The sequence below is a fragment of the Amphiura filiformis genome, chromosome 2 (assembly GCF_039555335.1).
Source record: "Amphiura filiformis chromosome 2, Afil_fr2py, whole genome shotgun sequence".
Lineage (NCBI taxonomy): Eukaryota > Metazoa > Echinodermata > Ophiuroidea > Amphilepidida > Amphiuridae > Amphiura > Amphiura filiformis.
The window spans coordinates 54,686,145-54,830,323 of record NC_092629.1 but is presented as its reverse complement, the minus strand read 5'-3'; the positions used below and the strand labels follow the sequence as shown (position 1 = coordinate 54,830,323).

The window sequence follows — 144,179 nt, the reverse complement described above, 5'->3', positions numbered from 1 at the left end:
TTACAAAGCTAATTAATTTCGGAGTGCACGATTAAAAGGAATTTCGTGTTACTTGTCGGAAAAAATCGTTTGTAATATGATTCGGGTCTCTACATTCAATTCAGATTAAAAGCAATAGTAATTATGACTATCGGCTGTCACAAAGGGCCGCCTGCCTAGTTATTTATAGGTTAATAAATGCGTATCACTTGTTGGGAGTGAAAATGTACAAAATAATGCACGCTTACTGACAGGTTGATGCGTCTAATGCAAAAGACCCGAAGGGGGGAGTGCATTAGACGCATCAACATCAGCGCAAGTGCATTAATTTGTACAATTTCTCCACCAACATGCCCGGGCGAACATGGGATACGCATTTATTAATCTATTTCATACACGAGAAAAAAATCCCATGATTTTCGCTATGTTGGAAAATGCAAGCAAATATACATGCATCCACCCGCAAGAAAAATGAACGCGTCCGAAAGCACTGTGCGTATTACGCGGAGTGCAAGCCCGTGCAATTTACATACACGGCTAGTAATTTACTAACGTGTGCTCTGATTGGTTCTTACTATCTAGTAATGTATGAAAAAGGTTTAAACTATAAATCAGTATCTAAAGGGTGTCACCCCACACAAAACACACACACACAACAAAACAAAAATAGTTTAATTAAGTTTCTTACTTTCTTACTTTGCTGTTTCTTGCTTTGTTTTTATTTACAACATAAGTCATTTCTCATTTTGGGGATAAAATGTAGCCCTTAAAAGGTGTTTGGTTTATCTTTGGTTCTTCTGAAGTGCTGCTCTGCCTTCTACCTGGTTGTCCCCTTGGCGAATACAGGTTTCAGTCCTTGTCCGCATAGAATCAATTGCATTGCGTGCCATCCCTGTGCGCCGCATACTTGGGAATACTGCAGTAATACATTTCAAAGATCTTGGAGGCTAACTGGTGGACCTCACTCATAGACGTTGGTTTGGATTTTGACCCAAAGGAAGAAATCAAGTGGTGTGAGGTCTGTTGATCTTGCAGACCACTCCACACCATGACCCATCCCAACCACCCTGTTTGCTATCCGGGGACAGAGTGAAAAACAGGTACATTTCTTTAAAAGGGCATACAAAAGGTGTGACCCGATTGAAATAATTGTGTTGGTTTATAAAAGCTAACGATTAAAGGTTTCTTAATATACCAATATACAGGGTAAAGAAGAATTACGCATCGCACACTAACACACTAACACAATTAAACATGAAATGACAAATGTAAACTTGACAGACATAGGCAGATATACCAGAGTAAAAACTCCGGACATACCTGCCTTTGCGGGGACTTGAACCCCAGACCTCTCGCTTGCGAGGCGAATGCTCTAACCACTGAGCTACACAGACTGTCCTTGATAAACATGACTCAAGTCTGGTACTTCTGGATATAAGCATTCATGATAAACAGTACAAACAACACGTTTGTATTTGACCAGTTTTTCAGAAATTAGGGTTCTGTTTATTTTAGGACACCCTGTATGGACATGTATTGGCCCGTTTCACACGGGTTACTGCTCGACAATCAATCTAAAAGGCCAATAATGTATGTTGATGGTAGTGGTTATGATTGTCTTTATAAACCTCTAATAACTATGCACTTAAGTACACCGTAGCCAAGATGCACCAAAATGTTTATTATTATATAATCAAATACTAATAATTATTGCAATAATGATTTATTGACAGATGGACTAATGGGCGCTATTGGAACACCCGGAAAGGTGGGCCCACAGGGATTGAGAGGATTACAGGGCCCTCATGGGTCTCCGGTCAACATGTCCCTCTACTGCTGATATGGTTTATAATGGTCAGTGTAAATATTTATTTATTTATTTATTTATTTAATGACATCTTTAACGAGGGTAAACCCTGATCAGTGCAAGCATTGCTTTCCACAGGGGCCCTCGATACAATAAAACATAAACAAATGATTTACAAGGAAATAAATGTAAAATACACTTAGAAAGTCATTGCACCAATAATTAAGAAATAAAGGGTAATGCACGAAAATAATGTGTCCGAGGCAGTAAAAACGTAAATAACCCATTATTTAAACGTTTTTACTGCCGAGGACACATTATTGCGTGTAAAGGATAATGCTGCACCCTTTATTTCTATTCTATTACCACAAAATAGTGTGATTTAAAGAGAAAATATCAAATTTTTTGCCCAAATATTTCAAGTTGTTTACCTCAAGGTGAAGCGCATACGCGTAGCCAAAGCGTATGCACATTCCAATAACACAACCTAACATTCCATTCTCCCCTATAAGCAGGTATGCACATACAATAACACACCCCTGACATTCCATTCTCCCCTACATAAGCAGGTGTGCTGTGCGCTCTGCTGTGCGCTGTGATGATAGAAGAACATAAAGTTCGTTGCTCTTGACACTTTATCGCTAATTTATGGTCTGTCACGTGACGCGTTTCAACAAATCACGGTGCGCGATTTCGAATAATGGGTCGTGGGGGTAATAGAATACAAGATATAAAACAAATAAATATTATAAAATTACAAACTACATAATATATACAGAGTAATACTAGGCATGTCACCTCAAAAATAATCGCAGCAGAAACACGTTATTTAATGTTCCTACATTATTGAGTTTTATTAAAGCATCAAAAATCAAAAAACAGAATTGAAATCGGTCAATACATTGTGATGTAATGTCAATTTAAAGATGCTCGTAGATGGAATGAAATCCTGCCACAAATGGCTGTAATGACAAAATTGGCACATTTCGAGATTTTGAAGGTATATTTGGACGCTTGCTTGAAAAAGCAGCGCTAATTTAAATATCACATGTTAAATGCCTATCTTTCCTGACTTCGTTACAGAAAACAAAATTAAAAAATCTATCATTGAATAATTATAATAAATTAACCAAATATACTATTTTAGCAATTTCGGCCAATCTGCAGACAAATTAAATCTCAAAAAATGACAAAATGCAAAATTGATGCCAATAGAAAACCGTATATGATATAAAGGTGCCGTTTTTTTTGCACACATATGTATACAAAGTTCTTTAAAAAAAAAAAAAAAAATACACAAAAAGTAATTAATTATGCAAATTAGGTAATTACAGCTAATTATGTATTGATGATATTATTATGCAAATTAGGCATGAGTAATTTTAGTTTTTTTTTCAATATTTAATGAACGTCTGTTCATTCATCATAATTTTTTTAAGTATGATCCTATTATGAGGTTGAATAAATGAACTGCTGTTAATTATTTAAAAACAATACAAAAAAATAAAAAGTTTGACATTTTGACGGTGTCTGGAATATAATTTTACTTTTGACTGTAAACATGGTATGTGTCACCATTACTCAAAGCCAAGTCCGAAAAGTAAAAATAAAAATTCAGTTGCAATGAGACTTTAAATTAACATTTTGTCATCTGGATTAACATGGGTGGACAATCGGTAAAAGGAAGAGCCATTTTACTCTACCGCGTATACAAATATAGCATGGCCTTGGACACACACAATGGCTTAGAGGTATTGTGGTTTGGAAAATTACTCCCTAAAAATATCATTGATTAATGTTTTGCTTCAACTGGTTTTAGGGAAGTGTTTCATTCGTTGTCGACGGAATTAATTTACATGTTAAGAAAGATTAGTATTTCAGCTAAATGGGGGTAGTTCCTTTACTTCAATAGGCCTATATTTACTGATTTATGAGCGATCTTCAAAAATCCATAAAAACAGGCAGTAGCTCTTAAACAAAACAATTTTTAATTTTTGAGGACCCGATGTTAGCCTCGGAAAGGCTTCACACACCATATATTAAAAATTTAAACAATTTGGGTAAATGAAGCATATGAAGAAATTCATTTATCGACATGGATGTTTTCTAAAAATGGCCAAATTTGAAGCGCGCCCTTTTCAATTCACTGTTATGCTTGCATGTACAGTGTAGCAGAATTATTGTGCAGCCACTGTGACATACCTAGTAATACCATAAAATATTTAAAAGATTAAGGTCGTGTGTCTTGAGCTCACCACCAAAAAAAGGTGGCGACGTTACATTTTGCCAAAGTCGACTCAAAACAAATGATGATATCTCTGTCAAGCAAGAAGTTATTGTCATGCTTGTGGTCTCATTTTATTGCTAAATAAAATGCACTTTCAACCCTGTAAAAAGAAATACTTGAACTTTTTTAATACTGACACTGTGCTTCATAGAATTCAGAATGGGCAGGGTGGCGGTGGTGGGGGATGTGGTGGTGGGGGATGTGGTACACACAAACTCTATGGGATTGGTATTTTTAGTGCGTAATCTGCTTCTGTAAAGGCTGTAAATTGGATTTGGATTCTATTTAGCATCTAAAAGACTCATGGCCTTACAGCTAAACAGTTCTACTAATTGTTTTTAATCATTTATGATTGGTTTAGTCTAGAGAATACAAACTTTTCCATACAAAACTACCCGTTGTCATATTAAACACTGTAGTAAGTAATGCAGATGTCTTCAAAATCTAAAAGTTACTGTAAAATTTTAATTACTTATCCTATCATAGTCAAAGTATAGATTTTCTGAAGGAAATTTGACGAGGAATCTAAATATGGACATATTTTTTCTGTATGGGTTAGGGGAAAATGTTTAGGTTCAAAATATGTTGAATTGTAAAAAAATCTAACATACTTTGGGACACCCTATATTCCAAGATTACCAAACAGCTGTGATTTTGGTTTCTTCCAAAGTCAGTTGGCGCTCCATATCCTCTAACCAAATGAATGTTGGTTACATCCAGTTTATTACTGTAAGTTGGTAATAAGCAATGCATTGAGTGACCCATTTTTATCAAAATCTTTTTATTCCACCCTGTATAACCTGCAGGTCACCCTGTATAATGAGTTGAGATGTATATATTTGAATTGCTTATGCCTTCAGCTTTCCAAAAATGTATACATTTGCTAGTTTAGGGTTGATGATTGTCGAGATAATCTAATTAGAAACCCGGTTGGTGTAAAAATTCATAATAATTGTCATGTAACGCTAAGGGTGGCGAGTTCAGGACACACGGCCTTAAAACACATGAGACTATAAACAGGATAGACTAGTTAGTTAAATATTGAATTTAGTTTTTACTCTCTCTAGCATTAATAGACTCTATGTGATCCGTCAGTGGCGGCGGAAACCGTACAATTTAGGGGAATATTTTGTGCCGGTTTCACTGAGAACTTTGTCCGCGAAGCACGGAAAGAAAATTAAATTTCAGACTCTTTTCGTTCAAAATAATTAATTTAAATTTTAGTTTTTTATTGCGTCTTATTTTGGTCCTAAACACGAAGGAACCCAGCAAACACAAAAATGTTTTTAAAATGTTTTAAACAAGCTATATTTTGTGTTCTGGTTTAGGTAAAAACGTTTTATTAACATTAAATGTCGGGTTATACAAAGGTCATGAAAACGTTTTGAAACGCTTTGTATGAAAACACACTACATTAATATTTTAAAAATGTTTTAAAAATGTTATTGGTAACTATTTTTTGAAAACATTTTTTGCCAAATATTTTATCAACACTTAAATAACATTATGTTAAAATATTTGCAGTAGGTTATCAAATTTAATATTATGAAAACGTTTTATATCCTTTGTATACCCTTTATTTAACCCGACATTAAACGTTTTCTGACAACCTTTTATAACCTTTTGCTGGGAAGATACAGAGCCACAGGGTAATTATTGTTTCATCTGTTTCCTTTGGTTACGATGTTACTTTAGGGGAGTCGACCCCCATAGAAATATTTTGAGGATAGTAGTAACATTTGGAAACGTCATGATTTAGAGCTGAGACAAAATCCATCCTTTAAACAACATCAGATTGAAAACATATTTTATGCATCATAATAATAATTATTATGCAAAGAAAATACATTGTACACAGATCAGATAGGACAGCCAAAAACAAAACAAAACAAAACAAAACAAAACAAAAACAAAAACAAAAAAAATGGAAAGGAATTGGCGTGTGCCGATGCATAAAAGTTATGTTATTTTGTTCATAAAAAAGGAAACGTACTGTATTGTTTTCTAAACGTAAACGGCAACAATGATCTTATAAAACGTCAAAAAAGTTACGACGCCTATAGTTTGAAAATCGCATATGATTAAATTAGTGTTTGTAACATGTTTAATCGTATTTTAAACAGGTCTAGCTGGTGGAGAATATCACAGTCACCAAGGAGGCGGCTCCAACTATCTTTGTCTTCCATCAACACCCGAATACGACGACCATCAATCAGGTGAGGAAGGGGCTAGAGGATTCGTATACAGTGCTGAATATGAGACAAACACCTTCTCACCGTTTGCGTCGAAACACGACCACGAAGTTCCCTGTGCTGTATGTCAAGCAATTAATCGCGGCAGTATGCTTACCATTCCAGCAAAGAAGACGTGTCCCACTGGATGGACGGAAGAATATCACGGTTATCTTATGACAGATCGTTACACTCACCGAAGACGCGACTTTGTCTGCATGGATCGTTCTCCAGAAAGTTTGTCAGGTGGTAGTAGCGGCAATGAAAACGGGGCTCTGTTTTACCCAGTTGAAGGGCGTTGTGGTGGTGGAAATGTTGGCAATTTGCCTTGTCCACCTTATACGAGTGGTCGAGAACTATCCTGCGTCATTTGTACCAAATAAGACACGCCTTTTATAATGTATCGCGAAAGGTTTACTGAAACAGGATCGTGTTTTTGATGTTTTTCTGGTCTTGATAATTTTAGAGAGGCTCTTTTGTCTCACACAGACTGCTCAAAGTTGGACATAAAACAGTTATTTAAAAAGGTATCAACTCTGATCGATACCTTCTCTCTGTTGGGGTAAACGGCACTACAATATTTTGTCGATAAACTTTCACAAATTATAAGCGTAGTGGTATCCGTCCGGCGGGTATTAATATCCACAAGATCCTATATGCACACGTCGTGCGCGTATACGCGAGTGTTAACGCTTAAAAGGTACCTTGAAAAAGATTATGTTTAAATGTAATTATCCAGACATTTAGTTTGATGATTTTAGGAGTTATATTTCAGCTACAAGCAGAAGTCGCTTCAAACATGTCCTTGTCTCATTCAGATTAATGTGTTGACGTGGAGATAAAAATAAGTCGGAATTATTCTAGATCATGAAGTTATATTAGTCATATTATTGATCTGTGTATTTCCTGTTTGTACATTCGATCCATCAAAATATCTGGTTTTATCTAAAAAAACACATATTTGACAGGTCCGCATAAAACTTTTCATTATATGTGATATAAAAATTCGCCTAATGCCGTAAATGTGCTCCTTTAATGCCTTTGTGTAAATTCCACGTACAACCTGCAGCTGCAGAAATAAAAAAAAAAGTAAACGTTAAATTGCTGGCGGGATTTTTACAGGAGGGCACTTTTAGTTTGTGCCTATAATTCTATGTCACAGGAGCACACATGCGCTATTAGACGAATCTTCACGGCAATTTATTTTTTGTGCACTAATATGTTTAAGGGTCTTAATATCTGAAAGGGTCGACCGTCATGTTACGATAACGAGGCACATAATATGTTGCCAATAATATAATTGCCATGCAACTACGTATACATAGCCGGTCCGGTGTTTGTGAAACGGGCCACATTAACGTTGTGGTAAAATACGTTAACAATTGCATACTTTACTCGAAGTGTCAAACATTTAAAACTTCGTTTCATAAATTGGAACTACCGAGTCGTATAATAATATTTACAATTATTATGCTTTTCATAGTTCGTTCATATTTTATACTTCCGGTGGTTTTTAAGTTGGATTGTCATCATGGTACAGTACTTTGAGCATGTAACCAGTGCTAAACGTACTAAAAAATGTAGAACAAATTTTATGTATAGATTTTGACTCATTACCGTATTACTTTATGCTTATTACTTTTACTGATGTGTTTATTTTTTAATTTTAATTTTTTTATTTATAACATTCGGCCGAAGCCAGGCTAATCCCAATAGTGCTCAGAGGCTACTAAATGTAAGGGACGCCATCCGGATATGAGGGGACAGGGATATGGGAAGAGGTCCGATTTTAGATGCAGGAGGAAAACCGGAGCGCCCGGAGAAAAACCTGCGAGGACGAACATTGATCGGCAACCAAACTCACATGTGGCGCCGCGGGGAATTGAACCCGGGCCACAGTGGTGAGAAGCGAGTGAGAAGACCACCACACTAACCCGCCCTCCCGTAAGGCATTGGTTCTCGGGAGGTTAAAGCATTCAAATGAACAGGGATGATGAAAAAACCCAGAAATAATAGTTAAAAAAAGTGTATATGAGTAGACTAATGACGTACCAAACGTGTAGAACAAACCTAGGCTTCTATTGATTTTAATGTTAATATTTTATGTAGAGATGTTGACTTATTACCGCATATTAATAAAGACGGGGTTATTACTTTTTGCGATGTGTTTATATTTGAATTTGACAGCCACAGGTATATATGATATATAAATAAAACACTAATGACGGTAAAATGGTCAAATCATTGGCTATGCTTATGAATTATCAGAATATGAGACCATCCCAGTTAGTTTATGATAACAAGTGGGCCTATAGTTTACAGCTCGTGAAACATGGAAATATGTGACACAGTTCACGTGATTATTCAAAAGGAGGACAATGTCGTATTACATCTACTCAATACGGCTAAAGATAGAGACCAAGGAAAAATCTTCGCTCAAAATTAGTATCAGGTTTGGCCATTTGAATTAGAGTATGTCCTCAAAAGTAAATAATAGTAAAAAGTAAAATTAAAAGTAGTATAAGGAATGTTATCCTCAGCATTGTGTAATCATATGGTGTAATTCAATGATAAGGAAAAGGAATGTTTCATTAACCCCGGGCATTAACCCACACTTGGAAGAAACAAACTTTGGCGACATCATTCTTATTTCGGTAATCCAAGTAATGAGTTCGATTTCTCCCCCACTGAGCCAAACAACATTTCTCGCAAGTCTGAGAATTGAAGGAGAAGTCAGTTTGTTTTCAAGATGTCTGGCAGTCACAGTGGCTCGTTTTTGTTGCTTACATCATTTCTGTTCTTTTTCGTTGTGGGGATTACAGGTAGGTTGTATATCTGCAAGTTATCTTTATTACATTCGGGATATTTAAGGGGGTACTACACCCCTCAATCAATGTGTGTCTATTTTTGCATTTTTCTCAAAAACTAATAACACAGTGGTAACAAAAGTTATGTATATTATAGGGGCAAGGAGCCCAATTACTACACTCGAATTTCAGTGAACCAAGACAAGTGGTTTGTTATTTATGATAAGAAATAAGGTGCCGATAGGATGTACCTCGTTTCCTATGATATATACTGAACCGCTTGTCTTGAAACACTGAAATTTCAGTGTAGTAATTGCATTCCTTGCCCTAATAATATACATAACTTTTATTACCAGTGTGTTATTATTTTTTTAGAAAAACGCAAAAATAGTCACAAATTTACCACAAGGGTGTAGTACCCCCCTAACGTGAGCAATGAAAGTGAGTGTGGTAATTTTTTGCTCCACGGGGCCAAAAAATTAACGAACATTTCCTCATTGTGTTTTCGTCATGTACAAAATAAGTGAAATATCGAATAGTTTACACTTTGTCCACGTCATCTGTGGAAAAGAGGAAAACTTAACCTTATAATAAGTGTAAGCTTGTTGTTACATTTATAGTCCGTAGTAATTAAAAGTATAATATTACAGAAGATATCGACAATGACAATTGCTAATAATAATATTGACGTCTACAGCCTTGTGCAAGTGACAAGCAATTAGAAAATACTGTTATGACACGATGCTTACATCAACGTCAAAGGCGTAGTCTTAGCTCTCAAATGCCGTTTGTTCTGTTCAATTTGCTTGTTTTAATCTCGAGATATGTTTAGTTAACGACAAAAGGGTAAAATCACAATTGTGCCACTAAGGAATAGGGCTTTACATGTAAAACAGTGATATCATCAAGTTTATCAAGAGTTCCTTCGTGAAATCAAAAGAATGCATCAATTACACAATACAATTTTTTTTACTGTTTTTACTTTTTTATCATGATGCAGGAATAATGATTCTCTTTTTCCACTTAAAAAGATTAAATGATAAATAGATATTTCACATTCTGCTGAAAAATTAAATACATGTGCATGTCAATGATTTTATCATGGTAAATACTGTTCTCTTTAGTCACATGTTAAAAGACAAACAAATATTGTACACTTATAGGTTAATGAACGCGTATTACTTGTTGGGAGAGAAATTAGACAAAATAATGCACGTGCGCTGATGTTGATGCGTCTAATGCACGAGCCCCGAAGGGGGGACTGCATTAGATATATCAACATCAGCTATCATTGATTTACATGTACAGCTCTCTTCCCTAGTAAAAGTGGCACAATTATGATTTTACCCTTTCGTTGTTAAATAAACATATCTCGAAATTAAAATAAGCAAATTGAACAGAACAAACGGCATTTGAGAGCTAAGACGACGCCCTTGACGTTGATGTAAGCATCATGTCACAACGGTATTTTCTAATTGCCAAAGAGGGCGCTTTTCACTTGCACATTTTTTTTTTAGACAGGCTGTATGGAATGCTTACAACAATAATTGAAAAATACCCCTACCATTATATAAATTGGGTACGTATACCTTCTTTGAGTACCTATTACTAATGAACGTACGTGCATGACATCATGGGTACCCATACCTTGAGCATATTGTGTGTATTGTCTGTTATCTACGTCATGGTATGTAGGCACTTGGCACAGGTTCATAATTTTACTGTTTACGACGAATAATAACAGAGACAAATTGTGTGCACCTGATAGCCGGGCATGGAATCATGGGTCGACATACCTAGAGGCACATTGTGTGTCAATCTGTTACCTACGCCATGGTATGTAAAATGGCACAGGTTCAGAGATTTACTGTTTACGACGAATATCAATAAACAAAAGAGGTGGCGGGCTGTTGATAACTTAATGATAAGCATTGTTTTTTGCCATGCGGGGACATTTTATATTAGAACTCCATTTTTGAGTTCAGGTCAAAAAACAACAAAAATGTAGTTTTCAAACAGACAAAAAAACCAAAAAACAAACAAAAACATTTCGAGCAGATAAACTGTTCTTTATCAGGAACAGTAAAACAGTTTTAAAAGTCAAAAACTGAAGGCAAGTTCAAATAGAACTCAGTGGCAAACAAGACAACAAGCTGTGTCTTTACTCAATTAAAGCATGTTCATTGCTATTTATAATCTGTTTATTACAGGACATAATGAATCCGACGTCAGTACCATCAATGAACTAAAAGAGTCTTCAGAGCTTGCTTTCTTCAAGTATTTCTTCCAGGGTCCACCAGGAAAAGATGGCCGCGATGGTCGAGATGGAAGAGATGGGCATGGTAAGCAAGATCAAACGAAGCTCCAGACTTATAACCGACAGTATGAACTTGTACTTGAACAAAAAATAGAGGGAAATGTCCATTTGTTTGTTTGAAATTTTTTTCAAGCATATCTTAGATTATTTGTGACATGTTCATGTCGTGTTGCGTATCAATGGATAGCTACTTTATTCCCCTTTACAATGACACCCCATTTGAAACAATCACCCTGTTCACGCCTGAGTACACATCTTGTGAATGTAGTGGGGCCTCAAACTCAATAATGTAGCTATCCATTAATATGAAACACGATATGAACATGTCACAAATAATCTGAGATATAGTTGCTTGAAAAAACTTTCCAAACTTTCGTTGAGGAGTTTATACCACAATACACGCATTTCAATAGACAATCTTCACGTATGAACCACACTTATGAATGAAATTAAATTTTTACTTTTCACTGTTGCTTTATTATAATAATTTCTTTCAATCAAAAATAATCGATTATATTACTAGTTTCTTTCGTTATGTCAATATCCTTGACTGTCATGATTAAATATGCCTTAAAACGGAGATCACAATCAGGTCAAACTTTTATCAATACTTGCATTGGTATGACAACATTTAACCCTTTTTTGTAATTTTTAGATGGCGCCCCAGCACCAGCATGCTCATCAGTAGATTCAAGAAGTATACAAGGCCCACCAGGAGAGCCCGGCAGAGGTAAGCTTACTTGGTGTGAGATCTGGTGATCTTGCAGACCACTCCACTGCATGACCTAACCCAAACACTCTATTTGCTATCCGTGGACAGATTGCAAAACTGGTGCATTTCTTTAAAAGGGCACATCTTCAAAAGTTGTGAGTCGATTGCAATAATTGTTTTGTTTTATCAAAGCTATCGATAAAAGATTTCTTTACATACCAAACTATATTAGACCAGCTTTTACAAAATAGGAGAAGAAGAGGGCGGAATCATGGTTCTGTTTATTTTGGGACACCGTATATAGGTATATATTGGCCTGGTCCACACGCGTTGCTGTTCGACAGTAAATCTAAAAGGCCAATGAGGTATGTTGATGGTAGTGGTTATGGTTGTCTTTATAAACCTCTGATAACTATGCACTTAAGCACGCCGTAGCAAGGCACCAAAATGTTTATTATTATTATATAATCAAATACTAATAATTATTGCAATAATGATTTATTGACAGATGGACTAATGGGCGCTCTTGGAACACCCGGAAAGGTGGGCCCGCAGGGTTTGAGAGGATTACAGGGCCCTCAGGGGTTACCGGGGTCACCAGGGCCCCCTGGGGCTGATGCTACCAATCCCATTATTTCTGGTGCAGTTTATATTCGATGGGGCCGATCAACATGTCCCTCTACTGCTGATATGGTTTATAATGGTTAGTGTAAATATTGAGTTTAGTTTTTACTCTCTCTAGTCTAATTAGACTCTATGTGATCAGTCAATGGCGGCGGAAACCATACAATTTAGGGGGGTATTTTGTGCCGGTTTCACTGAGAAATTTGTCCGCGAAGCACGGAAAGAACATTACATTTCAGACTATTTTCATTCAAAATTATGAATGTAAATTTTAGTTTTTTATTGCGCGCGAAGAGTGTACAATGTTTACAATGTTACCTTATTTTGGTCCTAAACACAATGTTTTATGGCTCAAATGGAAGATGCACAGCCACAGGGTAATTATTGTTTCATCTGTTTCCTTTGGTACGATATTTAGGGGAGTCGACCTCTATAGGAATATTTAGAGGATAACGTGTCCTTCGTTACCCAGATTGTGCCGCCTATCTGGTTGTCCTACATCATTCATTTCATTCATTTCATTTCATTTCATTCGGCTGCGAAGCAGGCGACTACAAAGTTTCTCCATGTACTACGATCTGAAGCCAAAGTGGCAATGGCATCTGGCAGTAGAAAGTTGTCGAAATCCCCCAACAGTTTTTGCACATAAGACAAGTAGGATGTTCTTTGCCTTCCAGGTCTTCTTTTACCATGTACTGGGGTGTAGAGGGCATATCTTCTGCATGGTTCATCTTCCTGCATCCTCAGGATATGTCCCACATCATCTTAAATAATGTTGGATTGTGCAATATTTGGAAATGTCATGATTTATTTTAGAACTTATTTTTTAAACAACATCAGATTGAAAACATATTATATGCATCATAATGATAATTATTATTATTTATATGCAAAGAAAATACATACACAGTAGAGATGAATGGATATTGAGGGTGGCCAAACCTTGTGCTCTTTTTTGGTCACCCCTCCATGATAGGACAGCAAAGAAAAACCAACAACAATTTGAAAGGAATTGGCGTGTGCCGGTGCAGTAAGGTTAAGTAATTTTGTTCTTGGAAACGCACCATAGTGTTCATTACTGTTTTCTAAAATTAAACGGCAATAATGCCCTTTTAAAAAAGGTACGACGTCTATAGTTTGAAAATCGCATGTGCTTAAATTAGTGTTTGTAATATGTTTAATCAAAATTCTTTGAAACAGGTCTAGCTGGTGGAGAATATTATCTTCACCAAGGCGGCGGCTCCAACTATCTTTGTCTTCCGTCAACACCAGAATATGACGAACATCAATCAGGCGATGAAGGGAATAGAGGCTTCGTTTACAGTGCTGAATATGAGACAAACACCTTCCCTCCGTTTGCATCAAAACACGATCACGAGGTTCCCTGTGTCGTCTGTCACGCAACTAATCGAGGGAGCATACTAATGATCCCAGCATTGAAGACGTGCCCCACTGGATGGACGGAAGAGTACCACGGTTACCTAATGACGGATCATCACGGACACCGCAGACGCAACTTTGTTTGCATGGATCGTTCTCCAGAAAGTTTGTCAGGTAGTAGTAGCGGCAGTCAGAATGGTGCTCTATTTTACCCAGTTGAAGGGCGTTGTGGTGGTGGAAATGTTGGCAATTTGCCTTGTCCACCTTATACGAGTGGTCGAGAACTATCCTGCGTCATTTGTACGAAATAAGACACGCCTTTTACAATGTATCGCGAAAGATTTACTGATACAGGATCCTGGTTTTTGATGTTTTTCTGGTCTTGATTATCATTTGTCTCACACGGACTGTTCAAAGTTGGCGATAAACCGTTATTAAAATAAAAATTAACTCGTAAACGGTACTATAATATTTTGCCGATTTCCTTTCAAAAAGCGTACTGGTATCCGTCCGGTGCGTATTAATATCCACAATGTCCAATGCACACGATTGACATATCGCGCGTATATGCGAGTGTTAACGCTTAAAAGGAACCTTGCAAAAGATTATAGGATGTTAAAATTAATTATGTAGATATTTACGCAAGTCTTTAGTTTTAAAATTTAGGAATTATTTTTCAGCCGCAACCAGAAGACACTCAGACATGTCATTGTATCATCCAGATTAACGTGTTGATGTGGAGATAAAAATAAGACGGAACTATTTTAGCCATTAAAGTTATTTCAGTCATATTATTGATATATGTATTGCCTGTATGTATATTCGATCCGTCATAAATATGATTTTTTCTAAGAAAACACATATTTGAGACGTCCACATAAAACCATGAATTAATGTGATACCGTAAAAATTCGCCTAATGGGCTCCTTTGCCTTTCATGTACAATTATGGAGCTCTCTCGCCTCTGAAAATCCCAACACGAATGAAATATTCTTGCCCTTATTTGCAGGTGGTATTTTTACGGGAGGGCATTTGTCGTTTGTGCTTAAAATTCCAGTTATGTCTCTAGAGCCCACATGCGCCATTTGACGAATACGGCAATCTAGTATATGTTTTAAGGGTCTTAATCTCAAAATGGGTCTCCGTCATGTACAGGTTTCGTTGGAACGGGGCGCCTAATGTTTCTCACAAGTAAAACAACGTTTCCAACGTTTCCAACGTTTTTAGTTGGTTTAAAGTTTGTGCAACCTTTGAATGTGTATCTTTCCTCTTCAAAGAGTAACCATGACAACAATTCTTATGCTATTTAGCCAAATGAGTTACTATATAACCAGTTCGATTCGGAAAACTGTAAAATTTGTATTCCTATTGTGTTAGTCCTAGTGACCTCCCTACCCTATGACCGCGCAATTCAATATATTTTTGTTCTTGAGCATGTATTTCTCGGGAGTAATTAACCTTATTGACAGGGTTGTTAAAGAAATGCAGAAATAATGGTTTAAAAGTGAATATGAGTAGACCAATGACGTACCAAAACATGTATAACAAACCTAGTCTTCTTTTACTATTTTAATGTTAATATTTTATGTTTATATTTTGACTTATTATCGCATGATAAACAGAGAGGGTATTACTTTTTGTTATGTGTTTAGTTTTGACTTTGATAGCCGCACGTACCTATAAGACATTAATCCATTAAAGAAGGTGAAATGGTCAAGGCATTAATAATCTATTATATATCAAAATATGAGACCATGCCAGTTCGTTTATTTTCCACGAACAGTTTATAACTCGTGAAATATGGAAATATGTGACACACTTCACAAAATTATCTAAAAAGAGAACAATGTCGTATTACATCTACTCAATACAGCTGTAGAGAAGGAGATGAAGGGAAAACTCCTCAATATAACGATTAGTATCAGGTTTGGCCATTTGAACTAGAGTATGTCCTCAAATTAAATAAATGAAAAGGGATGTTATACTCCGCAGTGTGAAATTTAATGATAAGGATAAGAGAATGTTCCATTAACTCATACTTCGAAGAAACAAACTTTGGCGACATTATTCTTATTTCGGCAATCCACATAATGAGATCGATTTCTCCCCCACTGAGCCAAACTACATTTTCTCCCAAGTCTGAGAATTGAGGGAGAAATCAGTTTGTTTTCAAGATGTCTGGCTGTCACAGTGGTTCGTTTTTGTTGCTTACATCATTCCTGTTCGTATTTGTTGTCGGGATTACAGGTAGGTTTATTCATATTTTTGTTGTTGTATATCTGCAAATATTAAATAATCTTTAACTATATTCTGTCGAAATATTACCGAATTTTAAGTTTTACGTGCGCAAAAAAACCAAAAAACAAACAAACAAAAAAACTGCTACAATTTGAACAAGCATTTGCTCAAATTGTTTACAAATAAGTAAATAAGGAATAGTTTGCACTCTATAGAGTTCTTCGTTAGGTCTGGTTATTATTTAACGCGTCCATTTTAACTGCGGAAAAAGAGGAAAACTTATCCTCGTAATTAGCTGTAGTTAATTGACGAGGTTTAGTTTTCACTATATGGAATATTTAAAGCTTATCATTACATAATAAATTTCGCGATTAATTTAAAGGTATACCGTAAAAACTCGATAGTTAGCATATTATGTGCTTACTCTCAAGCGCTTTTAAAACATGCAAATATGAAGTACTCCATCCACAAAAGTGTTAAGGGTTTTTAGCAAATAATCGACACACATAGGGGACCGTTTACAAATTTCTTGTTAGGGGGGGGTTGATGTAAAAAAGGGGGGCCTGAACATTTTGACCCTCCTAAGGGGGCCCTGAAAAAATGACCACAAATTTGCCTGGGAAAATTGAGTTTATATGCTTTTCTATGGGGTTGACCCATAATTTTCATGTCAAAAAGGAAATTTTTTTTACATCAGCCCCCCTGTTTGTGAAAGGTCCCTAGTTATATACGAACAAGTAAACACGTCAATTGGTGTCTCAAATCCATTAGCTCAGTTTGGTAAAGCGCCAGACTTTGGTATAATTTCATGTTTTCAAAAGTGCTCGATAATAATAATAATAATAATAATAATATTTATTAGTAAACATATGCTAACTATCAAGTTATAACAGAAGAATGGTAACACACCCACAATATCTTTTTAGGGACAATTGTAAATCATACTATTCGGCAGTTAATGTTGTTTGTTACATATTTGATGTAGGCCTATGTGGTTTTAAAACATTAATCAAAATTAACCTCGGAGTAATAGTTTTGGAACGTTTTGCTATATATATTTACACTTGATTTCATTAAAAAAGAATGACATGTAAAATATATTTATAAATTGTAGGCGTACATGAAAAAGGAGACACCCTTACCATAATAAGTAAAGTGCATATTTCTCCTATTGCCAATGCATTGTATCATGGGAAGGCATAACTAGAGGCATATTGTGTGCCAATCTGTTATCTACGCCATGGTATGTAAGTTGGCACAGGTTCATAGTGTTACTGTTTACAACAATTATGACGGTTTTCTTTATGTTATATCGAGTAACTGTTCATGCTGTATGATCTGTATGAATTGTATACGCTAAGAGGCCTTTATATAAACATAAATGTATACACTCTTAGATAGCGAGAACCAAGCAGAGCAAACGTTAGAAAAATAACAGGAGTGTATTAAATAGTTGTATATAATCGCACGAGGGCGCACTCCACATACTACTCGCAGTGTTTTAAGAAACGTCCTCGTCGCGTAGGATTGATTCATTTTATTTGTGGGTTGACATGGTTGATGCTTTTATAATTATAAGCTTGTATTTTCCAATATTTTAGTGACAATTTGGTTTATTTAAATAGCAATATTCACGTGATTTTTTCTCGTGTATGAATTAGTTCATAACTGCAAGGCTCGTGCATTAGACGCGTCGACATCTCAAAAGGCGTGTATTAATTTTGTACAATTTCACTCCCAACAAGTACTACGCAGTTACCCTATAAATAATTGCACGATCGCACACTTTGCGTACTACTCGCAGTGCTTTTGGACACGTTCGTTTCGCCTCTTCGCATAGGATTGATTCTTTTTCGTGCGGATTGATTCATTTCTATTTGCTCGCTTTTCCACCATTTTTAGTGACAATTTTGTACATGTATATACAAATGCATACATCACTGGATTTTTTCTCGTGTATGAAATAGGTTAATAACATCATATTACTTGTTGTTCGTGAAATTTAATAAAAAATGCACTTGTACTGAGATGTTGATTCGTTGTAAAGATATTGACCTATAATTAATAGGACCTCGACTATCAGTTAACGGCAGCAATGCCTTATGCTTCGTTTGCAGTCTTATGAGAGCTGGCCCGATATCACATAAATTACAATGAAATTATGTTATCATCGTCAAAGCCGATAACCATATTAAGGGGGTACCCATTGATTTTTTATTGGTGGCATCGGTATCAATGTAGCTTACATGCTTTTGAAGATAGAAGCCAAAAGGAGGTACATCACTGATGATTTAAATTCACTTCATTTTGGAAAGCTTACTATCAACGGATTTCGTTAAAATTTTGGATATGTGTTGCTAACACATTAGGGAAATAATGTTGATATGTAAAATGGGAATAAGTGGTCCCTGATTTCTTTTACGACTTCATGAACTTGGCGCTCCACAACTATCAAACAACGAACCGGTTAAAATGCTTCTATTTTCAATGTCGAGCTATATTTTATATTTTGAACTTGCAACACTATGTCACTGAAACTTAATTAAGCCATAGGTAACAGGTTACCACAACCACACTACAGCAATGTTGAAAAAGATTGTATTTTTGTCACCTATACACCATATTAGGTAGTTTTCCGTAAGCTTCATTTTTGTGATTTTGGTAACTATTTTATATTTATTTGCCTTAATCCAACTCAACTAGGCAATCTAAATTGTACTCACCATTTACATCCCAAGGTATTTTAGTATATCCACCTCACACATTTCCATTATATATCCAGTAACAGACAAAATATCAAAATTGATGCCTCATTATGACATGTATGATATCACAGACTATCGCATGTATTCAAAATTGATGCCTGAATTTGACCTGAACCAATTGACCTATAACCTGACCTTTGATGACGTTATAGCCTTTTTTAATCTCTTTTCCTAACATCATATTATAGAAGATACATACATGGTGTAGTATTACATTGTCTATGTGGAAGAGATTATTTATGCCTATTTAATTTATTCAGTGTTATAATCAGTGAGTATATTTCTATAGATAGTATAACAAAGGATTTAATGTATTCTATTCATGTATTCTACTTGAACATGTTCAATAGAATAAATTATGGTTTGTTATGAAACACACATCTCAGTTACCAGGATACAGTAAACGAAAAAATATATAGGGCTAAAATGATTTTCTAAAATGGTTTAAAACCACTTTGTATGTAGAGATATTTTATAAGTTCAGGACATGAGATGATGAAAATATTTATATACTTTATAAATTTGCAACAAAAAAAGAAGATGGGTACTGATGAAAATCAGGGTATTAAATCGCCTTAACCACAGGCTCCTCTATTAAGTTAATTACTCAAATTTGATCAAAAAGTTATAAACTAAATTGGTGAAACTTGATCAATAATAAATTATTTCTACATTACTGTATACATGTACAATTCATGAAAACAATATTCTTAACTTTTGTCGCAGAGTACTGTTTGTAAGGTTATAGCACTACTTTTTTTGGAATTAAAAAAATATTATCAAGTTCTGCCAAATGTAGCTTAATCATAATCATTCATTTAGTCCTAACTGGAGATAAAAGAAAAAGTTCACCATTTCTTGAAAAAAGAGCCCAAAACATGCATTTTCGGCATGTTTTCTGACAATCGAGTCACATAAATCAAAGACTTGGAACAAGTCTAAGCATTCAAAACCGGGAGTATATGCCGAAATGTTGCTCTAATTTTCATTTTCTTTGTGTTACTTTGATTAAATGGTTGCTAATAAGAAAGGTACATGTCTTTTCCAAAAATGAGCATGCATCCCCTGAAATTAGTCGTAGTACAAGTCTTTAGACTTGATTGTCACATTATTTATAAACTGTTTATTACAGGACATAATGAATCCGACATAAATACCCTTAATGAACTCAAAGATTCTTCAGAGCTTGCTTTCTTCAAGTATTTCTTCCAGGGTCCGCCGGGAAAAGATGGTCGTGATGGTCGAGACGGAAGAGATGGGCATGGTAAGCAAGATCAAATGAAGCTCCAGACATGACCGACGGTATGCATTTTTACTTGAACAAAAATAATTCAATTCGTGCGTGACATCTTAGCGATTATAGAGACATTTTATTCATTAACGCAAATTATAATGGCAAGAACGTCAAAATTAAAATTATTATCAAACAAAACATGCTGAAAGACATTAATTAATATTTAGGATTAAATAAAAGCATGTCCCGATTAGACCAACATCGTTTAAAGTTTCATAGAAATGGGGCTATACATACTCAACCAACAATTGTGCATATGGTGTTCAGCATGTTAATATAGCATAGTCGCCAGCTGTTGGCATTTACTTCACATAAAGATGTCAAAACACTATTTTTTCAATGATTTTTTACCGGACCAGTGCAAATGGCAGCCATTTTGAATATTTTTAAGGTCAAGTGATAAGACATTGGCTGAAATTAATCAGTTTGTATATTTTGCTTATATCTGGATACATTTTAGGCGAAATAGTGGCATCTGATTCACATAAAGATGTCAAAACATGTTATTTTAATGATTTTTTGTACACGCGGTGATTTTGGGCGCCATTTTGGATTCAGGAAAAAAATCGAGGTGGCCCGTGAGCTTTTTTTGACCCTATCAACTCAAGCAACATATGTGCAAAGTGTGGTTCAGCACCTTTCGGGCAATTACGTGGAAGTTATGATGAAAGGTGCACAGTGTGACAACCCTTTTTATGCGGCCAATCTCACACACAGTTCATAGACAATCTTTAGTCAAATTTACACACCTCACTGTTGCTTTATTACAATGATTTCTTACAACAAAATAATCGATCATATTAATAGTTAGACTTTCCTTCGTGTGCTCTACATCCATGACTCTCTTACATGTGTCGTAAAACAGAAACAATTTGTGCAGTTTCTGTGTTGTCGCAGTGTTCATTTGGTACTTGCAGAATCTTCAATACTGGCTAAATAATCCCTCCGTCAAAGTCATTTTGAAAAGTTGGACGAGCGTACGATCACGGCGCATTAGTCGACATGACGAATGTTTATAATATTCTGAAAATTCGGACACATGACCCTATAGAATGACCCTCTAGAATGCAAAATGACAATTAGCTATAATTAGATATTGGAATAGTTAACTTTACAGATTATACTCGGCCTTGAGATCGCGAGCAGGTCAATAGATATCAACACTTGCATTGATTTGAGAACCAACATCTAACCTTTTTTGTATTTTCAGATGGGGCACCAGCACCAGCATGCTCATCAACATATTCAAGAGGTATACAAGGCCCACCAGGGGAGCCCGGTAGAGGTAAGCTTACTAAAACCTTTATCCTACGTAAACAGCAGAACCCTAGTGCAAATTGGCCTGAGACACCGTGTTTGAGCATTTTTACCATCAGATGTGGGCTTCTACTCAACCTCTGCACGATTGACATTTGTGGTTAAGATGCATTGTCGCGATTTTGTATCCGTTACAATTCAGGGGTTAAACTATAAATTAGCTCCGTAAAGATGGCAGGGCTTCAAGAATGAGGGTAGAAACTACGTGAATATTAAAAGAATACAATGCATATTCATTATATCTAAATTGATTCCGTTGCCTACCCATTAGAAGCAACTGATACTGCTATACACCAGTGTTAGGGACTGTGCCATAATTAGGAAACAAATTACTTGATCACCCCTCTCGGCCTGGCAAAAATATTTTCCTCCAATTTTACCCTCCCCAGGGCTTTTAATTTAGCACAGCACCTCTGGACAATAGATTCCCGTAACTATCGTGCAAATCATGATAAATTTGCCGTATTTGGTGGGTAAATGTCGTAGCACATTTACTTTTACAAACGCGTCAAGTTCAAAATTACTCGGACTTGTTTCAAAGCAATACATTTGTGTTCCTAGTCATAAGGATTTAGAAAAAGCATAGTTTGACAAACCTACGACATACGGTTATGACGTTATTCGCAAAGGAAAAATTGTGACGTCATTACGAGTTCTGATTTTGTTCCACGTGGAGTGAAAATGAAAATTGCTCCGATTTTGTTTAAAATGGACTGAAGTTATTTGTCTTTCTAACATAAATCAGAAAATGTACAATTTCAGCTTAGGATCTATTGTTACCTTGGTAACACTACAAAATTGATTGTTTGAAGCCGAAAAATGTTAAAATGTTTATGTATGATGTGTTTGCACAATAGTTTCACTTAGTGGGGAATTTCCACCCAGTCAAATAGTGCGTCCCTTGTGATCAAATACAAAATTAATATTGCAATAATGATTCTAATGATTTATTGACAGATGGACTAATGGGCGCTATTGGAACGCCCGGAAAGGTGGGGCCACAGGGTTTGAGAGAGGCTTACAGGGCCCTCAGGGGTCACTGGGGTCACGTGGAGCCCCTGGGGCAGATGCTACCAATCCTGTTATTTCTGGTGCTGTTTATATTCGATGGGGCCGATCAACATGTCCCTCTACTGCTGATTTGGTTTATAATGGTAAGTGCAACCATTATGCTTGATATTTACGCTGTTTATCCCGATTGTATGATCACAGTGACGGCGGAAGCCGGGGGGGGGGGGGGCGTACTTTTTTGTTTTAAATGTTACCCTATTTTGGCCTAAAAATGGTGTTTTGGTGTTATTAAAAGGGAGATGCACTGGGTAATAATTCCTGAATGTTTCTTTTGTTACGAAGAAACATTTTGGAGGAGACGTGTTCACCAATTTCTGATTATGTGTACCCCATCATATCTCACATAATAATGTCGTCGGCAGAGTGCTACACTATCGTAAGTGACATTTTTGGCCAATTTGAGATGTTGACGAATTATGGAAGGCCATATAAAAACACACATTTTAAACCAGGTTTTAAGTTTCTTAATTGCTTTTTAAAATTAATATAATAAAATATCGTAAGTGCAATGCAATTAGTAATGCCTGCAACACTATCGTATGTGCCACGCACGGTTGTCTTGCATGCTAATTTTGTTTTGTTTTTCATCTGCTGCAAGACCATCGTATGTGCCACCACAGATACCACATACGCTACTTTCTTGGACCAAAACAACAAAATCATCGAATGCTACACCAACGTAAGTGCAAAACTATCTCTAATACATCAGGCCAAAAAAAGGGTTTGTTTGACCAGACATGGGGTAGAAAGGAGTGAGTCGGTAGGTCGATTTCCTTTTTTTTGGTCTTAAATACGTGTTGCAACAAGTGGGGTAAGAGAAAATATATGACATTCTGCCTTACATTTTGTACTTGTGTCAAACTTTAATTATAGGTTAATGAACGTGTATTACTTGTTGGGAGACAAATTAGACCAAAATAATGCATGCGCGCTGATGTGGATGCGTAGCACAAACTTGTGCATTATGTTGTCTAATTTCTCGAGTAACAAGTAATACGCATTCATTATTCCCTATTTGAATAGTATACACGAGAAGCAAAAAACATGTTATCTTTGCTGTTTTTATAACAAAACTATCACTAAAAATGTTGAAAAATAGGACCAAATATAAATGCATCAACCTGCCCGAAAAGTAAATAAATCCTGTCATTCCTATGCTATGCGATAGCGTGCGAGGGCACTGTGCATAGTACGCGGATTGCACATTATTATACACAATCAATGCACTCCGCATACTTTTCTAACCGCTTGGCTGCTTTGAAATAGGAGTGTATAAAATGCATTTGTTCCTTACCATAATAAAGTTTAACCCCTTTGGTAACAAAATCGGGCTGGAGTACAAAATCCCAGACCATACATGTACTTGTACTTGTCATTGGTAGGGCTAAATGGGAAAAATGAAGGCTCTGATTACCAGCAATATGAACTTTCAAGTGTCATTTGGCATTTTTATGGGGAAAAACATCATTTTCTTTATTTTTGTATCATTGTAAAAAATGTATGATATATATATTTTTTTTTGGGTCGGTCGTGTCTGGACAAACAAACACTTTTTTTGGCCTCACTAACTGTGACGCTGACGGTTGTAGGCCGTGTCACCAAGCTTGCTAAGTTCATAGCTCCCATGACTGGTAATAGAGACGAAAAATCCGGTGTTTTATTCTTAGATTCATTAGTAAATCTTGAGAGATAATTTTAGGGCAAAAGGTGTCTTGCTATTGTAAATATTATGTGCCGAAAGTTGTTAAGTAACATAAAATGGCAGATATTGGATTGGAAATTTGAGCCGATATTCGTCGCATATCCTAATTTAGCAGTCAATGCTACACTATCGTATGTGGCACATACAGTACGATAGTGTTGCACTCTATACTCATTTCTATTTGAGTGCAACACTATCGTATATGGAATTTACGACATCTTTAAGATTAATAATCAGTAAATAATTCATGTATTTATCATCTTTAACACCATTTAAATAGTTTATATTATTAAAATTAAATTGCTTTACATTCCCGTGTCATTTTATGGCTACTCGGAAACAAACGGCTACGCAAAACACAATATGCTCCTCCTGTAAAATTGTCCAAACTGCACTTACGATAGTGTAGCACTCTGCCGTTGATGTGAGATATGATTATGTTTTGCCTAAAAGTAACATTTGAAAATGTCATGATTTAAATTACAGTTTGAAAAATAAAGTATTAAAAACATATTTCAGGAATTATATTATTTATCTGTGAATGGAATACAGTGTATAGGCTACAGTGGAGAGAGAAAAAACTTAATCCGATAAAACAGCAAAGTAAACCAATAAACAATATCAACAATTTGAAAGCAAGAAGACTATAGTGGAAGAAGAGTTCAACGACCATAATATACGTTTTGAGATATAGGACATCAAACATTTATAAACTCCATAACTCCGGAACACGTTATAGTTTGAAGTTCAGATTTGGTATGAGTCGTTATGTTTTATGAGATACTAACTTGAACTATTTTACAAGGTCATATATATTATTGATTTCTTGTAATCAATAATCGCCATTATGGATTTGAGTCCTTCTTCCACTATAATCATGGTCAAAATTCAACTAATTGCAAATTTTTTAAAACTACAAGTTTTAAAATCAAAACGGCAATGGTGATCTTATAAAAAGTCCAAAAAAAGGTACAACGTATGTGGCTTGACAATTGCATGTGATTAAATTCGTGTTTAAATGTTTAATTATAATTATTTGAAACAGGTCTAGCTGGTGGAGAATCTCACAGTCACCAAGGAGGCGGCTCCAACTATCTTTGTCTTCCATCAACACCTGAATACGACGAACATCAATCAGGTGATGAAGGGTCTAGAGGCTTCGTATACAGTGCTGAATATCAGACGAGCACCTTCCCGCCTTTTGCATCGAAACACGATCACGAAGTTCCATGTGTCGTCTGTCACGCAACTAATCGAGGGAGCATACTAATGATCCCAGCAATGAAGACGTGCCCCACTGGATGGACGGAAGAGTATTACGGTTACCTAATGACAGAATATCATGGTTTCCACAGACGCGACTTTGTTTGTATGGATCGCTCTCCAGAAACTTTGTCAGGTGGCAGTAGCGGCAATCAGGATGGGGCTCTGTTTTACCCAGTTGAAGGGCGTTGTGGTGGTGGAAATGTTGGCAATTTGCCTTCTCCACCTTATACGAGTGGTCGAGAACTATCCTGCGTCGTTTGCACGAAATAATATTTTACAATGTATCGCGAAAGATTTACTGGAAAAGGAGTGTGGTTTGTCATGTTTAATTCTGGTCTCGATTATTATAATAATAACTATGTTTGATGCCTTCTCTCTGTCAGAGTAAACGGTACTATAATATTTTGCCGATTTCCGTTCACAAATTAAGCGTACCGGTATCCGTCCGGTGCGTATTAATATCCACAAGATCCTATGCACACACTTGACGTTGCGCGTGTATACGCGACATAACACTTAAAAAGAGCCTTGCAAACGATTATGTGGAAGTTAATGTAGATATTTACGAAAGTCTTTAGTTTTATGACTTTGGATGTTATATTCCAGCGTTCATATTTCAAAATGTCCATATATCCAATCGTTATAATAAATGTATTTATTATATGCTTTTCATTGTTAGTAAATATTTTCATTTTCGATCCTCTTTACGTTTGCATGTTATAACATTACTATCATGGAAATTAAACCAAATCGAGTCTTTCATTTCGAATTTGCTGGACTCCTTGCTTACTAGTGTAGTAAGTGGTGTCAGTATGAGTTTTACTAGACGCTGGTTAGAATTACGAGGGTTCGCTCAAAATGCTGATATACATACCCGTGACTTTTAAAGGCACAGATAGGTGCGCGTGCGAAAAAGCTACGTCGATACGTCACTGGCTACCTGGAGAAAAATCAGTATAATATATAAAGAAATTTAGCATCAGTGCTAGAAACTGAAACAAGCTTGTAGATTATTAAGAGCAAATTTTTTCTACGTTGACAAACTTTTGGACACGTCATCTCTTGGATTTTGCTACAAGTCTGGGAGATAGAAGCTATTGGGCCCCAATGCAAAAAAAGATATTTTAAAAATTCAGCATTCCTTTGTTGCCATGGTAATAGGCCTACCTTGTTTTTGTTGATTTTAGGTTAAAAACACCATAATTTCTCTAATTTCACTCGTGAAAAAGTACAAACTTTGCAAAAACCGCACATAAAGGTGGTAGATATTTTGCCCAAACGGACTTCACAGTTGAGTAACCCTAGCAATTGTCTTACAATTACCCAATTTTAATAAGTCAGTGTTGCCAGATTGATACCCTGTTGCCACGTTGAAATTTCACATTTTCAGAAGTTGAAAAAACAAGAATTTTCATGGTCAACTTTAAGTTCTTACACCGCCCTCGAGGTGAATTATTTTTCTTCATTCTTGGTAAATATAACAATGACATTATGCCCTTTCAGGTGATAGAAGAAAAACTTTGGGCATATACAGAATTACGGCATCACGTGACGTGTAAATAATGCGATTTGATTCAGTAGAAAAAACATGATAAATACATCTGCCTGATCCAATCGTAGTAATGTTGGCATTTAAATGTAGAATTTTGTTTCCAAAATTACATCTGAGATACTTTTAAAACCCAACCATGTTTATCAAAACAAAATGGATGACTTTAAGGTATATACTCCTGGTCATAAAAACCCCCATCTTGCACTACTTCGCTGAAAATGTTAATGGTGTTGCATTAGACCTGTTAAAAATGAGGGAAGCACCACTAAGAAAATGAGAAATTCTCATATGGTTTTTTCTGCACCAGTTCTGCATGGGGAACAAGAATTAATTAGGTTAAAAGTCTGTAACCTGAGAATTTTAATGTGAGGGCGCTTTTTTCAAAATGGCCACCAAAATCCAATGTAAAGCAATTATACGGTTAAAATAGTCAGGTAATAGATATAATTGACCACAATTTGGATCAGTATTGATGGCAGTAATGTATAACTATGTCAAGGAATTAATGGGAAGGTGCCAAGAGGTCACAGTTGAGGGCGCTTTTCAAAATGACTGCCAAAACCCAATGAAAACCATACGCATACGCTTAAAATGATCACTTCAGAGGTATAATTTACCCGATTTTGAATTAGTATTGTTGCCAGTAAGTATAAATAAGTCACAGAATTATTGGGAGGTACCAGAAGGTCACAGCTGAGGCGCTTTTCAAAATGGTCGCCACAAGTTTATGAAAAACAAATAATTGTCACTTATGATGTATATAATTTATAATTTCCAGATTTTGGATATAATTTATAATTTCCAGATTTTGGATCAGTATTGATGGCAGTAATGTATAACTATAATAGTTTGTTTCGGGGTCACCTCAGGAACCTAAAAAAGTTGGTTTGGTTCGGTTCGGGGGATGCAAAGGTAATGGTCCTTTTTTCTTGTTTTGGATCAAATATTTTGTAAAATAATTGAATTTGGTATCCTTGCTTTAAAAAGCTAGCACTAAAATTGGATTTTATGGCTCATCATCTACCAGTCACTGAGATAGTTGTCATTCAATAATGATATTACTGTCAGCCGGTCTTGATCTCGGTCTCGGACTGCCTGGTCTCAGTCTCAGTCTCGGATAGGCCGGTCTCGATTACAACATTGTTGTACACATTGTTGTTAGTGTTAGTGTTGTAGTCGAGATCGGCATATCCGAGACCAAGACCGAGACCAGGCAGTCCGAGTCCGAGACCGAGACCAAGACCGAAACAGGCAGGTCCGAGACCGATACCGGGCTTCAAAGTAAAGTCATAAATGATAAATATATAAATGATAACCATCTTGGTGACCGGTACATGATGAGCCATATGAATAAAATTTTAGAGCTAGCTTAAGGACACCAAAATTCAATTATTTTTTGGCCCCCACATATATGTGGGGCTTATGTTATCATCCAGATGGTTGCCTGGTTGTTTGGTTGTTTGTTTGTTACTTTGTTTGGCTGTCCGGGCGGAAGCAAATTCATTAATCCAATTTACAGCTCGAACGCACTCACCGATTCACTTCAAACTTGGTACAGTGATAGGATATGATGGCATGATGTGCTGTATAGTTTTGTGTCATGTAATTTGCATATTTATGAATATTAATGAGCTGATTTGCATATTTTGCACAATTTTGCATTAATCCACTCTGCATCTTAAACGCAATAACCGATCAACTTCAAACTTGGTTTGTTGATTTGACATAGTTGCCTGATGTGCTGTATAGTTTTGTGTCATGTTATTTGCATATTTATGAATATTAACGAGCTTATTTGCATATTTTGCCTATATTTTGCCTACATTTTCATTAATCCGTTCTGCAGCTCCAACGCAATAACCGATCAACTTCAACCTTGGTATGGGGATAGGATATGGTAGCCTGATGTGCTGTATAGTTTTGTGTCATGTTTGCATATTTATGAATATTAATGAGCTTATTTGCATATTTTGCCTAAATTTTCATTAATCCACTCTGCAGCTTAAACGCAATAACCGATCAACTTCATTATTATGTTTTCAGGGTTATTAGGAGTTAAGAAAGCCTAATATTAGTAATAATGATAATATTGGATGGCTTATTTCGCATGATACCATAACATATCGGATTCGTCATACAAATATCGAACTCGCCATTGGCTCGTCCGATATTTTTACGACTCATCCGATATGGTATGGTATCATGCTCAACCATCCAATATTATATCAAACTTGGTTTGGTGATTTGATATGTTGGCCTGGATTGCTGTATAGATTTTTGTCATGTTATTTACATATTTATGAATATTGATAAGCTGATTTGCATATTTTGCACACATTTTCATAAATTCAATCTGCAGCTTAAATGCAATAACCGATCAACTTCTAACTTGGTATTGTGATAGTATATGGTGGCCTGATAAGCTGTATAGTTTTCTGTCATGTTATTTGCATATTTATGAATACCAATGAGCTTATTGCATATTGCTTATTATTTTTATTTATAAACCTTTGTTATCTACACACCTTTATGTGGGGGTCACCTTAATTACGAACCGCGTAATTCTAGTTAAAACGTTTGATCCAAAACATGAGAAATATACTAGGGGAGCTAGGACCACCTCCTTTGCAACCCCCAACCGAACCAAACTAGCTTTCTTAGGTTCCTGAGGTGACCACAAAACATACTTCATAGGATTTTGGTGGCTATTTTGAAAGCGCCCTCAACTGTGACCTTGGTGCCTTCTTATTAATACCTTGACTTTTTTTTATCATAGGCTTAGGAACCGGGGGGGGCTTGGGGGGCTCACCCTCAATAATTTTGGTGCGGAATCCTCGCACACCCCCAAGTGTGGCCCACACACAAATTTTCAACTTTCAGCCCCCCCCTAATAAAATCTTCCGAAGCTAATGTTTATACTTTACTGCCAGCAATTCTCGTCAAAATCTGGTAAATTATAGATCATAGGTGACCATTTTAACTGCATACATATGATTTTCATAAACTTTGGGCGGCCATTTTGAAAAGCGCCCTCAGCTGTGACTTTCTGGTACCTTCCTAATAATACTGTGACTTATTTATACTTACTGCCAACAATACTAATTCAAAATCTGGTAATTTATACCTCATAAGTGATCATTTTAAGCGTAGGCATATGATTTTCATTGGATTTTGGCGGCCATTTTGAAAAGCGCCCTCAACTGTGACCTCTTGGCACCTTCCAATTAATTCATTGACATAATTATACATTACTGCTATCAATACTAATCCAAATTGTTGTCAATTATACCTATTACCTGACTATTTTAACCGTATAATTGCTTTACATTGGAATTTGGTGGCCATTTTGAAAAAAGCGCCCTCACATTAAAATTCTCAGGTTACATACTCTTTACCTCATACTTGTTCCCCATGCAAAACTGGTCTAGAAAAAAACCATATGAGAATCTCTCCTTTTCTTAGTGGGGCTTCCCTCATTTTTTAACTGGTCTAATGCAACACCATTAACATTTTCAGCGAAGTAGTGCAAGATGGGGAGTTTTTATGACCAGGAGTATATACCTTAAAGTCATCCATTTTGTTTTGATAAACATGGTTGGGTTTTAAAAGTATCTCAGATGTAATTTGGGCAACAAAACTCTACATTCAAACTCCAGCATTACTACGATTGGATCAGGCAGATGTATTTAGCATGTTTTTTCTAATGAATCAGATCGCATTATTTACACGTCACGTGATGCCGTAATTCTGTATATGCCCAAAGTTTTTCTTCTATCACCTGAAAGGGCATAATGTCATTGTTATATTTACCAAGAATGAAGAAAAATAATTCACCTCGAGGGCGGGTGTAAGAACTTAAAGTTGACCATGAAAATTCTTGTTTTTTCAACTTCTGAAAATGTGAAATTTCAACGTGGCAACAGGGTATCAATCTGGCAACACTGACTTATTAAAATTGGGTAATTGTAAGACAATTGCTAGGGTTGCTCAACTGTGAAGTCCGTTTGGGCAAAATATCTACCACCTTTATGTGCGGTTTTTGCAAAGTTTGTACTTTTTCACGAGTGAAATCAGAGAAATGATGGTGTTTTTTAACCTAAAATCAACAAAAACAAGGTAGGCCTGTTACCATGGCAACAAAGGAATGCTGAATTTTTAAAATATATTTTTTTGCATTGGGGCCCAATAGCTTCTATCTCCCAGACTTGGAGCAAAATCCAAGAGATGACGTGTCCAATAGTTTGTCAACGTAGAAAAAATTTGCTCTTAAGGGGTGGTGCAATAATTATGTGTACCCCGGGGTGGTGAATTCTCAAAATGGTCTGCCAAAAATCGCTTGCCCCTCCCTTTGGCCGTGCCAAAACATCTTTGCCCCCCCCTTTCGACGTGCCAAAAAACCTTTGCCCCCCTTTTGACGTGCCAAAAAATCTTTGCCCCCCCCCTTACACATGCAAGATTTTGGTGAACCCGAATTTAAAACCTTAAATTGTCTTATCATATAATGCGAGCGCAGCAAGCAGGAAATTTTGCACATTTGAATGTGTTCCTAACGTTTTCCTAGTACGCCTTTTTAGGGCGTAATATAAAATGGTACCCAAAATATCTGTGCCAAAAATTGCTTGAAACCCCCGTTCGACCTGCCAAAAAATGCTTGCCGCCCCTCCCCGCTTTTGGCCTGCCAAAATCTGTTGCCTTCTACTTTTCATGTTTTGGCCTGCCAAAAATCTTTGCCCCCTATAATTCACCATGAATTAATGATGCTGCTAGTGTATTAATGAAAGTAAAACAATAAATTGTTATCATTATTGATATCACAATAGTGTTCATTTTATAAATCTGGAGTCAATCCTATTCGAAATACTCTGTCCCTATTATTTTAAAGGAATTTAGATGTGGTGTAAGAAAGGGGGTTGAAAAATAATATCTATTTGCAACTTACGACCATGCTTGGCATGTCAAAGTAGAACAATATTTTGTTATATTGTCATCAACAACTCTACAATCCAGGAAAAAAAATAGTCGGCACATGTGCACTAACCAAGTAAAATGCGTGTCCTATCAAAATTGTAGAAGCGAGTGAAACATACATGCAGTATATGTGAAGTACAGACTACCCCCTATATCTCACCCTTCCCCACTCCCCATCTTTCAATGTTGGAGGGACTTGCGGGCCTGTTGACAACATGGCTTGGTCATTGAATTGGGGGAGCGGGGGCAGAGATATACCTAAAGACAGGCTAAGTGTGCCAACCTTTTTTTCCTGGATTGTAGCTCAAATACCTTGTTTATATTATTGAACGGCGACGGTCCCTGAAAGTAACTTTAAAAGAGTTATGCGAGTTGTGTTTAAATAGCCCTAAAATTGCTGCCATGGTGACTCTCTGAATGAAAAAGTTGCATGCAAATTTAAAGTTTACACTGGAACTCAAGCCAATCTAATATAATACAGGCTCTATATGACAGGTTAATGATTATAAGTGATCATGAATGATGGACATGTACTCTAACAAGTAAAACATCGTTTTAATAGGTTTAAGATTAGTGCAACTTTTGAATCTGTAACTTTCTCATTCAAAGCGTAACCATGGCAACAATTCTTGAGCTATTTAGCCAAATGAATTACTATATGACCTCATCGATTTAGAACACTTTAAAATTAGTATTCCTATTGTGTTAGTCCTATAATTGACCTTTTCTCCACTGTGACCGCGCAACCCAATACATTTTTGTCTTGAGCATGTATTTTTCGGGGGGTGAAACCTTTCAAATTTTCAGGGTTGTGAATGAAAAGCAGAATTTGGTTTTAAAACATGACGAACAAATCCCACTTTTTTGGCTATTTTAATGTATAGATTTTGACTTACTATCACGTGATAAACATAGGAGCTGTTACTTGTTGTTACTTGTTGTTATTATAGCCGCACACCCCTGTATAAAACATTAAGCCACTAAAGAAGGTGAAATATGTCAGCTCGTACATGTCGTATATTTTCCACGAACAGTTTATAACTCGTGAAACATGGAAATATGTGACACACTTCACATAATTATTTTAAAACAGAACAATGTCATATTACATCAATTCGGTTGTAGAGAAAGAGACGAAAGGAAAAAATCTCACTTTATTAAAATTAGTATCCGGTTTGGCCAATTGAACATGTTGAATTAGAGTATGTCCTAAAGAGTAAATAAATGAAAAGGAATGTTATACTCCACATTGTGTAATTTAATGAAAAAGAATGTTCCATCAACTCATAGTTCGAAGAAACAAACTTTGGCGACATTATTCTTATTTCGGCAATCCACATAATGAGATCGATTTCTCCCCCACTGAGCCAAACAACATTTCTCGCAAGTCTGAGAATTGAAGGAGAAATCAGTTTGTTTTCAAGATGTCTGGTAGTCACAGTGGCTCGTTTTTGTTGCTTACATCATTTCTGTTTTTATTCGTTGTCGGGATTACAGGTAGGTTTATTCATATTTTTGTTGTTTTATATCTGCAAGTAATCTTTAACTATATTCTGTCGAAATATTACCGTGTTTTAAGTTTTACGTCCATTTTAACTGCGGAAAAAGAGGAAAACTTATCCTCGTAATTAAAACGTAGTTAATTTACGAGGTTTAGTTTTCACTGTATGGAATATTTAAAGCTTATCATTACATAATAAATTCCGCATTAATTTAAAGGTATACCGTAAAAAACTCGCTAGTTAGCATATGTGCTTACTCTCAAGCGCTTTTAAACAATGCAAACATGAAGTGCTCCATCCACAAAAGTGTTAAGGGTTTTGAGCAAATAATCGACACACATAGGGGACCGTTTACAAACACTTGTTGGGGGGGCTGATGTAAAAAGAGGGGGCCTGAACATTTTGACCCTCCTAAGGGGTGGCCCTGAAAAAATTGACCACAAATTTGCCTGGGAAAATTGAGTTTATATGCTTTTCTATGGGGTTGACCCATAATTTTCATGTCAAAAAGGAATACCTAACAAGTATTTGTGAACGGTCCCTAGTTATATACGAACAAGTTAATATGTCAATTGGTGTCTCAAACCCATTAGCTCAGTTTGATAAAGCGCCAGACTTTGGTATAATTTCATGTTTTCAAAAGTGCTCGATAATAATAATAATAATAATAATATTTATTAGTAAACATATGCTAACTATCGAGTTATAACAGAAGAATGGTAACACACCCACAAGATCTTTTCAGGGACAATTGTAAATCAAACTATTCGGCAGTTAATGTTGTTTGTTACATATTTGATGTAGGCCTATGTGGTTTTAAAACATTAATCAAAATTAACCTCGGAGTAATAGTTTTGGAACGTTTTGCTATATATATTTACACTTGATTTCATTAAAAAAGAATGACATGTAAAAGATAGTTATAAATTGTAGGCGTACATGAAAAAGGAGACACCCTTACCATAATAAGTAGAGTTCATATTTCTCCTAATTCCAATGCATTGCATCATGGGAAGGCATAACTAGAGGCACATTGTGTGCCTATCTGTTATCTACGCCATGGTATGTAAGTTGGCACAGGTTCATAGTGTTACTGTTTACAACAATTATGACGGTTATCTTTATGTTATATCGAGTAACTGTTCATGCTGTATGATCTGTATGAATTGTATACGCTAAGAGGCCTTTATATAAACATAAATGTATACACTCTTAGATAGCGAGAACCAAGCAGAATTGTATATAATCGCGCGAGGGCGTACTCCACATACTACTCGCAGTGTTTTAAGAAACGTCCTCGTCGCGTAGGATTGATTCATTTTATTTGTGGGTTGACATGGTTGATGCTTTTATAATTATAAGCTTGTATTTTCCAATATTTTAGTGACAATTTGGTTTATTTAAATAGCAATATTCACGTGATTTTTTCTCGTGTATGAATTAGTTCATAACTGCAAGGCTCGTGCATTAGACGCGTCGACATCTCAAAAGGCGTGTATTAATTTTGTACAATTTCACTCCCAACAAGTACTACGCAGTTACCCTATAAATAATTGCACGATCGCACACTTTGCGTACTACTCGCAGTGCTTTTGGACACGTTCGTTTCGCCTCTTCGCATAGGATTGATTCTTTTTCGTGCGGATTGATTCATTTCTATTTGCTCGCTTTTCCACCATTTTTAGTGACAATTTTGTACATGTATATACAAATGCACACATCACTGGATTTTTTCTCGTGTATGAAATAGGTTAATAACATCATATTACTTGTTGCTCGTGAAATTTAATAAAAAATGCACTTGTACTGAGATGTTGATTCGTTGTAAAGCTATTGACCTATAATTAATAGGACCTCGACTATCAGTTAACGGCAGCAATGCCTTATGCTTCGTTTGCAGTCTTATGAGAGCTGGCCCGATATCACATAAATTACAATGAAATTATGTTATCATCGTCAAAGTCGATAACCATGTTAACCACAGGCTCCTCTAGTAAGTTAATTACTCAAATTTGATCAAAAAGTTATAAACTAAATTGGTGAAACTTGATCAATAATAAATTATTTCTACATTACTGTATACATGTACAATTCCTGAAAACAATATTCTTAACTTTTGTCGCAGAGTACTGTTTGTAAGGTTATAGCACTAATTTTTTTGGAATTAAAAAAATATTATCAAGTTCTGCCAAATGTAGCTTAATCATAATCATTCATTTAGTCCTAACTGGAGATAAAAGAAAAAGTTCACCATTTCTTGAAAAAAGAGCCCAAAACATGCATTTTCGGCATGTTTTCTGACAATCGAGTCACATAAATCAAAGACTTGGAACAAGTCTAAGCATTCAAAACCGGGAGTATATGCCGAAATGTTGCTCTAATTTTCATTTTCTTTGTGTTACTTTGATTAAATGGTTGCTAATAAGAAAGGTACATGTCTTTTCCAAAAATGAGCATGCATCCCCTGAAATTAGTCGTAGTACAAGTCTTTAGGCTTGATTGTCACATTATTTATAAAATGTTTATTACAGCACATAATGAATCCGACATCAATACCCTTAATGAACTCAAAGATTCTTCAGAGCTTGCTTTCTTCAAGTATTTCTTCCAGGGTCCGCCAGGAAAAGATGGTCGTGATGGTCGAGACGGAAGAGATGGACATGGTAAGCAAGATCAAACGAAGCTCCAGACATAACCGACAATATGCATTTTACTTGAACAAAAATAATTCACTTCGTGCGTGACATCTTAGCGATTATAAAGACATTTTATTCATTAACACAAATTTTAATGGCAATAACGTCAAAATTAAAATTATTATCAAACAAAACATGCTGAAAGACATTAATTAATATTTAAGATTAAATAAAAGCATGTCCCGATTAGACCAACATTGTTTAAACATGATGCAGTCATGTCTACAGTAGAATTCATCTCGACCTTTGCAGGACTTAAACCCCATTAAAAGCTATTAAACCAAGATAACACTCATTGAAACAGCTCAACTGATTAAATCGGATCTTCTCTGGTTGTGCACATGTGTCTGTTTTATATGTCCGGTATCGCTATGAGGTGCTATAATACAGCTTCAGTTGGGTAACTGATTATAAAGGACACGCAAGAAAACAATGGTATGTGGACCTTTGTTCACGAAATGAGACAATGGCCTGCTTTTTGTTAACCAGCATTCTTGAAAATGAGCAACATAATGATTGTTGACTTAACACGGTTTGGAAATAATTTCTTCATATTTTTGGTGTTATTTGTCGTTTACATATCCTTCCTAAAACACAAAAGTGCGACTATTTCCAAACACCTAAATTAGCTAAAAATTTAGGACATGTTACAAAACTATATTTTCTAGAATTTCATAGAATAGTTTAAATGTAGCTTGTACCGTTTTTTTGTGGCATCCTTCAGAACGGAGCGGTCCGTTACCAATATAGCTCAATATTTTCGGTCAAATCTCCATTCAATTAACACGGGGAGTTGGCTAGCTATGAGCTAGCTATGCTTTGCCCTCACTCATATTCTACGAAAGTGCGACTATTTCTGAACATCTAACCTAGCTGTAATTTTAGGTCATGTTAGAGAAATATATTTGCTAGAAGTTTGGAGAATAGTTTAAATATTGGCCGGTTATTTTTCACACAGTGATGTTAACTAGGCAAATGTAATATACTTCTAACATGCACTATTTGTAAAGGTCGCGCGTCAATGGTGAGAGCACTGTGTATTGTGTATAGGAAAACGGACAGTAACTGCAGTATGAGTGTCATAGAAATGAGGCTATACATACTCAACCAACAATTGTGCACATGGTGTTCAGCATGTTAATATAGCATAGTCGCCCTCTGTTGGCATTTACTTTACATAAAGTCAATGATTTTAACCGGAACAGTGCAAATGGCAGCCATTTTGAATATTTCAAGGTCAAGTGATAAGACATTGGGCTGAAATTAATCAGTTTGCATATTTGGCTTATATCTGGATACATTTTAGGCAAATGGTGGAATCTGATTCACATAAAGATGTCAAAACATGTTATTTTAATGATTTTTTTGTACACGCGGCGATTTTGGGCGCCATCTTGTATTCAGGAAAAAAATCGAGGTGGCCCATGGGCTTTTTTTTTGACCCTATCAACTCAAGCAACATATGTGCCAAGTGTGGCTCAGCACCTTTCGGGCAATTACGTGGAAATTATGATGAAAGATGCACACGGCAACCCTTTTATGCGGCCAATCTCACACACAGTTCAATAGACAATCTTTAGTCAAATTTACACACCTCACTGTTGCTTTATTACAATGATTTCTTACAACAAAATAATCGATCATATTAATAGTTAGACTTTCCTTCGTGTGCTCTACATAATTGACTGTCTTACATGTGTCGTAAAACAGAAACAATTTGTGCAGTTTCTGCGTTGTCGCAGTGTTCATTTTGTACTTGCAGAATCTTCAATACTGCCTAAATAATCCCTCACTCCGTCAAAGTCATTGAAAAGTTGGACGAGCGTACGATCACGGCGCATGAGTCGACATGACGAATGTTTATAATATTCTGAAAATTCGGACACATGACCCTATAGAATGGCCCTCTAGAATGCAAAATGACAATTAGCTATAATTAGATATTGGAATAGTTAACTTTACAGATTATACTGAACTTTCAAATTAAATGAGAACTCTCGGCCTTGAGATCGCGAGCAGGTCAATAGATATCAATACTTGCATTGATTTGAGAACCATCTAACCTTTTTGTATTTTCAGATGGGGCACCAGCACCAGCATGCTCATCAACAGATTCAAGAGGTATACAAGGCCCACCAGGGGAGCCCGGTAGAGGTAAGCTTACTAAAACCTTTATCCTACGTAAACATGTAAACAGCAGAACCCTAGTGCAAATTGGCCTAAGATACGTGTTTAAAGCATTTTTACCATCAGATGTGGACTATTACTCAACCTCTGCACGATTGAAATTTGGGGTTAAGATGCATTGTCGCGATTTTGTATCCGTTACAATACAGGGTTAAACTATAAATTAGCCCCGTAAAGATGGCAAGGCTTCAAAAATGAGGGTATAGAAACTACGTGGTAAATATTAAAAGAATACAATGCATATTCATTATATTTAAAATTGATTCCGTTGCCTACCCATTAGAAGCAACTGATACTGCTATACACCAGTGTTAGGAACTGTGTAATAATTATGAAACAAATTAGTTGACCACCCCTCTCGGCCTGGCAAAAAATATTTTCCCTCCAATTTTACCCTCCCCAGGGCTCTTAATTTTATACAGCACCTCTGGCCAATAGATTCCCGTAACTATCGTGCAAATCATGTTAAATTTGCCGTATTTTAGGCATTATATATAGGCTGTGTATGTATTTCAACAGTGGTGGGTAAATGTCGTAGCACCTTTACTTTTACATAGGGGCCAAGTTCCGAATTACTCGGACTTGGTTCAAAGCAATACATTTGTGTTCTGCTAGTCATAAGGATTTAGAAAAGCATAGTTTGACAAACCTACGACATACGGTTATGACGTTATTTGTAAAGGTAAAATTGGGACGTCATCACGAGTTCTGATTTTGCTGCATGTGGAGTGAAAATGAAAATTGCTCCGATTTTGTTTTAAATGGATTGAAATTATTTGTCTTTCCAACATACATCAGAAAAGTTACAATATCAGCTTAGGATCTATTTTTACCTTGGTAACACTACAAAATTGATTGTTTGAAGCCGAAAAATGTTAAAATGTTTATGTATGATGTGTTTGCACTATATTTTGTGGAATTACCACCCCCAGTCAAATAGTGCGTCCCTTGTGATCAAATACAAAATTAATATTGCAATAATGATTCTAATGATTTATTGACAGATGGACTAATGGGCGCTATTGGCACGCCCGGAAAGGTGGGGCCACAGGGTTTGAGAGGCTTACAGGGCCCTCAGGGGTCACCGGGGTCACGGGGGCCCCCTGGTGTAGATGCTACCAATCCTGTTATTTCTGGTGCTGTTTATATTCGATGGGGCCGATCAACATGTCCCTCTACTGCTGATTTGGTTTATAATGGTAAGTGCAACCATTGTGCTTGGTATTTACGCTGTCTATCCGATTGTATAATCACAGTGACGGTGGAAGCCGGTGGGGAGATGTGCCAGTTTTATTGAGACCTTTAGAACCCAAAATCATGAGCGTGAATTTTAGTGTTTGATGGGGCAGTGCGCTCTAAGGGCGTACTTTTTTGTTTTAAATGTTACCCTATTTTGGCCAAAAATGGTTTTTGGTGCTTAAAAGGAGATGCACGGGGTAATTATTCCTGAATGTGTCTTCTGTTACGAAGAAACATTTTGGAGGAGACGTGTTCCAATTTCCCCGCCTGATATGTGTACACCATTATATCTCACATAATATGTCGTCGGCAGAGTGCTACACTATCGTAAGTGACATTTTGGGCCAATATGAGATGTTGAAGAATTATGGAAGGCCATATAAAAACACACAGGTTTTAAGTTTCATAATTGCTTTTTAAAATTAATATAATAGTGCAATGCAATTTTATTAATGCCTGCAACACTATCGTATGTGCAACTCACAACTCATCGTATGTGCCACATACGCTACTTTCTTGGACCAAAACAACAAAACCACGGAATGCTACACCATCTTAAGTGCAATACTGTCTCTAATAAACATCTCAAAAAAAGTAACTAAACCCCCCTTAAATAATGACTATTTTTTCAAAAAGGAGCTATTGTATTACAAATCTTTAAAATGCGTTGGAAGCAGAATTTATTTCTGCGCATTTTGACACCTCATTTGATACAATAGCTCAGAAAACAATAAAACACTGGTCAATTTAATGTAGTGAGGTCTAGATTTGAAAGTTGCACTTACATACAAACTTTTACAATACAAAAACACTCTGATATCATTACACAGATTTCCTTCCATTACACTGAATACAAAATCAATACAATTTACTGCAACTTTCAAATCTTGGGTTACATTGATTTAAATGTACGCAGTGACGTCAATATTTAGTCAAATGTGCAAAAATAAATTCTGCTTCCAACGCATTTTACAGATTTGTAATACAATCACCCGTTTTTGAATAATGGTCATTATTTAAGGGGGTTAGTTACTTTTTGAGATGTTTACATCAGGCCAAAAAAAAGTGTTTGGTTGCCCAGACATGGGGTATAAAGGAGTGGGTCGGTAGGTCGATTTTTTTTTGTCTTAGATACGTGTTGCAGCAAGTGGGGTAAGAGAAAATATATGACATTCAGCCTTACATTTTTACTTGTGTCAAACTTTAATTATAGGTTAATGAACGTGTATTACTTGTTGGGAGACAAATTAGACCAAAATAATGCATGCCCGCTGATGTTGGTGCGTAGCACAAACTTGTGCATTATTTTGTCTAATTTCTCGAGCAACAAGTAACGCATTCATTAACCTATTTGAATAGTATAAACGAGAAGCAAAAAAACATGTTATCTTTGCTGATTTTATAACAAAACTATCACTAAAAATGTTGTAAAATAGGACCAAATATATATGCATCAACCTGCCCGAAAAGTAAATAAATTTTATGCTATGCGATAGCGTGCGAAAGCACTGTGCAAAGTACGCGGATTGCACATTATTATACACAATCAATGCACTCCCCTTTCTTTTCTAACCGCTTTTCTGATTGGCTGCTTTGATATAGGAGTGTATAAAATGTATTTGATCCTTACCATAATAAAGTTTAACCCACAGAGGACTACAGAGCGCGTACCACCAGTCAAAGTTTCCGCCTCATCCGATAATGAGGGCCGATTGTTCCATGAAATGCGATAGGCGAGACTGCTACGCAATTACCGCGTAATTTCATGGTCTATCACGTAATCGCGAAAGCACGCAACACTCTGTCGCGTATACGCGAAGGCACGCAGCGCTGGCGTGATTGTTATACACGGCACGATCGAACATTCAGCCCTCATGAATATGCGAAAACTTACACCATACAATACACGGGGACATTGACTGGTGGTACATTCTCTGTTTATCTCTTTCCTCTATGGTTTAACTTCTTTGGTAACAAAATCGGGCTGGAGTACAAAATCCCAGACCATATAATTATGTACTTGTCATGCTTGGTTCTCTAAATTGATGTTGATTGATTGTAAAATATTATTGGCATGGTTGGGGAGTGATAAATGGGGAAATGAAGGCTGTGATTACCAGGAATATTAACTTTCAAGTGTCATTTGGCATTTTTATGGGGAAAAACATCACTTTCTTTATTTTTGTATATATCATTGTAAAAATAAGAAGTGTATGATGTTTTTTGATTTTTTTGGGCCGGTCGTGTCTGGGCAAACAAACACCTTTTCTTTGGCCTCACTAATGCTGGTTTCATACTACCCTGCCGCTTGCCGCTGAGCGGCGTGGCGCACGCGCATTGCAGACAAACGGACACAATAAAGGCTTGACATTGGTTGAAACGCATGCCGCAAGCGGCAGGAAAGTATGCTGGAGGCTTAACTGTTACGCTGACGGTTATAGGCCGTGTCACCAAGCTGACTAAGTTCATAGCTCCCATGACTGGTAATAGAGACGAAAAATCCGGTGTTTTTATTCTAGATTCAGTAGTAAGTCTTGAGAGATAACATTAGGGCAAAAGGTGTCTTGCTATTGTAAATATTATGTGCCGAAATAAATTAACAGTTGTTAAGTAACATAACATGATAGATATTGGATTGGAAATTTGAGCCGATATTACGCATATCCAAATTTAGCAGTCACTGCTACACTATCATATGTGGCACATACTCTCCAGACGAAATGTCTTTCCGCATCCCCTATAACCGCAGTAATGATACTACAAATGGAAAACGTATCAAACCTAACTGTCACTAAAATATAAAGCCTTAAATTAATAATAGTCATAATTGCGGGAACCTGGAACCCTCATTTATTACAAAAATCAAGAAAGAAAAAATATCCTTATTTTGAGGTAAATTACACAGTAAAATTCATTTGAAAAAAGTGGCTGCGCTGTTTAATGAGGCTCATTATGACGTCAATACCCTCTTGCTATCAAAAAGTTATCATGATCGACTTCCAGTTATCCCGACTGCACTGCTGGTCATCATCAACAATTTTGATACAAACGCTATTTGGCTTCGGTTGTTATTTATCTTGGTGTTGTTTTTTTCGGCCCACCTTTGTTTTCAATGGACATTTTATTGTGAAATTTCATTGTACAAGGAATACATTAAAAACAATTTCACATAGCCCCCGCATGAAAAGTATTTAATTATCTTTGTAATCACTCAAAAAGCATTTTGTTTTTCTATTTGATTATATTATTTATCTGTGAATGAAATACAGTGTATAGGGTACAGTGGAGAGAGAATAAACAATATCAACAATTTGAAAGCAAGAAGAGCTCAACGACCATAATATACGTTTTGAGATATAGGCCATCAAACATTTATACATTAAATAACTCCAGAATACGTTATAGTTTGAAGGTCATATTTGGTATGAGTTGTTATGTTTATTAGATAATAACTTTTACCATTTTACAAGGTCATATAAATGATTGATTTCTTGTAATCAATAATCGCCATTATGGATTTGAGTTCTTCTTCAGGTTATAATCCTGGTCAAAATTCAAATAATTGCAATTATTTTAAAACTACAAGTTTTAAAATCAAACCGGCAATGGTGATCTTATAAAAATTCCGAACAAAGGTACAACGTCTGTGGCTTGACAATCGCATGTGATTAAATTCGTGTTTACATGTTTAATCATAATTATTTTAAACAGGTCTAGCTGGTGGAGAATATCACGGTCACCAAGGAGGCGGCTCCAATTATCTCTGTCTTCCATCAACACCAGAATATGACGAACATCAATCAGGTGATGAAGGGGCTAGGGGCTTCGTATACAGTGCTGAATATCAGACGAACACCTTCTCTCCGTTTGCATCGAAACACGATCACGAAGTTCCTTGTGTCGTCTGCCACGCAAGTAATCGAGGGAGCATACTAATGATCCCAGCAATGAAGACATGCCCCACTGGATGGACGGAAGAGTATCACGGTTATCTTATGACGGACTATCATAATCATCGCAGACGTGACTTTGTTTGCATGGATCGTTCTCCAGAAACTTTGTCGGGTAGTAGTAGCGGCGATCAGAATGGTGCTCTATTTTATCCAGTTGAAGGGCGGTGTGGTGGTGGAAATTATGGTAATTTACCTTGTCCACCTTATACGAGTGGTCGAGAACTATCCTGCGTCGTTTGCACGAAATAAGATCTTCCGGTCTTCATTATTTGAGAGAGACTTTTTTGCCACATGGACTGTTCAAAGTTGGAGTAAACGGTACTATAATATTTTGCCGATTTCCTTTTACAAATTAAGCGTACTGGTATACGCCCGGCGTGTATTAATATCCACCAGGTCATATTCACACGATAGATGTCGCGAGCGTTATCGCTTAAAAGGAACCTTGCAAAAGATTATAGAGATGTTAAATTCAATTGTCCATACATTTACGTAAGTCTTTAGTTTGATGAATTTAGGAGTTATATTTCAGCTACCAGCAGAAGTCACTTAAAACATATCCCTATCTTATCCAGATTAATGTGTTGACGTGGAGATACAAATAAAATTATATCCATCAAAATATATCGTTTTATCTAAGAAAACACATATTTTACAGATTCGCATAAAACCATTCATTATAATGTGATACCATAAAGATTCGCCTAATGACGTACATGGGCTCCTTTGCGCTAGGGTCAATTCTACGTACAATCTGCAGAAATAAAATAATTGAATTCCTTGTCCTTTATTGCTGGTGGGATTTTTACGGGAGTGTACTTTTAGTGTATGCCTAAAATTCCAGTTATGTCACGGCATGTGACAAATCTCCACGGCAATTTGTTTTAAGGGTCGTAATCTCAAAACGGGCCTACCGTCATGTACGGGTTCTATGAATGAAAAGGTTGCACTGGAACGCAAGCCAGTCTAAAATATTACACGCTCTACAGTGTGCAAAAGAATTTAGGTAGCAGTTGTGTTCACTCATGTCCTAAATAAAGACCAATGTGTCAAAATTAAAACAAGCAGCCGATGCCTGTACTCTTTAGCTCTAATTTAAGACCTGGTTTGTTGTAATTGGTTGAGAATTAAATAAACGGTGGGTGCGGGGGGGGGGGGGGGCTCACATCAAAAAATTTTGGTGGGTATGTTCCCCCGGAATTTTTAGGTGGTGGGTCTTTTGGAGCGTACCGGAAAAAGGGGTTCTTTTGGAGCTGCGAACAAGTAAAATGGGGACTTTTGGAGATGCAAACAGTCAGCACTTTTGCGTTCTAATCAATGAAAGCACGACGCTAGTTTTTCGTGCTAATCAATGGACAGTGGACTTCGGGTATATATATATATATATAAATGCGCATATATAAATGCGCACGTGACATCTACAAGTCGCCATACCGTGTTCAACGATATAAGGTACCCGGATGTGCACAAATTCCACACGCAAAAGTATAGGCGAAAATGACAGGTTACAAGGAAAATTGTTTTTGCAAAATAGTGGCACTGATTGCAAAGGACAAAATAATTTTACCCGAAACATAAACTCTTTATTTGGATTTTCCATCACGGAAAAAAAAATTAATGACGGAAAAGCTAGATATAAATGATTTAAAAACTTATATTTCATTATTTTCGTGCTAAATGGGCGTGGCAATTGGCCATATTGATGACGAAATGTGATTCTTACTGGCATTAAGATCAGAACTGAGTAGCTGCCGATGATGTTATTTGATAATTTTTGCACGTGATGATAGAGAACTTAGGGGGCTGTCATTTTTTCAGAAGGAATGGGTCTTTTTGGCTTGGGTGGTTTTGGGGAAAGGGGGGGGGGCAAATAATATTTATGCAATTATAAGTAAGGCGAGAAAAAAGAAACCCTGTTCTACGGGCGGACGGACCGTTCAAGTAGGGTCAGTCGGTTGGTTGGTATTTTTGAATTTTTTTAAATAACCCAAAAATCACACAAATCTGTAAATAAATTTCAATTTGAGAAAATACAAAAAAATAAAAAATTGTCCTGAAATTTCCGAAATTTGGGGTCGGCATTCATTTGCATAGGAAAAATTTGTTTCCCAATTTGTTCAAAATTGTTCGTTTTTCGTCGCCTAAGTACATAAATAAATAAATAAATTAATTAATTAATTAATAGATAAATAACTTAATTAATAAATAAATACATGAATAAACAAATAGATAAATAAATAAATAAATAAATAAATAAATAAATAAATAAATAAATAAATAAATAAATAAATAAATAAATAAATAAATAAAAATAAATAAATAAACATTCGTTATGTTTGTACATGGGGGGTGCTGTGCAATAATCATGATCCTTCGATATCCATGATTTATCCTTGCAAATTTATAGCATCGAACATCCAGCCAATGTTCCTTGCCAGTGCTAGCCACGAAACAAGGTCACAATTGTAGCCACTCCTTCAATGGTCGCCATTTCAGTGATTGACAGTGATGTAATCATGTAAATATGGCGCTGGTCATCTGGTCACGTGCGCATTTATAAAAGCGCAACCGAAGTCTACTGATGGAAGCAGCACGGCGCTGGTTCTCTTGTTCGCGAACGATTTGTGTACAGATCAATAGGACATGCAATGTGGCAAACTGCAACTTTTAAATTTGAATCTTCCTTGGGTTTTTTGATCGTCATGTCTTTATTTCTTGAACAATGTCAACGAACGAGGTCTTAAATTCGAGCTAAAAGATGCAGCTTTTGGCTGTTGGTTCCAATTATGTTTAGGATATACTGAGGGTGAACGTAACTGGTACCTTAATTATTTGGCTTACTGTATGTGCATGATATGACTGGTCAAGGATCATCAGTGATCATTAATGATCAGGGAAGTGCCATTGGAATGATCAACATGCACCCCAACAACAATGGATTTTAGTTTAGTGCAACTTTTGAATCATTATATGTTCCATTCAAAGAGTAGCCATGGCAACAATTCCTAAGATATTTAGCTACATTCAAAAATTAGTATTTCCTATTGTGTCACTCCCAGTGACCTGCCTCCCATGTGACGCGCAATCCAAGTAAAAAGGACTTTTTTTTCCATGGTCATGTGGTTCGTGGGAGGAGAAAGCTGTTAAGAAGGCCAGGGTTTTTGGGAGAAAAACAGATAATGGTTTTCAAACTTATGACGTACCAACAGTGGCGTAGCCAGGATTTTGGAACCGGAGGGGCACAACTTGTAAATGTACAGACGGAAATATTTTTGGCCGACGGAAGTTGTGATTTGTTGACCCAAACATTTTTTGAATGGTTTGAAAAAGTGAAGATCCAAAAAGAAAAAGGATAATAGGCGTTACCAACATAAAAAACACAACAAATTTTTATGTGAAACGGTCAAAGCATTTAGGTATGATTATTAATATATCATATATCAAAATATGAGACCATGTCAGTTTGTATAACAAGTATAGTTTATAACTTGTGAATCATGGACATGTGTGACACGCTTTACACAATAAAGAAGGACAGTGTGGTATTGCATCAACTCAATACGGCTGAAAAGACGGAGACGTAGAAAAAATCATATTTTTAACAAAAAATATTATCAAGTTTGGCCATTTGAATTAGAGTATGTCCTAAAGAATGAATAAGTGAAAATACAGGGTGAGTCAAAAAAAGTGCAATAGAGAAAATAATCCATGTTTATTTCAGAACCCAGTTGAACTTTTTAGGTTTTAAAACATTTTATATATGGTATATCCATCAGTGACATTGTGTGAAAAAAGTAAGGAATTAGCATTTACCGTTTTGTTTTTATGACACATTTTATAGTGCTACCCAATTTCAATGTTTGTCCAAGAGACATCTAAAATTTGAATGTCAGCCCACTTTGTGTTAGGTAGATTTGGAACAACTGCCATTTTCGCCACCTCATTGACATTAAAATAAAATGCAGCACCCACAGTATTAATGTCCTTGGTCTTGTTTAAGGAGAAGAAACATTATTTGTTGTTATTTTCATTTTACCTTTACTTTAAAGATGTTTATTCTCTATCAAAAAGATACAAATTTGTAGGCGGGTTTTTCAAATGTCAAAATGAAATGCGCGCAAATTGAAGTGGAGTGAATTTCAAAATATCCAAAAAGTTGGACATATTGGGATTAAAAAACTGGTGTTGGAGTCGAGTGAGGTATGAAGGACTTAAAGTAATGTTAGAAAGTTTGTTTGAACAGAAAAAAAGAAAAGAAAATAACGCAAAAACAACCTTATTTAAGTTAAGTTATATTAAGTCAGTTTCAGATCTGGTGTCTTTACCGTGCACTGTGTGCTCTCATTCAAAAGACATGGTACCTCGTGGACAAATAACGAAATTGGGTATCGCAGCAAAATGACTCATACAAATTAAACGGTAGTCGCGATGCACTTCATATTTTCACAGAATGTGCACATTGAGTGTAGCATATATAGAATTTTTCAATATTTTGAAAGTTCGACTTGGTTCTTACATAAATATTGATTCTTTGCACTATTGCAGTTTTTTTTTCTTTCCTTGTAAGTGTTATTATCCGGATTGTATAATACATTTAACAAAAAGTTGAGAATGTTGTATTCATTCATACTTCAAAGAAACCAACTTTAGCGACAGTATTCTTTTATCCGTTATCCACGTCATGTGTTGGATTTCTTAAGCCAAACAACATTTCTCACAAGTTTGATAATTGAAGGAGAAATCAGTTTGTTTTCAAGATGTCTGGTAGTCACAGTGGCTCGTTTTTGTTGCTTACATCATTTCTGTTCTTATTCGTTTTCGGGATTACAGGTAGGTTTATACATATTTTTAAGTAATCTTTAACTATATTCTGTCTAAATATTACGTGCGAAAAAAAACCTGTTACGATTTGAGCGAGCATTTGATCAAATTACTATATGTACAAATAAGTAAATAAGGAATAAATTACACTCTCTATAGTTCTTCCTCAGGTCTGGTTACATGTACCGCGTCCACTTTTAACTGCGGAGAAAGAGAGAAACGTATCATCGTATTTAACCGTAGTTAATATACGACGTTTATTTTACTATATGGAATGTATAAAGCTTATCGTTACATAATAAATTCCGCATTAATTTAACAGTATATGTTGTTACAGAAGAATGACCCGCAAGATCTTGTCAATGGCAACTGTAAATCATACTATATATTAGGCAGTTAATGTCGTTGGCTACATATTTGATGTATGTGGTTTTTAAAACAGTAATTAAAATTAACAATATTGTTAACTTTTGTCGCAGTTATAGTTAGTCTTTGGATGCACATTTTCACATTATGTGCGATCTTGAAAACCAGAGCATCTAGCCAACTTGGATGACAATTACTTACAAATGGGCGACAAAAAGTGAATTTTGATTTTTATATCGTGCTGTTGATTAAATACGTGCATGAAATTTGCACAAATTGTTTCGTAATGAATTATTTGAATGAACACGCTTAAGGTTTGTAAGTGTGTGGGAAAACCTAAAAATAAAAATGCGCATTTTCTAAGATTCTTGAGAGACTGTTATACTGTTACATTTTCACTTTATGTACGCGATTTGAAATCGAGAAGTTTTGAAAATACATAATAGTACTGTCACTAACGTCTTGTTTTAAATAACGAGAAGTGAAGAACTCGAACAAGAAGAACGTTTTCAAAATGGCTTTCACAACCCCATTTCAAAGCATGCTAGTGATCTGACGGAACTTTTATATCTGCCATTATACATTATTTGTTATCTGTCAGCCTATTACAGGATATAATGAATCCGACATCAATATCCTGAATGAACTCAAAGATTCTTCAGAGCTTGCTTTCTTCAAATATTTCTTCCAGGGTCCACCGGGAAAAGATGGTCGTGATGAACGAGACGAAAGAGATGGACACGGTAAGCAAGATTCAAAACCAAACCGTTTTAATCATTTGAAATATTGTTATAAATGAGTCTCTGGCTAGTGAACCGTCCTTAATATACAGTGGAGAGGTTCCAATGTTACATTCTTCTTGCGCTGAACGCCCATTCATTCGCCTGTCCATTCGTACATCGCATGAGAGGCTGCGAGACTGTGCATACTCAACCAACGGTTGTGCATTTACGGCGTTTAGCATCTAAAAATTGCATAGTCGCCCTCTTGTGACCAAAATGCTGTAACCTAGTTCACAAGATGGCACCTAGACAATTTTAACGGTCGCCATATAAACTTTAATTCAATTCAATTGAATTTCAGTGTTTTTTAATTTTATGGTTGCAAAAAGAAAAAAGAAGTAGACAACTAATTCGGTAGAATGAAGGACCACTATATGCACATATCTTGGCTCTGTTTTCAAAATATGAATTTTTAATCAAAGATACAAATCGCAACATCTTTTGTATACGTCCGATCTCTGGCACTGCAGTGGACAACTTGTGCGTATGAATATCACATATGATTGATGTCAAATTTTCACACCTAACCTTTGCTTTTTTATAATGAGTTCTTAAAACAAAATGGGTCATATTAATAGTTAGACTTTCCCTCGTATGTTCATTATCATTGACTGTATAATATGCTGTAAAGCGGACACATTTTGTGAATTGTCTGCGTTATCCGCGCCTTTTGATGTCCATAGTTGGTGGTCTTGAGAAGCAATATCCATCAAAAACAAAACTATGGACACCAAAACAAGCTTCTGCATTTGGTAGCCGGACTAGTTCGTGCAGACTCTTTACCAATACTTGCTAAATAAGCGACCTCGCTCCGTCACATGAGATTGATTAGAGAGATTGCGATGTTCCATACGCAGCACGTGGACCGTACGTTTTAACGTACGTTTTTACGTACGTTAATACGGTGTTAAATTTTGCTAGTCTCGGTTCCAAACTGGATTGTGCTCATTCGTCACGAAGGAGAACAAGGCGGATGGAACAAAGACTATAATATCTGATATAGGTCGATATAGGGCATAGTGGTTGAAAAGTTAATGGTGACCGCCGGCTACCGAGCCTCTGCCTAATTCAAACATCACGCTTTTGATTTTGACTAAAATTTTGACTTAACATGCTGCTTAAACTTAATTGTATTTTATTTCCAAAATTTGAGTTTTTATGTCATCTATAATCATCTATGTCATCTATAAAGATCTATAACTCCAAAACATGTTTGCCGACTTGTTAAGGGTTTTGTTGGAACTGGCTACATAATTATGGACACAGCCTGATTTATGGTGAAAATTAGTGGAGAAAATAACGAGCCAAATTGAGGTATTGTTACATCTACAAAAAAAAAAAAAGTGAGATCAGGTGGGGAATTTTTGGGGAATGTTGGGTAAATATAAACTCAGCCTGTACCCCGTAAACAAACACCCCCATCACTACCCCTACACATATACAAAGACCTACCGCAAGCAGTCATAGTTTGATGATCGATGAACTTGTTTTTCACCAAAAGACCGGAAAAATGCTGTTATCGTACGGGAGCGCGAGATTTGAATGTTAACCAACCAACCGTCACACGCGCGAGCTTTAAATATTAAGCAAAGGCAAAATTGTGCAGTGAGTAAAGGTTCAAAAAAAATAATAATAATAAAGAGTCAGTGGACAGAGGTGAAATACGTCTATATCATTGCATCTGTCGGCCAGCACTAATCGTGGTTCCCCACACAAAATATTTATTTGTACTAGTTATCCATATTCCATATGCTATGAAGAACTTAGGTGTTTAAGTTTACACTCTATAGGGATGCAATAGTCTACAATTGAAACATGGCAAACGTGCATCTCGAGAATAACGGAAACAACAGGTTATTGTGACGTTTCCGCTGGACAAACCAAAATGACATGGGAGAGTGAATTCTGAGTTGGGGTGAATTACACTACAATTTTGATAATAATGAATAACAATAGAAGGGTGCGGGGTATAAAATATATCACCACAATATTTTTAATCCTCTACACCCACAGCGTGATAATTGGCAGCAATAAAGCGTTGACTTTATAAAATTAAAATAAACGTTTAACGTACAACACATATGAAAGAGAACAAATAAATGTTTACATTTCTTTTGAAAATTATATCCATATTTAGTTTATACTATATCATATAGTCTATAGCGTAGTCGCAACTTGTTTCTAAACCTTTTGTGGCTAAATAATATATCAAACTATTTCTTCATATCTGGCAGTATATTCCACATTCCATCCGGTTTTATCATCAATTTGAATAAACACTAAAAGGAATATCATATCACCAGGATTAATTTTCACACGGCATGGCAATGGCAACGAAGTAAAAATATTCACAAGAGTACCTGCATCAACTTCCAAGAAATAGGACTTCTTCGAACACTCCGATGAAGCCTCCAAGGTCATACCAGATTGTGTTCTCCGCTCATATACGTAAAGACAGCTGCTGCTATCCAACGCTTTAGTGGTACTGTTTTTCTGAAACGCACCTGTAAACTCTAAATGCCACGATGGGATGACCATGTAATCTGGTCTGCTAATTGGTTCAGTCAAGGAACAAATGCAAAGTTTGATGTCAACGCCTTCATCTGCGCATGCTCTGTATTGACCGTAGCTGGATATGCGGTGGTAGTTGAGCAGACTCATTTGGTTGGTTTTGGAAATAAGAACGGTAATAAAGAAAACATCTTCGTCAAGTACGTGAATATCAAGCTTCGTGGTTACCGCGCCCTGTGTATTGTAAAAAAAAGTGAAGATTATTCAATGAGGATTGCCAGATTGGTAGCCGAATCCCAACTCCCGCCGTTCCCATCCCAGCCTTTAATACGGAGCTTTTGGTACAAGTGGGACCAAATATTATGTCTGGAATCATGTCATCCGCCCCTTTATGTTCATCAAATAATGAAATGCTACGGTACCAAAGTATAAAATCAATTCAAATTTAACACATTTCCACATTTTATTTTTCATAATTCATAATAACTTCTATCGTTGTTTGCAGAATTGTTTGCACGCATGCTCAGTGTGCATAAATACTGTGTCTTTTACACACTCTATAAATATATTGAGTATAAATTCACCTTTAATACGTTATAATCCCCTTAAACTGTTAACAAATTATTTTTGACCTTTGACTCTTTTAATTAGAGGACGATACTTGAGGTACATTCGGAGGCTGAGAAATACCCCGAGGAAGGTAAAAATTGGGAAGCACAAAAGTCGGGGGTGGGGGGGAGGGGGCAAACAAGTTTAGCATGCCAAAATGGGGGACGGGAAAGCAGTATTTTAGACACACATAATTCGGTATGTGTTCAGTATTAAGCTGTAAAAAGGTGTGGAAAACAGTACGAAAATGATCAAATATATAACCTTTCCTGCTCGCTATGCTCGCATAATAAAAATCATGAAAGAAAGTTTGAACATTAGGTTAATACAATAGTATTTTGCATCTGCTAAGTGGTCCTGGATTGGTTAAGTGGTGTGTCAAGGTGTTTACCAAACGTTATTTTTGAACACCAAGAGGGGAGGCAAGAAATATTTCGCACGTATTTATTTATTTATTTATTTATTTATTTATTTATTTATTTATTTATTTATTTATTTATTTATCGCTCCTAATATCATCTTTGTCCTCATACATAGCTACATGTAATTAAGGCAGGTGCCGCGTCTTGACAGCATTCCATTTTCAATTTATAATCCTGTGAGTCCTTACTGACTAAAATTAGTTAGTGAAATATTCCTTGTTTTTAGTACTGTTTAAATGCATTATGCACATTCGTTACACACCTCGATTTTGGCCAAACTAATGCTCACTGGTCATTTCTCCCCCCCCTCCACCCACCAACAGTAAGTCCAGGTACCACTTGTTTGAACTCCTTGCTATTGGGCCCGGGCTTTATTGCTGACAGGGGCCCTACTGATTGAACGAACAAAGGACCTGTGATAAAATAGATGAAAAAAGGGTCTTAAAATTTCACGTTTAATTCTTACCTGCTCAGAGGTTTCGCGCACGTTGCCAAACCATGATGCTACTAGTCTCTGACACGAACCAAACCCAGTCGCTGCATCTGGATGTGAACCTCGGAACTGATTCAGTATTGCATTGTTTATCTCTCCTAAAGCAAATTCTGCCACCATCATCTGCCTTGTGCCATTGCCAACATATTTAGTATTATTGGTTTCACATATACATACATTAGGTTGAATCATTGGGATTGAATCACATGTTCTATTGACATCAATTGGTGCTAACAATCCCATCGGTTCAACTTTATACTGAGCATGCTCCGTTGCCACTTCAATGCTGCCCCCTGGAGCTAGTGTATGGAGAGCGTAATGAAGATCAAGTATGCTGACGAGCCGATCCTGGTTAAGTAGCAATGCCTTCATTTTATCTTCTCCTATTATTTGAGGCAAGTTCTTTGAAGCATGGATAATCAACATTGGATGGTGCATTTCAACTAGAGCTTCACCTGTTTTCTCAAATATTTCTCCATACTTATTGCCATGATCTGCAAGCAATATCGTTAACATATTATCATGGGTTGATATTGAGTTAAAGTAATTGGCAAGGTCTTCATCAAGAGTCTGTATCCGCCGACCGCTGCCTTCGTGCCCGACGTTTATGTCTGTATAGTGAAAAAATGGCTTACCAGCTTTCTGTAACTGTTTTTGTAATTCATCTAGATACGATAAGATGTAACTATGCTGGTGTTTTCCGTTGTAACATTTTGCTTCTCTAAAATCAAAGTAGAACTGATGATTAAGAGCTTCACAACTAGATAATGTCATATCAATTCTATCAATACCAACGTCTGCGAGAGCTTTCTGTATATATTTCCATCCCCCATTGGTTCCAAGTTGCATATCAAGTCCCCATCTACGTTTCCAACATAAATCGTATGCCCAATATATCTCATAACGCCCACTTTTATATCTTCTCATTAACCTTTTGCTTTGTATGCCTCCATCTCTTTCGTTGCTTACAACGCCCGAGAAGAGCGCTCTCGCGGTTTGAAGAGTATGGGAATACAACGCTTGGTATAAGTTATAGCTAAACACATAACCAGTATCTTGCCCTTAATATGTTTTAACGATTTAATCGTAGATGGCATAGAACGCATAAAATGGCTATGAGAAGTTGAATCCAACCAAATCAGATTGATGTTAACTCCATTGTGTGTTTTTGCACTCGATAAGTTGGAGGTGGTTATCTGTGGTGGGAGTAGTAACAGCTGCGACACATTCTTTTGAACGTAATTCTCTTCCTCTCTTTTGTCAATCACTACCTTTTCCTTTTCCTCGACAATACATTTGATAAAACAAAACCCAAAGTTTGGTTTCTCTGGTGGCTGTTCCACAAGGCTCTGGATACGGGCCTCCAAGTTTGTGATATTATAAATCTGGATCCATTCTAAAATACCTTGGTTCCAATCGATGATGCCGAAGACAATGGTACTCTTACATATCCTAGGGGAACATTGTACTAATGGCGCACCTTTCGCATCCTGAGATTAGAAGAATGTGAAAAAAAAACCCAGTTAGATCATTTCTGCACTAAATGTTGATTATACACAAGTTGCATTGGTCTGAATCACGCTTCATGGTGTTATTTTACTTTAGAATTTCACGGTAGATGGAGTGAGTTTGATTTATTTTTATTTTTAGACCCCATATGTATTTGGAAAACCCAGTCTCTTTCTCGTATTTTTTCATTTCTGAGATATTTTGTATGATTATTGCATCTTATTTTGAAAGGACCGCTTGATATGCTCACGTATGATACCCCCCAGAAAAAGCTTTTTTAAAAAGAGTAATCAAACCAATGATAAGAATATCCCTCTATGTGATTAAGTCTCTTTTGCATGCATTATGTCTTTTTGACACCATATTTTGCTGTTGTGCTCTTTCGTATCTTTCATTAGGTCTGAAACCATGGAATGTATATTTTGTTTCATAATGCATTCTATTTGTCCAGTGTTTTTGTATGACTCTGAAAAAAGACAGTAAATATTTGAAAGCTTATACGTGACGTGTTAAGGCACCACATCCAATTTGGTCCTATAGAATTATCGGTGCCCGGTTGGGTACCGGTGACTCTTAACTTCACTGGTGATATAATAAATTTAACGAGCATAATAATTAACAGTTGCATAGAATTGTTGTTTTCATTTAAACAAAATACACTGTACACATGTTCATGGTGCGAATAAAAGTGCCATTGGTACCTCTTTGGGCGCTATAGGACCAAAAAGATATTGTGCCTAAGTTAACTATATGTTATATAATCGGTCACAAGAATCTTTTATAGATCCGTCATTTTACAAGAATGTAACGTTTGCCAATAACACAATCAATATTGTGATTCTCACCTTCAGTACCTCACAAATGTTATACGTTTTTTGGTGAGAACATGTTTCTGTGGGTTCGGAGAAAAACAAATCGTCTGCAATCTTGCACGAATCATTCAATGGCTTCAGGCGCTTGCATTGTACTTGTGGGTCTGGTTTGGTAGATGGGTCAAATCGTGGCACATTGCATTCTTGGTCAAGTTGATTAGTTGAAACGCCCTAATGAAAAAAAATGTCAAATTCGAAAGATTATTTTTTATTTTTAGAATGTTATAACAAATAGTAGATACTTTTTATTATTTTTTATTTTAGAGAATCGCAATACTGCAATTATGTAATTGCTTAATTCATGATTAATACAAATTATGTTTTTATTTTTCAATATCAATGTCGACGCCCCTACGACCAGATCGAATATGGGAACAGTAATTATTAATGAAGTATGTTTAAACATGAATTGCTATTACCCAGTGCATATGTGTTGTTTTTTCAATTTGGGGTCAAGGGTCATTAAGGGATCACTTAATAAAAGATACAACTTCAAAATGCTACTTCTCCCACAAGTGACACCACTTACACACATGCATTACTGTTACCAAGTGTCTATGAATTATACACATATTTGGAGTCAAAGGTCATTAAGAGGTCACATGTAAAACCAACTACCTTCAAAATTTTATTAGACAGGAAAATCCTAGTAGAGTGACGGTATTTGTCCACCCATGAATTGCTGTAACCCAGTGTATATGTTGCATTTTTTTCTGTTGGTCAAAGGTCATTAAGGGTCACTTACGGTCCGAGAGAAAATACATTCAAAATGCCTATCCTAAATCACAAATAGCATTTAACCAGTGTCTATTGGATGTTGACAAATTTGGGGTCAAAGGTCATTAAGGGGTCATTTCCGGTCCGAAACGAGCCTCTTTCAAAATGCTTGCAAATAATATAGCAGACTGATGTCGCGGCACACATGCATTGACATTAGCCAGTGTCTATAGAGTGTTCAGATGTGTGGGGTCCAAGGTCATTTATGGGTCAATATTGCTGTGTTCGTGGTCTTAGGCCATATCTAGTTCGAGTTTCTTTTACATTGGGAGCTGTATGTATAAATAATGAAATAAAATTCTGCTACATTATTTAATATTCGGAAATACTTATGTTTTTACTTGCGAGTGAAGAATAATATTGACTTACTTGATAACGCGAAATCAACTTCAATCCCAACTCCCTCAAATTAACGAAACGACTACTTTGATATATCTCGATTGGTGCTGGTGCTATTGGTCTCAACTTGACAAATAGGATGACGCAAATGACGCTCAGGACCACCAGCAAAGTGAAAACACTCTTTCTCTTCATAATCCTCATCTTCTCAGGAAAGACAATGGCAGGTGCAGCAGGCTCTGTAAGAAGGAAAGGATACATATCGTTCATACTAGGTGATCTTATATGAGAGCATGGAAGTACTAAAAAGAAGTCTCGACAAAAATGTTATGTAATCGTAACCCTGTGACCGTGAAAAGAAAGGTTCGCCTGTTTGACGCACGGCCATCGACAAAAAGTGCTTCTTCCAAGGTGGTCGAAATTTGAAGAAAGGTTAACACTGTTTTATGTCAAACTGTTCAAATTATCTTTAAAAAAGTAAATTTTAGTGGTAGGAAGTCCAGTTTTTGCAAGCAAGCAAATTTTAACGTGAAAAGTCCAGATTTTCCGCACCCACAATCCTGGCTGTAGGTGCCTGGAAGTGAACCATTTCAATTTTGCATGTACATTTATAAATGACGGAACGCTGCAACAGAAAAGTTTTAAAAAACTTTGAGATTTTATTTATTTTTTATATGGGGCCTATAATTTCGGATTTTACATGAATTCGATTGAACTGACCGAGTCCAAGGCGAGCCGAGTCCGAAAAACAAATAGATAATCACCGGGGTGTTACAACAACCCCTCCCCTTCTGGATTTCTGTCTGGTACCAATGGATATGTATGGGTATGCTCAATCTAGTAATACCGAAATAAGAACAAACAATTTCCGATATAACGTCACTATGATATCATTATGTAAGTGCATTCCTCACAAAGACTTAGCTATGTATAAACTTATGCTGTGCTAAAATATTGTGCCGATAATTAAGTATCCCTAGAGAAGTTTCTTGAAAAGTTTCCCGAAGACAGCTGCCGTTTGCTTACGATGACTCAGTTATGCAACTCATTATACAAGTCATAATTCCGGGCCATCAACGCTAGACACAACTATTAGCATGTTGTCACGTGTCAGTTCATCCAAATATAACCTGCCAAAAAAACTGCATCAAGGATTTCAAGCAGCTCAAGCAACCGTTCGGATATGTAAGTTATCGAGTATGGAGCGCTGATGATGGAACTACCACAGTACCTTATCAACAGGTTTTCTTATGTACATGAAAAGCATAATGTGAACACCAGACAAGCTGCGTCCAATTTATTGGCTCTACCGCCTTGCACAAAGGTTATGACACTGGGTACTTTAAATCATCTTTTTCATACAGTGGGGTTGAGGTTTGGAATAAACTGAGATGAGTAATGATGTAAGAAGTTCATTAAATGTGCAGAATTTCAAGCAAAGATTCAAGTCTTAAAAAAATTGAGCATGTACTTGTTAATGATGTATTTCTATTTTACTTTGAAAATTGTATATATTTCTGTATTTTAATTTTGTATCTAATAGTTGTATATTTTATATAAATTGTATGTTGAAAATTGTTGCCTTTAATGTTATGTAAATGTATTGCAGGGCCCCATGTAAGACCAGCTATCGGCTGAATTGGGCTACCCTGGATAAATATGAATAAAATAAATAAATACATAGAGTTCATGACCTTGTGGGTAGGCAAGAGTCAACCAGACAGAGTAGCGGTCAATATATCCGCGAGGATTCCTCCGGTGTAACCTTTTTTTAGGACGTCAGATGTCAGTAAAAGTACTTTCATTGTGCTCTTTGGGTCCTAAAAGCCCCTAAAACACGCACAAATGTCACTTTCGAGAATATTAGACAGCTATATAATACATAAGTACTGAAAATTTACCCAAATTAAAGCCATATTATCACATTTGCTAAGGTGGACGTCCTCAATATTTTGCAAAATTCTGTATTTTTACACAATATTGTACTTTATTAAACCAACATACCCTGCAAAAATCAAGACTCTAGGTGCTGTAGTTTTGTCAAAATCCGAGATTTTGAATAAAACGCAGGAACCGTCGTTTTGTTATTACGATGGAAATATTAGTCGAACGCATGTCCGCGATGTTCGTAACACAATACGAACATGGCGTGCGGGATGGTGATCTACACCACAAAGGATCGTACCATAACATGGCCGAAGGAGTGATACGTATTGGCGACATCGGCACTGGTAGTAACTTCCAATTTTCTTTGCTTTACCATGTTTACCGTAGTTATTCAAAATTAAAAGGGGATATATCTGACAGTAAAAGCTAACATTTGATGGCAAAGAAATACTATTTTATTTTGTAATGAAAGTGTTATAATATGGCTTTAAGCATTTTGATGACGTCATATATTTTAAAAACTACGTTCAACCGACCAATCAAAATTCAGAAATTTGATGTCATCATACGGTTTCAAAATGGCTTCATGATTGGATTATGCGGTCCCCAACCCCAATGTAACTTTTTTTCCATGTTTGCCTGACGATTATGTTCCGTTTCTACGTTTGGCACACTTTGAGGCTATTCTGGACCACTGTGCGCCCGAGTAAAACGCATTTGCGCTGGTAGTAAATTCCACTTTACTTTGCTTTACCTCACTTGTTCGGTTCAAAATAAAAGGGGACATATCTGATAGTAAAAGCTAACATTTTAAAGAAAAGATATACTAGTCTATTTTTATAGAAATGTTACAATATGGCTTTAACGTTAAAAGATCTAAACTGATGGTTATCATTGCCGTTGCGATATTTAAAGAAAATAAATTAGTTAATAATGATTATGCTAAAATGATTATGTAATGTTTTATAAAGCTTTTTTAAAAATTATATTAAACTGGTAGGAAGTTGGTATACAGTACATGACAAAATTAAACTGTTTAAAAATCATTCATACGATGGTGTCGAAGCCACCTATTATAAATCTGACGTATATGTTTCTGGCAAGTTTTGCAACTTTTATAATCTGATAATGTGATAATGTGATAAACTGTTAAAGTTTGTTAAAGAGATCTCACAACTCAAAATAATTTGTTTGATAATAACACGCAATGCTCCATATTCTGTTTCAATGATGCTGTGGACATCTAACAGATCATTTCAAATAAATAAAAAGTAAAATATAACTCACAATAATGATCAATTGAATACTTCGATAATGTCTACTTTATGGATAAATTTGTTCACTAAAGTAAGATCCGTTTTATATTGTCGACTATGCTTACACTGTACTGTGGAAAACGTCATTCAGACCAGCTGTGTATAACGACTTTTGCAACGTGATTGTCTAGATCAGAATCGTGGCAATATGAGCGTGTTTATCATGTTTATAGTACACAGTTAAACTTAAGTTAGTCAAAAAAAGTCTCATTTTTCGACCAACTAGAATTAATCATACAAGAAATAATCTTTTATTCAAGGAAATAATACTGAAATTATGTATTTTTATGCCAAAGGAACAGTAATATCATTTGTATCATTTAATATATTTTCATGAGTCATAATATTCAATTTATAAAAAATAGGAAATTATTTGCTGAATTCTGAGCACATCGTTGAGGTTCACCTTTAATTTATCGCTCCGGCTGCTGTTTATAGTTAATCAAATTTACCAAATTTAAAATAAATAACCTTCGACATTCGATATTTGAGGGAAATATACTGAGATCATAACTGCAAACATGAGCATCAATCCCGTAGGACAAGGAGACATCAATATCCCTGTTGGAATGGAATCCAGTGTATGACATATGCAGATGATACCCAATTGCATATCTCTATGAAACCTTCGGACAGAGATGTTTGTATAGCTTAACTTGAACAGTGTCTTGTTGATATAAAATCATGGACCATTCGTAACAAGCTCCAGTTAAACGATAGCAAAACCGAAATCGTTCACTTTACGTCGCGGAACAAGAAGACAACAGCAATATCTGGTGTCAAAGTAGGCGATACAACCGTTAAACCTACTTCTTCAGCTCGCAATCTTGGCGTTATCTTAGATAACAAACTCTGTATGTCAGAACATGTGAATAACGTTTGTCGCAATGCCACTCATGCCATCAGAAGCATTGGGAGAATCAGACATTATCTTGATCAAGTCACCACCGAAAAACTGGTTCACGCATATGTCACCTCGCGCTTGGATAATTGTAACTCGCTTCTCTACGGACTGCCTGACTGTGAGATCATGAAACTTCAAAGGATCCAGAATACTGCGGCAAGATTGGTAACGCGTACAAAGAAGTATGACAGCATCTCTGAAATTATGCGCGGACTCCACTGGCCTTCCATTCGCCAAAGGATCGCATTCAAGATCAACCTACTCACATTCAAGGCCCTTAATGGACTTGCTCCGCCGTACTTATCAGAACTCATCACGCCGTATGCTCCATCCCGTTCACTTCGTTCATCATCACAGAACCTTATCAAACCTTCTACTCGTCGTCCGCGCACCGCCTATGCACAGCGATCCTTCATGGAAGCCGCTCATAGAGAATGGAACAATTTACCTCAGCATGTCAGGCTTGCCTCATCAATTGACGTTTTTAAAACAAAACTGAAAACCTTTCTTTTTAATCAATGATTGCCTTTGTATATATGTATGGCATCTTTTATATCAATTTTTGTGTGTCATCGCTTCCGTGCAATTTGACAATATTTACTTAGTGTTTCACAGCTGGTTCTGTGTACGTGTCTAAATTTAATATGTTTTAATATGCATGCATCTCACTAGTTATTTGATTATTCCTCATTGCTTGTATGTAATATGTAATATGTATAGGGATGCTGGAGCGAGGGTTCCCGCCATTCCGTGATGCACTTTCTTTTTTCTGCGTTGGCGCTGCGGTCTGGCGAAAGCAGTCCCTCCAGTATTTCTGTTTCTTTGAAATTATTTTTGTGTAGTTTTTAAGACTGTATTTTAAGTACCAGTAGTAATTTGTAGTTTTAAGATTGTATTTTTCATGGTTTGTAAAGCGCCTTGAGACCCTGTTGGGTTAAAGGCGCTTAATAAGTGCGGCTTATTATTATTATTATTATTATTATTACGAGTCGGTAACCACTCAAGACCAAAACACCATTTCCAAAATTTACTTCATAATGTGCATTTCGTCGACGGGGCCTTAAAGAACTTGAGCAAAATTACCCTCGATTAGAGAAAAGCGAGGGTAATTAATTTTGTTCCACTGGTTTCATTTTCTGATATTGGATTTCATAATTTGATCTTATATACCTCGACACCTGCTGATGTTTGACCTTTTGAATGTCAACACATTCCTGGTGCTCTGGAGGTCAGCTGGGCAGGGGAGTGAGTTTCAGGGCTGGAATTGCCAGAGGGCATATAGTATGGTGACCCAAGTGAAGTCCAGCTGGTTAGGATGACAGATTAACCACTGTGTTTTTAAGACTAACTTTCATGCTCATGGCAATTGCCATGGCAACTGGCTGTCAAAGCTGAAAACATTTGAAGAAAGCATGGATTCAAAAGTTTTAAGGATATGTACATGAAATGGCAACAAAACACACTGTTTGATTAAGTTAACAATATTTGAATCTTTTAATCAAAAGTAAAGTATGATTTAACAATAATCTTGTGAGTGAACATAAATACATACAGTCAGTCAGAATCAATGTTACTTAGTCATCATTCTTCTTCTTGTTGAGTTCAAACTGCTCAGTGAAGTCCAATTTGCATTAATTCCTCCCACAGTTATACTCTTTCCAAAATGGTGCTATTTTTCACACACTTTCTTCAGGAAAACCGCCCTGTTACTGGTTATTACTCCCGGGGAGTCACTCCCATTGTGGCCTGTACACCATCCGCGATAATCAACTTTTGAAAAGCACCCTAAACAAGGATTTAACCCTTGCCTAAAACGACACCCTAAACAGGGATTTCATTCCTAACATCAAATTTCATACCCTAAATTTCATTTCCGCGTATCTAGAAATTGCAATTTTGCTACCCTTTTTTCCAATTTTTCATGTTTTTGACACCCTAAACGCGATACGCGCGTATCTTGCCTACCCACGAAAAACGACCCTTTTTACGCGTTTTCATTATCGCGGATGGTGTACAGGCCACAATGGGAGTGACCCCCCCCCCAGGTTATTACTGGATAGTAGTACATTGACTACATGAGATATGCATGGTTCGCAATTCCCTGAATAATAATTATTATATTGCTATTACAATATAATTACAGGGAACAATTCATAAAATGACAACCCAACTATAAAGAGGAAAGTAAGAATGTATCTGAAATTTACATTTAATTTGTGTAATCGGAGGAAAATGCTGCCTGTGGCAGCCATTTTGAAACAACAACAACAACAACAGCAACATGAAAACACATTTTATGAAGGATTTTATGTACTGTATTGTAATAACAGTCTAATTTGAGGTGGAAGCTGCTGAAAAACCACTCAAATATGAAGTACAAGGTCTGTAAGAATCAGAAATTTTTGCGAAAATGTTGGAAAATCAGCCTGTGACGGCCATTTTGTTTTAAATGACCATCAAAACCACATTTGGTGAAGAGAACTATGTAATATTGTAATATTAAATTGAAGTTATGAAACTGATCAACTGGACTCACGTTTTTTTGAGAGGCTACAGTATCGCACCTTATATCCTAGGTGTATCTTCAGGCCGTCTGACGTGAGTCCAGTTAATCAGTTTAATAATTCCAATTTAATATTATATTATAAATGGATGATTGACAACCTTCATAAACGTACTACATTGTGATTAAAATCTAATTAGACGTGCAAGCTGTTGAAAACACTACTCAAATATGACGTTCAAGGTCTGCAAGAACATGAAATTGCTAAAAATCACATTTAACTTTTTTTTTTGTAAAATGGCCCCCGTAGCAGTCATTTTGTTTGATTAAAATCTAATTAGACGTGCAAGCTGTTGTAAACACTACTCAAATATGACGTTCATGGTCTGCAAGAATATGAAATTGTTAAAAATCACATTAATTTTTTTTTTGGGGGAAATGACCCATGTGGCAGTCATTTTGTTTGAAATGCCCAGGTTTGTTGTGTAACTCCAGCTTGTTTGCTAGCCTCTTTTCACCTCTGTACCTTTAACTCTTGCATGCCCTTTTCTTGTCCTTTCTCACTACAACTTTATTCTATCTCTCCAGTATACAGTACAGGTGGCAATATTCTCTCTGTCGGTCCGTCCAAAATTTGCCCATTTGCTGAAACCCAACCCCCTTGTTGGTACCTACTGGATACATCAGATAAACGAACATGGGCTCGGGAGAGGGAAGGAAAACGAGGACACTAGTGGTCTCTAAAGTGTATTTATAGATGAGTTGACATGTGTTTACATTTGATACACCCTCTGTTGATCTGAGATCAAAACTGCCAGGCAAAAACACTATAGTTTACATGGAAGAAGTTGATTTTTTTCCATTAACTTTGGTTTTAAAGCAAATACTACTAAAAATGTTATCAAACCTGTTTACAAATGCATCAAGCTATATACATGTACATAATATCACACAAAACTTCAAAGGTTTTTAAAAGTTGGGTTTTGAAGAGATTTATGTGGTCTGCCATAGACACTCCTGTGTTATTTTGCCTGGCATGAAACAACAGAGGGCGGTCTGAATGTAAACATGTGACATCATAGGTCAACTTATCTATAGAGCAAGAGGCTGATTGTCACTCCTATGTATTCCTAATACACTGGGACTTTGATTTCAAAACAGAATATCTGGAGAGAGGCACTTTTGAAATGCTTAAGATCACTTGAAGAGAAGATGACAGCAAGTAAACTGTGATCTCATTAAGATGTATGAGCAAACCAAATGTTTGATAATGGTAAATGAGAGACTCACTGCCTGTTGTAAAGTATTAATTGATGTGAGATAGAGTTACCTTCTATCTCTAAGCCTCTGCAATCGCTTCCTTGAATTTGCAATGAGAGGAATTATAACTATAATCTGGAATCTGAAAAGGGTATATGAAAATCAACATCAGATGACAAAATGGTGATAATGCACCTAGAAAAGCAGCTACCCACAGATGAACTGGAAAAACATATTGTGCCAAATGATCAAGGTTATGATTATTGTGATACTAGAGGAATAAAGGTATCCCCCGATTACAACGGATTAGTAATTGTTATACGATTATGTTATTTGCCACGATCCAAAAGAGATAACTTCCATTCAGTTAAGGGCTGGGGTATGAACGTTTGGACGGTATTTATTTTGGGACATTAGAGCACATCAGACATATCGAATTGCATTCTGAATACGAAGAATGTCATTCTGATATCAGATAATTTTGATTTTTGAAATTCGCAATTTAATACACATTTTATGGCAAATCATTAAAAATTGATATTTTTGATATTTAACAGTACTTGAAGTGAACTTTATAAATCTGATGATTTATACTTAAAGTGTATGTAGGTGGGATGAAAAGCCGACGATCAATTGAAAATTTTGACCTTTCGTATTGAAGATATGGATTTTTTTCCCAAAACACCAAAAAAATTAGGTCTTTTGGGAAAAAAATCCATATCTTCAATATGAAAGGTCAAAATTTTCAATTGACCGTCGGCTTTTCCTCCCTGCTACATACACTTTAAGAATATATCATTAGATTTATATAATTCACTTCGAGGACTGTTATATATCAAAAAATTGAAAAATATCAAATTTTTATAATTTGTCATAAAATTTGTATTATATTGTGATGTTCAAAAAATGAAAATTATTTGATATCAGAAAGACATGCTTCGTATTCAAAATGCAATTCGATAGGTCTGAGGTGCTCTCATGTCGCACAAAAAATACTGTCGAAACGCAATAAACGCTCATTTTAGATCCCTTAATATCATGCAGGATTTCCTCAAAATGCCAAAAATTACCGATCACCAGAAGGGAATGAGAGGCATATCATAGTGAAGGAAAATCTAACCTTGAAATTGTAAGATTATTGAATTTATCATTAGTTGTCTATCGACCCCTTTCTAAAGGCATGAATATCTTTGTGTTTGAGGGTTTCCCATTTTTACTATGGGATTTTCTCTAGAAAATATTTGTCACAGGAAGTTTACAGATTACAGGTCAATTTTGTTAACTCGTAGGTAATTCTTAAAATAGGCTTTTATTATTATGTTTCAATTTGGTTCAAGGTATTTTTGTGTGATTTCATGCAATTCGTGTTAACCAATATTCCTACACTTTTGCGTAGATATGTCCAAAATCCTCAACAACAAAGAACGAATTATGTTAGCCTAGTTTTTTAAGACTTGGGAATGCAACGAGTTCGAGTTTAAATTTCTTCAATGTATTTCCGCCTGTTTTAACAAGTTCTAAAACTTCTTTTCGCATGTGCTATTTTGTCACTCAAAATTCAAAAGAATTTATAATTTTGTAGGCTGAAAGACATCATGAGATACTCTGCTGCACGTCCATATTTGACTTATTATGGTCCGATTTTTATATATCCACATTTGTATGTTTGCACATGTGACTTTTTTTGAGGAGTCCCAAGTTTATACCCCATTTTAGGCCCAAGCTCTTTTCGTACAGATATCATCGATTGCTGCATTCAGTCTGCCGCCTGGACAACCAATTCTTTAGAAATGCTTAGTCGCGCTAAAAGTCGATCGATACATGTAAAAATCAGCACAATTCAGAGATACACCTTTTTGCTATGAAATTAATTTTCTCGGTCAAATATAAAGCAATTTTTTTTTTCTTCAGTAATGTCAGTTAAAAACTTGGTGCTTGAATATACATTTTTTTTTAAATCCTGGTGTTAAAATTAAGCATCAAATGGTGTCTTTTAGTGTGATATTTTTGATTTTTATAGGCCTTGAATTCGCCTGCGAGCTTTTTTTACGGAATTCATGTTTTAGCGTCTCAAACTAACATAGTTTGCTAAAGAAAGATATTTCCCACCTCTGTAAAGCACATCGTGTGGGTCTATATGTTATAGTTTTGTCAGAATGTCCGTTTTTGTTTTACCCTTTTTCCATTCATGGTCCGAAAATGTCAAACTAAGTAAAAGTAGGCAATGGTGAGTACTTTTATCTCGAGAGCAACCAGCAGAAATAGTCGATATTTCCTTTGTTGTTATCCAGGTCAATTTTTCATTGAAAGCAAATTGCCCGACCAGCGATTAAATCCCCAATTGGGTGTTCTGGTTAAACATGATCAGTAGGAGCGCTATAGGTCTGGGAATTTCTTTGCTATATTGAAGTTCTGGCAACACTATAGCCATGCCGGTATTCCTATTAAACCCAGGGATATCGATCCACAATGCTAGTACTAGCCTTTAGATTTCACGTGTTGATTTAGAAATTTTTTCAGCCGACAGTGAAAGATGGTGAAATCAAAACGGAAATTCTGACAAAACTATGATATATAGCTCACGGTGATGTGCTTTAGAAAGTTGGGGAAAATCCTTCATTAGCGAACTATATTACTTTGAAAAGCTAAAAGGTTGATCCAAGAAAAAGCTCGCGGGCCGAGCTGAAGCCTATAAAAATCGAGTATCTTACACTAAATGACTGAATTTCAGGCCTAAGTTTAACACCAGGATTTAAAAAAAAAATCAGTATCAAGCATTATAGTTTTTCCAGCCATTTACTGAAAAAATGAAAATTATTGCTTTTCATTTGGCTGAGAAAAAAAATTTTACACTGAAAAGGTGTAACTCAAAATTTTGCTCATTTCAACACCACTTTCGATCGTTTGTATTGCCTCATTAAATGACTGAGTGAGCCTTGCAGAACAAAAGAATCGGTTGTGCAGGTAGCTGACTGCATTTTTGCTAGAGAAAATGGGGGCATGTTTTTAAAAGCGTTTCCGGTTGGAATGTAGATACTTATTGTGGATCTTACTGGTCGCGATTTACATTTATGAGCTATTTTATCCGACAATCCTCATTGCATTTTACACACTATAAATGTCGCTTTCATACAGCCCGATATTTTGAACAACATCAGTTTTAACCAACAAATAGCCCCATTAGTTCCCTAGAGTTTACTGAAACTAACGATAGCAATAGACTCTCGATTATTAACGAATGTTAAACTACACCGAAAACCGTAGGCATATGCCCTGTAAATATTGACTATTATAGAACAACGCCTTGTTACAAGAATGTGAAATTTTGGCAACGTTTTTGCCAATTTTTGACAAGAACGAAAGTGTTTACTTACCCCACGTTGTCTTGCGTTATATTCCAAATTTAGTCGGTGTTATATTCCTTACTTGAGTTAAGATGTATACTGATACTTGGTCATCATTGGAGTGCACAGAAATATTAATATACTCCACATTCAAACACGTACACCAAGTAACTTAAAAATTGAACACTCTCTATTATGTTCACGGTTTTTCTCACTCACTAGCAACGCTATGACAAATTCCGTTGGTTTACCTGCTAGAAAGATATCGTGAGTTCAAGCGCCCTCAACTTTCTGTCGACCGAAAATGGTGTCTATCATGACCTTTATTTTTTGTTGTTTTATTTATAATAATAGGCTAGAAAGCCTGGACAAAGCCAATTAGTGAAAACGAGACTGGATTGACTTTTGTTATAATAATATGGAAGCTAATACTTGTCGTTCATAACAAAAAAGAATGCATCATGACTTTATGATATCCAGCTATAGTATTTCATTTGCCGACGTACAGTAAACATGACCTTAGTACCACATTAGATTGCTGTTGTTTCATCGTGTAATAATAACGAATGTAGTAACAGCTCGTGTAATAATAAGGAGTCTAGTAACAGCTTGAAACTGCAAGTTTTTTTAACAGTGTACATGGACATTGAAAACAAAATCAATGCCTTTGCAACATGTTGCTACAGCGTCATGTTAAACATCAAGCGTGTGGATCGGATTCCAAATGAAACCATCTACAATCTGACCAACACTACTCCACTGGTTGCCAGAGTCAAGATTCATCAACGCAAATTTCTCGGTCATATACTGCATCTTGAAGACGATGAGCCTGTAAAAGAATATGCCCTTTATATTCTACCACCTTGAAAGAGGAAACCGGGACGTCCACGCACACTGTACTTACAGTATGTCCAGCACCTCCTGGGAGATACTGAAGTGATGCTGCAGCCAAACAGAATTATTTTGCTTGCCCAAGATCGCAATAGTTGGAAAAAGCTTGTAGTGTCAGCCGGTTGATGATGATGATGATAATGATGATGATGATGATGATGATGATGATGATGATGATGATGATGACGACATTTTGCTACCCAGCAAACACAAAACGTTTTCGACATCATTCACAAAAGGTTATAAAAGGTTGTCAGAAAACGTTTAAATATCGGGTTATATAAAGGGTACATTAAATTACATTTCTGTGTTTGCTGGGTGCAAATATTTTAACATAATGTTATTTAAGTAATGACAAAATATTTGGCCAAAAATGTTTGCAAAAATAGTTTACAATGACATTTCGAAAATTTTTAAAAATATTGTTGTGTGCTTTCATACACAATGTTTTAAAACGATTTCATGACCTTTATATAACCCGACATTTTAATGTTATTAAAACGTTTTACCTATATAAACCAAAACCCAAAATATAACTTATTTAAAACGTTTTAAAAACGTTTTTGTGTGTTTGCTGGGATATTTAATGTTATTTTTATGGGAGCGAAATAATTTATTGTAAATTCAGTGTTGTATTTTGTTTATCTTGTAAAGCGCCGTGTGGTTGCGTGCAATGTAAGGCGCTTAATAAATTGCATGCATTATTATTTAATAGATATAATATTTAATCTACTACATCACATCTTAGAATAATAATTACAATGAATATACAATATAACCGTTCGAAATTAAATAAATAATACAATTGCATAAAATACCATATGTGCCACGATCTGCTGGGGGGGGGGGGCATTTTTGAAAATTGAGTCACTATATAATTATTACCTTATTCAAACAATAGGCTATCAAATACTGAAAACACTAAAGGTCTGAAAAAGACCGGTAGATGCAGGTCGCAAGCTACCACAGCTCTGCAAATAAACTCAACCAATAAAGTATCGAAACGATTATAGACGGTTAGATATATCGGAAACTGAAATATATAGCAAAAACTTCTTTAATGTATATAAAGCGCAGCTTTCTCCTGCGCATTTTGATACCTCTTTTGTTGAGTTATTGGGCGCTTGAGTGGCATCAAGTCAGATTTTGGAAGTTGCACTTAGCTCCTATTCAAGTCAAATGCTTCGTCGTGTACACACACACGCACACAATCAAGACAAATGACACTGATGTGCTTTGTTTACTTAACCATGAACTTTACTTTATTTTACTCCTTCGACTTCCAACTTCAATACTTGCTACCCTTTACTTATCTCTGAATTATCTCATGAACTCTTTCTGCTGACATCTCAATACTTGGTGTGCCCACCATCAACGTCTATCACTGCCTGGATTCGTCGTCGAACGCATTAGGCTTGAATAGGAGCTAAGTGCAACTTTCAAAATCCGACTTGAAGCCACTCAAGTGCCCATAACTCAACCAAATGTTATCGTAGAGCAACAAAAGAGGTATCAAAATGCGCAGGAGAAAACTGCGCTTTATATACATTTAATAAGTTTTTGCTATATATTTCAGTTCCCGATATATCTGACCATCTACAATCGTTTCGATACTTTATTGGTTGAGTTTAGTAAGTCGTGTGACGGTTGTGTTAAGAAAATGTTTGTTTGCTATAATTATTTATTCCTATATAAGCTGTCCCCTTTACACGTCTGTGTGAATTTGTGTACCTTGCTCTCTTTTCTGATAATCAAACATTAACAGGTGATTGGAGTAGAGTCGAATCATGTTTAAGTTATTTTTTTTAACATAAACTTCTTAAGGATATGTTTATATAACAAGGGCAATTTTAAAGCTGCTTACATTTTGTTCACAGAAACAAACACCTCTGAACGAGATGGTAGATGTTGCTTGCAGATCGGGACAGAGCACGGTTGGTCAGGCGCCGTACTTCAAAAAAGTTATAGGCTATGACATCAGCATGGCGCAAATCAACGAGGGAAGACGTGTGAATACGGTGGAAAGTCTTGAATATGCGTAAGTTAATTCAGGGACAGTGGAATTTTTGGGAAATAAATCATTTTGCTTGTACCTCACCTCGTTTGTCGTGTACTTAAAGTAGGTCTCACATTGCTTAGTGAGCAAATTACTTCATGACATTATTCGCGTTTTGTAAAATATACTTCTGTTTTACCATTTTAACAATTGTGTCGGTCGTAACAAATAGTGGTGTACGTGATGGACAAAATACGTTTCCGAAAAAACAACAACAACAACAACAACAACAAAAACAACAAAAACAACAATCTAATAAAGAAAACCTGTAACGACTAATTCCTAGGTAACTGTTCAGGGACATCATCAATAGGACTCGATGGCAATGACCCATTTGAATCATTAGAGTTGTTATCACAGAAAAAAAGAAAAGAATTTGAGACCATTTTAATCAAAATTTGAGTATTTTCCTATTTTCAACAATGTACTGCAGGGTTCCCTTTTTAACCTTCGACTTTATTTGCTAATTAACTTTACAACGACAAAATAATCATAGGTTTGTAAACTATACATTTCTTGAATCAAATAAACATAGTTTTTTACCAGCTTCGCCGGCGCAAATAATAACAGAAAACAAAAACAAAATACACAAACAACATTAACAGCAACAGCAATAATTTTACGCCTATTATAGATCGATACCAACAATTTGAAAGCAATGAGTGTATAGTAGTGGATTTATTATGTGATGCACCCCGCTGCCAACTGACTTCTTATACGCTAGTGATCATTAAGATTAATGTACTGACTTTAAATTAAAACAGTTCGAGCTATTTTAGAGATTGAAGTTTCTTTCATATTCTTGACTTGTGTATCGTCTGTACATTCGATCCATCGAAAATGTTTGCTGTGAAATGATATATTTATGACTCGTTCTCACAAAACGTTAAAAAAAGTGTAGCTATAAACAATGAAATAGGGTTATGACACTGCGTTTGTCTTGGTTCATTCACTTGCTGGTGATAAACAACATCAGAGGGAATACTCTTTTTACATTTACTTTTGTGCTTCGAAAAGTAATGTACCGCATTAGAAAGCAAGCACAGTACATAGGCCTACATTTACAATTTTTTTCATTTTTCATTGTACATAACCTTTACAGGACTTTATCTAAAAAAGGGTTCTGCCGACATTGTTGAGGTTTGGTGGGAACTGACCACAGAATGAATATGATGTAAATGTGTATATGCAACTTTATACTTACTTCAATACACACTTTAAAAACTTGTCTATTAATAAAAACCAAAACCAGGATCAAGTCGAGTTATTAATTTCGAAAAAACTTTTTTTCTCTATTAGAGCAGAAGACATCATAGCGCATTTCATCGGGCACAACTTAAAACCAGACATGTGCTGTTGTAAACACGTGCATTTAGGGTGGCACTACACCCCTTGATAAACTATTTTTGTATTTTCTCACAAAATAATAACACACTGGTAACAAAAGTTATGTATATTATAGGGGCAATGAATCCAGTTACTAAAATGGAATTTTAAAGACTAAAGATAAGCATTACGTTGTTTATGATAAGAAAATAGGTACCGCTAGAGTGTACCTAATTTCTTAACATACATAATGACCTACATGTCATTTCAGTGAAGTAATTAGATTCTATGCCCCTATAATATACATAACTTTTATTTCCAGTGTGTAATTATTTTTTGGAAAAAAAAAGCAAATTTAGTCACATAATTTATCAGGGGTGGAGTACCACCTTAAGACATCGATTAGGTACTTGTGTGCGAAAGTTATCTTGACGTCATTAACTACCATGACTACAACAGAGAAAGAGCCGTATTTTACAGAAATATGTTTGTGATTATTTGCAAGCCATAACAGCGTATTAGTGAAATTGAAGCAAAAACAAATCGTTACGGCTAGTTATCTCTACAGAAAACACAAAAGTGTTGTTAAAAAGTTTATTCAAACCGCTTTTATAACATTTAAATGTCGGGTTATATAAAGATCAGGAACACGTTTTTAAAACGTTATTGTAAAATATTTGTTTGCAAACATTTTTGCCAAATGTTTTGTTAGCAGTTTAATAAAATTCGGTTAGAATGCTTTGCTCAGATTTTTATATCATTGGAAACCTCTGGCAACATAATGTTTATGTACAAAATATTTCTTGCAGATTAATTCGTTTAGCAAAGATATCGTGAAATTTGAATTTCGTTCTGGTGCACCAGAACGAAATTACAACGCATTGTCTATGGAGCAGTGTAATACACATAATCATGCATAACTCGCGAACGCAAAATCGGAATCAACTGAAATTTTGGGAATATGTTTTCTTCGTGGATATCTAATGAAAAATGACATAAATAGAGGATGCTAGGATCGCGAAATACTCCTTTAAGTACCACGTTTGTTGAGGTGAGTGAGTCCACCGAAATCTAAGTCACAAGAGGGCGACAGCATAGCCTGCGATGAGCACTAATCTTTCAATAGAAAATACGAATCCGTGAAACATAAGAATAACTTTTTCCTAGATGCTTATTTTCAATTCTCATAATTGTCCTCATAATACAATGAAAAAACAAAGGAAATATATTTACAAACCCTAATAAAACAAAGTCAAACATAAGAACACCTTTTTTTCTAGATGTAAAATTCAATTTACATAATTTTCCTCATAATACAATAAAAACGAAAAGAAACATATTATTATTTTTAAGTTATTCTTATGTTTTTGTTTTTTATTGTAATATGAAAAAAAAATATGAGAATTGAATTGAAAATAAGCATCCAAGAAAAACTTATTCTTATGTTTGATTTTGTTTTAATTAGGCTTTGTAAATCTAAATTCTCATACTTTTCCTCTTAATACAATGAAAGCAAAAGAAATGTATTTACAAATCCTAATAAAACAAAGTCAAAGATAAGAATTGCTTTTTTTTTCTAGATGCTAGTTTTCAATTACTATAATTTTCCTCATAATACAATAAAAAACCAAAATAAATAGATTTCCAAACCATAATAAAACGAAGTCCAAGTATTAGAATAACTTTTTCCTGATGATTATTTTCATCATAATACAATGAAGAGCAAAATAAATAAATTTTGAAACCCTAATAAAACAAAGTCAAACATAAGAATAATTTTTTTTCCAGAAGCTTATTTTCAATTCTCATATTTTCCTCATAATACAATGGAAAACAATAGAAATAGATTTTCAAACACTAATAAAATCAAATATAAAAATAACTTTTTCAGATGTTTATTTAGATGCTTACTTTCAATTCTCATAATTTTCCTCATAATACAATTAAAAAACAAAAGAAGTAGATTTTAAAACACTACAATTTTTAGGAATTAAATAGAAGCGTAAATGTGAGTGACAAAATGTCCCTAAATCGTGCCAAAGCTTGATAATATATACTGTTTAGAGACATTACTCTTATTTCGGTAAAGAATTCAAAAAATCAAACACCATTTTCTCACGAGTCTTATAATTGAGGAAAAAATCAAGATGTCTGGCAGTCACAGTGGCTCATTTTTTTTCAGTCGGAACTCAGAAATATTGATTTTGAGGTATAGCCAAACAAACGAATTATTTTAATTTGTGTCCTCTTGTTTTGAAAACTCTTTGATTGCTCATATCTTTGGAACGGGTTGTTCAATTTCAATGGCGTTTTCTGCAAAATGCAGCTTTGTAAATGTGTTTTACTATCTATACGACACTGACAATGTAATATTTCGAAGTTCCAACTGATTTTGCTTGATCGCATCGGCATCACATATTGATTTGTGTATAATCTACATCATTAATAACATTTGAGACATTAAAGAGGTATAGTTTTCGTGCGCAAGGAAATAGATGCGGTAATTTTTTTGACGATCTGATCTCAAGTTGTTCGTCAGGTACAAAAAAGAATATTTCGTTTTATTAATTTATAGTGGGTAACACCACAAAATACATCGTGGTCATTTATAGGGTTCAATTGAAAATAATATGATGATTGCTCTATCCCCTAAGCATTGTAGAAAATGCAAGTCGTGCTGTATTTGGTTTATTTCTACATGACGAGAATGTGAAACAAATAACGTTAAAATATGAGCATTTTAAGTAATTTTTGTAGTCCATGTAAGGGGGAGGGGTTCTGTCATTTTCTGCGGAAGGGGGGGTTAATGAATATTATAATAGTGGGGTCATAGAATTTTTATACCAACAATAAGGGGTCACAATTCGTTTATGCCAAAAATAGGGGGTTGTGAAATTATGATGGGCTAATGACTAAAAAAAATTGACTCCGGTCACCGATAGGCCTATATTCCTGACTCCCTCTTCAGAAGAAAATGACATCCCCTAAAAGCTAAAAAAGCTCATACTTAAGTCATACTTACGCTTGTCGTTTCATTTATAAATTATGTATTTATAAGTATACATTATTATAGAAAAATGGTGACCCCTCCTCCAAAAAGGACCACAATCCATCAAAAGAAGCGCTTTTGAATGGGGATTCCTAATCATAATATCATGCAGACAAATTTGATATTGCAATAATGGTACAAAACAACATAAACACCTTAACCATAAATATACAGATGTGCTGATTCATCCTTGTATTAGTAGGTGTAGTAGTTCCGGTGTCTCGACGTCTCTTCAAAATTTGAGAAACTGCACCTTGTTTAATTTCTAAAGCGACACCAATATCCTTCTGTTTGTAACCGCGATTACGTAAGTCAATGACGCGGGCGTACAAATCTGCTCTCAACTCGCGCCCCATGATTAGAAATATCGCATGCAACAGACATATGCAACAAAGTAAATATGGTTTCTTCACACGGAAATACAAAAGCCGATGTAACCTTATGAATCATATCGCTAAATAACTGCAAAGGGGATGCCCGAATGTTCATTGGTCATGCATAAGTCATTGTCCTACATTACGTAATGTGTGATATGGAATGGTACTTAAGACATTGCCAGACACCCATGATTCGTTTTGCTTGGCTGACTGGTCATTGATGGTAAGAAATCTGCACTTAAAAAGGATTATGCAAAATAATATAAATATTCCAAACTTTTATCCATGACTGTAAAAGTAAAGATAAACGTTTAACGTGCAGAACAGACAATTTTTTTAATTTCTTTAAAAAAAAAATTTCAATTACTGTAAAACCACTTAATTTCGCTAGGGATTTAATTTCGCTAATTTCGCTAGAAGCCTTGATTCGCGAAATTAAATACCCGCAAATTGAACAGTTTTACATTGAATTGTACACATAAATTGCTGGATTAGTGAAATTAAATACCCACAAAATGGTGATCATTGGCAATTAGCGAAATTAAGTACTAGCGAAATTAAATAGCTTTACAGTATATCCTTGTTACATAGTTAGTTTATACTATATCATATAATCCACAGTGTAGGGGCAACTTGTTTCTAAATCTTTTGTGACTAAATAATATATTAATCTATTTCTTCATAGTTGACAGTATATTCCACATTCCATTTGGCTTTGTCATTACTTTGAATAAACACTAAAAGGAATATCATATCACCAGGGTTAACCTTTACATGATACGGCAATGGTAACGAAGTGAAAACATTCACACGAGTAACTGCATGAACTTTCAAGAAATAAGACTTCTTTGAACACTCCGCTGAGGCCTCCAAGGTCATACCAGACTGTGTTCTCCGCTCATATACGTAAAGACAGCTGTTGCTACCCAACACTTTAGTGGTACTGTTTTTCTGAAATGCACCTGTAAATTCTAAATGCCACGATGGGATGGTCATGTAATCTGGTCTGCTGATTGGTTGAGTCAAGGAACAAATGCAAAGTTTGACGTCAACGCCTTCATCTGCGCATGCTCTGTATTGACCGTAGCTAGATATGCGATGGTAGTTGAGCAGACTCATATTGTTGGTTTTTGAAATAAGAACGGTAATAAAGAAAACATCTTCGTCAAGTACGTGAATATCTAGCTTCGTGGTTACCGCGCCCTGTGTATTGTAAAAAAGGTGAAGATTATTCAATGAGGATTGCCAGATTGGTAGCCCAATCCCAATCCAATCCGTTCCCATCCCAGCCTTTAATACGGAGCTTTTGGTACAAGTAGGACCAATAATAATATGATTTTCTTATGTGTAATATTATGTTGGGAATTAGTTTAGGAGCAAGGGGTTTTGAAAAGTGGTCGAGTTCTACACCCATGGCTACCAATATTTGTTACCATGAGGTGTTATTATAGACCCTCTAGATTACTGCTTAGGGGGGTAGTGGAATCCAATTGTTGGGTACCTTTTTGCTAGAGGTCACGAAAGGTCACACAGTGGTAAAATGGAAAATGCTTCGATCTTGTTGAGAGATGTATCAAATTACTCGTCTGATGACAAGGATTAAACATTGTATTGTCTCTGCTACCTACGACCTATCATTATTGAGTTATCCTAAAAAAACCTCATTTGTGACACAATGTGGTCCATTGGGGCCAAATAAAGGCGGCAAATTGGAAACTGAGATAAAGGTAAAAATATGGAGTAAAAAAACAACAAAATACATAAGAAAATAGATATCAAAAACTTTTGAATGGAACCAGAAAAAGAATAGTTTTGCCTATCTACTATATTCACCTACTGAGATAGAGTGCAAACAATGTCAAAGGCCATCGGGTGGCCTTATGTCACTGTTGATCTCTGACTTCCATTGCACATAACAAGTAAAGTTAACAATTTAGAAGGTAAGTTCTATACCGTTTCTTGATTCTTATAAAGATGAGCAATTTGCCACTTTTTTGGTCAAAATCTGAGTAATTTGACATTTTGACTCCCGTACAACCAAACCGATGTCATTTTGTAAAATATCTCAATAGCTATAAGTCGGTGTGACCTTTCGTGACTTCTAGCAAAAACATACCCTAAAATTTGAGTCCAATACCCCTAGCAATGATCTAGAGGGGCTATCCTAACACCTCATGGTAACAAACATTGGTAGACATGGGTTGAACTCAATCCCTAATTAAGGCCCCTACGAGATTTAACTTCTGGATAAAATCATGTCATCCGCCCCTTTATATTCATCAAATGGAATAATGAAAAGCTATAGTACCGAATTTTTAGTATACTTTTAGTATACTTTAGACCAACAATTTAGCAGTTGTGAGGCCCAAAAGTTTCCATAATTCCAGGGTTAAGACAACCCTTAAGGACAGTTTGCTCTTTGCCGTCACCATTTTTTCACTGAACCCCCCCGTGCAGATGGCACGTGCCCTGGCGCAGTCTTATGGAGGGTGCCGAATCGACGACATTGCTAAAAAGGCCAGTAAAATAGTCCTAGTCCCTACAAGTGAACAAAGCGTTTTTACCCTCCAGCAACCCCACCATATACGCAAGCTCAAGATTTTACGTTTTCAAACTGCCAGTGAGATTTTCTCCTAAAATAGCTACTGCACATACATGTAGGTCATCTAGTATGCTGCCCTCCCATCGAAAAAGGGCATGGCTTACTATTGATATTTTTGAAATACTTGACAAAAAGCTCAAATTCTTACGGCTTCACGGCCCGAACACATATGTGTGCATTTGAACCAGTGGTGTGTCTGACGGGAGCAGGACCACCCCCTCCGACAACTCCACGAAAATAAAAAGAAAAGAAAAATAAATATTCCTTGTTCTTAGTACGCACCTATTCAGTACACCCTGATTTGAGTATAAAATAGCGTAAAATTACCAATTCAAACTTTTACTTCAAATAGTATAAAACGATATTTTTTTAGCGCTGATATCGCGGCAAAATTGGGCCAAACTAATGCTCACTAGGTATTTTTTCTTTCCCCACCCCTCAACAATAAGTCCAGACACCACCGATTTGAACTCCTTACTATTGGGCCCCGGGGTGAGAGGGTCCTTTTCCTTAAATCTACTGATTGAACAAACTAAGGATGTGTGATAAAATAGATGACAAAGGATTTTAAAATTTCAAGTTTAACTCACAGGGGTTATCTTACCTTCTCATAGGTTTCGCGCACATTGCCAAACCATGATGCTACTAGTCTCTGACACGAACCAAACCCAGTCGCTGCATCAGGATGTGCAGCTCGGAACTGATTCAGTATTGCATTGTTTATCTCTCCTAAAGCAAATGCTGCCGCCATCATCTGTCTTGTGCCATTGGCAACATATTTAGTATTATAGCTTTCACATATACATACATTAGGTTGAATCATTGGGATTGAATCACATGTTCTATTGATATCAATTGGTGCTAACAATCCCATCGGTTCAACATTATACTGAGCATGCTCCGTTGCAACGTCAATGCTGCCCCCTGGAGCTAGTGTATGGAGAGCGTAATGAAGATCAAGTATGCTGACGAGCCGATCCTGGTTAAGTAGCAATGCCTTCATTTTATCTTCTCCAATTACTTGAGGCAAATTCTTTGAGGCATGGATAATTAACATTGGATGGTGCATTTCAACTCGAGCTTCACCTGTTTTCCTAAATAACTTTCCATAATTATTGCCATGATCCGCAAGCAATATCGTTAACATATTATCACGGGTTGATATTGAGTTAATGTAATTGGCAAGGTCTTCATCAAGAGTCTGTATCCGCCGACCGCTGCCTTCGTGCCCGACGTTCGTGTCTGTATAGTGAAAAAATGGCTTACCAGCTTTCTGTAACTGATTTTGTAATTCAGCTAGATACGATAAGATGTAACTATGCTGGTATTTTCCGTTGTAACATATTGCTTCATTAATATTAAAATAGAATCGACCACCAAGAGCTTCACAACTAGATAATGTCATATCAATTCTATCAATACCAACTTCTGCGAGAGCTTTCTTTATATATTTCCATCGCCCTTTGGCCCCAAGTTGCATTACTAGTCCCCATATATGTTTCCAACATAAATCGTATGACCAATATATCTCATAACCCCCACTTTTATAACTTCTCATTAACCTTTTACTTTGGATGCCTCCATCTCCTTTGCTTACAACGCCTGAGAACAGCGCCCTCGCCGTTTGAATAGTATGGGAATACAACGCTTGGTATAAGTTGTAGCTGAACACGTGACCAGTCTTTTGCCTTTTAATATTTTCTAACGATTTAATCGTAGCTGGCATAGAACGCATAAAATGGCTATGAGAAGTTGAATCCAACCAAATCAGATTGATGTTAACTCCATTGTGTGTTTTGGCGCTCGACAAGTTCGACTTGACTATCTGTGGTGGGAGTAGTAACAGCTGCTTCACATTCTTGTGAACGTAATTCTCTTCCTCTCTTTTGCCAATCACTACTTTTTCCTTTTCCTCGACAATGCATTTGATAAAACAAAACCCAAAGTTTGGTTTCTCTGGTGGCTGTTCCACAAGGCTCCGGATGCGGTCCTCCAGGTCGGTGGTATTATGAATCTGGATCCATTTTAAAATTCCTTGGTTCCAATCGCTTATGCCCAAAACAATGGTACTCTTACACATCGAAGGGGAACATTTTACTACTGACGCACCTTTCTTCACCTGAGTTTAGAAAAATGTTAAAAACGAACAGTTAGATAGACTTAATATATCTTATAGTCCACTGCATGTTATATAAAGGGAACCAAACATCTTTGATCCGTCATTTTACAAGAATGTCACGTTTACCAATAAGACAATCAATATGCGCACCTCACCTTCTTTACCTCACAAATGTTATACGTTTTTTGATGAGAACAGGATTCTTTGGGCTCAGAGAAAAACAAATCGTTTGCAATCTTGCAAGAATTATTCAATGGCTTTATGCGTTTGCATTTTACTTGTAGGTCTGGTTTGGTAGATGGGTCAAAACGTGCCAAGTTGCATTCTTGGTTATGTTGATTAGTTGAAACGCCCTGATAGAAAAGAAATGGCAAATTAAAATGTTATAAAATTATATATTTTTAGAATACTATAACTAATTATAGAGACTTTTTTATTATATTTTTTTAGAGAATTACAATATTGCAACTATGTAATTGCTTAAGTTTTTATGTTTCAATATCAATGTTGGCGCCCCTACGACCAGATCGGCTATGGGAGCAGCAATCATTAATGACGCATGTTTACACATGAATTGCTATTACCCAGTGCATATGTGGTATTTGTTCACTTTGGGTTCAATAGTCATGAAGCGGTCACTTCCGGTATAAAAAGAAATACCTTTAAAATGCTACTTCTGCCACAAATTACGTAGGACAGTGACACCATTTGCACACATGCATTGTTATTACCAAGTGTCTATAAATTGACAGATTTGGAGTCAAAGGTCATGCAGGAGTCACTTCCGATGTAAAACTAAACAACCCCAAATATTATTAGACAGGAAAAACATAGACGAGTGACAGTATGTTTACACATGAATGGCTGTAACCCAGTGCATTTGTGGTCTTTTTTTTTTTTTTTGGTCAAAGGTCATTATAAGTTCACTTCTGGTCCGAGACAAAATACATTCAAAATCCCTCTCCTGCCACAAAGAACATAGTAGAGTGACGCCACTTTTACACATGCATCGACTTAGTAAGTGTATATTGGATATTTACAGATTTGTGGTCAAACGTCATTAAGAAGTCACTTCCGGTCCGAAACGAGCCTCTTTGGAAAGGCTTACAAATAACATATCAGAGTGATGACATGAGCACATATGCATATAGAATGTTCAGATATTTATTGTCAAAGGTCATTTAGGGGTCACTTCTACTATGTTCGTGGTCTTAGACCATAGCTAGTTATATTTTCTTTTATATAGGGAGCTGACTGAATAATAATAATAATAAAAAAATCCTGCTATATTGTTTCATATTTTGCAAATACTCAACTTTTTATTTGTGAGTGAAGAATAATATTGACATACTGAGTAACGCGAAATCAACTTCGATCCCAAATCCCTGAAATTATTGGAACGACCACTTTGATATATCTGGATTGGTGCTGGTACTATTGATCTCAATGTGTAATCATGGTAACTGCCAATAAACTTGACATATAGGATGACGCCAATGACGCCCAGGACTACCAGCAAAGTGAACACACTCTTTACCTTCATAAACCTCATCTTCTCAGGAAAGACAATGGCGGTTGCAGCAGATTCTGTAAGAAGAAAAGGGTATATCTGCTGATATCTTTGTTTAGGAAGAAATAATAATCATGACTGTCTGTGTTTGGTGATAAATATCAGGTCGGTAAACATGGCAAATACTATATGTATAATATAAAAATGTAATTAAATTAAAAAAATTCACATATTAATATCATATCCCAAGATAATGTTTTATAAAATATAAACAAAATCACCTTTACTTTTTATTCTTAATAGTAGTTATGCGCCGTTAAAATAACGTATGTATGTACCACAAAGGGAAATAAAACAGAGGGCATAGTCTTGTTCTTTTTGTGATTTTGGCCTGGGTCATTTTAGTGATCATAAAACAATTAAGACAGGTGTTGGCTGACTTTTTGATGCGATTCCTTTGACAATCTCAGTTCTTGATCAAAGATCCGGAAATGTTCAAGATCCTGTCTTCTAATAGTCTCTGTCCAAGTCCTGAAGACTATGCTCTCACTATCCTAACTGCTGTGCTAGTGTTTTTCCAAATGGTCTTCTTTGTTGACCGTAAGCTCCTCTCTCAAAGATCTCTTGGGCAAGCTTTATGCTCCACTTAACAGTCACAGTTCGTTGATGGAGATCTTAAAGGAGTGCGCACCGCAGATAACCACAGCTGCAGTATTGCAGGTGATATTCACCCAGTAGTACGAGAGGGGAGTTCTACCTATGGATTGGCTGTCTGCCAATGTAGTGGCCATATTTAAGAAGCGGAACAAGAACACTGCGGCAAACTAGCGGCCAGAATACGTGTGTCACAACATAAAGTTTGCACAGAGAGTAACGCAGCTGTTATAAAGACTGCACAAAAAGTAACGCAGCCGTTATAAATACGCCGATAGCGTCAGAACTAATCACTGTGTTCACAATATTTTAACATAGAAAGAAGGATGATTTATTTACGCGCATTTTGATACCACATTGTCCAATTTCGTTCAATATTAACAACACAGCAGTGTTTTCAAAGAAAATGCCCGAATTTAAAAGTTGCAGCTATTTCATTTGAAATTGGAGTTGGAAGATACCTTCCCCTAAATAACAGCTAATAACAGTATTGCGAACCTTCAGCATCCATGGTTCGATGTAGAGAGTCTGTCCTATTCAGAGGAAATATTGCAATTACACACCTTATTGCCTTTTAACAATAACCAATGACACTAGCACGTTATTCCAGTCAAGCACCAATCTTTAATCCTATTGTTGAAGAGGATAATAAGCTTATACTTATGTATAGCATTAGTAAAAAGCTTAAGTCTTTGTTTGCTTTGGCTAAATCCTGTTCAAGTGGTGGGCTAACCAACAATTAACAATGAGAGGACATTCCTGAACCTTGTTCAGTTGGGGGTGATTTGAAGTGACCGCCAATTATGACCATTTGATATTTAATACCAGCAATGTGGACAAAAAGAAATAATGTACATGTAGTGCCAAAATAATGTACCCTTTTACGGAAGGAGCAAAGTTTAACAAGTTATAACTCCGCTTCTGCAGTACGAATGTCAGCGGCGAATGTCAGGTTATTATTTCCCAGTCTTTAAAAAATTGCAGGCAGAGGTGGGAATCGATCTCGGTACCTCCCGGTTTAAAAGCACTGTGCAAAACCACTAAGCCAACTAAATATCTGTTGTGAGATGCTTGACATTAATCTTTGATATTGCTTAATAGAACAAATCGCGGAATTAAATTAGTAATAAAAGAAGTATATAGATTCTTATTTAGCGGTCAAATTGGATAAAAGGGGAAATATTTGTCCCTGCTCTGAAGAAAATATAGGTTAGAAAATTATCAAATAAATTTAAATTTAAAATTGAGATTTTATATTTCTTTCTTTCACGAGGCGGCATTATCACAGACAAACACTGTATAAGCTAAAAACTCGACCCTTATCACTAGATGCTGTCATAACTCAATGGTAGAGCATCAGACTGCTGATGTCAATATCGTTGGTTCGAGTCCTCCTTATTTATTTATTTATTTATTTTTGTTTATTTATGTAAAAAATTTGATATATTTGAAAGAGGTATTTGAGCAATCCTATGGGGTCATTCCCAAATTGCCAAACGCACAACACCTATGAGTTTGCATCATACATGTCATCATCATAAAAAAACATTCTATGTATACCTGACGCCGGCAACTAGACTACTATACAAAAAAATAGTATCACATCTTTCCTATATAGGTGATCATTGTGTACATGATTTGTTATGGTAGGGATTAGTGTCCGATCTCTGTAATGTAATGTAAATGAAGCATATTGATATGCAGGTAGAATCGATCAGGGCGCTATCTATTAGGGAAAGATAAACACTATTCAAAGTATCAATAGACAAGAAGAAAGGGATGTAGAGATTTGTAATTGAGTCATGCATGATTTAACAGAAGGTTCTTTCCAAAACCCAAACGTAATGTGTATTGATTTGAAGTCAGTGCGAAGATAATGGATGGTTTTACGTGCCACAATGCTTGCGTTATGACAATTGTGATGCGATCAAGGAAAATAAGAAAAATTGAGATATAGCTAAACAAAGGCAATATTTCCTTTTCTTTCCTATTGTTTTGGAAACTCTTAAATTGCTCATATCTTTGGAACTGGTTGTTCAAATTCAATGGGGTTTTCTGCAAAATGCAGCTTTGTAAATGCCTTTTACTATCTTATAAGAAACTGAAAATTCAATATTTCCGAGTTCCGACTGATTTTGCTTGATCGCATCACAATTGATCACTGTAAACTGCAACTTTTAAATTCGGATATTTTTCTTTAAAAGCACTACTGTGTTATTAATATTGAAAGACATTTGACAAACGGGGTATTAAAAAGCGCATAATCAAATCATCCTTCTTTCTAAGTGGAAATATTGTGGAAACATTTATTAGTTTTAAAAGCTATAGGCGTATTTATAACAGCTGCGTTACTTTTTGTGCACACTTTAGATGCACGCAATCTTCAGAACTATTAATTGTATTCACACTGTTTTGGCATAGAACGAATGATTGTGTATTTACGCGCATTTTGAAACCCCATTTGTCTAATGTCGTTCAATATTAACAACACAGCATATTTCAATATTTATTATACACTGTAGCACATAAAGCCCGCCCTTACCTTCGCGCTGACTACAAATCAATACAAATAGCTGCAATTTTTACAACTTCGAAATTCGGGTTTTTTTCTTTCTAAACATTGCTGTTTTGTTAATATTGAACGAAAATAGAGAAATGGGGTATCAAAATGCGCGGTCTGAGTGGTGTTATTTCCCTTTCGTTCTCTATCGAATACATCACAGACCCTATCAGATACTTTCACATACACATAGTATAGGTTACGAGCTGTTAATAGTTGTCAAGGTCTTTTTGTGATCTTTCTAATTCGCGATATCGTCCACCACTAATTTTGGTCAAACTTGGACGTGTAAGAAATTCTTACACGTCTAAAATCTAAAAGGCCTCTAAGATTTCATTGGTAAATGTATAGTTACGCTTAAGACGTCTCTTAGACGTCTAAGATTGCATCTTAGGCGTGTGAGGTTACGTGTTTTATCTTACGCGTATTTTGAAGGTATCCGCCATCCATAGTATCAACATGGCTTTCGCCAAAAATACTCAACAGAGTCACAGCTTATCGTAACAATCGAAGATCTAGCCAGATCGTTAGACCACAGCTGACAGGTAGACGTTCAAATTCTTGATTTTTCAAAGGCATTTGAGACAGTGCCACACCAGAGACCAAAAAGATTGACTTCTGTGAAATACGTGGAAGCACACTAATGAATGGATTAAAACACGATTAACAACTAGAACACTGCGGGTTGTGGTTGATGGTAAGGCGTAAGACTCCTACAAGCATAGCTTCTTTCCCAAAAAGAAAGGGATGGTCTTCCTCAAAATATAATTGAGCCGCCCTGAATAGAGCAGTTCAAGGAGGCCATCGCAACGCTCTGAGCAGTCCATCATCTCCATGATGTCTTATTTAATTTCGTCTTCCTATATGCAATGTATACATGTTAATCGTGCGTTCACTCTTGGGGTTTCTTTTCGATCTGTTTTGTTTTAATTATTTTAAAATATATTTTATCTTTTACTTATGTTTATATGCTCATTATAGGCTTTAATCTTTTTTTACCGTTTTCTTTCATTGTGTTATATAATTTTATGATTATTCAAGGTTTTCCTTTTCAACTAAGAATAAGAACTTCAACATAAACTAAAACTAACGAACACTGTCCTTTTAAATATAGGCATATTATACACCCACTTAGCACCTGACCATTATAAATGACATTTATATTAAAATGAATGACAAAAGAATAAATTGCTTTTATGATTCACAAACAATCGCCACGCGAGACGAAATTGACCACATTTGACGAATATCAGATACAAATGTGAAATACACTGATACAAATATGAAATTCACTGACCGAATAATGAAATCGACTTCGATTTTTTAGGACGAATTTAAACTGTCTTTTTATGAATATGAATGATATAAGTGCGAAATACTCTGAGAAAACCTATAATAATAATAATATCAAAATCTGTGGTCAATTTCGTCTCGCGTGGCATAGGTCGCAATCAATATAAACCCAACAGCACGGATTTTCAACACGTTTATAATAGAATATCGAAGTATTTAATTGATAAATTAACCATTGTATCATACCATTGACGATTGCTACACGTAACAATTGTTTGAAATGATATAATTTTTATGTTTGCAGTATCATTTAAACTAAATCAATGTCGCGAGTCGATATAAATTATTTTGAGTAATGTTTTCATAAATATATTAGACTATGGGCCACGGGCATTTATCTTTCACTTCGGAATACCCCTCTTGGGCAGAACATGAAAACATAACAAATCAAGAGTAAAGATATGTCTGAATTAATATCCAAAAAGTTCCGACGTTTTACTTGGCACATTTAGGTTATTTAGGGTTAAAATGTGTTTTTCGTGATTTTTTTCCATTTTTGCCCGAAAATGTCAAATATTAAAATAGCTGTAACTTTAAAAGTAAATTAAGTAGAAGTTTCATTTCTATTGCAGATGTTACATGCATTTCCAACACTGGTGAATAAAAATGTCATAGCACACCACTAAAATATAAAACAATGGCAAAAATCATATTTTTTTGCTATTTTGGCCATTTTTGACCTAAAAATGTAATTTTTGCATGGGGAAAAAATAAATATATATGTTATTGACTTGAAAAGTGTGTCATTATGTCAATCTACTTATTTGGAACAAAAATGTTAATGACGATGCATTTCTGTGACCTATGGCTTTTGATCTATGTGCCTTTTAATGATCACATGTGGACTAAATTTGCATGATTTTGTTAATTTTTTCCAATATTAGGCTGAAAATTGTCATTTTTAGTAATTTTAACAAACTTTTCAATGTTTGAAAAGTGAGAACTTCATTTATATTATGGATTATAGTACTTTCGTTTTAAGCTATTTGTAGATCAACTGGTAATAATTCTATAATCAATTGACTAATTTCAATGCAGCAAAATCATTTTAGTCAACATTTTACTGCATTGAAAGTAGATAAAATTGCTGCTACCCCGGTAGTGGGCATACTAGTGGATCTTGAAATAGCTAATTAAAACATTAAAGTACAATTACATGTCCATAATATTAAGTGAAGTTCCCACTTTCCAAACACTAACAAGTTGGTTAAAATGGCCATAAAGGACCATTTTTGGCGTAATATTGGAAATATCGAACAAAAACATGCTATTTTAGTCCATATGTGAATTTGAAAGGGCCATAGGTCAAACACTATCCGCTGAGTGCACCAAATCCGCGTAACTTACTAGTTTAGTAGCTTACTTCTTTAGTTACTACTCCGCAACTGCCGCGTATCTTACTAAACTAGTATTTTTGGGACTTGCGCTGAAGCGTATCTGGCGAGTAACTACTTCTTTAGTATCTTCGTTAATGGAGCAGTGAATCCCAATCAGCACCTTTAATATCACGTTTTTAACCACGCGGTCAATTGTTATTCAATTTCAACAATAGGCAGTGTTATGTCACTAAATACCCCGGTACAAACAAAATACCATATCTGTGTATTTAGCGTGCTTTGTAGTAGTAGGCCTATATAGGTTTATGATTATCTATTTTGTCACACCATAACAGAAGGGTAAAACGCCAGGTTGGGGACTCAGCAGTGTAGTTTTTGTAACTCATTTCGGGGTCAAAGTGGTTTACGTGTTCAGTCGCGTATCAGGGTCAGTTGTAGGAGGGGAAAAGGTTTTAAAAAATGGGGTGATAATTGCTAGTTTCAATACATTTTAGCCCAAAATTAAGGTGATATTTTTTTCTATGGCAAAATTCATTTATTTTGCTCAAACATGTAAAATAAGGGTAAATTTGGGTGTTTTACACTGGGGGTCAGGTGGTGAAATTGTAGGTGGTTGGTTTTAGGGTGTTAACATTTTCTTTGCGATGTTGGTTTTAGGGGTTGGGGTAGCAACCCCCCCCCCGCAAAGACCACCTTGGTGCTCAGTTCAAATGACCGTGTGTCATAGATAATAAGCCGCAAAATATGGGTCTAATTTTTGGGCTTGTATAATAATAGCTCCCCAATTTTAGTATAAACATGATAAAGGTTTGTATTTTTCTAAAACATCACAAAAAGCGCAAGTATTTTTTAAATGATATTTGGTAACAATGACGCAAAATTGTATTCAATTTGGGCAAAATATCTGACAATCGTGAGCCTACTCTATTCAAACATTAACCAGATGGTGTGCCCCAGGGATAGGATGAGGGAGGGTATAGGCCTATAGCGTTTTGTGATAGTATTTTGCAGCCCTTCAACCAGGCGAACCGGGAATGGAATAAACAACAGGATCATGAGGATAGAGGGGCATATAATTCCTCAAGGGTCAGGAAATATACTTACATCCCATCCAGTGCCAGTCGGATCTGCCGTTATCAGGTTAAAATATGAGAATATCATGAGGAAAGAATTTATTTCTGTGATTGTATCCAGCCGTGTGAAGGGAATATTTATTTGGCACAAAACTTGCAATTATTCCTAATTCTTGAAGTTTGGGGAGATCCTGAAATAAGATAATTTACATGTAGGCCTATATTAGAGATAGAAGATATCTTGAGTTTTGAAAACATGTTTCCCCAGATATGAAAATTTGCATAGATTCGAATTATTATTCAGTGTAGTATATAGAATACAATTGGTGACCGTTCACAAATACTTGTTAGGGGGAGCTGATGCAAAAAGGGGGGGAGGGGCTTTAAATATTTTGACCCTGGGGGCCTAAAACAAAATGACCACGAATTTTACTGGGAAAATTGAGTTTATATGCTTTTCTATGGGGTTGACCCATAATTTTAATGTCAAAAAGGGGGGGCTGAAAATTGTGGGATCTCAAAAGGGGGCCCGAAATTTTTTTGCATCAGGCCAGTGTTTGTGAACGATCCCTTGTCATAAATTTGTAAGGCATAAAATAAACGCATAAAGTAATGGGACTTTTTCTCTATTGTGAAATTTAAATGATAGGCCTACTATAATTATGCTATCTACTGAAGATACAAATGGAATCCAACATGCATTCGCTAATCACTATATTATGTGACACGTCACAGGGAATGAATAATGATTGATTGATTGATTAATTGATTAATTGATTGATTGATTGATTGATTGATTGATACGAGACGCTCCACACGCAGAATACGCTCTAATGCGAAATATCATATTATTTACTTTCAAAATCTCATCAATATCAATGATTTTCTCCTCTATCTATGAACCGATTTGCTTACTCGCCAACTTACTCCTCTAACGACGAAGAGTACGCTGCCGAGTAAATAACAATAGCTGGGGCGTAAACTTTACTAGTTTAGTAACTTACGCACATTTGGAAGTCACGAAATTCTGAGATACTCGCCAACTTACTCCGCAAAGATGAAGAGTAAGTTGCCGAGTAAAATAACAATAGAACTTACTAGTCTAGTAACTTACGCCGATTTGGAAGTCTCAAAATGCGAGATACTCGCCAACTTACTAAACTAGTAGCTTACTCCGAAGTTACGCGGATTTGGTGCACTCAGCGGTATAGGTCACAGGCATTCACCAGGTCATAAATTCTCGGCAACAAGAAAGTTTGGTGACGTCAGCAAAACCAGACAGAAGTGTTGCCGGTTCTAAAAACATCTAGAAACATCAGTACCAGAGTGAACAAGATTCCTGATAGGAATTGAAATATTTCTGAGCGAGTAGTATCATTTTATTGGATCTGAAAAAGAACATTATCAATCTTATGAACTATGAACAATCCTGATGAATCTGTTTCAAGAGATATTTCAAATTTGTATCATTGATATTCGTCAAATCTGTGGTCAATTTCGTTTCGAAACATCAAAAATGATGTAAAAAATAACTGTGAAACTTCAAGTGCTATAAATTTGGTACCGGCATCGAATAAAAGTCGTTTTACATGTTTACTATAAACATTCTTAGAAAAACCTTTTTCTCTTTGGCCAAATTTGTTACTTTCTTGAGTGAAATAAGACCTACATTTTGGATCTCCTTTGCACATAATTCATTATTTTTTACAATTACATGTTTTTTGTTTTTGTTTGATTGTGCTTTTCATTTCTGTTTCTTATGTAGGTCTTATATTGTTTTTGAACACCATCAAAAAAGTGAAAAAGGACAGTTTAAATTCGTCCTAAAAAATCGAAGTCGCACACACTGAAAAGCAATTTCATTATTCGGTCATTGAATTTCATATTTGTATCAGTATATTTCACATTTGTATCATTGATATTCGTCAAATCTGTGGTCAATTTCGTTTCGCATGGCGATGGTTTAGTGAATCGTAAAGCAATTTCGTCTTTTGTCATTCATTTTAATACATATGCCATTTATATTCGTCAGGTGTTGAATGGATGTATAATATGCCTATTTAAAAAGACAGTGTTCGATCATTTTAGTTTATGTTGCAGTTCTTATTCTTAGTTGAAAAGGAAAACCTTTCATATTGTTCGAAAAGTAAATACAGATGTGTTTACTTTGTAAACATTTGGTGTGTTTACTATCTAAACAATTTTGAAAGTAAACATGTTGAATGTTTAGAATCTAAATACTCTCATATGTTTACTCTTTGTGGTTATGTGTTTACTTTGTGTTTACTTTGGTGTTTAGGTGTCCTATACTTGTACTGTGTTAATGAAAGATTAAACACCATACAGTGTTTAAAAAGTGTTACAGAAACCTAAACACTTGAATTTACAGTGTACTAATGAAAGTAAGAACGAACGTCAAAACAGAATTACATGCAACAAACATGATAAAAGGAATCTATATAGAATAATCCCCCCCCCAAAAAAAATATGTTTTGGACTTAGGGCCTATATCAATTTCAAGAATAATCTTTAACATATTTAATTGGATTAACAAAGTATAATGAAATTTAATTATATCAGCTCATAAGCATAAGTAAACGATATAATTTATTATAAAAATATATAAAACCAAAACAGCTCAAAAAGAAACCCCAAGAATGAACGTACGATTATATTGTATACGCCTATGATACGAAATTGAATGAAACTTTAATGAATTTCAATGACAAATGACGAATTTGCTTTTGCGAAAGGGATCGCTATGTATTTTCAGATGAATTTGACCTGCAATTTGACGAAAATCAATGACACAAACACGAAATATAATGAAGTAAAAAAAATATAAATAAAGTTTCTGGCTCGAAGATTTCGGGACGAAATTAAATTGTCTTTTGTATGAAAATCAATGACACAAGTGCGAAATACTCTGGGGAAACCTATATTACAAAAAATCACATGTTTCTGAATTACTAAGTTTCCATAAATTAATACAAATCCCTTTTAAATGGAATAAGATTATAGGTGCAAAATTTACAATAAGACGCCCGGTTATACCGCCTCGTTCAGCAAGTCATCATCACGGCACTTATAAACAAACCGTTCTCGAGTTTGATTGACAGATGACGTCAGACGCGATAAAAATCTTTTGTCGCTGTCTTTCATTAATTTAGTTGTTAAGAGGGCGCAACACTAAATCACTCCGCATTTTATGTAACAACGAAATTCGGCTAATATAGTCCATAGTGAATATGAGATTGTAGCAACCATATCTACCGACAAGTTCACTTAAAATCACTCAATATCGGCTTATTTGATTTCGACAAGTGTCTTTAATGCTAACATGCAGAAAAAACTGGACAATTGATCTCAAAAGCAATTCTCTGTGGTGGATTAAGAGAAAACCCGATTTTGAAATGTGAGTGGTGAGTTTAGTATATTTTTAGCTGTTTTTTTGCACCGCAAAAAAGCGAAAAAAGTCAATGGTCATCGATATATGCCGTCAAAAGTTTTGGAATCTAGAGAAACAGAGCTTTATTTTAATACCAAATTTATTTTGCCAAGTATTGCAGGGACGCTAGAAATGGCGCTTGAAGTGGGCCGAATTCACACGTTATCCTATGGTACGCGGAATTAGTGCTGCGCCCCTTAATGGCCAAGCATACAACACGGCGCGGTGACGAGCTAACGGCGAAGGGCTCGTGGTCACCACAAAAGTGGGCGGCGATAATGTGCAGACTCGCCTTATTGTTGAAATAAAAGGTATGGTAATAAACAAATCACTACATAAAATCTAAGAGAATGTACCTACCAATAAGACAGCTTTTCTTCTTCGCTAAGTCAACGATTTTACGGGCTCATTATTTGAAAGGTGTCCACGCTTTATTGCATAGCCAGGCGGGATGCTCCGTTCTGTCGGTACAACACATTGCTGATCAATATCATTTTCCACTGCATGACATCAATTTTAAGGGATCTGGAATGATCAAATTTTATGACAAATTATTAAAATTTGATATTTTTCACATTTTTGATATATAACAGTCCTCGATGTAAATTATATAAATCTATTGATATATTCTTAAAGTGTATGTAGCTGGGAGGAAAAGCCGACGATCAATTAAAAATTTTGACCTTTCATATTGAAGGTATGGATTTTTCCCCCAAACATCTATTTTTTAATTGTTTTGGGAAAAAATCCATATCTTCAATCTTATGAATAAATCATCAGATTTATAAAGTTTACTTCGAGTTCTGCTAAATATCAAAAATATCAATGTTTAATCATTTGCCATAAAATGTGTATTACATTGCGAATTTCAAAAATCAAAATTATTTGATATCAGAAGGACATTCTCCGTATTCAGAATGCAATTCGATATGCCTGATGTGCTCCAATGTCCCATAATAAATACTGTCCAAACGTTCATACCCCATCCCTTAATCGCCCATAACATTCCATACCATAATTTCCTTTGTTAGGAATAATTCGCTGGTCCTGATTTATTGTCGACATACTAGTCAAAAGTGAATAAAAGTTGACATTGAAGACAAACATTTCAAAATGTTACCAACACATCTTGTCAGGTCCGAGGTCCAATAGAAAATATTCCCTCATAACTTTTATGAGCATATATGTTTTCAAATAAATAATAATAATAATTTAAAAAAACCGGGTCTCTAAATTAATCGGACTGACAGTAACACCGTTATGATATAACCACGTCACCATGATTGATTACCTACCTAAATCTGAGGCACGCGTGTATATTTATATTTAGTTGGAATTTCATCTGCCATCTGCCATCTGAAGTGCCACGTGAAAACATTTTGTTCGGAATAATTTGAACTTTTGAAATATAACACTTTGAGTTTTTCAAGAAATTGGTATGTACCTTGTTGTATGGATGTAAAATATCAGTACTTGTCTATCGACCACTCGCTAAAGGCATTGTTATCTTTTTGTTTGAGGGTTTGCAATTGTTACTATTGGATTTTCACTTTTTCATTCAAATTGCAGAAAAGAAGTCGTATCGTACCGAATGAGGAATAAAATACGAAGAACAAATTTAATTTAAATCTATCAACAACTTTATTTCGTAATTTAGATTTAGTGTCTTTTTTTTTTTTTTTTTTTTTTTTTTTTTTTTTTTTTTTATGTCAAGACATATCAAGGCATTAACAGCTGTTATCGTTGCAATAAAGCTGACGGGTTGGCGCCTAGATAGCTATTAACCTCCTTTTTGAAGCTGTTCCTTTTCGCAATTCCAGGAATGTGAGGCGGGAGTGCATTCCATGTGCGGGCTGTAGATGGAATGAAAGACCGCTCATGACTAACAAGGTTAGATCTTGGAATTTGAACTGCAAGGTCGTGAGATCTAACTGAACGGCGAAGGCGAGGGTCAGTCTGGAGCTGGTCCGGAAGTAGTTGGCATAGTAATTCAGGGGCATTCCCGTAGAAAATTCGATGGAACATAGTGGTGGCACCTACTGTTCTACGGTGAGCCAAAGGCTGAATTTGAAGAGAGGAAAGTTCTTCTCCAGGGAGATCGATGATGCGAGCAGCACGCCTCTGGACTGCATCTAGTTTTGACAGTGATGTAGGAGTTGCTCCATGCCATGCTGTGCTAGCATACTCCATCTTAGATCTCACCATACTCTTATAAATTATCGCTCTCTGAGCTGGCACCAAGTAGGGAGCAGCACGACGGAGGAGACCAGTGCGCTGGGCTGCTGTCTTTGCCATCTTGGTTAAAACAGGATTCCAAGATAAATCTCTGCTGAGGGTGAGACCAAGGAGTTCAACACTATCTGCCTCTGGGAGCTTTATACCAAAGAATTGGAGGCTAGGATGATTGCCAGCAGAATCTCTGCGGTTGGAAACCGTGATGGATTGGCATTTAGCTGCTCCGAAAAGAACATTCCATGTAGAGGCCCATGTTTCGATCTCTAGTAGGTCTTTGTTGAGAGATGCAGCAGCAGCTTGTCTGTCCTCTCTGGACTCGATAAAGGTCATCAGGGTAACATCGTCAGCATACAAGATGGAAGTATTTGTCAGCCTCTGAGAGATGTCATCTATGAATATTATAAACAGGAGAGGACCAAGGATGGATCCTTGTGGGACACCAGCATTGATCCACTTCAGACTGGACGAAGAATTTTGTTTTGTTACAAGTGTACGGACACTATTTGTTATGCTTTTTCAGGCTACCGTCCGGGGCTACCGTTGATTAAGACATGAACGCGGCTACTCGCAAGCAGTTTGCGGAGGCGGAACATGCAACTGTTTACACCAAATACAGGCCTAAAGCAGATCCGAAGGTACTTGCAACAGTCATCAAATATCTCAAAGAAAAGGTCAGTTTCACAAATTACCCTAGTTTTTAATTTAATATGACGGACTTGTCAAATAATTTGTGTTCTTTTTGTGGTTTCGTTTGTTTGTGTTTTAAGTTTGTTTGTTTGTTTGTTTTGTTTTTTGTTTACGAGTGGATATTCATACGTAGTGGTAGATAAAATGATTAAAGGGTTTAACTTCAACACTACACTATTTTTCGCTCACCTGGAACGTTTTCACTAGTTCGACTAGCGTCTTCAGCAGATGGTGATGCTGTGATGATATCTTGTCTACAATCGGGATATCTCTCACTGATGACGTCATATGATTGACAGGATGACGTCATAGGAAGTTACGATGTAGCGCCGCCCCCCTGGGCATCAGCAAGTTATCCCAGATGGGGTCTATTTCTAGACCTTTGTCACGATTCGAAGTGGTCGGTGAGCTATTGAAGAGTGATGCTAGCTGGAAGAAAGGCGAGGCGGAAAACCTTGAGCCTGAGCAAGTGTTGGATTGTTTGAGCTTTTGTTTAGACACTTCTTATTGTGTGTTCCGGGACACCTTCTACCTTCAACGATATGGATGTGCGATGGGCAGTTCGTGTAGTCCGCTTTCTGCAGACGCGTACATGGAATACTTTGAGAGTCAAGCATTAACATCAGCCACCCACCCACCGCGTGTTTGGAAAAGATATGTGGATGATACATTCGTGGTCATAAAAACTGCTCATATCGAAGATTTCACTGATCATATTAATAACATTGATCCGAACATCAAGTTTACGCGTGAGGAAGAAGAAGACGGCAAACTTCCCTTCCTGGATACTCTGGTCTGTCGTCAACAGGACGGAACGCTGAAAGTTAAAGTGTACCGAAAACCGACACACACAGAGCAGTACCTGAACTTCTCCTCTCACCACCCACTTGAACACAAACTCAGTGTGGTAAGAACGCTACTCCATCGCGCAGAAACGGTTGTCACAGACCCGGTAGATAAGAAGGAGAGATCTCACAAGTGAAAAACGCTCTTAAAAACTGTGGCTATAAAGACTGGACTTTTTTCCGCGGCCAGCCCAAAGAGAAAGACAGTGCTTCTCAGAACCCGGACTCGGAGACGGCCAATACAGGTTTTGTCACCTTGCCTTACATAGAAGGCCTTTCTGAGAAGCTACGCCGAGCGTTTAGGACCGCAGGAGTATCTACCAGCTTCAAACCTCAAAATACGCTTAGGAGTGCTTTAGTAGCCCCTAAAGACAAGACAGAACCCATTAAACAGTCTGGTATTGTGTACGAGATCACTTGCGCTGAAACAGCTGAAATCGTGAATCTTCTTCAGCAGTAGCAGCCCACTCCAGCTTGATTTACATTTCGCCATTTTTGTGTTGTTGTTTCTCGGCAGTGACAAAATAATCTCATAATCAATGTCGACGTTCAATGTTATTGTTATGCTTTATGGACTGCGACGTGGGTGCTGCTATCCGTAAATAGTTAATATCCAGAAATGCTATTTACGGCTTGAAGGTACATAGTACTTTTTTGCACTTCCTCACAGAATAGTGTGCTTATTTTTGATCATGTGACACACTTTTAACCAATTAATGAACAAGAATCTATGAATGAAGGATATAAATCAATTTATACGCGTTCTTTTAGCAAAGTCATAGTTCATTCAATGAAAAAACATGCGAAAATAGCAATTTTTTGCAGAAGATTTGCAATTTAAAGGAAATTGACCATTGCTCATTCTAGTAACGCTAGTATATGGACAATATAAGTGTGCTTTGTCATTTAATGACATAAAATTTGACAAATATAGTAAGGAACACTTGAGGTTTTGACTTTTAAACCTACAAGTTGGTCAAAAAATGTGCTTGGATAGGTAGTTTTCAACAGATTTACCACATTCGCCTAGCTATAACATTGAATTGCGTTATCTGTTGACCTAGTGACGAAAAGTGTTTTTAGGGGAAAGTGTTAGCTTTCGTTTGATTAAAAAAAATATGATTGGATGAAGGGAACAAGGCTCCACAGCCCTTCGATGCTACACACTCAACCGTGTAGTGTAATCAAAGACTCTAGTGGAATTACTGCTTGCTTGAGAGCTCTTGGACGAAAATGTGTGCTCAGGTGTATCGAGGTGGAAACTGTGCGCATGATTGTTTATAAGAGAATCGTTTTATATATAGAAACCTTTCCATAATGAAACATTTAAAAGAAATCAGATGGTCCTGTGTTTCGACCTGGGACCACAAAATCAGAAGTGTGACGTCATAACCACTCTGCTACGATGATAGATGCGCGAATGTACATTATTTATTATATGAATGGGTGCTGTCATGTAAAAAATAAAATTATTACGAAAAACCTAATTATTGGGCAAATGGGGTTCAGAATGTGTACGTAGTGGATCTTTGAAAATGTATATTTGAAAATGAACCTGAAAAGTAGTGCGAAAGTGATTCTCAGCTAGGGATGTGGCAGTGTTTAAAAATTCTGGATATCAGTATTTTTCCAATAATTTGGGCTATGAAATACCACGTGAAATAAAGCAAGAATGTTTGTTTATTATCAAACAATGACTGACTGTAGGATTGCTGTCACTTAAAAAAATAATGTGTTGTTTATTGTTGAAACAATATAAAGCATGGTTTTAGATATATTTTGTACGCAGCGAAAAATATCACTGAACAATAGAACTCATAAACAAGTCTTTTAGAGTTTCGTGTAAATATAGTCTCGCGGAGCATCTGTTTAGTCTTCTTTATCAGTCGTTTATATTTAAAATTTGCTGGTTACGGCTACCGCGTGACCGATTCATCGATTTTATGAGTTAATTTTTTTTCTGCAGTGAAATCTGTACACCTGAAAAGTGATTAAATGTACTTGTAAATACATCCATAGTGATAAGACTTAATACTTGCAATATCTTGTTTACATTGATTCATTGATTCTTTGTGTTAATTTATTATTTTATTCATTATTTCAGTGCACATGGAAAACATTAGCTGCTTATTGGAATGACCCAGTCCATGCCACTAGACAAAATGGTTATGTAGATCTTGCTATACCATATCCAGATTTTGAAAGGTATATATGACCAGTTAAGTTTTATACCATGCATACTTGTTCATTTACAATATTATATGACTCATAGCATCAGACATTGATGCCAACGACATTGGATAAATCGAGTATCAAAATACGCGTAAGTAAATCACCCTTCTTTCTATGTTGAAATATTGTGAAAACAAGTATTAGTTCTGAAGCTATAGGCGTATTTATAACAGCTGCGTTACTTTTTGTGCAGACTTTGTTATAAGTGTGACCCACTGTATAGGGGAACGAATTGAGCGACATGAATTATTCGTCCTTAGTGCCGCAGTATATATTTATTAATATGTCCACAGTATACAGGCAAACCCACAGCTACGTGAACAACGCGAAGATTATACATTTGCAGTAAGGTTTCTTCGCTCAAGTTATATCCTCTGTAATAATGACATTTATTGAGTACATAATGGTAAAAATCTCAAAAGAAACTATACGTAACTTTAGTGTATACATGTTGAGGGGCCAAGTGGACTTAAGGTCTTCAATTGTATTTTACACAGAGTGACAATGGAATCCCAGATGGACCTAACTCTAACAAGTTTGACAGGATTTATCAGCAGCTTTACTGCCTATCAGCGTTTTCACAAGGAGAACCCTCACGATGACATATTTACTCCCTTACATACAAGGTAGGCTAAACATGAGTTTTATTTCGTCATCTATACTTGTTAGGCGGATTCTGTCAGTGGATCAGTCTATCCAATGGTCCAATGATGTCATCGCTCAGAATACAGAAAACGATTGCTTTGAACTAAGAATCTGGGCCAAGATATATTCAAATTTAGACCTGTCTATAATTATAACATAGCTTCCCAAGGCTGTTAACTGTTAATTGTTTGGCGTGAGACACTGTGGCACAGTTGAACAGTGGCGTACCAGAATTTGTCGTCTAGATTTTAAAAGCGAGTGGTTAATCACTCGCTAGCAAGTAGAGGATCGGCCTCAAAACGGTATTTACGTAGAATTTGTGATTATTTGAGCACGGACGCTCGAGAATCAAAAAGGTATGTCGGTGGTATGGGGTGTAGGGGTGGGGATGTGTTTTTAGGGACAACTATTTAATTTGTCGATGCGTGACATGTAAATGCAATGTTAAACTATGCTATAGTGAGTGAGCGGCTGTGTATCCTAGTGGAACACCTTCCTATAATGCATTGGCTGTACCCTGTAGTGGAAGCCTTCCCATAATGCATTGTTGAAATTATGCTACAGCTCATTTGAAAATAATATTCAAGCTTGGATTTGTCTAAGACATATCTACTTTAGTGGAATGTATTGTATTCCCATAATATCATCTTAAAGTAATGATATAGCTTCCCATAATGCATTGTTGAAGCTATGCTATAGTCATGGTAAATGGCTGTATGCCACTAGATGAAAACACGATTTAAGATAAATAGCGCCATCAGTGTTGACTTTTTCTTAACAATGACAACCGGGAACACCTTCCCATATTGCATTGGCTGTAACCTGCAGTGAATTTAATAATGCATTGTTGACATTTTGCTATAGCTTCCAACCACGCCTTATCATGCCACAAACCCTATAAAGAAAGCGGATATACCCTGTAGTAGTTCACCGAGGGACCTGTAGATTCCATCAGATTCCGAATTTAGAGCAGTGAATATTTGTTTTATATCCTTCATTAATATATTCATTGATTAGTTAAAATATATTTTATCATAGACATATGCTTAGGCATACACATAGGCTAGGTTGGATTTGCTTTGTTTTGTACATGCAGTCACGCAGCACGCACACAGTTGAGGTGAGTGGCTAAAGCTTACCATGAAAAGTAACCTCGGCAATACGAGTAACCCTGTTCTCTATTTCGCCGTCAATATTAAGATACTGATTCTGATGTAACTCAGATTAACTTAAAAATGCCTAATGAAACCCCAATATTTTAGCTGCAGTTCTGTGTCGGAGTTCTGGCCAGCTTGTGTGCTTCGCCAGACAACCTGACTTTTTACACATTAATACCCCGGAACCGGTACTGAAATGTTTCGTATGTGGCGAGTTGCACTGACCACTAGGAACTGCGACGCGAAATGTGGTTATACGCGCTCAGAGGAAATAGTAGTACTATTTCCCGGGGACAAAGTACTTCCAATAGTACCCCATTCCCTCATTAATCGGCCTTTTGACTGCTTTGCAAAATAGTTAAAACTATTTTTGGTCACATGATACTCGTTTAACCAAATGAATAAGCATAATATTAATGAAGGATAGTATATCTTGAATGGAACTTTAATATCTATCTCTACTGTGTGATTTGCTCACAATGACGCCCACAATTTTATTTGAATTTCTACTTTTGCACGATTGTTCACAATCCAGGGAGTTCTGAATCTTAAATTATCAGGATATTTGGATGTGTACTTACAATTCTAAATGATATCCTAACCACGAGAGTTACGCACATGTACCGCCTGCACCCACTCTACACTTTGTCACAGTTTTAACTGCCGTTGAGACATAGTAATGTAAAGCCTGTGTACACCAATCTTGCATGTGCATTGCATCTTTTGACATTTAATTACTGCCCTTCCATGCAGGTTCCTGCAAAGTTTGAATGTTCAAACTTTACCTGAGGAGACAACGGTGACAACAAGCTGCCCTATATATATGCTGATTGGACGCAAACCTGGCACCAATTGAGAACTGAAGACACATGCCGATTGTTTATTTCGTTCATTTTTGTGGCATTCTATTATTGTATAATTTATCTTTCTGCAGTCATGTATAAATTTACAAGTTTAAGTAGTTGTTTTGTGGTATTTTTTTATTTCGTTGGTTTTGGCGTAAATGAAGGACAAAAGCAAAAATATAAAAAAATCGAAAAGAACAAAGAAAAAATGGAAGTGCTGCTTCTAACAGGAAACTGGGATGGTTTCAATATAGAAGTAACCCGAGTATATCAGAGTGCATGCACAAATTATTTGTCGTTAAAAACGAGCAAAAGAGATCGGGGAGGTAAATTTACTGGGATTTGCCCACAAATCAGGGAAAATAATTTACTGCATTGGCAACTGTAATTAATGGCATCCAGGCGTTTCCATTTCCGAAATGTAGACCTATTTGGAAAATTCGGCTTCGATACAAAAAGTGGACTCCCCTCCCCAACCTAAATGAACCTTTGGTGGCTCTTTATCATATCTTTTCAAGGAATAGAACTTTGTGACTTTTCCTAAGTTTTGATCTTTGCAGATATTTGTTCCCTTTTCACTAAGAACCATAACAGTTTTGAAGAAATGTCTCATATAATAGCCCTAAGTCGTGATTAAATGGAAGCTTTAAATATTCATATGTATGATAAGCATTAAGCCTAACACCGGCCGTGGTCTTTGCTCTAGGAAATTAAAAACAAAAGACAAAGGAGAGAAGATGAACAAAGAAGTCACTTTGTACCCCCAGAATTCGAACCTCGAACCTTAGACCCCTCACGTGCCCTGCACAATCCCAGCAAACACAATATGTTTTACAGGAAACGTTTATATGTCGTGTATAAAAGGGTATAAAAACGTTTTAATAACAGTCCAAAAACATTTTTGAAAACTTGACAAATCATTCTAAACAGAATGTTATGTTGGGGTTGAAAAAATATTTTGCAAAAAAAAAAAAAAAAAAAATATTTGCAATAACGTTTTAAAAACGTTTTCATGACCTTAATACAAACCGACATTGAAATGTTATCAAAACGTTTTGCAAAAAAAAACAACATTTTAAGAACATTTTAAGAACATAGGCATCAACGTAAGTAATATAGTTAGATAATATAGCAACTGTCTAGAATAATACACTTTCTGGCAATACCGGTTTTTGCAGGACAGTACTTGTCCCCAGCCTCAAAGTATTTTAGTTTAGTTTGTGGTATTAAAGGTTACATGAGTAAACATTAATTCATTGATCAAGGTGAAACAATCAAAGCATTTAGATGTGAATATTAATCTATCATTTATCAAAATATGAGACCATGTCAGCTTGTACAAGTATATTTTATAACTCGTGAAACATGGAAATATGTGACACGTGTCACATAATTATACCAAAGGAGAACGATGTCGTATTACATCAACTCAATACGGCTGCAAACACGGAGACAGAGGAAAAAACCCAATTATTTCTTAAATTGTTTTTCAGGTTTGCCACTTGAATTAGAGTATGTTCTAAAGAGTAAACAAATGAAAACAAGTGTTATACTCCGGATTTTGTGTCAATGATAAAAAAAAATGTTTCGAATGTTGCAATAATTCAACAATTACGAGATTTAGTGTTGCTTACGGTGTTATAAATTGTCTGTTTTTTCTTGGTTTTCCAGTGCATTGGGCCGCCAGGGTGATCATTGAGATTTGGATTTGGAAGATACCTTCTCTTAAATAACAGTATTGCAAACCACCAGCATCCATGGTTCGATGTAGAGAGTCTTTCCTATTCAGAGGAAATATTGCAATTACACACCTTATTGCCTTTTAACAATAACCAATGACACTAGCACGTAATGTGACCATCCATCTCAAACCGCTCGTAAAGTCGGCAAATTATCAAGCACCAATCCTATTGTTGAAGAGGATAATAAGCTTATACTTATGTACAGCATTGCTTTGGCTAAATCCTGTTCAAGTGGTGGGTTAACTACCAATTAACAATGAGAGGACATTCCTGAACCTCGTTCAGTTGGGGATGATTTGAAGTGACCGCCAATTATGACCATTTGATATTTAATACCAGCAATGTGGAAAAAAAGAAATAATGTAGTGCCAAAATAATTTACCTTTTTACGGAAGGAGCAAAGTTTAACAAGTTATAACTCCGCTTCTGCAGTACGAATGTCAGTGGCGAATGTCAGGTTATTATTTCCCAGTCTTTAAAAAAATTGCAGGCAGAAGTGGGAATCGATCTCGGTACCTCCCGGTTAAAAAGCACTGTGCGAAACCACTAAGCCAACTAAATATCTGTTGTGAGATGCTTGACATTAATCTTTGATATTGCTTAATGGAACAAATCGCGGAATTAAATCAGTAATAAAAGAAGTAGATTCTTATTTAGCGGTCAAAGGGGAAATATTTGTCCCTGCTCTAAAGAAAATATAGGTTAGAAAATTTTAAATAAATTTAAATTTAAAATTGAGATTTTATATTTCTTTCTTTCACGAGGCGGCATTATCACAGACAAACACTGTATAAGCTAAAAACTCGACCCTCATCACTAGATGCTGTCATCTAGCTCAGTGGTAGAGCATCAGACTGCTAATGTCAATATCGTTGGTTCGAGTCCTCCTGCCAGCAATGGTTATATTTATGATTTTAATGCTACGCTACAATTTGTTCCCTTTTTTTGGTTTATTTATGTATTTATTTATTTATTTATTTATTTATTTATTTATTTATTTATTTATTTATTTATTTATTTATTTTTTTTATTTGTTGTTGTTGTTGTTGTTGTTGTTTATTTATGTAAATAATTTGATATATTTGAAAGAGGTATTTGAGCAATTGAAGTTTTGATTTTATAATCCTATGGGGTCATTTTGAACCTCCACCCCTCCCAAATTGCCAAACGCACAACACCTGTATGAGTTAGCATCATACATAATGATCAGTACGTCCATGTCATCATCATAAAAGAAACACCATTCTATGTATACCTGACGCCGGCAACTAGACTAGTACTATAAAAAAAAATAGTATCACATCTTTCCTGCTCAATCAAAATAATACTTGCAAATAGATCATAGTTTACTAATGCTGTAATATAGACCTGTAATATCACCTGTAATATAGATGAGCATTCTTTACATGGTTTGTTATGGTTGGGATTAGTGTCCGATCTCTGTAATGTAATGTAAATGAAGCATATTGATATGCAGGAAGAATCGATCAGGGCACTAGCTTTATTGTCCTATGAGATGTAGGGCCTAGTGCTAACTGCCCACGCTGATTGTTCATTTACTATCATAATCTATTAGGGAAAGATAAACACTATTCAAAATATCAATAGACAAGAAGAAAGGGATTTAGAGACTTGTAATTGAGTCATGCATGATTTAACAGAAGGTTCTTTCCAAAATCCAATCGTAATGATACTAATTTAATGGTTTTAAAAGGTATTTCTAGTATAATGGCTCTCCATACACAAATGAACAAACACAATACAGGGGTCATTCTGCCATGCTTCAGGAGAAGTGTCATCCCTCTGCTCAGACTGATGAGAAAAATCAAATTGTCTAAGAACTCCCACAGGAGGGTGAAAGTGCATAGGAACAATGCCGGAAACTACGTCACGCTATTGTTCGACCTAGGATACATATTTTTAACGCATGCGTGTTCGTCAATACAGCCTTAGTCTCCTCCACCTTCGCAACACGGTACGTGATGTGTCTGGAATCACACTGACGGCGGAGGAGAATACTAGCTGGACAGACAGTTTAATTTTATCAAGCATATAATACCTGAACAATCACCGTCATTTGATCGATTTACTACAGAATATATTGTATATTCAAAATATAATTTTAATATTGCAAACCTGTTAACTTATATATTTGTGTACTAACGTATAAGGACACGTGAATAAAATCATGTCGAAGACAAAATGGCCGCTAATCAGCCTATTGTCTAGACCTAGGATACATATTCCGAATGAGGGCAGCATTCTAGGATGCTTATCACTTCATGTAGATCCCCGACATAACGTATCATACCGTGAATATGACGGACTACTCAAATGCATTCATCAAAAGCATGATCCAATGTACCGCGACATTTAACAAAACAATAAAATTTTGAAATTGAGTTCAGATGGGCTTCTAGCTGTTCTGGGACGACCACTATTGCAAGCATTTCTGTTAACAAATTCTACATACTTCGCATACAAATATGTAATTGTATGCCTTGATGGAAGACGTGAGTTTGGAAAATGAGCTATACACAATCTTATGGTTTCTACTTGACTCCCGGCTTGACTCCATGTGCTACCGAATGTCACAACCATAAAAATACGCTCTTCCAACGTGAATTTGGGTTGAAGGTGTTGAGCTGCAGCCATGATTTTTTAGTAAATGAGGTTGTTATGTCAGTGCTTAGTTGTGACTTTCAAAAACTATATTATTCCACTTCGAATACCCCGTTGTTTAAAACTACCAATCATAAGAGCACCGCCCAACTGGTACATGGTTCAACTCTATTCAGTCACTTTTGTAACACCTAGACAAAAGTGGCCCAAGCGGTTTTAAGACTAGGTTACATAATTGGTCATATCATCACGTGTATATCATCGATGTTATTGGAACAAAGTTTATCCGGTGGCTAAAGAAATGATCTTGATAGACATATAAATATCAAACCAAAAAAATATGCGGCATACTTGTGTCATTCTATTTTCAAAATTGTACAAATTTTATTGTTACACCCTGCAGAGTGCCCTCTCAAGAATATCTGCTCTCCGGTCTGAGTTTTGCCAGCCATGCATGCAGATCTAAAGGTAAAGAGTGGTGCATTATTACTTGAGTGATTTTTGGGTATATGGAGAAATGAATTATTTTTGATATGGGTTAAGCTTTGGCTGTTTAATGTTTGACACAGGTTGTGTTAACAAGACTTGTGGCCTGGATTTTGTTTTTCTTGATGGACAAGATTTTTGGGCACTCCGAGGAAAGTTTTGTTGATGAGCTTGTAATTTTTCTTGAACTGTCGTTGTTCTGGAGATTGCTGATGACGCCGCAGCAGTTTCGAGAATGGTTGTTCTTTGTTGCTGAGAATAAGGAAATTGTATTCTCAGTTTTAAAATTTTATTTTTCTTGAGCCGTTGTTGTTCTTGAGATAGATGATAATTGGCAGCAGTTTCGAACAAGGGTTGTTCTTTGTAGCTGAGAATGAGAAAATTGTATTCTCGGTTTTAAATTTTGTTTTTCTTGAGCTGTTGTTGTTCGGAGATTGCTGATGTCACTAGCAGCAGTTTCGCACAATAGCTGTTCGTTGTATCTGAGAATGAGAAAATTATATTATCAGTTTTCAAGTTTGTTTTCATTCATTTTTCCAGTGACTGAAATTACTCGGGGTTTTGAGTTGCCAAATTTGTGGGGGAAGTTTAGGCTTGAAAACAAATTTTTGCCTGGCAAAATTTTTTTAAATTTTTATTAGAATGTAATCTTTAAAGATCTGTAACTCCAAAACATGTTTGGCGACTTGTTCCGGGTTTTGTTGGAACTGGTCACATATGAACACTGCCTGATTTATGGTGAAAAATAGTGGAGAAAATAACGAGCCAAATTGAGGTATTTTTACCTCTACCAATAAAACGTGATCGGAGGTGGGGCAATTTTAGACTTGGGCTTTCTTTACGTTGTCAACGTTTTTTAGGTAGATTTCTTTTCTTTTAATAAATGTAGCCAAGCAGTTCCAAGCTTGGAAAGTCATCAGGTTACGATCTACTCCATAAAACGAATAAAACGAAAAACAGTTTGAAAGTTTGTTATCCTTGATTTATGACAATAAGTAATTTAATAAAACGTTATCAGACGTTTATTTTTAAACTTGCTGGTCACAGCTACCGCGTGACTGTAATGTTCATTTTGATACATAAGATCAATACAGATTTTAATATTTTTAATTATTTAAAGCAACTCAGAAAATGTAAATATCAACTGTGAACACATACCCAATGCCAGCGAGACACATATGTAGTCAGTCCGATTTAATTAAAGTTGGAACTGGGATATGCGCGTATTATATGTGGCTTATAATGTGGCTTATATATAAGCCACATTGTAAGCCATATACCACAGCAACGTCTCGTTGTGCCACGACTCGGCGATATGATGTCTTAAGGTTATGCATTATTTGTATACCAGACATAACTTTAACAATTGCAAGGAGCTCATCAACGTTAAGACCGTATGGTGTGAGAGTTTTAAGTTTAGCAATCAGAGCCGAAAGAACTGATAAAAACAGTGCGTAACCTTAACATTGCTAGAGGAAATCGGACAACACCAACCACGAAATGATTATGAGCATTTCTTGCATTTGGTTGATTATAGGCCGATTGAAGTTGAACCCCCCACGCCCGGAGTTGTTGTGATGATTATTAAGACTTGAAGTATATATTGACAGAAAACATATATTAAAATTGTCTCTAGAATTTAGTCATTCAACCCCCCTCCCTCCCCTAGAAGCAAAGAGGTGATACTTTCAAAAGAAAAATGGAAAATCACACCAGAATTGAAATCGTGTCAGACACTGTCTGATTTCGTTTCAACTCACGGAGCTGAGAGGCAAATCACTTCGAACCGAACCGGAAGTGCAATGTCACTGTAGATCCCTAAAGCCATAATTATAACATTTGCTGAGAAGAACGCCCTCAAAAATATTCTAAATTATGTTTTTTACACGATTGTAATGTACTTTAGTAAGGGACGCACCATTAGACTTCAAGGGGGGTAGGAGTTTGGGGTCGGGGAAAAAATTTTCGCCGCCGAAGGCTGCGAATTTTTAAAACTTTTTTGCCGCCAAAGCGCTTAGTGTTGGTGGGAAAAGTTTTTTTTGCTCATGTAGTGGGGAAAGTTTTTTTTCTTCAAAACTTCCTAACCCCACCCTGAAGTCTAACGGTGCGTCCCTAAACAAAGATTATCTGCAAAAATCAAGACTTTAGGTGCTGTAGTTTTGTCAAAATCCGAGATTTTGAATAAAACGCAGGAACCGTCGTTTTATTATTACGATGGAAATATTAGTCGAACACATATGCGATAACAGAGTACGTACACGGCGTGCGGGACATACATACACACTCACATCAGAGGGTCGTACCGTATTACAACCGCTGGAGTAACAACATGCATTGGTGCTAGTAGTAAATTCCAATTTTCTTTGCTTTACCTTGTTCGGCTCAAAATTAAACGGGGACAGATTTGACAGTAAAAGCTAACATTTTATTAAAAAAACAAATACTAATCTATTTTTACAGAAATGTTATAATATGGCTTTAAAAACCTAAAATATTAGCAAAATAGGCTTTTTATTTCCATTTTCATTTTAGGATATTATAATAAAATTTGAAATAACCTAAGGCAGTCGGCCATGATATCGTGGATAAACTTGGCACACTGATTTAGTTCAATGACAAATGTTATGAAGGGATAATAACCGGTTATACATGAAGATAGATTAATTAAAGTATGAATTTCTGCAGTTCATTCTTGTATTGGACTGTCATTATGAGTTTGAGGGTCAATTTTGTTTAAAATATTATTATTTGCCCCTGGGGGACCCACTCAGATATATAGGAGCTATGTATACCTGTAAAAAACACGTGGGAAAAGGGTCGCATTTTCGCCATCAGACGGCGTTTTGGGAATCAGGGGTTTCACCCCTGTAAATCGCCTCATTATAATTTGTATAATGTTACGTGTGACATTGTATATATCGTGGCTGGAAAGAGCGGAACCAAACGCTGCTGAAGAGACTGCAATTATTTGACTTGAAGATATCATTTTTAAATTCCCGAATTTGTTCAACTCTTCTCGTGGTCCAGTGGTAGAATTCTCGCCTGCCACGCGGGAGGCACGCGTTCGATTCCCGGTGGAGTAATTTCGGTATTTTTTTTTCACATACATTTTAACTCCTAAAAATTATTTGTTTTTATATGAAAATGTATACATTACATTGGGAAATATATTTGTGCATTTTTTTTCTGTAACGGCTAAAATCACACCTCGGCCCGGCTCGGGAAATAAATTACTTCCAACATATTATAGAGGGCGCTGTAATAATGAAACGCTGAAAACAAATATAAAGAAATACACAAGGGATGAAATAAATACAAAACAAGACCTGATCTTCTCAAGCATGATACGAAATATAAGAAAAAATGCTCCTCCCCTTTACAAAATTAATTGATTAAAACTACAAGAATGAAAACTAGACTTAGCTGTGGTCTAACCCACGAACACAGCCGTGTTATAACCCCTAATGACCTTTGACCCCAAAATATATGAAAACGCTCATAGACATTGGCTAATGTCAATGCATGGGTGCACGTGGCACCACTTTGCTATGTTACTTGTGGCAGAAGGGGCATTTTGAAGGTTTTTCGTTTCAGACCGGAAGTGACCCCGTAATAACATTTGACCCCAAATAAAAAATACCACATATGAATTGGGTAACCACAATTCATGTGTGAACATACCGTTACTGTCCTATGTTTTTCTTATGAAATAAAAAATTGTGAAGGTTTTTCGTTTTATACCGGAAGTGACCCCTTAATGACCTTTGACCTCAAACAAAAAAATACCACATATACATAAGGTAAACATAATTCATGTGTGCACATACCGTCACTCTCCTATGTTTTTCTTAGCTTATAAAATTTTTTGAAGGAATTTGGTTTTATACCGGAAGTGACCCCTTAATGACCTTTGACCTCAAATCTGTGTATGATTCATAGACACTGGGTAATAGCAATGCATGTATGCAAGTTGCGTCACCGTCCTATGTAATTTGTGGGAGAAGTAGCATTTTGAAGGTATTTCGTTTTATACCGGAAGGGACCCCTTAATGACCTTTGACCTCAAACAAAAAATACCACATATACATTAGGTTAACATAATTCATATGTGCACATACCGTCACTCTCCTATGTTTTTCTTAGCTAATAAAATGTTTTGAAGGAATTTTGTTTTATACCGGAAGTGACCCCTTAATGACCTTTGACCTCAAATCTGTGTATGATTTATAGACACTGGGTGATAACAATATATGTGTGCAAGTGGCATTACTTTTTCTGCGAAATTTGTGGGAGAAGTAGCATTTTGAGTTGAAATCACGTTTTTGACCTTTATGACCCCTACGTGACCTTTGACCCAACGAGTTTCATGTGACATGTAGGGGCACGGCCAATGATCATTGTGACCAAGTTAGGTCAAAATCGATGTAAGCCTGTGAGTGCTAGAGCAAATGTAATGGTCGACAGAAGAAAGAAGAAGAAACTAGACTTAGCTGTGGTCTAAGACCACGAACACAGCCGTGTTGTGACCCCTTAATGACCTTTGACCCCAAAATCTACGAAAACCCCACAGGCATTGCCTTATGTCATTGCATGTGTGCACATAGTATCAATCTGCCATGTTATTTGTGACAGAAGGGCCATTTTGAATGTTTTTTGTCTTGGACCGGAAGTGATCCCTTAATGACCTTTGACCCCAATAAAAAGTTATCATATATACATTAGGTAAACATAATTCATGTGTGCATATACCGTAACTCTCCTGTTTTTCTTAGCTAATAAAAATTTTTGAAGGAATTTGGCTTTATACCGGAAGTGACCCCTTAATGACCTTTGACCTCAAACAAAAAAATACCACATATACATTAGGTAAACATAATTCATATGTGCACATACCGTAACTCTCCTATGTTTTTCTTAGCTAATAAAATTTTTTGAAGGAATTTGGTTTTATACCGGAAGTGACCCCTTAATGACCTTTGACCTCAAATCTGTGTATGATACATAGACACTGTGTAATAGCAATACATGTGCGCAAGTTGCATCACCGTGCCACGTAATTTGTGGGAGAAGTAGCATTTTGAATCTATTTCGTTTTATACCGGAAGTGACCCCTTATTGACTTTTGACCTCAAACAAAAAAATACAACATATACATTGGATAGACACAATTCATGTGTGAACATACCGTCACTCTCCTATGTTTTTCTTAGCTAATACACATTTTTGAAGGAATTTGGTTTTATACCGGAAGTGACCCCTTAATGACCTTTGACCTCAAATCTGTGTATGATATATAGACACTGGGTAATAACAATGCATGTGTGCAAGTGGCGTTATTATTCTACGTAATTTGTGGGAGAAGTAGCATTTTGAGCTGAAATCACGTTTTTGACCTCTGTGACCCCTCCGTGACCTTTGACCCCACGAATTTCATGTGACATGTAGGGTCATGGTCAGTGATGATTGTGACCAAGTTGGGTCAAAATCGGTGTAAGCATGTCAGTGCTAGAGCAAATGTAATGGTCGACAGAAGAAGAAGAAGAAGAAGAAAGAAGAAAGAAGATCCTGTAAGAAAAAAGACACAGCCGTGACTAACGTCAACGGCTGTGTAACTAGACTTAGCTGTGGTCTAACCCACGAACACAGCCGTGTTATAACCCCTATATGACCTTTGACCCCAAAATATATGAAAACGCCCATAGACATTGGCTAATGTCAATGCATGGGCGCACGTGGCACCACTTTGCTATGTTACTTGTGGCAGAAGGGGAATTTTGAAGGTTTTTCGTCTCAGACCGGAAGTGACCCCTTTATGACATTTGACCCCAAATAAAAAATACCACATATGAATTGGGTAACCACAATTCATGTGTGAACATACCGTTACTGTCCTATGTTTTTCTTAGCAAATAAAAAATGTTGAAGGTTTTTCGTTTTATACCGGAAGTGACCCCTTAATGACCTTTGACCTCAAACAAAAAAATACCATATATACATACGGTAAACATAATTCATGTGTGCACATACCGTCGCTCTCCTATGTTTTTGTTAGCTTATAAAAATTTTTGAAGGAATTTTGTTTTATACCGGAAGTGACCCCTTAATGACCTTTGACCTCAAATCTGTGTATGATTCATAGCCACTGGGTAATAGCAATGCATGTGTGCAAGTTGCGTCACCGTCCTATGTAATTTGTGGGAGAAGTAGCATTTTGAAGGTATTTCGTTTTATACCGGAAGTGAACCCTTAGTGACCTTTGACCTCAAACAAAAAAATACCACATATACATTAGGTTAGCATAATTCATATGTACACATACCGTCACTCTCCTATGTTTTTCTTAGCTAATAAAATTTTTTGAAGGAATTTGGTTTTTTACCGGAAGTGACCCCTTAATGACCTTTGACCTCAAATCCGTGTATGATTTATAGACACTGGGTAATAACAATGCATGTGTGCAAGTGGCGTTACTGTCCTACGAAATTTGTGGGAGAAGTAGCATTTTGAGTTGAAATCACGTTTTTGACCCCTGTGACCCCTACGTGACCTTTGACAATACGAAATTCATGTGACATGTAGGGGCCTGGTCAGTGATGATAGTGACCAAGTTAGGTCAAAATCGATGAATGCATGTAAATGCTAGAGCAAATGTAATGGTCGGCAGAAGAAAGAAGAAAGAAGATCCTGTAAGAAAAAAGACACAGCCGTGACTAACGTCACGGCTGTGTAACCTGTAAAAAAAGACACAGCCGTGACTAATGTCACGGCTGTGTAATTTACAAACATCATAAAATAAATGACAAATGTTTAATGTACATAATGATATACAAAATTAAAAAAAAAAATCAGGGTCGCATTAACACAAAAAGAATGAGATTGTCAAGAATGATGGGCGTAGTGGTATGGTGACGGGGATACGGCAACTGTGCTGCATGTTTCTGGATGCCGATGCCGGACCATATGCAATTCACGCAATGGTTGGCATGCTATTGTGCTAATAATTCACATTTACGCTGAAAATATTCTCGTTTTCTCATATAGATGCATAAAGGGGAAGATATTTGATATTGTATGTAAGTTTGGAGACAATCCATATCATAAACCAATAGAGTGCTTGCACATGCACAGCCTACTACATTCTGCAAGGTCAAATATTGATCCATGCTTTGGCGATTTTGCTGGAGGACAAACAATGCACTGTGCACTGCACTGAGCAATAGGAGAAACTCAGGTTCATCACAAACTGGCTCTGAAAATGTTCAATTATCTCCAATTTCTATTATTTTCTCACCAGAGGAATTTTTCAGAACTATTTCTTTAATTTTACTACAAAAATTTAAGATTTTAATGATGAAATTGTGTTTCAGAGACAAGATTTCCTGTCTCAGAGCATGACTTTGCATTGAACTAGTGTAGAAAACTTTACCAGAGAGTTGATATTCTTGAGAGGGCACTCTATTCACGTGGTTTCTTTTCCAACGCTAAAAGATCACGAATTTTGGTGGTTTGCAAATGAAAAGTGTCCGCACTATCGATTGATTACGTAACTGTTATGAATAATGTATTAGGTTTTCAATGCAATCGCCTCGACCCATCAATACATATTATCTGTATTTATCAAAGTACTTGGAATAGCAATCTGGTGAGTTCACTGAACTACGCCCTAATACTGATGGAGTTTTAATGGCGTTTAATGGCGCTAATCCTCTCCATACACAGATGAACAAATACAATAGGAGAAGGTCAACACATATGACCTCCTATATGACATGTTATATGAGATGTACAACAACCTGAATATCATAAAGATCAGTGTTCGTTTGTGCATATGAACTGCATATTTACAATACTAAATATTAGTCGTTATATATTATGCCAAATATTGGTATTATGACAACACGGTATATGCATTGTATATAAAACAACTAATAGATCCTGCTATCATGGCGTCAGGTCATTGGTTCATCATATCCGGTATGTTTCTTAAAATTCATTCATATTTGAGACAAATTTCTGTGCCCATTTTATAGGCGTACAGGTGGATCCGGTTTTTTTGGTCATTTTCATTTCTTTTTGATGAAAGAATTAAGGTTTTCCACTGCACGGAGGCCACTATGTGATACTAATTTAATGCTATTTGTAAATGAATGCGGATTCCCGGTTGTTGTTTTTCCACAGTGTGACAACTGTCCACCCATCCAGACAACATCATAACATAATAAAACGTCTGTATTTGTACGATGAGTAAATATTAAACTGAACTTTGCCTTGGAACATTGTGTAAGACGGTGTAAGATTTTGTGGGCGCCCTCAACATTATTATCCTCTTTGTATCCGTTAAATGACATATGGCATAGACTGTGTAAATTCTATGAAGACTACTTATACATAGGGTCATATCCATGGACACAAGTAACGATAATTGACAACACGATACGCGACTGTATTTAGGGGCTAAACACTAATAATTAATAATGCCGAGTAGGGCCTACTCCTGGGCGACTCGTGTGGGCAAGGACGCTTAGGACGGTGACCAAATGAGTCCCAAATTTCACCGGGGGTGGGGGGGCACTCAAGTATGATAGTGTAGGCCTAAACGCATGACTTTTTAAACACCCCTAAAACGAGTTTTACCCTACCAGCAAATTTAGGATCAATAGGCCTAAGCTAACTTAATACACTAAAGGAAGTTTTGGATGAGAAAACGGACATTTTGATGAGAAACGGCTTAATGACGCAAAGACAGTTGTGGTAACACCATGGTCGCAGACATGCAAAAAAGCTCAAAACAGATAGTAATGAAACCAGTTTTTATTTTCCTTGCTCTAGCGAATTCACAGAGAAGGTGTTTCTAGTACAATACAGCGTCGGACTCTAGCTGAGAGCGTAGCCTAAGTCCAAACGGACTCCAAGAAGGGCTCTCCATACACAAATGAACATATACAAAGGAAGGTAGTCTCCTCCGTGACCAGCTTGATTTCGATGGAGCGAAAACAAATTGGCTGCAGAGGAGACGGGTAATTTTGCCATGCAAATGAGGTGAGTGTCATCCCCCTGACTTTACTTGCTTGGCCTCCACCACGCTTGACTGGCTTCAGCATATGTCACTTAGTTTGACCTATTGCCATAGATGAACTCCTGGATGGGGCAGCTTTAATTAGCATGAGGCCGCATTGATATGTAAATAGCGTATTGTTATTTAAATTTGTGCCCAGACGTATTGAGGGCGACAGTCATGTAATCCAGACGGAGAATGGCTGCATATGCCGGGCATGTCAATTTGCTGAGTGAAGGCTGATAATCACCTTTCTGTATAGGTAATAAGCTAGTATATTTCGTGTACCAGTTGGTTATAACAAAAAATTAGTATCATATTAAAAATATTAAATGTAAACTTTGAAAGTTACATGAATTTGAAGAGCAGAGCTTCGAAATCTAGCTAAGTCAGGTGATGTGAAATTCTGCTGCGTGACCCCCTCTGCGTGGTAGAATTATATTCATAAAACATTGAATTTAACAGATATCATGGGCAGCCAACCACGATTTATCAGCATTTAAAATATATGTTAATTAACAAAGATAAATAATAAAGAGTACAAATGGCAATTAACTAGTAAACAAGCCTGAAATCTTAAAATGTTGCCACGTGATTTCCCGAACACATGATATGTCACCATGTGACCACTATTCAGATTTACCGTAAATATTAAGAGTATGCTTGCACATCATGCACATACACTGTGCATTTCTTTACCTCCGTATAAAATCAATAATTCATGCTGGGAGCCAAGTAACATTGTCTGCTCAGCGCAGATTGGTATTTTATTTTACTTGAGAGCATAATAGAAATACATGAAACGAATCATGGCGCCATGATGGAAGGTCAGGTCGGGTATCAAAGGTTATTATAACTTAAATACTACTTGTATTTCCCACCTTGCCTCTGTCACATATTTCCTTCATATTATTGACAGCAAGTCCTAATTTTGACTTTGCTACTGCAAAATGTCATTTCATATCAAATTAGTAGACTTTCTTTGAAAAAACATATCACTGGTGCCTGATGGGAATACCCGTCCGTCATTTCATTAAACTGGATCGTTTTCGCCTGGTTTGTGCCCAGATGTATTGGGGGCGTGCTATACTCTCATTGAACAGGCAAAGTTCGCAAAACTAACAACGTTGTTATTTGCCAAACTCAATTAACATGATCCAAGGGGTCGAACGTGAATTATTCATAACGAGCTATAACGGATCTATAACTGGTCTCACTTTCTAGCTAGTAAACCAGCTGAATTTTTCATAGATTTTGCGTTGCTAATAGAACAACCGTGAATTTAGTGTCACCCCCTTGCTATTGCTGTGCAAGGGCCATTCACTCCCTTTAAAAGATCGACCACCCATGTCTGCCAAACATAATACCCTTAAACATAGGCGCCATGGCTACAGAGCGCATAGCTCTGTAGCCATGGCGCACCTACACATCCTAATCCGAAACCACCGCTGCTCACCACAACCCCAAAAACCATTGCTCATCTGGGTGTTTGAGTTTACTCGTTATCCGTGTTCTAAAGCTGCATATCCTACCAGCGACTCCTATACCTTGTTTAGGACTTTCAAAGGAAGTACATGCATGTGCAACCATGACTATTTTAAAATAGCCCGCCAAAGTCATGCAGGTAACGTGCATTGAATTAGTTTTAATGAGGAATACTACGGGAACCATCGCCTTTTGTTAGAAGTCACGATAACCTCCATTGAAACATGGCACGCGTGCACCTTGAGAACAACAGAAACAAAAGGTTATTGTGACGTTTGCGCTGGACAATGACACGGGAGAGTGATTTCTAACTCGGGGTGAATTACACTATAATTTTGATAATAATGAATACATCGCAATTCCGCGCTAAAAGGAATAAAACGTTGACCTTATAAAAGTAAAATAAACGTTTAACGTGCAGCACATATGAAAGAGAACAAATAAATGTTTTGATTTCTTTTGAAAATGTAGTATTTAGTTTATACTATATCACATAGTCTATAGCGCAGTCGCAACTTGTTTCTAACTACATTAATCTATTTCTTCATATTTGGCAGTATATTCCACATTCCATCCGGCTTTGTCATCAATTTGAATAAACACTAAAAGGAATATCATATCACCAGGGTTAATCTTTACACGACACGGCAATGGCAACGAAGTAAAAACATTCACAAGAGTACCTGCATCAACTTCCAAGAAATAGGACTTCTTTGAACACTCCGATGAGGCTTCCAAGATCATACCAGACTCTGTTCTCCGTTCATATACGTAAAGACAGCTGCTGCTATCCAACGCTTTAGTGGTTCTGTTTTGCTGAAATCCACCTGTAAACTCTAAATGCCACGATGGGATGACCATGTAATCTGGTCTGCTGATTGGTTCAGTCAAAGAACAAATGCAAAGTTTGACGTCAACGCCTTCATCTGCGCATACTTTGTATTGATTGTAGCTGGATATGCGGTGGTAGTTGAGCAGACTCATATGGTTGGTTTTGAAATAAGAACGGTAATAAAGAAAACATCTTCGCCAAGTACGTGAATATCTAGCTTCGTGGTTACCTCGTCCTGTGTGATGTTAAAAAAGTGAAGATTTTTCAATGAGGATTGCCGGATTTGTAGCCGAATCCCAACTACCGCCGTTCCCATCCCATCCTTTAATACGGAGCTTCTCGTACAAGAGGGCCCAGTTTTGATTTTCTTATGATTTCCATGTGAAATAATATGTTTGGAATTAGTCTGGGAGCAAGGGGTTTGAAAAATGGTCGAGTTCAAAACCCTTGTCTACCAATATTTGTTACCATAAGGTATAGACCCTCTAAATTACTGCTAGGGGGTAGTGGACTCCAATTATGGGTACGTTTTTTGCTAGAGGTAGAGGTAAAAAATTGAAAATGCTTCGATCTTGTTGAGAGATATATCAAATTACTCGACTGATGACAAGGATTAAAAAATGTATTGTCTGTGCTTCTATTGAGCAATAACCTCATTTTTAGGCTAAAGAACGTGTTTTACACGGTGAATAGAACCAGAAGAATAGTTTTGCCTATCTACTATATTCACTTACTGAGATAGAGTGCAAACAATGTCAAAGGCCATCGGGTGAACATAGTTTTTCTCCTAAAATAGCTTCTGCTCATACATGTAAGGTCATCTAGTATGCAGCCCTCCCATCGCAAAAGGGCATAACTTACATTGATCTTTTTGAGATAATTGACAAAAACTGTGATTGCGCCCATAGATTTGTACATGTAAAACAATTTCGGAAAGCTAGAATTTATGGTTTTGGACCCCGCCCAGTTACGGCTTCTCGGTCCGACACACATAATGCACGCATTTGAACCAGTGGTGTGTCTGACGGGAGCAGGACCCAACCCCCCCGACAACTAAAAGCAGACAAATAAAAAGCAAAGAAAAACAAATATTCCTTGTTCTTGTACTGTTTAAATGCATTACGCACCTATTCTGTATACCCTGATTTGGGTATAAAAATAGCGTAAAATTACCAATTCCAACTTTTATTTCAAATAGTATGAAACGACGATTTTTGAGCACTGATATCTCAGCAAAATTGGGCCAAACTAATGCGAACAAACGAAGGATGTGCATGTGATAAAATAGATGAAAAAGGATCTTATAATGTCAAGTTTAATTCATATGGGTTATCTTACCTTCTCATAGGTTTCGCCTACATTACCAAACCATGATGCTACTAGTCTCTGACACGAACCAAACCCAGTCGCTGCATCAGGATGTGCAGCTCGGAACTGATTCAGTATTGCATTGTTTATCTCTCCTAAAGCAAATTCTGCCACCATCATCTGCCTTGTGCCATTGACAACATATTTAGTATTATAGCTTTCACATATACATACATTAGGTTGAATCATTGGGATTGAATCACATGTTCTATTGACATCAATTGGTGCTAACAATCCCATCGGTTCAACATTATACTGAGCATGCTCCGTTGCCACTTCAATGCTGCCCCCTGGAGCTAGTGTATGGAAAGCGTAATGAAGATCAAGTATGCTGACGAGCCGATCCTGGTTAAGTAACAATGCCTTCATTTTATCCTCTCCAATTATTTGAGGCAAGTTCTTTGAGGCATGGATAATTAATATTGGATGGTGCATTTCAACTCGAGCTTCACCTGTTTTCTCAAATAATTCTCCATAATTATTGCCATGATCTGCAAGCAATATCGTCAACATATTATCGCGAGTTGATACTGAGTTTAAGTAATTAGCAAGGTCTTCATCAAGAGTTTGTATCCGTCGACCGGTACCTTCGTGCCCGACGTTCGTTTCCGTATAGTGAAAAAAATGGCTTACCAGCTTTTTGTAACTGTTTTTGTAATTCATCTAGATGCGATAAGATGTAACTATGCTGGTATTTTCCGTTGTAACATTTTGCCTCATTAGTTTGAAAATAGAATCGACCTCTAAGAGCTTCACAACTAGATAATGTCATATCAATTCTATCAATACCAACTTCTGCGAGAGCTTTCTGTACACTTTGCCATGTCCTATTGGTTCTAAGTTTACTTACAAGTCCCCATACATTTTTCCAACATAAATCGCACGACCAATATATCTCATAACCCCCACTTTTATATCTTCTCATCATCCTTTTACTCTGGATGTTCCCTTCTTCTCCTTTGCTTATAACGCCTGAGAACAGCGCCCTCGCCGTTTGAATAGTATGGGAATACAACGCTTGGTATAAGTTGTAGCTAAACACATAACCAGTCTCCTGCCTCCTCATATTTTTTAACGATTTAATCGTAGCTGGCATAGAACGCATAAAATGGCTATGAGAAGTTGAATCTAACCAAATCAGATTGATGTTAACTCCAGTGTGTGTTTTTGCGCTCGACAAGTTCGACGTGACTATCTGTGGTGGGAGTAGTAACAGCTGCGTCGCATAAGTTTGAATGTAATTATCTTCCTCTCGTGTGCCATTCACTACTTTTCCCTTTTCCTCGCCAATGCATTTGATAAAGCAAAACCCAAAGTGTGGTTTCTCTGGTGGCTGTTCCACAAGGCTCTGGATGCGGGCCTCCAAGTTGGTGGTGTTAGTAATCTGGCTCCATTCTAAATCTCCTGTGTTCCAATCGATGATGCCGAAGAGAATGGTGCTCTTACACATCGTATGGGAACATTTTGCTAATGGCGCACCCTTCGCATCCTGAGATTAGAAGAATGTGAAAACAAACAGTTAAATGGACAAAAAATGAAAACCGTTCTAAAAAGCTTTCGGCACTAGGTCTTCATCAGAATTGTAAAAGACTAGAGAAATGAACAAGAAAAAAGAAAACAATGCAAAAATGAAAACAGTTCTAAAAAGTTTAGAATGACGATGCAAACGGGAGACTGCAATAACGACATGACCAACCAAATAATTAGAACGGATACACTTACTGGTATTAAAGGAACTGTGATGTCAAACAAACTAGAACAAGCCTAAACAATGTATAGTACATGGCGCTATGGGGCGATATATGAGTTAGCATCTAGCTTTCCTTCATTAGTGGAACCAATGTTTTAGCAACCTTACACCTCAAACAAATGATAAAATTAATAATAATATTAATTAGTAATAGTAATAATATCAAAATGTTAATCGCATTGCTAGGAATAAAAAAAAGTCATTGTCATACTGCATTAGGGTGCTTAGGAGCTCTAGAGTAAATAAAGTGAAATGTCAAAATATCTCATGCACAGAAGCCAATTTTTTCCGATGCACCCATTCAATCGAAATTTGTAGAAAATGGGACAAAGTAAGTGAGTTTCGTTTGAGAATCTGTTATGCGCAGAGTAGCATAACTTAATATATTTGCAAAACTCAAGCGAGCATGCAAAAGAGATTCCAGTATACATGCGTTCTCGCCCTGAGAGGAAATTATATATTAGAACTTCATTAATTGGAAGTCTTTACTATGTTTTTATGCTAGCCTGGTGCCTGCATAACTATAATATAAAGTTCCGAAAGGTTATCATAGTATTTAAATTATGTAATTTATAAAAATGTATACAGCATCACTGGATCCTATCGGGGAATGTTTCAGCTACCAGCCAAGTAATTCACGATCCAACATCTTTAAGGGATGGGGTATGAACGTTTGGACAGTATTTATTGTGGTACATTAGAGCACATCAGACATGTCGAATTGCATTCTGAATACGAAGAATGTCCTTCTGATATCAAATAATTTTGATTTTTTGAAATTCGCAATGTAATACACATTTTATGACAAATGATTAAAAATTGATATTTTTTTTTTTTTTTAGTACTCGAAGTAAACTTTATAAATCTGATGATTTATACTTAAAGGGTATGTAGGTGGGATGAAACGCCGACGATCAATTGAAAATTTTGACCTTTCGTATTGAAGATATGGATTTTTTCCCCAAAACACCAACAAAAAAATAGGTATTTTTGGAAAAAATCCATATCTTCAATATGAAAGGTCAAAATTTTCAATTGATCGTCGGCTTTTCCTCCCAGCTACATACACTTTAAGAATATATCATTGGATTTATAAAATTTACTTCGAGGACTGTTTTATATCAAAAATGTGAAAAAATACATAAAATTTGTATTATATCGTGAATTTCAACAAAATACAATTATTTGATATCAGAAAGACATTCTTCGTATTCAGAATGCAATTCGATATGTCTGATGTGCTCTCATGTCCCACAAAAAATACTGTCGAAACGCTCAAGAGGCTCATTCCACATCCCTTAATATAACTTATACTTTTGTTGATGTCCCATACTTTTTCTAATGTAATGACATAGTTCCGAAAGGTTAACATAGTACTTCGGAATAAACAATACTGTTAAGATCTAAAAATAGTATTAATGGAATAACAATACTATAAAGATCCGAAAGGTTATTATAGTATTAGATCATGGAATTGGGTAATTCCCGTTTTCAGGGGTCCATAATGACAACAAATTCAACATTGATTGTTAATCTTGAAATGTTTCTGCAACAGAGAGAAAGACTCATATTTTTTTTAATCAGAAAGAATTTTTCATCTAAGAGTATCCAAACAGCATAGGATGCCAGCAACGACTAACCTGGACACGAAATGAGCATATATATAACTCCCACTAAGGAGAAATAATAAGAAAAAACCTTAAAATAGTTTAACATGCATATTTGAATAAGACTGTGGACCCTTTATAATCATGATAATACAAAAAGCAGAAAATCTGGAAGAAATTTTTGACAACTGCAAAAATTGAATGTTAAAATCTGTCAGACAAAATCGGGAGACGAAATCTTTCAAAATTGACAAAAAGTTAATTTGTAAGCATATTTAGCTCTCAAATCCACCTATTTATACTTGAGAAATATTATCTGTCCTATTTTTCATGTGGAAATAGCCAAGGTATACACAAATATCTATTTGATGGTCATTTCTTAATGATTTAATGAAGTATATATATGACCTACACAGCCTTTAGGATTGGTTTAGGTCCGTCATCTTACTAGAATGTCATCGTTTGCCAAGTTACTCAAGCAATATGCTTGATATACTCACCTTTATTACCTCACAAATGTTATTCGTTTTTTGGTGTGAACATGTTTCTGTGGGTTCGGAAAAAAATAAATCATCTGCTATCTTGCAAGAACCATTCATTGGCTTCAGGCGTTTGCATTGTACTTGTGGGTCTGGTTTGGTAGATGGGTCAAAACGTGGCACATTGCATTCTTGGTCAAGTTGATTAGTTGACACGCCCTGATGGAAAAGAAATGGCAAATTCGAAATTAATTTTCTGAGAATATTATAACTAATTTTAGAGACTTATTATATTTTATTTTAGAGAATCGCAATATTGCAATATTACAATTATGCAATTGCTTAATTATTTCACGTTAAATAAAATGATGTTTTTATGTTTTAACATCCGCTATGGAAACAGTAATCAGTAACAAAGTAAATAATAGCATTAGTCACGGCTGTGTCTTTTTCATACTTCTTCTTCTTCTTCTCCTGCTACGAATAACATAGCAGAGTGACGCCACCTATACACATGCATCGAACTTAGCCAGTGTCTATTGTATGTTCACAGATTAGGTCATTAAGGGGTCACTGAATAAATAAATAAATAAACTACATTGTATTATATTTAGGTGTGTTTTTTTTGTGTTTTTTTGTTGTTTTTTTTTTTTTTTGATGCTAGTGTCAAAGAATAATACTGACTTACTGGATAACTCGAAATCGACTTCAATTCCGACTCCCTGAAATTAACGAAAATACCACTTTGATATATCTCGGTTGGTACTGTTGGTCTCAATGTATACCAGTGATAACTGCCTATAAACTTGACAAATAGGATGCCGCTAATGACGCTCAGGATCACCAGTAAATTGAGCATTCTCTTTTTCTTCATAACCCTCATCTTCTCAGGAAAGACAATAGCGGTTGCAGCAGATTCTGTAAGAAGGAAAAGGTAACTATATATCGTTCATTCTAAGAGGTCTCATCTCATTTTTGAGAGCATGAAAGTACTAAAAGAGTCCCAACAATAATGTTATGTAATCTTAACCCCTTAGTGCGCGCAAGTGATCACAATAAAATGCCAATTTAGATTGAGAAAATAATAATGTTTATTTTGAACTCACCAGTTTTAATAAGACAATAATTATTGACACACACACCAGCAAGTTTCTCATGCAAAAGAATGAGAAAATTTAAATTCTTTCCATTTTGGCCGTTTCTCATCAAAATGTCCGTTTTCTCATCCAAAACTTCCTCTAGTGTAGGAGTTCGTGATCACAGTCTTTATTTAACACGCCACGCTGGTAGATGCCATTGTTAAGCAGTGTTTGAGTTGGTGGTGGTGGTGGGAGAGGAGGGGAGGGGAAGGGGTGGTAATAGACAGTCAGTCGACAACCGACAACAGTGGCGTACCGTGGCCGCCCCAACCCCGGGGGGCTGAAGAAAAAACAATTTTGCCGCCCCTTCCTTAACAGCCCGAAAAGGTTGACCCAATTTTTTCACGGTCGTTTGAAAAAGTGAAGAGCAAAAAAAAAAAAATTTTATATGCTTTTTCAATTTTGTTCGCCCTTTTTTTTATTTGTTAATTCATTTTGCCGCCCCATCGTTTTTGCCGCCCCTGTTTTTGCCGCCCCTTCTTCTTCCGCCGCCCCTTCGTTTTTTGCCGCCCCTACTTGACCCCGGGGGGCTGGCGCCCCCAAAGCCCCCCCCCCCCAAATACGCGCATGGACAATCAATGATCAATTAGTTGCCAATATTCAATTAGATTGTAAAACCTAACACACAAATGATGTTCACAGACTCTAATGTTCAATCGCAGTCGCTAAGGATGATTGGGGGGTAATATGTATATACTTGAGGGTGGTAGGGAAAAATCGATAATCGATAATCGACTATCGATTAACGATAATCAATCAATCATTTATCAATATTCAATGTTTACAAATGTATAGGCCTACGCAATCGACAAAAACTATATATCAGTAATATATGCAGTAATTTGCAAAATATGATATCTCTAAATCTAATGAAAGGTCTAAGCGCCATTACAAACTACATCCAAGGCTGGAATAAAAACAAACAAAATACAAAATTACATATTACATATTTACAAAAAATGGTGGGTTTTTAACAGTCTTTTTTTAAAACAATAAAAGAAACAGCTTCTCTGATGGAGAGAGGGAGCCTGTTTCACAGCCGCGGTTCAATAACGGAAAAGGCTTTGTCACCTGTTGAACGATGAGTTTTGAAAATATGGAGCCTACGTAGTATGATCAACCGATGAACAAATGTAATGATGAGAAATGCTTTGAGTGTTGTACAAATCAATATCAGAGGAGAGGTATGTTGGTAGAGAGAATATTGGTACATATAAACAAGCAACTGAAAATTAACACGTTGGTGGCAGGTGGCCAATGAAGCTTTTCGCCAGGTGATACAGGGTGTCCCAGAAAAAAAATACCGAGTGAATAAAATTGAACGTAAGTCGAGAAATATACATCAGATTCAAACAACTTAAAATGTATCGCATAGCCTGTTTTATTGTGCATCACCTACGAAAATTTCATTTGATTCGATTGACTGGTTGCGAGAAATTAACGATTACACAATGCGCGCATCAATGCAGTTCATTCAAAGTTTGATCAACATTCGCTTTTTTCATACTCGCTTACCGCTGTTTAAAGTTAATTCATACATACTCACGATATAACGACGTTTCTAATGGGATTTGGGCCCTTTTTTGCTGGTTATAAATTCCGTTTATGACAAGTACGCAGGGCATAAACATGCTGCGTCACGCAGCGTTGGAACCCAATTAACGTGATCCACGATTTGCTAGGGTTGCGTACACGCACATGTCACCGCGCCCACCTCACGCGGAGCGCAAAAGATGAACGCGTTGACTCCCGGTCATTGACCTCATGAGCCGAACTGCTTACTCATTTTCTTCCAATTTTTGAAGGAAAATGGTATGGAAATGTTATTTAAACTTGTAAACCCTTATTATTTTCATTTGTATTGAATTGCTAACAATGTTCAGAATGTTGGGTATGTATGAACGGGGTTCATTCATAGGATTTCGGGCATGATCGTTGATGTTGTTATGTTATTCATGCTTTCATGCTTTCACTGAAGATGAATAAAAGTTTGTCCGAGAAAACTTAAATTACTGCAATTGGAAGCTTTCAACTTTTAAAATTCTTTAGGTTGTGCAAACATGTTATACTTTAACTTTCCAAAGAACATTTGAGCCAAGAATGACAATGACTAAGTGCTTATAGCTTTACGTGTGATTTTTGATACCATGCAACATTAATGTTGAAGTTTTAAAAGTTTTAAACTTTGTCGTCCGGCCAAAGCGTTTTTAAAATGCGTAAAAACAACTTGGTTTTAATGCTAATTATTGCATGTTCTAGGGAAGTCTGATTATCTTTACAAAATAGCAGAGTGGGCGGGTTTTCGCTGAAATATTTTTATTTAAAAAGTGAAGCATTCTATGTATAAAAGAATATATGAATATTAACTGCACAACATGCAGAACAATTCGTGATACCCAATTGTGATACAGTTGGTGTTAGGAGGGGAGAATTGTATTTCAATTTTATATACGTCAAAATATTTTTTGAATTTACTGAAAATAGACGCTCAAAAATGATGAAATATCTATGTAATTTTTACATAGAACCCCGATAAAGATTACTGTATCGTTTTTATGATAATCTAATCTTCCATTTTCTAAAAACATCTTGGGGGTTCTATGTGGAAATCTTGAATAAACTGGGGGGAAACCCAACGTCTATACTCCGGGGACTATAGGCCTACAAGAAAATAACAATACCCGAGAAATGTTGGAGTTGCCTATTGTCAAACCCGCGATTTGGTAGCCCAATTGGGCGACTTTTGAAGATATTCCCCGCGACTTTTGACAATTTCCTGCACTCTAAATTACAGGGTTTTAAATTCAAATCCAAAAGACTTACTTTTAAAACTTTCAGAGACTGTAGTTAGGGACCAATCAATATAGGATTAAAATAAGTCTTTACAAAGTTTTATAAATTTCAGTCCCACATGGATTTAAAAATGCAAGTCCATTGGATTTATATATTTAAGTCCTTTAAGATTTACTTTTAAGCATATCTGGGATTTATTTCAAAATAATATAAATCTTTATGGGGATTTAAATATCGATATTAAATACAAGTCCGTGTGACTTCTTATCAAGCATGCAATACATCTATTCACGGGAGTAATACCAAGTCAGGACTATACTTCTTTCATAAATTTTAAGCAATAGTCTGCAGTGCCAGTGATATTCCAGTGTCACTGTGTCCGAGTGTGATCCTTCATGGAAATAAGCTTACAAATTTATAAATTATATTATGTGTATAGGTAAGCTTATACAGCAGACGCACAGAATACTACCTCGGGGATTGAAAATAATGCTCACATTGGCCCTTCGTGCACAACAATGTAAGCTTTTTCATGGAAGTTATAGTCACTGACATTGGCAATTACAGCATCTGGGATGTCATTCTGCTCGTGTTCGTGTTCGTCCATATCACTTCATTCATTCGCTCGCCACCACACAAAATCGCAAAAGAAAGATGGCGGTTGAGCAGTCCAGGAAAACGTTTCGATTTGATCACGTGCACGCACCATCGCGTTGTGATTGGTTTAATTTTTAAGTCTTTCGAAAGATTTAAAAATAGATTTTCTTTTTCCCGATCCCAAAGAAAATTTAAATCAAACCCCGCGTAAAATAAATCTTAAAGACTTAAAAATTTTTAAGTCTCAACTAAGATTTAAATTTTAAGTCTTTCTAATTTAGAGTGTGTCCCATAGAAACCAATGGTTAAGAAAAAATTTGAGTGACTTTTCAACATTGGCTCCCGCGACTTCCGATAGTTTCCTGCCCCATAGAAACCAATGGTAAAGAGAAAAATTGGGCGACTTTTCGATTATTTGACCCGCGATTCGGGATGGAATCTTTTGGCAAATTCAATATGGCTACCAACAACTCATGTGGTCCAATGGATTAGCGCGCTGGACTTGGAGATTCTGTATGCAGCTGCGGCGTGGGTTCGAGGCCCACCTCTGCTAAACTGAAATTCACTTTTTTTAAATTTCATATTTGGGAAATGGGACTGGGAGAATTTATGTATGGCGAAGAGTGGTGTGCACTGGATCCTTGAATTTCCTAAATCAATAGATTGAGATATACCAAATTCTAATGCCGTGTAACTCGTGATATCCCAGCAAACACAAACGTTTTCGACATCATTCGCAAAAGGTTATAAAAGGTTGTCAGAAAACGTTTAAATGTTGGGTTATATAGAGGGTATCTGAGGGGTATAAAACGATTTCATAACATTAAAAATCATTTTTTGCTACTCTACTGCTCAGCAAACAAAATATATTTTAGAGAAAACGTTTAAATGTCGGGTTATATAAAGGGTATAAAACGTTTTGATAACATTCCAAAAACATTCTTGAAAACTTGATACAAAACATTCTAAACAGAATGTTATTTTGGGGGTTGAAAAAATATTTTGGGAAAAATGTTTGCCCAAAATATTTACAATAACGTTTTAAAAAACGTTTCCATGACCTTTATATAACCCGACATTTAAATATTATTAAAACGTTTTGAAAAAATAACATTTCTGTATTCCTTGAGTGCAAATATTTTAACATAATATTATTTAAGTGCTGACAAAATATTTGGCAAAAAATGTTTGCAAAAATAGTTTACAATAACATTTTTGAAAACATTTTAAAAATATTGTTGTAGTGTGTTTTCATACAAAACGTTTTAAAACGTTTTCGTGACATTTATATAACCCGACATTTTAATGTTATTAAAACGTTTTTATGTAAACCAAAAGCCAAAACATAACTTATTAAAAACGGGTTTAAAACGTTTTTGTGTTTGCTGGGATCATGTTTATCTATTTTGCAAAATCAGTGTTCACATAAAGTTACAATATCATTTTATTTTTGAAAGATACAATATCATTTTATTGTATACCGCGTATCTATGGCACGCCAAAAATACACAAACCCGGTAATAAAGTGAGACCGATAGTAGACTATACAGGGACCATAGGCTATCAAACATCGAGAGCCTTAGCGGACATTCTGTCGCCTTTGGTGGGAGGAACTGAACATCATGTCACCAATTCAAAGGATTTAGCGGAAAGTTTAGCAGAAGTCATGATAGAGGAAGGAGAAATTTTTAACTCGCATGACGTCGTCTCGCTTTTTACCAATACGCCTATCGACGAATCGCTTAATGTCATCAAAGCTAGATTACAACAGGATAAGACTCTGCACAAACGGACTCTACTAGCGGTGGATGACATTATTGATCTTCTGAAGTTTGTACTTACCACCACATATTTTCTGTTTCGTGGAAAATATACAAGCAGCGATTTGGTGCGGCTATGGGTAGCCCGGTTTCCCCAGTTGTCGCGAACTTGTATTTGGAATTTCTGGAGCAGCAAGCGATAGCCACAGCGCCTTTAGACTGTAAGCCGCGCCTCTGGAAACGTTATGTGGATGATATTTTAGAAATTGTAAAGGAAGATCAAGTTGAAAATCTCACCACACACCTCAATCAAACGGACCCCACGGACAGTATCAAATTTACATTCGAGAAAGAACAAGAAAGATCCATACCGTTTTTAGACACGTTGATTGTGCGCAAACCTGATGGTTCTGTTAAGCTACGGGTCTACAGGAAAGCTACACATACAGACCAGTATTTAAATTTTGCTTCTCATCACCCCGTTCATCATAAACTGGGCGTGGTCCGCACACTTTTGGACAGGATGAACAGTGTTGTATCAGAAAAGGAGGACAAAGAACAAGAAGAAGGAAAAATCAAGCACGCACTCAAGAATTGTGGCTATCCCGAGTGGACTTTTAATCATGTCAAGCGCAAGATGGAATGTAAACAGGCTATAAAGCAAAGTAAGAACAAAAATTCCACGGAAAGAAGCAAAGGACTTGTGATCATACCTTATGTTGAAAAAATGACAGAAACAGCCACTCGCATTTTCAGAAAACACGGCATAGCCACTGCAGTACGTCCACACACCACTTTAAGAAAAATGTTGGTGCATCCAAAGGACAAAAGAGACCCCATGAGTACCACGGACTGCATATATGAAATTCCTTGTGCAAATTGTGATAATACTTATGTTGGTGAAACTGGGCGGCGTTTTGAAACAAGATTGAAAGAGCATAAAAAAGAAACTGAGAAAGTAGCCCATAGTAAAGGAACATTTACTCGTCAAACAAGAAAACAGTCGGCTAGCGAACAGTCCAAATCTGCTATCGCGGACCATGCCGTTCAACAAAATCATGTGATTAACTGGAAAGATGCTCAAGTACTTGAAAAGGAATGTAATTCGGGAGCCCGCCGTATAAGAGAAGCCATCTGGATACGGAAGAGAGCACCGAACACAATGAACAGAGACGAGGGGCCCATTATCTTAGCCACGTATACGACTCACTTCTGGGCGCTGGTGCGCCCTCTGTTGGTAAACAGAAGGTGGAGAGAAAAACATCACTCTGAAGATGATCATCGTCCAAGATGGTCGAAACTGTCAGGTCAGTAAATAACTTTTGGTTTTGACAAGATGAAATGTATATTATGAGTTTCTACAAACCTAATGAACCTCTTCAAGAATATTGTAAAGTACATTTCAGGTATAACATGACAGGGGGCACAGTGTCATCGCCCCGATATCTTCATGGCAGAAATCGCCATGGTAGGTTGAATCCACAGCCACGCATGGCCATTTTGTTCAGACCTGTTTAATAGTTTTGAGACGCATAATGAGCCGAGGGACATCCGACTAAGGCTACTGACAATAGCCTGATAATTAACCTCTCTGTGTGTGAGTGAGCATGTATACGCCATGGGGTCATCTGCTTTTAGACTGCCTCCACGAGTGAGTGCAGCTAGCTACGCTGTGCTATAGTTCGGTACATATAAAATCAGAATTTTTGTCAGTTTTTGAGCTCAATTCGCACGCTTCTTTCTCAATACGCAAGCTAACGACTATCATATCCTTTTAACACATATGTTCAAGTGCAAGTAAAAAATATGGCTTCTTTAGAATAAAACAATTACGGGAGATATTCACCATTTTCTACCCCGGTATCCAAACATGCGATGCCACTTGAGAAGGTCTGATGTAGAGACTTATCTGTTCGTTCATAGTTCGCATTATTTAGGTTTTTCCCTATAAATATTATAATTATTTGATATTACCTCATAAAATAATTCAGTTCCGGTGCTTTGCAATTGAGTACCTGTCTCAGACTACGTGACTCTTTCTGTACGGGTGCGAGTCATGGGTAATTACCAAGGACATGGAAAACAAGATCAATGCATTTGCAACAGAATCATGTTAAACATCAAGCGTGTGGATCGGATTCCAAATGAAACCATCTACAACCTGACCAACGCCACTCCACTGGTTGCCAGAGTCAAGATTCATCAGCTCAAATTTCTCGGCCATATACTGCGTCTTGAAGATGGCGAGCCTGTGAAAGAATATGCGCTTTATATTCCACCACATGGGAAGAGGAAACCGGGACGGCCACGCACACTGTACTTACAGTATGTCCAGCACCTCCTGGGAGATACTGAAGGGATGCTGCAGCCAACTGATGATGATGACCTGGAAAACTCACCCAAGTCCATACTTTGGCCAAAGATAAGCATAGAAAATTGTTGCGTATACATAGACCTACTTATAAAAGAACAACACTAAACCACCTTATACGAGCGTCTATTGATATCCAGGACTTGGGTGGTTTTTCTCACATATTATAGTGCAAACAGGGCAATATGGCTGACGTGCTAAATTGAGGTTTTTGCATCAGTAATGACGAAATAAGTGGTAAAAAAAAGCAGAACTGAAGCTGAATGGGCACAGAACAGAACAAGAAAAAAGACTGAGAGCAAAGGGTAAAGAATACACTAAATATGTGATTCAAAAAACAACCCATGTCCGTCATACAAAATGACCCCCACGAAGTCCCCCAAATGCTAATCGTCAAACCTAATACAGTTTAACGCACTCATTTGCATGTAGAACACTTGCCCTATATGCAAGGTAAAGGTAATTGAAGAAATTTAAATGAATTCTATGGGTTTAGTCTTTAACATGAAAATAGACTCTGAAATATTAAACACTGTGATTTATACTGCACACAAAGAGTATCCGAACACTTGAATTTTAATAGATGTTTGATCTCAATCTGCATATTTTGACACCTCTTTTGATCTACCTCGACCGTTGGAAGTAAAGTTACAAGCATTTTAGGATAAAGGTGTGATTCCAAAAGTAACAAACAGGCCTATAAAGAAGCGGGACAAAACGACTTGACATTTTCTTCAGAAAATAGTTATTGAAGTATTTATTAAATATTAATTTTCTCATGCACTGTATGCCGACTTCTTACCAGAGTAATATAATTTAAGAACATAAACCTTTATATAATTATTTCAGCATAATAATTATATAATATTGAATGGCTTTAAGTGTGATACAAGAATATTTTTCTATCTCGTGCAATGTATTCTTGTATCACACGAAAATAAGCCATTCAATATTATTATTATTATTATTATTATATAAACCAGGCTTTTGCTATGCGGTAAAATGAAAATTTAAGCTTACCTATCTACCGGGTTTAACCAATGTGTATTATAATGTAAGCTTACATTTGACCTTCTTGTTTTCTGCTCTTTACTCTCCAAAGACAATTTCGGAATAATTATATAATTATAGGTTTATTTGTAGATGTGGATTATGTTTCCTGAGGTTATGATCATCCAGAATTACCGCGAATTAAGTTTGTGATTTTACTTGTTTATACAGTACGAAATATCCAGTGAGCCGTTACGGTGTCTGTAGTGTATTGTTGTGCTGTTGTATCATGACGCGTGTTGGTGCTGTCACCCTGGTAACGCGCGACGCGTACGCGAACAATATTTTAAAAATATTGTATTGCATCCGGGTATTTTGCAAATATTGTACAATATACAGATTTATTGTATCGCTCAAAAGCCTGATATAAATAATAATATTGGTTATTACAATACCCGTTATAACCAAGTACTGTAAACATTGTAAGCATAATGCCACAATCAATATAAACTCAACAGCACGGATCTTTAACACGTTTATCATCGAATATCGAAGTATTTAATTGATCAATTGTATATACTATTTTCTACACGCAACAATTGTTTGAAATGATATAATTTTTGTGAGCAATCTTTTCAACTATCTGTATCGTAATAGTTTATTACATTATTACTATATTTTTTGATGTATATCATCATCAATAACAATTAAAATAAAATTGTCAGAAATATATCAAATTTCGAATAAGTGGCTAAACAACCATAGAATTTAATTTTCTGACGTACTGTATACCGACTTCTCACCAGAGTTATATAATTTAAAAACATAAAGCTTTATATAAATATTTCAGCATAATAATAATTGTTAACTAGTGTGTTGTATTAAATATTGATTTTTTTAATCTTTGACAATAAATTGTTTAGCTTACGTATTTATTTTATATATTCAGACTTTCTCTATTTTTTTTGTTACGTAGCGTTAGTATGAATATTTTATCTTCACTTAAGGGTTCTAAAATGAGCGTTTATTGCGTTTCGATAGTATTTTTGTGGCACATGAGAGCACCTCAGACCTATCGAATTGTATTCTGAATACGAAGCATGTCTTTCTGATATCAAATAATTTTCATTTTTGAAAATCACAATATAATACAAATTTTATGACAAATTATAAAATTTGATATTTTTCGAATTTTTGATATATAACAGTCCTCGAAGTAAATTATATAAATCTAATGATATATTCTTTAAGTGTATGTAGCAGGGAGGAAAAGCCGACGTTGTCATATTGAAGATATGGATTTGTTTCCCAAAAAGACCTCATTTTTTTTGGTGTTTTGGGAAAAAAATCCATATCTTCAATACGAAAGGTCAAAATTTTCAATTGATCATCGGCTTTTCAACCCACCTACATACACTTTAAGTATAAATCATCAGATTTATAAAGTTTACTTCAAGTACTGTTAAATATCAAAAATATCAATTTTAATGATTTGCCATAAAATGTGTATTAAATTGCGAATTTCAAAATTCAAAATTATTTGATATCAGAATGACATTCTTCGTATTCAGAATGCAATTCGATATGTCTGATGTGCTCTAATGTCCCAAAATAAATACTGTCCAAACGTTCATACCCCAGCCCTTAATAATCCAATATATTTTACAGTAATTCCTTTTTTTTTTATCTTTATTTATTCTCAGTTTGTTTTCGTTTTGCATTCAACATATTTGATCCATTCTTTTTTATTTCGTGAATAAATAACATCAATATAGGTATAGATTTTTCAATATCATTATTATTTTTGATTTGTAAATAGCAAAACATGACAAAACAATTACAAATGTTTTCCATTACTTTCAATATCCTACCCACATATTTTTTTCAGGTTTATTTTAAACAAGTCGCAATTTTCTATTAATTTTGACAGATAAAGTTTGAAAATTTAATCCTGTATGCGTTGTTATTTGAACACATAAAGAAATGTTCCAAATTATATGTACTATTACAAATATCACAAGTTTCTGAATTACTAAGAATTACTTATTCTGAAATTCAAAAATAGTAGACTATTTTTCTTTACAGGAGGACATCTTCACCTCTTTTTCCAGGTTTTCAGAAGCGCATGAATTAATTTGTGAAATTAAAAAAAAGCCTTTTGCATTTCAATTAAGCCAACGAATTAAACACAAACCAACAAGCTGTTTGAACCAATGTTGTGATTATCTTCTTCTATATAGCATTATTATTATTATTATTATTATTATTATTATTATTATTATTATTATTATTATTATTATTATTATTATTATTATTATTATTATTATTATTACCATCTAATATTCTAGCAATTCATTTTATTTTTAAAGCAGATATTTGATGCTCTAAATTTATCATTTTCAAACCACCGTATTCTACATAACCTGTTATCATGGTTATTAACAAAATGTCCACTTTATTTTCATTTGAGCCTTATATGGTAGTTGATTTTTTGGCGGCAAACTAGGCTCGAAGTTTAAAAAATTTAAGAAATATATTCCTTTGGCAATGGTAGTGATGATTATTTATTTATTTATTAATTTGATTAATTATGGTGATGATGATTATGGTGATGATGATGATGATGATGATGATGATGATGATGATGATGATGATGATGATTATGATAATGATGGTGATGATGATGATAATGATAATGATGATGATGATGATGATGATGATGATGACGATGAGGATGATGATGATGAGGATGATGATGATGATAACGACGTCGGTTGTAATCGCCTTGATCAAATTGTTGTATGTATGTACATGTAAAACTAATAAAGAACGAACATTCTCCAGCAAGCCTATTTAGTTTTTCGCTATGTCATGTATACATCTGAAATATTTTTAAACCGTTACGATTGGCAAGCATTGAAAAGCATGCTGCTAGACGATTTACCGTGCAATAATAAATATATTTTATTCGTTTCTATTAAGCGGTAAACCGTGACAGATGTGTGCAATTCCTTGAAAGTAAATCGAGTGTAAATCGTACAGGGTTAAACGTCATGCAATAACCACCTTGAGTTTATATTTTGTAAAAGTGCGCGCATAGATACCGAATTTCTTGGTAGCGCAGTCGGTAAAGCGCTGGGCTAATAATCTTGAGATTCCCTGATTGGTTAATAGCGCGTAAAAGGAAGGCCGGTTTATCTGGTGCCAATCGGAGAAAAAATAGCAGAAAATGGCTAAACATTACGTACTTTTACAAGAAAGTGTCCTACTATAAAAAATTTTTAGATGGTTTATATGTTTGAAGGTGCAAAATGAACAATAAGGCGCCCGGTTATACCACCGCGTTCATCAAGTTATCATCACGAGACTTGCAAACAAACCGTTCTCGAGTTTGATTGACAGAAGACGTCAGACGCGATAAAATCTTTTTATCTCTGTCTTTCATTATTATAGTAGTTGCTAGTGGCCAAGCATACAACTCGACGCGGTGACGAGCTAACGGCGAAGGGCTCGTGGTCACCACAAAAGTGGGCGGCGGCGATAATGTGCAGACTCGTATTATTATTGAAATAAAAGGTATGATAATAAACAAATCACTACATAAAATCTTTAAAAATGTACCTACTAATAAGACAGGTTTTCTTCTTCGCTAAGTCAACGATACGGGCTCATTATTTGAAAGGTCTCCACGCTCCCGGTCCACGCTTTATTGCATATAGCCAGGCGGGATGCTCCGTTCTGTCGGTACAACACATTGCTGATCAATATCATTTTCCACTGCATGACATCAATTTTAATCGCCCCTAACTTTGAAATGGATTTTTCTTTTTAACCATTAGGAATAATTCGCTGGTCCCGATTTATTGTCGACATACTAGTCAAAAGTGAATAAAAAAGACAAACATTTCAAAATGTTACCAACAAATCTTGTCAAATCTGAGGTCCACTAGAATATTCTCTCATGGCATCTATGAGCCATATATTTTTTCAAATGAATAATAATAAAAAAAAAACCCGGATCTCTAAATTAATCGGACAGACAGTAACACCGTTAATTTATGATATAACTACGTCACCATGATCGATTACCTACCAACGCCAGCTAAATTGGAGGCACGCGTGTACCGGGCGCGTGTATTTTTATATTCATTTGGAATTTCATCTGCCATCTGTCAAGTTTCATCTGATGTGCCATGTGAAAACATTTTGCTCGGAACAATTTGAACTTTTGAAACATAACACTTTGAGTTTTTGAAGAAATTGGTATGTACCTTGTTGTATGGATGTAAAATATCAGTAGTTGTCTATCGACCCCTCGCTAAAGGCATTATTATCTTTTTGTTTGAGGGTTTGCAATTTTTACTATTGGATTTTGCATAAACTATTTGACACAGGAACCAGGCGCACGGTTGTTTGATGGGATCATTTATTAGTTTTTCAAACAAAACATCATGTTATAACCAAATGTTAGGCTTAAACAGCTAAAAGTGATATCGTGCTAATGTATACAGATGCTTTTGAGTCGTTCTCAATATTAATTTCTCCTCTTTTACAAAATTATTCACTTTTATAGTATTTTTAAAACTTTTTCGGATATAAAATGTATCTATTAATGACAAAATTGGTGGCGCTATTTATTTACTGGAAATTACCGTTTCAAGCTTTTAATACAAATAATTCCTTTTATTGTTTGATAAAATATGTTTATAAAATTTCCTTGTTGCTTGTGTCACCTATTCCAGCTGTTTTAATGGCGGTATTAATCACCTAACCCTTGCAAATAAAGAAATATGATTTAGGATAAATAGCGCCATCTATAGTTTGCATTTAGTTAATAATGAAGACAATTCTATATACATCAAACAGCCGTGGGCGGTGATGGAAGCGATATCGCCAGTTTTGAGGTCGCCATTGGATTAACACATAATCATGAAATCTTCATAAACAATTCTAAATTTGTTATGTGGGGTCAAAGCAAAATTCTCTTACTCTAAAACCGTCGGGGTACGACCGTGTACCACACTGCAAGTATGTTAATTTTCCATTTGTAATTGCTAACCGTGTATTTTGAATGGGGCTGTCAGCCCTGTATCTTCGCCAGCCTCGTACGTCACGTGTTGCGCTTCCTATGCCGCCTGACAGGAACGCAATTTACGATGTAAATGGAAGAAGAACATTTGCAGGTTATAATTTTAGCAATTCTTAAGATATACTTGTATTATTATTAATGATTCAATTTGGTTCAAGGTCTTTTTATGTGATGTCATGCAATTCTTTTTCATTCAAATTGCGGAAAAGAAGTCGTATCGTACCGAATGAGGAATAAAATACGCAGAACAAATTTGTTCATCTATCGACAACTTTATTTCGTAATTTAGTTTTAGTGTATTTAAGAATGTTGTTTTATTACAAGTGGATTACGACATGAACGCGGCTACTCGCAGCTGGCATGATTCTGCCTGTAAAATAGGCAATTCCCGGACATCGTAGACTTCGAGGGCCAGTCGTAAAAAATAATGACGGTCAACCTATATATTTTCCCAGCCAGAGGGATCAGGCAAGGGCTGATTTCAACCATCATAGCTGTCGCTTAAAACTGAGTCGCTCCTGTGAAGAAGAAATGACGTTTTCTTAAGGCAAATTTAGCACATCTCTATAGGACTCTGATTTGGTGGTGTGAGATCTGCATTGGGCTGTTAAATGTAGGCCTATAAAGGGGGGGTGAGAGATGGCGACCTTGGAGATTTGCTCAAAAATGGCTTGCTTTAGACTGAAGTGTTGACTTTATTTTTACCCTGAGCTGAGCTTGATCATGCTAAAGTACATGTAGACAGCTAGTCTAGAAAATTCAACTTGCACATGACATTAAGGCCTATAAACTGAAAAATCAGGGTTTTGTCGAGTAGGCTTGACTGCGTATGACTGAGTTCTGTTAGGTCTGTGTAGTTGCAGAAATCTGTCTGATTTCAATTTTGTTTTAGTTCAGGTGTGTGACAATCATGGCATCAGGGATAAAGTGGAAAAAAATATCCTTTTAAGCTTTTGTGACTATTTACCAGCAAGATTAACAAAGAAAACCCTGAATAAAAAAGCCTTTAAAAAGGGATGTTGGTGTCCATGAGTAAGTTTAATTATGGTGCTGCCTACTTGAATATAAATCTGGATATATTAACATTTGTTTCAACTTTTACATGTGCCCTGTGACTCAATTGAAAACATCTAAAAGATTGAGATGTAAAGAATTAGGCCCTGCCTAATTATCATATCTTAATGTTGCTATCTTCAGTAGATAGCATGTGGTTAGCAATGTACATGCTGTATTGATTTGAGTCAGCAGCATACTTAAACTTGAATTATTTAACTTTTAATGGTCAAGATATGTTGAGATAGGCTGAAGATGATGTAAAATAATCCTTTTGACAAATATTTGCTCTTCAGATTTCACACCACCAAATAGAATTATATGGTTGTGCGCCCTTAATTTTACTTCTCAGAAAAAACCATGCGTTCCCAATTTATGCCTTAAAATGACCAGAAATTTGCATAATTTTGGTAAAATTTGGATTGGTCATGATTATTAATGTTAAATACTGCAAGTGTACCACAGATGGGAGAGATCGAATAACTTTTAATGATTTTAAGCAGCCTTTTCTTTACAGAAACACTGGCATGATTTTGCCTGTAAAATAGGCAATTCCCGGACATCGTAGACTTCGAGGGCCAGTCGTAAAAAATAATGACGGTCAACCTATATATTTTCCCAGCCAGAGGGATCAGGCAAGGGCTGATTTCAACCATCATAGCTGTCGCTTAAAACTGAGTCGCTCCTGTGAAGAAAAAATGATGTTTTCTTAAGGCAAATTTAGCACATATCTCTATGGGACTCTGATTTGGTGGTGTGAGATCTGCATGCGTTTGCGCCGTTGACATGCTGACTCGGTGTACTGCACAACGTCAGTTTTAAGTGCCGACGAGACTAAGTAAAGCCTGTGTAAACTAACCTTACATGTGCATTGCATCTTTTGACATTAATTATTGCCCTTCCATGCAGGTTCCTGCAAGCCTTTAATGTCCAAATTTTACCGGAGGAGACAAAAGTGACAACAAGCTGCCCTATATAATTATATGCTGATTGGACGCAAACCTGGCATCAATTGAAAACTGAAGATGTGTGACTATTAATGTTAATTTCGCTCATTTTTGTGCAATTATTTTATTGCTGAACCATGAAATGGTACTAGCATATATAAGTGTATGTTACTAGCTTACTAACTGACTAACCTTTTGGTCTGAAATGGACATATCTCGAATACCACGCAGGTATGACCATCCGAGTGGTCATACCTGTCTATTGACCTTTTTCCCTCTATCCTACAATGCACTATTCCAGGGGGGTATGACGTAGTTCATCTCATCAACCTCATAGAACGTGTGTATCCGATGGTCTTGGCAATTATTTTGTCTTAATATGGGCATACTGATTCCATATAGGATTTTCGTAAAGGCCATAGATGTTACTAATTATGTTATCAATAAATGCACGAGCGATGTAGTTATAGAGCGATGTAGAACATCTGTGTAAGAGATTGTTGTTTACGGTTTGTTTGTTTTTCATCTCTGAAAAAAATGAAACGGACGCCGGCCGTATATCACTGCGTGTCCTGTTTAGTTTTTCACCTCCAGGTCTATAAAATGTGTAAAAAGTTAGGTTTCAATAACAGGAGACTTTTTATCCTGACGACTCAATATCAATAACGCATATAAATGTTGTTTTTTGGACCCGGAACGTACGAGTAATCGTGCACCATTATTCGTGATTCTTTTTTCCGATGACGGCACAGGCCTAAATGTCCGCATTCCAGAATGTAATGAACATAACTCTGTACACACCCGGGGAGATGATGTGTTTTGCGACACTCGGCAGGCGGAAGTACCCCTGGAATAGTGCATGATGGGAAATTGGTAAAAAGGTCTATTTACAGACACACAAGGCGTTCTACTCCTAACAGTTTTAAAGTTGTTGCCTATTTTGGTTTCAATATAGAATTAACCAGAGTATCAGAGTGTACGCACAAATAAGATAGGGGAGGTAAATTAAGATAATATACTGGACGAAATGCAATTATAACTTACTATTCCTCATTAAAAGAAATAGCTGGTTTGTGGCTCTATGCAATAAAAAATTCATAGCTGATTTATTCGTTGAGATATTGATCTCTACCCAATAACCTTTATACGTTTAAAGGTCCGTAACTCGATCGACGGCAATATCTCCTAATTTTTTTTCTCATTGTTGATGAGTTTATTTGTCTCCAGAGGACGATTTAAGGAAGCCCCATCATGCACTGTAAAAGTGTTATCACGCGAGTTTCAACTGCCACTTAACTTCTCAAATCCCATTGAAGTCTGTGCAAAAGATGTTGTTTTAGAATTGCCCGTGTGTCATTATTACTTAGTCGATTTCAGATCTAAAGTGATGTATGCATGACGGATAATTCACACCTTCTGTAGATAACATAAAATGTGAAATCGACCGACATTTTGAATGTGTTTTAATTGTAAATATATCAGTCCAAATTCAAATTTAACCATACATGTTTATGCAGTGGTCCCGGGCTGTGGTGTCATGTTCACTCACACAGCTGCTAACCGCAAGTTGACGCCAGTGGAGTGCTGGGAAGTGCTTAAATCATCCTCTGATTTGTCTCATTACAATCCTGAAATTTGACGATCCAATTCGATGTATTTCCGTAGAAATCATGAAAAAAACAGGCTAATATTGGTATAGCACCTTCAACATCTGGGTAGGAAAAATTAATCCGTGAATTCGAGCCGTTTTACTCCCATACTACTAATTCACACCAACTGAAATAGGTCAAAAATAATAGAGGGTGCTCTTAAAACAAATATAAAGAAATACACAAGGGGCGAAATAAATAAAAAGCAAGCCCTTATCTTGTCAAGCATGATTCGAGGAACATGAAAAAAAACATATAAGAAAGCATGCCCCTACTACAGAATGAATGAATGAATGAATGAATTATTAATGAATGAATGGATGAATGAATGAATGATTGAATGAATGAATGAATGAATGAATGAATGAATGAATTATTTAATTCATTCATTCATTCATTCATTCATTCATTCATTAATTTTGTATTAATTAATTAATTAATTAACTCATTCATTAATTCATTAATTCATTAATTCATTAATTCATTAATTCATTAATTCATTAATTCATTAATTCATTAATTCATTAATTCATTAATTCATTAATTCATTAATTCATTAATTCATTAATTAGTTAATTAATCAATCAATCAAATAATTCATTCATTCATTCATTTATTAATTCATTAGAAATACAATTTTAAAAACATCATAAAATAAAATAAAAGTGTGAAATGTACATACACAATAATCAAATATAATCACTTTTTATCTATTTTGTACTTAGCCAGCATTCTTCTTCTTGGTGATCATAAAGTTCTTGTAATGTTCTGGACGACTGATGTAATATATCCCTATTCACTTGTCCTGCGACAATCAGCGAAGTCCTTTGTACACTTGCATTGATAACTCCTTGCGTATAAAATCCTTACACGAAGATGGTGTTCTCCAAACACGTTTACAACTCCTTGCGCAATTCTCCTATACTAAACTCCTTGCGCCGTCCTCCTATGCTAAACTCCTTGCGCCGTTCTCCTATGCTAAACTCCTTGCGCAGTTCTCCAAATTTAACTCCTTGCGCTGCTTTCTCCAAACTTGGTGCTATTTCCACCTTTCACACAATATCTTCAGGAAGCAGGACTGCGATGCAGTTGTCCCCACTTATTTTGACAGTTGCGTTGAATCAGAATACCAGACTTCAGCAAGTCGACAGAAGAATATATTTCCTTTCTTGGAAGAAGTACGTTCATTGACGTATTCTAGATCTTCTCCGACAACACTGGCAAATAGTAGTACTTTGACCACATAAAATATTTCTGGTTTGCAATTTCCTTTCTTTGAAGGAATTGGACTGTAAGCATATTAGCTAGCTAGCCCAGATCAACACTATCAACTGTCCCAATAATTGTGTTTACATTTTCTTATATATCAAGCAAGGGGAAATCCCAAACATTAATAGACAAATGTGGAAATTCCCAAGCCTTAATTATAGCATTAACCTTTCTCATTACATCACTTCCTGAGGGGAATCCCCTGACATCACTTCCTGAGGGGGAATCCCGTGACATCATCTTTACTTTTCATCCTCAGGGGATTTCCAAATATTCCAAATTAGATATGATTCAACTTGTTTTGCTCAATTTGAGAGGGAATTCCCCAAAATGTCATCACTCATGTAACTTTGTAAACAAAGATAAATAATCAAATTAAATTATTCAGGGCACATCACACCCTCCCCCTTAAAAGAAGAACGTTCGAATGTAATGAAAACTTTCTTAAATGTTTTCTTTTTTTTACATCATCTTCAAAATAATATTAACTTTGAGTGCTTAACTCAACATACACAGTGACTACTTGTCACACAAGTTCCTTTTTAAAGGAATTTTTGTTCATCAGTTTTTATGCAATTCTGGACAAGGCATCAGCCATTACATTGTCTTTTCCCTTAATATGTTTGATGTCCAGATTGTACTCTTGCAAGGTCAAACTCCACCTCACCAGTCTTTGGTTTTGTTCTTCATCCTGTTGATGAAGGTGAGGGGATTGTGATCTGTGAAAACAAGCACAGGGTATACTGTGGTACCCAAATACACATCAAAATGTAGCAATGCTAATAGCAATGCTAGACACTCCTTCTCAATTGTGGAGTAATTTCTCTGGTGCTTGTTGAATTTCCTTGAAAAGTAACATATGGGGTGATCTATTTGATCTTCACCCTCTTGCATCACAACACCTCCACAGCCTATGTCACTGGCATCAACAGTCAACTTGAACTGCTTCTGAAAATCAGGTGCAGTAAGTACTGGTGAACTCATGAGTATTGATTTGACTTTGTGAAAAGCATTTTCACACTGTTCTGACCAAATTAATTTTGCATCTTTCTTCAACAAATCAGTCAAAGGACTTGCTATCTCTGAAAAGTTTGGACAGAACTTTCTATAATAGCCAACCATTCCTAGAAATCTCATGAGTGCCTTCTTGTTTACAGGTGTGGGGTATTGCTCAATTGCTTCAACTTTGGCTTTGATAGGTTTCACCTGACCTTGACCTACAACATATCCCAAGTATGTGACTGTGGCATGGCAAAACTCACTTTTTACCAGATTGACTGTCAATTGTACTTCAGACAGCTTCTTAAACAATTGATGGAGTTGTTCCATGTGTTGTTCCCAAGTTTGACTGTAAACAATCAAATCATCTACATACGCTTCACATCCCTCTATGTCTGCCACAATTTGGTTCACCATTCTCTGAAATGTCGCTGGCGCGTTTTTCAACCCGAATGGCATAACTTTGTATTGGTAAAGACCAAATGGT

At 36.1% G+C, this 144,179-nt stretch overlaps 6 protein-coding genes, 1 long non-coding RNA gene and 1 other non-coding gene across 8 annotated transcripts; 4 read left to right on the top strand and 4 right to left on the bottom strand.

Moving 5' to 3' along the window:
* Positions 1–1,300: 1,300 nt before the first annotated feature.
* On the bottom strand, positions 1,301–1,373 carry Trnaa-cgc (transfer RNA alanine (anticodon CGC)). Its single transcript has one exon. It is a non-coding gene; the product is annotated as a tRNA-Ala (tRNA).
* A 7,657-nt stretch (positions 1,374–9,030) lies between these two features.
* LOC140146397 (uncharacterized) lies at positions 9,031–14,949 on the top strand. The gene is made up of 5 exons (XM_072168230.1): positions 9,031–9,126; positions 11,322–11,453; positions 12,084–12,158; positions 12,649–12,843; positions 13,965–14,949. Exons 1-5 carry the CDS (start codon positions 9,054–9,056, stop codon positions 14,453–14,455), a joined length of 966 nt encoding a protein of 321 aa, XP_072024331.1. The 5' UTR covers positions 9,031–9,053; the 3' UTR covers positions 14,456–14,949.
* Positions 14,950–16,204: 1,255 nt separating this feature from the next.
* LOC140146398 (uncharacterized) lies at positions 16,205–25,690 on the top strand. The gene is made up of 5 exons (XM_072168231.1): positions 16,205–16,391; positions 20,280–20,411; positions 21,652–21,726; positions 22,716–22,912; positions 25,577–25,690. Exons 1-5 carry the CDS (start codon positions 16,319–16,321, stop codon positions 25,580–25,582), a joined length of 483 nt encoding a protein of 160 aa, XP_072024332.1. The 5' UTR covers positions 16,205–16,318; the 3' UTR covers positions 25,583–25,690.
* An 8,006-nt stretch (positions 25,691–33,696) lies between these two features.
* LOC140146396 (uncharacterized) lies at positions 33,697–44,939 on the top strand. Its single transcript, XM_072168229.1, has 5 exons — positions 33,697–33,814; positions 36,351–36,482; positions 38,595–38,669; positions 39,707–39,901; positions 43,653–44,939. Exons 1-5 carry the CDS (start codon positions 33,742–33,744, stop codon positions 44,141–44,143), a joined length of 966 nt encoding a protein of 321 aa, XP_072024330.1. The 5' UTR covers positions 33,697–33,741; the 3' UTR covers positions 44,144–44,939.
* Positions 44,940–76,969: 32,030 nt separating this feature from the next.
* On the bottom strand, positions 76,970–80,990 carry LOC140141469 (uncharacterized). Its single transcript, XM_072163346.1, has 2 exons — positions 79,515–80,990; positions 76,970–77,511 (listed from the first exon to the last, which is right to left on the bottom strand). The coding sequence occupies exons 1-2, from the start codon at positions 80,988–80,990 to the stop codon at positions 76,975–76,977; spliced, it is 2,013 nt and encodes a 670-aa protein (XP_072019447.1). The 3' UTR covers positions 76,970–76,974.
* A 223-nt stretch (positions 80,991–81,213) lies between these two features.
* On the bottom strand, positions 81,214–93,429 carry LOC140146395 (uncharacterized). Its single transcript, XR_011858234.1, has 3 exons — positions 93,325–93,429; positions 82,381–82,616; positions 81,214–81,382 (listed from the first exon to the last, which is right to left on the bottom strand). It is a non-coding gene; the product is annotated as an uncharacterized lncRNA (long non-coding RNA).
* A 2,818-nt stretch (positions 93,430–96,247) lies between these two features.
* On the top strand, positions 96,248–96,868 carry LOC140141463 (uncharacterized). Its single transcript, XM_072163334.1, has one exon. The coding sequence runs from the start codon at positions 96,248–96,250 to the stop codon at positions 96,866–96,868; it is 621 nt and encodes a 206-aa protein (XP_072019435.1).
* Positions 96,869–117,980: 21,112 nt separating this feature from the next.
* Positions 117,981–136,400, bottom strand: LOC140141456 (uncharacterized). Its single transcript, XM_072163321.1, has 6 exons — positions 136,308–136,400; positions 123,725–123,954; positions 123,058–123,255; positions 119,834–120,689; positions 119,171–119,691; positions 117,981–118,067 (listed from the first exon to the last, which is right to left on the bottom strand). The coding sequence occupies exons 2-6, from the start codon at positions 123,917–123,919 to the stop codon at positions 117,981–117,983; spliced, it is 1,857 nt and encodes a 618-aa protein (XP_072019422.1). The 5' UTR covers positions 123,920–123,954; positions 136,308–136,400.
* Between the last annotated feature and the right edge of the window lie 7,779 nt (positions 136,401–144,179).

Coding starts and splice junctions, on each gene's coding strand:
- LOC140146398 (XM_072168231.1), top strand. CDS start 16,319: ATGTCTGGCTGTCACAGTGGTTCGTTTTTGTTGCTTACATCATTCCTG. Junction 16,392..20,279: donor ATTTGTTGTCGGGATTACAG/GTAGGTTTATTC, acceptor TGTTTATTACAG/GACATAATGAATCCGACATA. Junction 20,412..21,651: donor AGACGGAAGAGATGGGCATG/GTAAGCAAGATC, acceptor TTGTATTTTCAG/ATGGGGCACCAGCACCAGCA.
- LOC140141463 (XM_072163334.1), top strand. CDS start 96,248: ATGGGGTCTATTTCTAGACCTTTGTCACGATTCGAAGTGGTCGGTGAG.
- LOC140146397 (XM_072168230.1), top strand. CDS start 9,054: ATGTCTGGCAGTCACAGTGGCTCGTTTTTGTTGCTTACATCATTTCTG. Junction 9,127..11,321: donor TTTCGTTGTGGGGATTACAG/GTAGGTTGTATA, acceptor TGTTTATTACAG/GACATAATGAATCCGACGTC. Junction 12,159..12,648: donor ACCAGGAGAGCCCGGCAGAG/GTAAGCTTACTT, acceptor ATTTATTGACAG/ATGGACTAATGGGCGCTCTT.
- LOC140141456 (XM_072163321.1), bottom strand. CDS start 123,919: ATGAGGGTTATGAAGAAAAAGAGAATGCTCAATTTACTGGTGATCCTG. Junction 120,690..123,057: donor ACATTTGTGAGGTAATAAAG/GTGAGTATATCA, acceptor TTCTAATCTCAG/GATGCGAAGGGTGCGCCATT. Junction 118,068..119,170: donor TAGGCGAAACCTATGAGAAG/GTAAGATAACCC, acceptor AACATCACACAG/GACGAGGTAACCACGAAGCT.
- LOC140141469 (XM_072163346.1), bottom strand. CDS start 80,990: ATGTGTAAGAGTACCATTGTTTTGGGCATAAGCGATTGGAACCAAGGA. Junction 77,512..79,514: donor TGCGCGAAACCTATGAGAAG/GTAAGATAACCC, acceptor TACAATACACAG/GGCGCGGTAACCACGAAGCT.
- LOC140146396 (XM_072168229.1), top strand. CDS start 33,742: ATGTCTGGTAGTCACAGTGGCTCGTTTTTGTTGCTTACATCATTTCTG. Junction 38,670..39,706: donor ACCAGGGGAGCCCGGTAGAG/GTAAGCTTACTA, acceptor ATTTATTGACAG/ATGGACTAATGGGCGCTATT. Junction 39,902..43,652: donor TGCTGATTTGGTTTATAATG/GTAAGTGCAACC, acceptor TATTTTAAACAG/GTCTAGCTGGTGGAGAATAT.